Source organism: Zonotrichia leucophrys, chromosome 5, assembly GCF_028769735.1.
Source record: "Zonotrichia leucophrys gambelii isolate GWCS_2022_RI chromosome 5, RI_Zleu_2.0, whole genome shotgun sequence".
Taxonomy (NCBI): domain Eukaryota; kingdom Metazoa; phylum Chordata; class Aves; order Passeriformes; family Passerellidae; genus Zonotrichia; species Zonotrichia leucophrys.
The window spans coordinates 30,707,197-30,810,774 of NC_088175.1; the positions used below are offsets into that span (position 1 = coordinate 30,707,197).

The 103,578-nt window shown below is 41.8% G+C and overlaps 5 protein-coding genes across 8 annotated transcripts; 4 read left to right on the forward strand and 1 right to left on the reverse strand.

Moving 5' to 3' along the window:
• Positions 1-1,921: 1,921 nt before the first annotated feature.
• Positions 1,922-4,717, forward strand: LOC135448265 (acyl-coenzyme A thioesterase 5-like). Its single transcript, XM_064714066.1, has 3 exons — positions 1,922-2,534; positions 3,142-3,344; positions 3,974-4,717. Exons 1-3 carry the CDS (start codon positions 1,925-1,927, stop codon positions 4,553-4,555), a joined length of 1,395 nt encoding a protein of 464 aa, XP_064570136.1. The 5' UTR covers positions 1,922-1,924; the 3' UTR covers positions 4,556-4,717.
• A 1,772-nt stretch (positions 4,718-6,489) lies between these two features.
• LOC135448156 (acyl-coenzyme A thioesterase 1-like) lies at positions 6,490-12,544 on the forward strand. Of its 2 annotated transcripts, none has more exons than XM_064713818.1 (3): positions 6,490-7,291; positions 8,880-9,082; positions 10,830-12,544. In XM_064713818.1, exons 1-3 carry the CDS (start codon positions 6,682-6,684, stop codon positions 11,433-11,435), a joined length of 1,419 nt encoding a protein of 472 aa, XP_064569888.1. In that variant the 5' UTR covers positions 6,490-6,681; the 3' UTR covers positions 11,436-12,544. The 2 variants fall into 2 exon arrangements, with proteins under 2 accessions (XP_064569888.1, XP_064569889.1); XM_064713819.1 differs by lacking the exon at positions 6,490-7,291 and adding an exon at positions 7,398-8,452.
• A 184-nt stretch (positions 12,545-12,728) lies between these two features.
• Positions 12,729-20,574, forward strand: LOC135448158 (acyl-coenzyme A thioesterase 5-like). The gene is made up of 3 exons (XM_064713820.1): positions 12,729-13,284; positions 16,197-16,399; positions 17,205-20,574. Exons 1-3 carry the CDS (start codon positions 12,747-12,749, stop codon positions 17,778-17,780), a joined length of 1,317 nt encoding a protein of 438 aa, XP_064569890.1. The 5' UTR covers positions 12,729-12,746; the 3' UTR covers positions 17,781-20,574.
• Positions 20,575-20,811: 237 nt separating this feature from the next.
• On the forward strand, positions 20,812-37,491 carry DNAL1 (dynein axonemal light chain 1). 2 transcript variants are annotated; one of them, XM_064713821.1, is made up of 8 exons: positions 20,812-20,883; positions 23,398-23,436; positions 27,663-27,772; positions 28,417-28,472; positions 29,993-30,048; positions 31,259-31,385; positions 31,796-31,939; positions 33,468-37,491. In XM_064713821.1, exons 1-8 carry the CDS (start codon positions 20,881-20,883, stop codon positions 33,545-33,547), a joined length of 615 nt encoding a protein of 204 aa, XP_064569891.1. In that variant the 5' UTR covers positions 20,812-20,880; the 3' UTR covers positions 33,548-37,491. The 2 variants fall into 2 exon arrangements, with proteins under 2 accessions (XP_064569891.1, XP_064569892.1); XM_064713822.1 differs by lacking the exons at positions 20,812-20,883; positions 23,398-23,436 and adding an exon at positions 25,400-25,514.
• A 1,784-nt stretch (positions 37,492-39,275) lies between these two features.
• Positions 39,276-91,551, reverse strand: MIDEAS (mitotic deacetylase associated SANT domain protein). 2 transcript variants are annotated; one of them, XM_064713890.1, is made up of 13 exons: positions 91,391-91,551; positions 61,858-63,550; positions 57,447-57,770; positions 56,145-56,490; positions 55,664-55,730; positions 51,275-51,417; positions 50,329-50,432; positions 48,911-48,986; positions 47,702-47,790; positions 46,431-46,580; positions 46,048-46,227; positions 45,452-45,651; positions 39,276-44,363 (listed from the first exon to the last, which is right to left on the reverse strand). In XM_064713890.1, exons 2-13 carry the CDS (start codon positions 63,313-63,315, stop codon positions 44,159-44,161), a joined length of 3,342 nt encoding a protein of 1,113 aa, XP_064569960.1. In that variant the 5' UTR covers positions 63,316-63,550; positions 91,391-91,551; the 3' UTR covers positions 39,276-44,158. The 2 variants fall into 2 exon arrangements, with proteins under 2 accessions (XP_064569960.1, XP_064569961.1); XM_064713891.1 differs by lacking the exon at positions 91,391-91,551 and adding an exon at positions 90,962-91,276.
• Positions 91,552-103,578: the final 12,027 nt, after the last annotated feature.

Consider the following 103,578-nt stretch of genomic DNA (forward strand, 5'->3'; position numbering starts at 1 on the left):
TCAGGTCAAACCTTTGTCACAGCTGTACCAGTAAAACTGCAGTATCTTTCATACCTTTGCACATCCATAACACAGAAAATAAATGGGCTTGCCTTTTCTGTCCCCCTCTCAACCTTTTTGCTCAAGTGTCCAGAAAAGGAATGGTGGTTTTTGCATTAGTCTTTGATGAAACAGGTCATGTGCAAAATGCACAGTTATGTTTCTTGGGTGGTTTCTATTCCTCTAATACTTGACAGTCCTTTCCATGTCACCGTGGTCTCTACATGAATATGCTATCCTCAGGTCATACTAATTGTCTCTAATGACAGTTTTGGAGCAGAGATTTCACTGCTCTTCTGGTGACTGTGTCATTGCAATGGAAATGTCTCTGACCTCTGTGCTGCTGGAAGTGTGTAAGAATGGCTGCTATGGCCAGGATGCTGGGCTCTCTCTGGTTAAGCCTTGGAAAAGGCTGTTTGCCTTCTTTGTTATTGGGATGAGAATTGCAATAAGGAGTCTAAAATTTGAAAGCTGTGTATTCATTTGTTGTGCTTTGGTGTAAACAGGTTTTGCATCTTGACCACTCTCCCATCCTAGGGTAGATCAAGGGTCCTGTTGGTGGAAAGGTCTTGAGGGCCTCCTGCCCTCCTCAGCAGAGAAGTCACACACTCCAAAATACCTGTGTATCTTGAACTGCCACCAGCACCCAACAACTGCTTTGCGAGGACAAAGCCAGGGGCCAGGGAGCACCATTTCTGTCAGACCTGGAGGGTTGCCACCTCCTTTGTGAACACCATTTCCCCATGCAAGCTGAACCAGCTGTCCTGGGTATTCCATTTTGCAGGTGTCCTCCAGGCCAGCTTGAAACACTGGGGCAAACCTCAGAGCCAGCAGTTGCCTCTCAGTCCTGTCATGTTTTCAGCACCTGGGCATCCCCATTGTAGCCCTTCCCTGCCCAGCATGTTTCATAACAGATGTTATCAGCAGCACTGTCTGATACGTCTGGGCCTGCCTTAGCAAGGATAAGACTCTTTTTATGAGCGTGGGCTAGAAGGGAATGTGATAGAGCAGGAGGGAGGGAGGAACATAAGTCTCCGAGTAGCTCATTGCAATGCCAGGTGTTGTCATCACACAAAATGGCACGTCTCAGGAGATGCCAGGAGATAGTGCTGGCTGGTGGGGCTGTCTCTGCCTGAGATGTTCCCAGGCCTGCAGCTTGGCTGAGTTTGAGGGAAAAAGAGTCTGCAGGAGAAACCCGGGAAGGAGGAATGTGTCTGTGTCCAGTCCAGCAGGCCTGCTGTAGAGAACTTCAACCACAGCAGATAAGCACACTATGCATCAACAAGTGTCTGGATAGAGCCTTTTGGAGATCTTAGTATCATAGAATGGTTCAGGTTGAAAGGGACCTTAAATGTCATATAGTCTGACCCCCCTGCAATAAGCAAGAACATCTTCAACTAGATCAGATTGCTCAGAGCCCTGTCCAACTTGGTCTTGGATGTTTCCAAGCATGGGACATCCATCGCCTCTCTGGGCAACCTGGGATATTGTTTTACTACCCTCATAGTAAAAAACTTCTACCTTATGTCTAATCTGTATCAACTGTCTTATAGTTTAAAGCCATTGTTCTACTAACAAACTTGTCTCCATCTTACAGGCCTCCTTCAGGTACTGAAAGGTGGCAATAAAGTGTCCCTGGAGCTTTCTCTTCTTTGAGCTGAGATGCTCCATCTGTGTCAGGGGATTGGCTGTGATGGTCCCGCCCTGCCGTGGGTGCTGGCAGGGATGCAACAATGGCTCCAGGCAAATCTGGCATCTCCCAGCACATGTGGATCCACACCATTCCTGCTTAAATTCCCCCCACCCCCGCCTATGTGTAGGAAGCTGCATTCATAAAAGAAGCCTCAGCTTGAATGCAGACAGTGGACTCGACAACTCCGGAGTCATGTGGCAGGTCAGTGCCCGCTCCCTGAGCCGGGCCAGTTCCCGCGCCTGGCAGAGGCGGCTGCCCTGGCCCGGCCCCGCACCTGCAGCCCCACGGAGCCGCGGCCCCGCGTGGAGCCCCGGGACAGCCCCCGCCCAGGGACTCTCCTCCATGGCCCCCTCCATCCACCTGTCGCCCGCCGCCCGCAGCCTCTTCGATCAGCCGCTGGCCATCGCCGTGCAGGGCCTGGGCCCGCGGCAGCAGGTCACTCTGCGGACGTCCTTGCGGGACGAGACCAGAGAGCTCTTCCAGGCCAGTGCCCGCTACCAGGCGGGCGACGACGGCGAGCTGGACCTCGCCCGCTGTCCTGCGCTGCCGGGAGGCAGCTTCTCCGGCCTGGAGCCCATGGGGCTGCTCTGGGCTTTGCAGCCCGAGAAACCTTTCTGGCGGCTGGTAAAGCGGGACGTGCAGAGCCCCTTCCTCCTGCAGCTGGAGGTGTTTGAGGGCCACGGGGAGCGCCACGGGCGGCTCCTGGCCCAGGCGCAGCACGAGCGGGCGTTCCTGCGGGACGGGGTGCGGAGAATCCCGGTGCGAGAAGGGAGGATCCGGGCGACGCTTTTCCTGCCCCCCGGTGAGTACCAACTGCAGCCATCCTGCTTTCTCTAAACTGGTGTTGTGTTGGTGAAAGTTGTTCCATGACCTCTGTGGAGTCCATTAAAGCCTCATGTCCTTTCCCCCATCCTTCCCTCCCCACTCCCATGCCACTCACCAGCCCGACCATGCTTCCCAATTCACCGGCCCATGCACGTGCCAGGACACAGCTGCAGAAGGGAGAGGAAAAACCATTCTTACTCGGGGCTTGAGGTTAAAAAGAAAAAAGAAAACAAACTAAAAAACAACCATGAAGAAATTCACAGCAAGTGAATGTGAGTGTGCCTTGAGAGCTGCTAGACAAGAAGCTGCAGAATACAGTGGTGTCGTATTTTGTTTTGATTCCTAAAACAAATAAAGGTTTGCACCTTATCTAAGAGGTTCTGCTCCTGCACTTTTTTTTCCTCTACAACACAATCTAGAATTTTTTCAGGTGCTGACACTGCACAGCTGACTGATAGCATCTTTTCCCCAAAAGAAGCTTTTCTGCAGTTCCTGTTTTGTACCTCGTTTGATGCATTCCAAACCAGAGAAACATTGAAAGGAGTAATTTCAGGCAATTCTGATCTTTGTCTTGTTTGCTCCAGGAGAAGACACCTTTCCAGGGATCATTGATATACATGGACTTGGAGGAGGTCTTTTTGAGTCCAGAGCAAGCCTGCTGGCCAATCATGGCTTTGCCACACTCGCCCTGGCTTATTATCAATTTGAGGATCTGCCCCAGGAACCAAAGACACTCCACCTGGAATATTTTGAAGAGGCAGTGAACTATATGCTGCAGCACCCACAGGTAGGAACACCCATTTGCTCTGGGTTCCAGGAACTGCTCCTGTAAAGTCCTCTCACTTTGCTCAAGTCATCTTTGGAGGAAGCTGCAGAATTACTCACCTGGCAGGGCTGGCCTTTGCAAGGATTTTGGGTGTCTGAGTTCTAGGAAAGAGAAGGGGCAAGTATACATGCTCTGGAAGGGGGGTGGAGAGAGATCACAAAGCAACATCACAAGAGACAGATCAGATGTAACCAAGTGGGAAGTGTTGCAGGAGAAAGCCTTCATGAGTTGCCACCAAATGTCCTCCTACAGTTTAAAGAGTGAAAAGTAAAGAGCATCTGCCAGGGTATAAGACTAATAATTCATAGCTGTGACCTACAAGCTGTCCCCAGAGGGATGAAATCATGTCTCCCCACTCCTGGCTGATTTCGGAATACCAAGGAACATTCTGCATATGAGTGGTTTGAAGTACAGTGTGAGGAGGGAGTATAGGGGGTGTGGGAGGGTATGCCTGTCATTTGTTCAAAAGAAAAAGTAATCATTGCCATGACTTTCTTCATGTGGTTTTGCAAACTCTCAGCATTGGACAATCTTCCCCTCCATTAATCTTTTCAGCTGAGCACTGATGAGCATTTCCTCCTATCTCCCAGGTGAAGGGTCCAGGGGTTGGCCTGCTTGGTTTCTCCAAAGGAGCCGAAGTGTCCCTTGCCATGGCTGCCTTCCTGAAGAACATCTTGGCTGTTGCTTCCCTCAATGCCCCTGTTGCTGTTACAGCGATTCCTCTCTCTTACAAAAATAAAATCATCCCCACAGTGGCCTTAGATGAACACAAAGCCAAGGCCACCAGTTCCACATTTCTTGACTATTCTGATGGCATGGATGATCCCTTTCAAGCTCCTGGCGACCAAAGCCGGATCCCACTAGAGAAAGGTGAGGCACAGCTTCTATTCATGGTGGGCCAAGATGACTGTGTTGTCAAAAGTGAGTATCATGCTACTGAAGTCTGCAAGCTTCTGCAAGCTCAAGGGAAGAAAAATTTTCAGATTCTCTCCTACCCTGGAACAGGGCACTGCATAGACCCACCCTTTTTCCCTTTGTACCACATAGGAAGCCACCCTGTTTTTCACAAGCGAGCAGCCCTGGGTGGGGAGCTCAGGGCTTATTCTAAAGCTCAGGTTCATGCTTGGTCACAGATCCAGGCATTTTTCAAAAAGTATTTAATTGTTAACTAATGTGCAACAAATAATGTGCAAGTAACACACCATTTTGAACAACCAGATCTGATAAATTCTACTGCAGTTATGAGGTCAAACCTTTGTCACAGCTGTACCAGTAAAACTGCAGTATCTTTCATACCTTTGCATATCCATAACACAGAAAATAAATGGGCTTGCCTTTTCTGTCCCCCTCTCAACCTTTCTGCTCAAGTGTCCAGAAAAGGAATGGTGGTTTTTGCATTAGTCTTTGATAAAACAGGTCATGTGCAAAATGCGCAGGTTTGTTTCTTGGGTGGTTTCTATTCCTCTAATACTTGACAGTCCTTTCCATGTCACCGTGGTCTCTACATGAATATGCTAACCTCAGGTCATACTAATTGTCTCTAATGACAGTTTTGGAGCAGAGATTTCACTGCTCTTCTGGTGACTGTGTCATTGCAATGGAAACGTCTCTGACCTCTGTGCTGCTGGAAGTGTGTAAGAATGGCTGCTATGGCCAGGATGCTGGACTCTCTCTGGTTAAGCCTTGGAAAAGGTTGTTTGCCTTTTGTGCCTTCTTTCCATCTTCCCTTCCAAAGGAAGTGCTCTGGCTTGTGGATACTTCTGGCCCCAAGATATGCCAAAAAACTTTCTGTTGAGTTTACAGCCATTTTGGTCTTCTCCTACATGATGTGGAGCATTTTAATCTTTGTTACTGGGATGAGAATTGTAATAAAGAGACTGAGATTTGAAAGCCATGGAGTCTTTTGCTGTGCTTTGGTTAGAAGCAGGGTTTGCAGCTTGACTACCTTCTCATCCCAGGGTGAAGGCTTAAGAAAGCTTGCAGCTTTGGGATCAAAGGTTACCCAGGTGGGAACAGGAGACCATAGAAGATGGACACTTAGTCCCCTTACCTTCACTCTATTCCACAGGTCTTGTGTCACCAAGCATGGAGGAGAAGGAATTTTGCTGAAGCCTCCAGGACCCTTAGCATCTGCTCCCGCATGTGGTCAAGCCCATGATCAAATCCAATAGTGTAAGCCACAGAGTGTTGTTCTCAACAACAGGAATAGTAGCCACACATTCAGGGCTGGACACCAGACAACATACCCAAATGATAGATGACAGAACACCTCACCTGTTTGGAGAGAAAGGGTAATTTCCATGGTCAATGAAACAGTGCCCAATATCTCTGACCACTTAGTATTTCCAATTAGGGCAATGTAAGATTCCCTTAGATGCTTCTACTTTCACACCTCTAAGACAGGCATGAGGAGCTCAGAGCATAAGGCATCCCTGCCAGCATCTTCCAGGAAGAGTGGGAGCTTCAGGAAACAGCTCTCCCTCTGCAGTTCCTTTTGGATCAGAAGATCCATCTCTGCCTAAGATGGACTGAATGACCCTGTTTTTTAAATCCTTGCACAATCCATTATTAGAAGAGCCACATGTTTCCTGACCTACCTAAATAGTCTGAGAAAGTGCTCCTCCCTTATTGCTCCTGCATCCCTGAGCACCCTGACCATCCTTCCTAACACACCTGGCTGTGCAGCTGCCTAGGCCGGGCAGAGCTTGGTGGAGACATAACCCACCTTGCCCATGCCTTGAGGTAACGAACAGAGAAGCAGAGCCGGCAAGGAGACAAGAAGCAATGGTGAGCGAGTGCTGGTGTGGCTTCTGCCCGTCTCGGCTGGAGCTGGCCCTAGCTGCGGCCGCTTGGCTGTGCCGTGCAGAGCTGTCCCATCTGTACGGTCTGTCCCACACCGGCCCGGCCCCTCCAGTGAATTCCGACTGCGATTTTGCTCGGTGGCTCGTCTCCTGCCCGCAGCCACCGCCCGGCCCGGGAGAGCTCGGTGAGACACCGAGGACCTCGCCGAGGCCCAGAGGGGTTCAAGGACTCGGCAATGTTTGGATGAAGCCTCCCACAGCCGGGGAAGGCAGCGGGGGGAAGACAGAAGAGGAGGCAGGCATTCAGGGAAGTAGGGAGGTAGAAACCTGCAGGAACGCAGGCAGGCAGGAGAGAAGCAGGCGGGCGGGACAAGGGAGCTGCCGCCCCGCTCCTCCCCGCCGGGGCGTGCCAGCGGCACTCCAGGCCCCAGCCCGGCCCTGGTTTCGCGAGGATCTGCCCCAGAATCCGCCTCCAGAGGCGGGAGCGATCCGGAGTCATGTGGCAGGTCAGTGCCCGCTCCCTGAGCCGGGCCAGTTCCCGCGCCTGGCAGAGGCGGCTGCCCTGGCCCGGCCCCGCACCTGCAGCCCCACGGAGCCGCGGCCCCGCGTGGAGCCCCGGGACAGCCCCCGCCCAGGGACTCTCCTCCATGGCCCCCTCCATCCACCTGTCGCCCGCCGCCCGCAGCCTCTTCGATCAGCCGCTGGCCATCGCCGTGCAGGGCCTGGGCCCGCGGCAGCAGGTCACTCTGCGGACGTCCTTGCGGGACGAGACCAGAGAGCTCTTCCAGGCCAGTGCCCGCTACCAGGCGGGCGACGACGGCGAGCTGGACCTCGCCCGCTGTCCTGCGCTGCCGGGAGGCAGCTTCTCCGGCCTGGAGCCCATGGGGCTGCTCTGGGCTTTGCAGCCCGAGAAACCTTTCTGGCGGCTGGTAAAGCGGGACGTGCAGAGCCCCTTCCTCCTGCAGCTGGAGGTGTTTGAGGGCCACGGGGAGCGCCACGGGCGGCTCCTGGCCCAGGCGCAGCACGAGCGGGCGTTCCTGCGGGACGGGGTGCGGAGAATCCCGGTGCGAGAAGGGAGGATCCGGGCGACGCTTTTCCTGCCCCCCGGTGAGTACCGGCCATGCCGGGCTCCCTCCCCCACGTTGTTTCCTCTACTTTCGGCCCCGCACTCGCAGGTCCGGAGCCAGAGCGCCTCTGGGCTCCCCTAGCGCTCCCGACCCGGCAGAGGACAAGGGGGAGGTGCGTCTCGCCAGTAGGGATTGAGCACTCCTCAAGGCGTGGCCTGATCAGCCCGACCAGCTTTGATCTGCCGGCCGTACTGCTCACACGGAGCAGGCTCATGTGATGAAGCCCGTGTGTCTGTTTATCTGACTTCTACTGGACATGAAGACATAGATCACAGTACACTTTTTGTTCCCAAATGCTATGGGAGGTGGAGTCAGCCAGTTTTCAAGGCACTTTTCCTGCACCTTAATGTTTTCCAGAAAAATCAGGTGGTAATTCTTTTGAGTAAGTGGAAGATGTTCTCCTAAACTGAGGAGTTTAAATCTGTGGCTTCCCTTTCCAGCCTCTCCACACATCCTGAATTTAGTAGTGTCCTATTTGCTGTAGCCCAAGTTGCCTTTTGCTGCCACATTTGTCCCCAGTTCTTCCCTGTTCATGAGCAGGTCAAGGAAAACATTGGAGAGACTTGCCCTGGCAGGATTTTTGTCAGAAAATAATGGAAAGGGCTTGTGAGTTTTTCAGATTGCCTGACAAATGCTGTGTTATCCTTCCATCACCTGTCCAGATTTCTGCTAGTTTTCTGTAGGAAACCTCAACTTTTGCATTCCCTTGGTTCTGCAGTAGCCATACCCCCACAGTATCCCACCCTTCCCTCCCCCCATGATACAGAGGTTTTCACCAAGCATGTCTCTGGAACCCCAAGGAGCTCCTCTATGTATCACGTGCCTTCCCCTCTCCCCTTTCTTTCCTGTCTGTCCCAGATAACTCTTTCTGTGCCAGCCAGAGCCTTAGGCTCTGACTTCTCTGACTTCATCTGTCTTCTTGAGGCTGGAGGTGAATTTCAAGTTCTTGCTTGTTACATACGTTTGATGGTAGTGTGCAGACACCTGAAGGAAGCCTCACCCTCCTTCCGGAGCAGGAATGGAGGTCTCCCTCTTGGCCACCTCCTTTCCATACTTGGTTAGTACTTTGCAGCAATCCCTCTCAGCTCTGGACTTCAGTCCCTGTCCCATGATGAACCTAATGTAATGCTTCCTTTACCAGGTAAGCAAGGCTGGTTTCAAATACTTTCTTCTCTTAATCCCAGAATAAATGACTGAGGTGCATTTACACTAAAATTGAGAAGGTGGAACCATCAGAAGATGAGATTTTGAAGCAGAGCTTAATACATTTGCAGTGAATTTACACGATACAGAGAACTAAATGACTGTCAAAAGATCCCTTTTCTTCCAGCTGCCTGTTTCCTGATGTTATCTAAAACATTAGCAGACCTGCTAAATTATGCTAGTTTGTTTAATCTTGAAGCAATGTAGCCACTTCATTAAAACTGTCACAGTAATTTAGGACTCTCAATACCATTCTGCTGCTGTATTTTTTTTTTTTTTTTTTAAGACGCATTCCAAGGCCTATGAATTTGGAATGTAAATTAAAAATTGTGGGTTAATGTGTTCTGTTATGTGGTCTCTCTCAGGAAGTGGCCCCTTTCCGGGAATTATTGACTTGTATGGAACTGGAGGAGGACTCCCTGAATACAGGGCATGCCTGCTGGCCAATCACGGCTTTGCTGTGCTGGCTCTGGCTTTCTACAGCTATGAAGATCTCCCCAAAGATATGAAGGAATTCCACCTGGAATATTTTGAAGAAGCTGTAAACTATATGTTACACCACACCCAGGTTAGTTTGTTCATTGACTCACTACAACGAACTCTCATCAGTTAGGTCCTGTCAGACTACAGATGGGGCAGAGCTGCTGTACCTAAAATAGCATTGCTGTTGAGTTGGCTGTTATTGTTTTATATCTTTTAACTCCCATTAAAATGGCTCTCTGGCAGATTATTCCATCTCTTCCTTTTGATCTGCCCAAGTGAAACAGTGACACATTGGTCACATACTGATAATTTCTACTCCATTCAACCCAGTGTCATAACTAGGGTGCTAGTTTCCTGGAGGCTTACTGGACTTGCAGTGGGGATTTCAGATTTATGCTCTGTAGAATGTCCTTCAGAACTAAATGTCCTTTTCAATTGTGGAGCACGTGATAGCCTTCTGTGATCCAGATCTCAGGGAAACCAAGGAAACTCAAGGAAGTCCACCGATACACATTTGATGCTGTGTATTTTATAAGCTCTTAAAATCACTCCAAATGTTGGTATTTCATAAGTATGGGTTTTAATAGCTAGTTATACACTTAGGGATCCTTCTAATTCAGCACCTCTTGGAAGAGAGCCCTGCTCAATTCTGCATCTCCTTATAAGTAGCTATGAGTGAAAGTAGCTAGAATTGCACAAACCAACACTTGGTTTCTCTGGAGAATGAAAATAAATACCTTCCTCCATCTCAGAAAGATGAGTAGTTCTTAAAGGTCTTGTCTGCTTTTTAGTTACCTTAACCTTAACTGCTCATGGCACTTTTCTGCCCAAAAAAAATCTGAAAATTGCTTCACCCTGCATTTTTTTCCCTTGAGAGCAGTACAGTACCATTGCCTCTCATTAACACCTCCACTGCTATTCTTGCCGTATTTTTAATACGTTGCAAAGTTTCAGCCATATTTTCTAATTTCTTCCTTCCCGTATTTCAAAGTTAATGGGTGTGAAGCCTGTTACACTGGTGATAAGACACAGAAGGTATTAGATTCTGATGCTGTCTCAGAGCCTATTTGCCCCTGAGAGTCTTTGGATATTGAAGAGTTGTGGTATTAGCTAACCCTCTTCCAGTATCCTTACAGGATTTCAGCACCCAGTAAGGTCATTTAACTTTCCTATTCTAGTTAATTTGCCTTGTGTAAAAGAAAATGAAGGTAACCTAGTCTAGACTGACTACAGGGGACTGTACAATTCTCCTGGAAAAATGGTTTTAATAGGTTATATTTTTAAGATGAATTTTAATGAGTAAGCTACCTCAGACCACTTCCTGTGAGTTGGATACCAAACATTGTAGAGAAGCAGGAGAGCAGCTCATGTGGAGCCTGCCACCCCACGTCAGCTTCTTAGTAGGGGAACCTTGAATATAAGAAATACATTAACGTAAGTGATGACAATATCATAGTCATTGCTGGCTTTGAGCATTTTGCACTGAAAGAAAGCAACTGCAGAGGAGGCCTCCCCTGCACTTGCCCTCTTCTTCTATTAACTGCATAATAAATAAAGGGAATCTGGGACTGCACATTTGCAAGCACAGCTGTACTCTGCTTCAGCACTGCACCTTGTAGCTTTGTTAGGATGATACTGCAGTCTCAGTAGGGCTTAGGATCATAAATCAAGCACAGAACAGTGCCTAGGATCCTTCAGACATGGGCCCTGTACACAGAACCTCAGATGCCTGTAGGTGGGGTCCAAATTTAGGACAGACAAAGCTGCAAACATGGCAATATATTAAAGTGGCATGCCGTGGTTCTTTGTGGTTTCTCTTCTGTCACCTGCAGGTTAAAGGTCCAGGAATTGGTTTGCTTGGACACTCAAAGGGGGGTGACCTGTGTGTCTCCATGGCCTCCTTCCTAAAGGGCATCACAGCCACTGCCCTTATCAATGCCTCAGTGGCAAATGTGGGTGCGGTGCTGCGCTACAAGGACATCACCATTCCGCCCCTTGGGATGAATCCAAAACGCGTCAAGGTCGGCAAGTCCGGGATTGCTGATATTATTGATGCATTGAACAGCCCACTAGAAGGGCCTGACCAGCAAAGCTTTATCCCTTTGGAGAAGGCTCAGTGTTGCTTCCTGTTCATTGTTGGCCAGGATGATCACAACTGGAAAAGTGAATTCTTTGCAGTTGAGGGGAGCAAACGTTTGCAAGCTCATGGGAAGGAAAAGCCTGAGATAGTCTGTTATCCTGGAGCAGGACACTACATTGAACCTCCCTTTTTCCCGATGTGTGCAGCCTCAATGCACCTGCTATTTGGCAAGCCTGTGATGTGGGGAGGGGAGCCCAAGGCACACTGTGAGGCACAGATAGATGCTTGGCAGCAGATCCAAGCATTCTTTCGTAAACACCTCACAGGCGAGCCATCTGGAACATCCAGTAGGCTCTGATATGAATTAGGTTACTTTACAGATGAAGATGCTGGTTTTGTTAAATGTTCTGTTAAATTGTTTTGTTAAATGGCTCAGAATGAGAACAAGGAACATCAGAGAATAAGCTATTAGGTTTCTTGGAGGGTGATGGTTGGTGAAAGCAAGAAAGCAGCTTCCTTTTTATACCCTCCTCTAATCTTGGTTAGAAGCCTTGGCCTCCTGTTTTATGTAGTACAGGGTTATAAGCTGTGGAAAACAAATGGTGGTAAGGCTGTGTGCTTTGAGTGTGAATTGAAGTGGTAGGTAACTCATCCAAGCTGAGAACCGGGATGAAAACATGCCTTGGCCTTGTCAGCGGAGATGTATGCCGATGCTCAGCTTTGTGTTCTAGTTCCAGTATTCCAGTTTTTCTGGAGGTAGTAATCTGCCTTCAGTAATGTTTCTGTCCTCCCTGTGCACTTCTCCCTCCTTTGTTGCTCCTTGCCCTTCTCTCAAACCACTAAAATGCATCTGCCTTAAAAATATCTAATATTTCACTTCACATTTATAGGCAACAAACCAGCCCATAGCTTGATGTGATGTTTTGAGAGCATGAAGTAGAAATGAGACATTTAAACAGTCTTTGGGAGTTCATAAGCGTGAAGAAACAACAGAACAGGTCCTGTTAGTTGTCATCCTGGAGTTGCTTCCGGGCGTCTCCTCAGCACGGCTGGGTATTGCTGTGGAGATCCGCAGCACTGTCGGAGCTCCCTGCCTGTACATTCCCCAAATGCCGGCTCAGCTCCCTGCTCCTAAGGGCTGCTGAGAACAGCCCGGCGGCGGCTCCGTGAGGGGGCCTGAGGCGGCCGGCCCGCTGTGGGGGAGCGGGGCTCCGGCTGCACGCCCGCTGCTCTCTGCGCAGCCGGGTGAGCGCTCTGCCCCGCCGGGATCGGCGGTAACTTTGTGCAGCCAAGCGTGGGGTTGAAGGAGAAGAGACGCCGGGAGTTGCCGGCGCCCTTGCACTGTGTCCCCGAACATGTTGTACCCGGCAGTGCCTGCAGCCCGCATGCGGCCTCTACTGTTGCCTGTGCGTCCGGCCTGTTTGTGCGTTTTGTATCCACTGCACTTGTAATGGATTAAAGTGAAATTTTAACCGATGCCCACGGCTCGCTGCTCCAGTCAGTTGGATGGTTTGGGGGAGGCGGGAGCGGCCCGGGGCTGGCGGCCTTGCGGGGCTGGGGGGCGGGGAGGGGCTCTGCTCTCTATTGGGGACGCCTGGAAGGGGCGGCGGCCGCGATACCGATATTGCGGGCCGCGAGGCCACACCGCGCACCCGCCACTGCCGCCGCCATGTGGAGAGCGCTGGCCGCCGCCGCCGCCCCGGTGCGGGCCCTGCTGCGCACCCCGCCGGCTCGACGGGCTGCCAGCCTGGCCGTGTCCCCCCACACCGGGCCGGCGGACGAGCGGGTAGAGACGCGGGTGGCGGGGCTGAGCCCGGGGCAGCCGGTGACCCTGCGGGCGGTGGCGGCCGATGAGCGCGGCCGCCTCTTCCAGTCGTGCGCGCACTACCGGGCGGACAGTCGCGGGCAGCTGCACCTGGGCACGGACGCCTCCCACGGCGGGGACTACACCGGCGTGGAGCCCATGGGGCTCTTTTGGAGCCTGGCCCCCGCCGCCATGGAGAGGCCTTACCAGCGGCTCGTTCCCCTCAGCACCATGGCCCCGATGAAGGTGGAGGTGTTGGTCCACAAGGGCCACAGCCTGCCCGGATCCATACCCGGGCCCGTGATGGCCAAGGCCGAGGTGCAGAGGTTGTTCACGGCCCCCGGCGTGCGGAGGATCCGGCTGAAGGAAGGAGTCGTAAGGGGCTCTCTTTTCCTGCCGCCGGGTGAGTGCCCCGGCCCGGGACCTTCGCCCCGAGGCCGGCGGGACCCCCCGCCTTCTCGGACCAGAGCAAGAAAAATCTCGTAAAATAAACCCTTACAGAGGCTGTCACCCGGGGAATCCTCATTCCCTGACAGCCGAACGCTGCCCTGCAGACAGTGGCCCTGAACTCTTAGGAAGATATCCCAAGCGCTTGTCGCGACAGGGCCCGGCTCGCGCGGGGCCGCCCCGCCTGCTCCTTCTCGGCGGCGCCGAGCAGGGCGGGCGCGGGGAGGCGGCTCTTGCGGGACGGGCCGGAGCTAAAGGAGAACAGGGGATGTAGAGTTTACTTCGTTGCTGTGCTCAGCCTGTGGTTTTTCAGTAGGTTTTATGTTTGCTCTGGAGTACCAGAATCTAACATCCAGAAAAGCCGGTGCGCTTCATTGTGTGAGCCTGTGCTGAATGTCCCAAGGATTTTACCCTAAGTAGGACTGAATTTAAAAGGTGTTTTTCTTCCCTTTGAAACACAAGCCAGGAAGCAGAGCAGCAGATGAAATTCTAAAAAATATATGTATCTCACCTCTGTTCCTGCAGAGTTACTACAGTTAGTAGTTGGGTTACTTTTGTACTTTGGTACAAAACCAAAATGAATTTAGGAGCAAATTCTGCCTGTTCTGCTTATGAGATGGTTGTGCTTTATGAGGTGTGATATTCTGATGGTCTGTGAGTGGTGTTGGAAAATGAAACCTTACACCAGTGACTGTGTTTGTACACTTGAGCTATGAGTTAAACTTCTTGTAGTTCCCTGAGTATTGTGGGTACTGGAACTGCACTCCACATTACCTCTAATTTAAAACGACTTGGTTCAGCAACTCCTGTAAGTATCACTACAGTTATTAAGTATTTTCATGCCAAACCAATGATTTTTTTTATCCATTTAGATACGGATCCAAAGTCCACTGAGGAAAAAAACAACAGAGATTGAACTTTGAATTTCAGATGTTTAGTCAGCATGCTGGATTTTCCATCTCTGAGACATTGTTTTGATCTATCCTGCCTTAGAGGATGAGTTTGATTTCTGCTGAGCTCTGTGGGAATCCAGACATCTGCAAGATGAAACTGCAATTTCCCCTTTAGAAACTCTGGCATTGTAACAGTGTTGAAAAGTCTGGAATCATTGCTTAAATGATATTGCCATCCCTCATGATGGAGGATCCAGTTACAGCATTATGACTATACCCTTCTTTGTTCCAGGGACAAAAAAAAGTTAATATTTTAAAGATAGGAATCTTAAATGTGAACCATTCTTATTAAAAGTGAGAGGACAAGTGGGCTTATGATGTAATTTTAATATGAAAGCGATTTCTCAATTCAGGAATAAGAGTTACAGATGTGGAGGTTTGTTTGTTTTTAAATGTTGGTAAAGTTGTCTAGCCCATTTTATCCTGCTTTTTAGTGAGCTCTGCAGGACCCATATACTTAGGCATGTGTAGGTACTCAGAGAAGCAGTCCAGGATCCTTGTGCAAGTTAAAGAGTGTCTTCATGAGAGAGAAACACATTAATCTATGACTATGTTCTGATTACATGCTCTTGCTAGAAAGCTTTTCGGGTAGGAGTGATGATTAAATACGTATTTTCTTGCCATATAGGCTGGTTGCTGCTAACTAAAGGTTACTGCTGACCATATCATAATAAATTTATCCCAGCTTGTTTTCTCTCAAGTAGAATATTGAACTTCAATTAAAAAAAATCAGAACTGAACGAGTAAGAACCCAAAAGCATGTTTCAGTCCCTTTCTGACTTCTTAATGCTTTAATTTGGGAGGTTTCCAGCATTTAGCATGTCTAGGAAGGACATGCTAAAAGGAAAAGGAAGAAAATTTCCTTTTCTCAAGTGTGTTGAAATGCCAGAGACCTTTTCTTTAGCACATACAAGTAGCGTCAGAGAATTAACACACTCTTGCAACAAGCGTGTCCTCTTTGTACTGAGATGGTTGTAGCGAGCTGGATCAGGACATATAAGACGTGACATCTGGTGGCCATGGGAAAAAAAAAATAGCTTGTTTAGGGTCTTTAAAGCTCCATTTAAGATCTCCTAGCTTGGCATACAGGTATTTTACATGACCTTGGCTGCAAAAGCACAGCTGTTTACAATTGTGGTTCTGATTATCTGTGTAGTTTGGTGGGACAGACTGTGCACATGTATGTGCACGTTTATCTGCACATCATCCTGCACACACAGCCGCACCCACAGCTCTCAGTTGGGCCTTCTGTCTCGTCATGTCTGCAGGAGCAGCTCTCCTGCCAAGGTTCACAGTGCTGAGCTTGAGAGAGAGCTAGTAAGTCCAGTTGATTTTAACAATGGGTTATCTTTGTTGGGCTTTGCTCAATGCAGTTTATTTCAGAGTTTATGTAAGTTTTGTAGAATTTACTTCAAGGGCTCAGTGCTCTTGCCTCATTACTCATGAGCTTGCACTTTGCTAATTAAGAAGTGACTTTGTGGGAAAATAGCTGACGGTGTATGATTGGTTTGAGGGCAGGAGGTGAAGACCATGGAAAAATACATTTAGAACTGTTAACTATTTTTTGGGTTTTGGGTTTTTTTTTTTGTTTGTTTGTTTGTTCTTTTTGGGGTTTTTGTTGTTTGATATTTTTTTTGTTTTTTGTTTTAAAGAGTGAAACCTTTAACTTCATATATTTTTACAGGAATGTAAGGACTTGGACCTATTCTTAGTTTGAAATAGCTGGAGAGGGACATAGCACTGCTTCTCTTAAATCTCTGCTGTGCAAATGGAAAAATAATGACTATTAATAGCTAATGTCTTATATGACTATTAATAGCAAATGTCTTAAGCATTTTGTTGTTTACTCTTCACCAGATAGTTTTTTGTGTCCTGTTTGATAACTTTTCCTCTGTAACTCTTCTCTTTAATATAGGGGATGGTCCCTTTCCAGGAGTGATTGACATGTATGGTGATGAAGGAGGCTTGATTGAATTTAGATCTAGTCTCCTGGCTACCCATGGTTTTGCTACTCTTTCTCTGCCATATTTTGACTTTGAAGATCTTCCTATGATCTTGAAAGACTTAAAACTTGAGTACTTTGAGGAGGCAGCAAGGTTCCTACAGCGTCACCCAAAGGTGAGTGCAGTGGGAAATCTCTTGGGACTAGGGAGGATTTAGCAGTTATGCCTAAGTGGTGGTGGTGCTTTTTTTTTATATTTGAGTATCAGTTTCTGCTGGGCAAGCTTAGGCCCAATTGTGGCTTATGCATATGACTGGGGAGAGTGAATGTCTTCCAGCACAAAGTATCTGTTAAATTCATGCTGGAGCTAGAAGACTGCTGATCAGTAGGATAGTGAATGCTGGAGTATCCTCCAAACAAGACCAGTGGTGATAAAATGTTGGGCTTGTTTGGGTTTTTTTCTTACATGAAAGCAATTCGTTTTAAGAGAGGATAATATGATACTGCTCATAGTAGCTGAAAGAATGAATTTGATGATGTGGAATGTTGCTTTCAGTTTTACTTTCCAGGCTAGAAAAAGAGAAGACAAATACTATATATCTAATCCTTCAAATGTAGTTTGTGAGGTTACTTTATTTTCCTGAGACTTGAATTTCCTGTTACCTGTTTTAGGAAAATGAGAAAAAACTTGCATTAACATATGCAGTAGGGACCAGGTAAGGAGTGAGTGTTGGTATGCCTTGTGCCTGTTGGCATTTTTTGTGGGGTTTGATCTCTCTTAGTGTCTCCGAAAAACAAGACCGTAAACAGAAGGAGGAGCATGGGTCCAGACTGTCACTTTGCAACAGGTTACATCAATAATTAACCTAACCTTTTTTTTAATAAAACAACACCAAAGTCAATTAATGGCTAATCCCATTATAATGTATGCTTCCTTTATTCCTTTCTTCCTCTCTTCTCCACCCCCTATCTTATCTGAAGGTGAAAGGACCAGGAGTTGGAGTGATTGGGACTGGGAAAGGGGCGGACTTAGCACTCTCCATGATCACCTTCCTGCCAGAAGTAGTGGCTGCTGTCTCAATCTCTGGCTGTAGTTCAAACACAGTTGCAGACCTCCATTATGGTGAGACGACTCTGCCCGGGCTGCGCTTTGATATGGAGAAAGTCACTGTCTCTGAGTCTGGTGTATATGATGTTTTTGAAGCTCTGGATGACCCAACGAATCCTGCCAATTCTTCTAGCGTGATCCCCATTGAAAAAGCAGAAGGTCACTTTCTCTTAGTGGTAGGGGAAGATGATCGGATGTGGAAGAGCTCCTTATATGCTGAGCTGGCAATCAGGCGTTTACGCCAGCATGGGAAAGACAACTTTGAACTCCTGAGTTATCCAGGAGCAGGTCACCGAATTGATCCTCCTTCAACTCCATTTTGTCAGGTAGCTATGGATCGTGTTTTGGGGGTGCCTGTTCTGGGGGGTGGAGAGAGCAAAGCACATGCCCACGCACAGGAACACTCCTGGAGAAGGATTCAGGAGTTTCTGCACTTGCATTTGGGATGAACACTTAAACACATGCAAGCAGTTGCAGATCTGCAAGGACTGAACTTGAGCCACCAAAATGACTGGTGAATTGAAGGGATTGACTGAGACAAGCCTTGAAATATGAAAATAACCAAATGACTACTTAGTTACAAGTATAAATCTAAAAAGAAAGGGATTTCTTTGGAGCACTCTAAGTTAATTTAACTAGGTAAACAGAGGAGATGTGAAACAACAAGCAGGTTGCATTATGGTACAAATTTGACAGCTCAACGTGGTCAAGATATGAAGAAACAAGTACCTGAAGAGAGTAGTAGGTACTTCCTTGCAGTATTTACACCTCACAGAATGTTAACAGGCAGCCTGCACCCTCAGCAGTGACAGAGAGGATCACACTCGGCAATGACGGATGATGAACGTAGACATCCAAATGATGACTCTGACTTTGAGTCCTAAGCTACCTTACCCCAGAATTCTCATATTTACAGCCATATACACTTCAGATATGTTTTCCATTTACATGAAGAACAAGAAACCTACTAGAAATTTGAAGCTACTTCAAATGAGGCTCATATACTTAGCATTGTGGTCTTCAGGTGACAGTCTGTTTCTTTCCAAAAAGAACTATGTGCTGAATGGAAAAATGAAGAGTACTTTTCCTTGTCATCCAAGAAGAATGGCAATACTAGCACTGTCTTGTATTTGGGATGTACCTGTCTGTTCCTGTAATGTCTTGGATTGCTGTTTGACACTCAGGGTACTAAGATTCTGTTGGATAGGTTAGAGCATGTCTAAATACAGCCATTAAGTTAGGGATTAATTACTTGTAGAACTCTTTAGTAGTGATGTCAACAGATGCTGATAGCTGTTCTTAGGGGAGAAGCAGAGTTGGGAGGCAGAAAACCTAGCCTGTAGATTTAAACTGACTGTAAAAAGCTTTCACCTTATGGTGGTGATTAATTCAGAATCATACCAAACTAACAGTGCCCTCCAAAAAAAGCACCCAAAGCCAAATCTATGATAGCTTTTCCATGACTGCCCAAGATTAATTTTTTTTTTATTACAAAATCATTTTTGGCTAGTGCCTTTTTTTCCCCTCATCATTCAGGTAGAAAGAATTTTCTTCCCAAATGAGTTGATCTCTCAAGAGTGTCTTGCTGAAATAGTGCCAGTGCTGAAGGCCTGCTGAAGGAGGGCCTCTATCAACAAAATTTCTCCTTCCAAAGTCGTTTTTGTCAGACCAGTTTGAGAGCTGCCTAGGAAGATAAAAATCTTTCATTAGTGTACTCAGTTTTGCTTTGCTCTCAGGGATCTCTCTCCAGTTAACTGTCATTATGCTGCTGCTCAGATTCAATACCTTTCTGCAACTCTTATTATTCCTTATCATTTGATTAAAGTCACGTGTTTTTCACACACAATCAATGCCAACTGAACAATTTATTCATCCACGCTTTACAAGAGAAGCTCCATTCTGCAAACTCCACAAAAGATCTCTTCATGCCTGGTCTCTAAACTCCCTCACCACCTGAACAGGCTTTTGTCAAGTCCTGTCTGGGGCCTGAACCTCTGCTAACACAAGCAGCTCCAGAAGTCCAGGACCAGAGCCTGCTGCAATGTGCTCCCTGGTGTCACCCATACCTGTCAGACTGCCTCACTGACCAAACTCATTTCAAGTAGCAACTGTAGGAGAAAGGGTTGTCTGTTGTCTGAAGGTTCCTGCTTCATCCTGTGTCTCGTCAGTTGCTGGAGCTGTTATCAATTGTGCAAGAGCAGCACCTCCCCTGTTCCTGTTCTGTCACTCTCCCAGTGCCAATATCTGTGTCTCCACATTGCAGTCCTACCTCAGCATATGCACTGCAATGCAAGATTGCAATCTGGAGGTTCAGGAAGTAAATGTTAAATTGTAAATTAAAACAAAAACCAAAACAACAAAACAGGTAGATTAAGAGGTCTCAGACTTAATTTCTAAAGCACAAGCTTTTAAAATAATTCAGTGTTAGATTTTGTCAGATACATGCAATTTGAAAGAGAAATAAAACACTTCCTTTATTAAAAAGCAACCATGTGTAAGAATTTGATGTTAAGTATTTGTTTGGAAAAGTGAACGATACCTTGTTTTAAATTGAGGGAAAATTAAAAACAATGTAATTTTACTGCAAAGAGCCTTTTTGTCAATCAGAGTTTCCTGGACAAAATAATAGAAGGACCTGTTGAAAACCATGCATTTTGTATATTTACAATGCTACCTGGGGACCCAAGAGGCATTGCAGACACTCTGCAGAATGTGTAGCTATTTCCTGAAGTGTGTACTAAACTAAGTGCCTGATTATGGCCTTAGTTACAGCCACGTTATTTATATTGGTTTATATTTGTTAGGGTTTGAAGAGACCTCTGGGGACCACCTAGTCCAATTTTCCTGCTAAGGCAGGATCATCTAGAACAAGTTACACAGGAATGTGTCCAGGTGGATTTGGACTCCAGAGGGAGACTCCATTGCCTCCTTGGGCAGCCTGTTCCAGGGCTCTGCTGGAACAGTGTAAAGAGGTTCTTCTTCACCTTGAGGTGGAACTTCTCGTGTTTCAGCTTAAGGCCGTTTCACCTCGTCCTGTCACTGGGCAGGACAAGGAGATGTGATCTTCTGAACCCTTGAGTCTGGCACCGTCCTCTTGGCACCCACCTTTGAGAAATTTCTATCTATTGGTGAGTTCTCCTCTGCTGTGGACGAAACAGGCCAAGGTCCCGCAGTCTCTCGTCACCAGAGAGAGACTCCAGACCCCTCATGCATCATCTTTGTGGCTCCCCACTGGCCCCTCTCCAGTAGCTGCCCTTGTACTCAGGAGCCCGGAACCCGCCACAGTAATTCTTTGCCAGGCCAAACGCCCATCCCATTCCATTAAGACGAGTGCTCGGGGGGCTGGATGAGCTGCACCGGCCACAGCTGGGGGCGCTCGCAGCTGCCCGGGGACTCCCCAGCGCCGCGGCCGGGCCGTGAGCCCCGTGCCAGGCCAGGCCCCGGCCAGCGCCGCCCGTCCCACAAGGCGCCGCGGGCCGCTACGCGAGTTCCGGGCGGGGCGTTCCCCGCTCCCGTAGCAACCGTAGCGTTGGCGGTATCCACGGCACCATGGTGAGTCCTGCGGCCGGGGCGGCGACGGGGCCCGGCGGCGGGGGTCGGAGCGGCCCCCGGGCCGGCCGTGGTGGCGCGGAGCCCTCCGGGGCCGGGCCCTGCCGAGCAGCCCGGGCTCAGCGAGAGCCGTCCGGGAGGCAGCGCGGGGCTCGGGGCGGCGGCTGAGGCGGGGGCCGGTGGCCTGCTGCTGCGCCTTTGGAAAGGGGGATTTCGGGGAGAAGCGAGGAAAGAGGGGAGTCACGAACTCTCAAACCTCCGCTAGTACGTGGTTTTAAGGCGGCGGTGTCGGTGATCACTGCAGCGATTAGCTTGGTATCTGTTGCTGTGCAATTCTGATTTCGTCTATTTTAAATACAAATAAATGTCTGCAAATAAAGGCGAAATGTTGCTGTTTTGCTTTTTCCTGGGGGTCTAAATTTTGTAGATACTATGTGTCCAACTGCTGTGGTTTTTTGGGGGAGGAATACATCTTTTGTTACAACTATTACTAGTACAGGTGTGGTTATTTTTCCCCTTCAGAGATTCTGTTTCTTATTTCTGCCATGTTGATGGTGACTCTTCAGGGATTCCCACTGATCACTTGGCATTTTGAATATTTTAAAATAAAGTATTATGACTTTCTTTAGTCTAAATACCTGTAGAAAATTGTTCAATAAGCAGATAGAAGAACCCTGCAGATAAGCTTCTTGGAGGAAGTTTCCCTTGAGTAACCTCCTGTGGCAGAAGATACTCTGATTTACCTACAGAAATTTCAAGTGCATCTCAAAGAAAATGAAATCCCTGATATGTGGTCTCCAGAGAGAGAGAGATAACCTGCTGTGCTGATTTCCATGTTTTCATCAAATCAACAGAGATAAGTGCACAGAGGTCAGGGAAGGAGCTGCTCCTTGTGCTCACATGGATCAGTAGCTTTAAAGTCCAAACTGTTTTTAGGCATGACTTCAAAACAGCAGCAGCCACTGATCTTATAAATGCATTTCTGTCTTCAACATGAGTGACTGAGATTATGTACCCAATTGCTGTGGTGACTGGCTGCCATAATTATGAAAAAGGCAATGAAGTTTCTGCCCAAAAATCCCCAATTGACTGGAAGCCAGCTGGTTTTGCCTCCACACTGGTAGCTGTTCATTGGCTTGAATGAGGCTGTTGTAGTGGGAGCTTAGGGATGTGATCTTCTGAACCAGAGGAGGTCATGCAGATGTGTATCTCTGGCAGACACTGGGGAGCTACTGCTGAGGCTCAAGTTTGCAGGTCATCTCCAACAGAACTAAGAGCTAGCTATCACTTGGTATGGACCAGATTGAAAGGAGTGCCTGCCAGTGGGCAGAAAGAGCTGGAACATCTGAGGATGTCTAAATGGAGATGCATGTTGATGTTTGAGATGCATGCTTGGGCTCCCTGGTGTTGCTGGCTCTTAGGCTGTTGCTGGGTGTTTGGTGGCTGTGGCCTTTTCTTATATAAAGCTGCCTCAGCTGTTGCCTTTTATTGCTGGGACCAGAGTTTCCTGTGGTCCAGAGTAAAGTACCCAATACTAAAGCTCTGTGACTGAGGTGGCTGCGTGTAAGATTTTTGGAGGAAGTTAGTTTGTTGTTTTTAACTTCTACAGTAAGGGGGGGTTATATATCTGATTACCTGAAAGGCTGCTTTTATCCACGCCCTGCTACACTTAGGAGCAACAGAGATGCCAAAACTAGAGTCTTCCTGTGTTTGTAAAAAGAAGGCTGTTGATCACTGTTTGTAAAAGATTGATCTCTGAAACCTTTTTAATCCAAGACATCTTGGATTATGTTTAATGTTTAGAGAAGCATTAGGCATGTTGTTTATATACTATTGTTTTGGATATCTTTATGTGGTTTCACTGAGACTCTGATGTGAGGTGGAAAAGTAAGAGTGATAACAGAAAGTTGGTCAGTGGGTCAGTCCTTAAAAAGCAGCTCTCAGGTTTTTCCAAACTGAATAATAACACCACATACATGTTTTCACCTCACATGGTGTAACTCAATGTGAAACCATTGGAAAGAAACCCCAAATATATATAATCCAGATTGCTCTTGAGTTTTGGCAAGCTGTACCTTATTTTCTTCAGTGAATTTTAGGAGGCTGTATAATTTTCTGGTCACAGACTTGCTTTCAGGCGGTAAGCTGCTAATGCACAGTAGGAAGCGTGAGGGTTTAACAGCATTAGACCACAATTTTCATTGCAGTAACTTCTTATGCCTTAAAGCTGAATTTCACCATAAAAGCTAATAAGCAGTGTCCCCATGGGACAAGGAGTAAGATCAGGAAGATAATGTCCTGACATTAGGCTCATTGTTTGCTTCTGAAAATGCAGCAAAGTACAGGACACTGGGGGGTTCCAACTTCTTTGACTTGGCTGACCCAAGATAATAGAGGAAAGTGGTGGAAGGGGGGCAAACAAGCAGGATAGGGAGAGGGAAGGAAAGGAAAGATTTGCAGTGAACAAGCCACTTAAAAAATTCAATGAATATTCACTTAAGTTTGTTTCACTTTTAGGCAAAAGCAACGACCATCAAAGAAGCTCTAGCCAAATGGGTAAGAACTAGAACAGTGTCTAGCAGCATGAGGTTTGACTGTATTCAGCTAATTTTGTTTGTCAAACATTGTAAGAAATATGTTTGCATGAAACATTGGCTCTAAGAAGTTTCACAAAGTAAAATGATGGTTACTGTTGTTGTTGTTGTTGTATAGTACATTCTGTTGGACTTTCTGTATGTTCCTGTTAAATTGATATAACTGGTAAAGATTAGTCTGTTTTGCCCTCCTGCCTTGTTCTGCTGGATATGCATGGGCCTGAAGTCACAAAAGAGATCTAAAGTTGGGGATGTATTATGTTTTAATTATGCTCTGTTCACTTTATCCAATTGCAGTCTTTCCCACGGAATAAACAAGTATGAAATTCTCACTGTACTGAATTCAGTGAATCTTCTACATGTCTTTTGACATATAGTCCCTCATATTGTGCAAAGCTTAACTCAGAATGAGTTTCTTTGGGTTTTTTTCTTCTTAAATACTTTATTCATACAGAAGCTCATTTGGTTGTGGCTGACCTGGTCTTCCAAAAAGCTATCTGTTGGCAAGGATGGGGATGTAATACCAAATGATGATGTGGGATGCTCAAGGGTCAGGTTCGCTGTCCAGTGAAACCAGTGAGAATCTTTCCCCAATCTCTGAATTTTAGATGAAGGCACAGATGTGCTGTTTGTTGTACATATGCTTTCCTGCTAATTCTGGCCAGCTGCTAGAGCAATGATTTATAAATGTTTTGGCCTCTGGAAGATCTGGGTGTGATAGCGTGGTGTCATGGTTTCACGCTGGCACAATGCTAGTGCTCCCATGAAAATACACTCTCTCTGGTTTCTGCTGTGAGATGTGACCAGGAATAAGCAAAGCAGGCTCCTACTTAGAAATAAAGGAAAGAAAACTTGATTAACTACACTACAACTATATGTAAAAAGGAACACACAGGAAAAATGAAAACCTTACAAATACATTTCCTCCTCCCCCCATCAAATTTCCAGTACGTCTATCCCCTAAATCACTGACTCTCGGTCCATCACCACCCTGTAGATAATCAATTCTCAATTAATCAAGAGGAGAGGAGGCTTTCTTGTGCCATAGGCTTTCCCTGGAAACACCGTTGAAACCTCGTGTGTTTCTATGTCACTCATGGCACCGCCCAGAGAACATCTGCTGCCCTGACCTCTTCTTTCTATGTCCAGTACTCTCACTACTGCACATGGACCAGAGCTGCTTCTAGGGTTGTCTTTTTAAGGATGCTTTGTCCTGTACTAAAAAAGGGCACAGTCTCACTTTTGGGACACCTGTCCCCCCAAATTTCACCCCCTGGGGCTGAGGGGTACTAACACTGAACCCTCTTGGTTCTGAGCCATCGCCTTCCCCTGGATGCAGTCTCTGTGTCCCAAGGAACATGGTTCTGTCTATGGCTAGAACAATAAGAGTCTAGCTAAGCTACTCTATCATCTCTTCCTACCTAAGATTCTTCTCCACTCTTCCAACATCTCTCACTTGCTCAGACCTTCATCACACTTGCCTATTTCTTCCTTCATCTTCTACTCTATCTCTCTTCTAGGAAAGGTTAATGTTCTGTAAAGTTTTCATTGTCTAAAAAGAGGTTAAGACTTGGGCTCTGCCCGCCTGGAGACTCCCACAAGCGGCCGGACACCTTCTCGCTGCAGCTTCCTCCTTCTCCGCAGGCTGGGCTGTGCTGCCAGCACATTATATCAAATTTCAAAGTAACAGTCTCAGGCACAGGCTCTCTTCCTCTCTGTCTCCTAGGGTGTGGGCTGCCCGATGCCTCCCGGTGCTTCTCTCTCTTCCACCCTCGGGGCCAGGCCAACCTCTCCCGGCCGCATGGCTGCCCCGCCCCTGCCCGGCAGCAGACACCTGGGCAGGGGAGGTCCGACCTGCTTCCCTCTCGGAATTCAAAAAGACTTCTCCCGCCAGTGCTCTGCTTTTTAACCCCTGTGTTCTCAGAGGCGTATCCAATGTCTTCAGTGGCCAAACCGGGTGCCAATATTCAAATCTGAACACTTATTGGTGTGACCACAGCATCTCAGAAAACTTACTTCCTCTCAAGCCACAACACATGGGTAGGTACACTTGAAAGCCAGAAGCTCAAAGTACTAGCCTGTAACTGAAGATTACTTCCATTTCGAGTTTTATCATTGTTTAGTACCTTCAGTATTTTTTCAGGGGAAACCCCTTCAGGGGTTTTCCAGTTATGTTGGTATATCCCACAAACTTCACTGCTGCTCTCCTAGTAAGAACTAGAATGCAACAACTTACAGACGTAAGCATTAGTAGAGGTATAAACTGTGTATAAAAATAGTTTGCTTTTCCTCCCTCGCTCTTTCTGCCCTCCAGAACTTCAGCTCCATATTTCCTATTAACAGATTTTTTTTCCATTTGCTCCTCTGTCACATGTCTCTTAGCCTGTGTCAGTGAGTTTCCATTAACATTAAGCATAAAGTACTGAATTTGCTTTTCTGTTCAAGTTATTAGGGGTGGGTCTAAATATTCCTTTTACTCTTCCTAATCTGGATCCATGTGACTTGTACAATTGCTTTTGGTGTTGTGTTGCATTCCAAATGTTTTTCTTCCCTTTTGGTATAAGGGTTTACCTATGCCCGGCAGTCAGGGTGACATTAGTTAAGTCAAAGCAACTTAAAATCAAAGCAGCTTCAACCTGGCAAACATGTGACCTGTTCTTATAAAAACATGTCTGTCCTACCTATATTTTCTCTGTGGCATATTGTGGCTGTGCAATTGCTTCCAGAAGTATTTGGCAATCTGGATGAATTTTCTTCCTGAAGGTGCTCACTGCTGTGAGCTCACTGCTGGCCCAGTCCATGTTGGAAGTTCTCTCCTTTTCATGTTTTTAAGGAAAAATGTATTTTTATTTGTTGGTATGAGCTCATAAATTACAAACTGAATGTAAATACAAACAGATACAGTACTGTTCTTAGAAAAGAAAATGGAAGTTTCACATTGATATAGATACTTTGTTTGAACATGTATCACCATATTCCAGCAAAACATCTGATGTGCTTATTTGCTAAATCATTAATTTTGAGTAAAAATACTGTTACACTGAATTTGGACAGAAACTGGAATATAAGTAAGTGTGCAAGACAACATGATCTTTTAAAATTAGAATAAGTTTTCTGAAGTATTTTGGGTGCATAAGAGGAAAAATAATGTTATCAAAACCTGATGTTCTGCTGTGGAATACTGAAAGACTTATGGGATGTGATTAACTTAATTACAAAGTAGCCATATAAACTGGGGCGCACTCAGCTATCTCTCTTTTCAGTAGATGCATGAAATGGAGGAGAAAACAAGAGTCCTTGTTTTGAAAGTGCCAAGATTTCTCCTTTGTTAATGGACCTCCAGTCCTTGCACTGAACACTGAGTGAACTGAGAAAATGCTCCCTTTGTGCTGTCAGGGAGGCAGCTGTCAAAACTGCTGCCACTCTCTAAACAGATACTTGTTCCAAGCATTTAGTCAATAATTGCCACCACTTCAGAATTTTAAAAGCTTTAATTGATGACATTTTTTAATAAACCTAAATGCCGAAGTTATGTCCAGTTTTTCAAGACTATGAATTATCAGCCTAGGTTGTCAATAGGAAATCTGTCTTTTGCTGTATTCTCTTAAGTGTGACATCTTCCCCCACTCTTTCTTAATGGCTAATTAGAATATTTTTTTTAGATTCTTAATGCTGTGAATCTGTTGAAGTTCTCCCCCAAAACACACTGCCCTGTATTCGGTTTGTGTCATGAGCTGGGCATGAGTTCTGAGATTTCTGGGTGAACTGAGAAGGAGACTTTTCTGTCAGAGCTTTTAAATCTGCTTCTGCTATAGATTGGCCCTAGCTGAGGTTTCTGTATGTCAGTTTCCATGGAAATATCTTAACCCAGAATTTTAGCCTTCAATCTATTCTCCATTCCTTGTGGCAGATGACTCCTTTACTAAATTGCTCAAGTGTTACACAACTTTTAAAATCCAACATATGTAATGTATAAGTTATTTTGATACCTTGAAAATAAGCTAGCTTTACCCTTTTTATGCTACACTAGCAGGAATCTTGATAACAGTACTGAAAATGCTTTCTCCTTCCAGTATTATATGTGAATTCCTTCTATAGTATTCATTTTTAGAGTAATTATTTTAGTGTAGTAGTTTTTGGTAATTGCATGTAGCAGTGAGACTCTTCCTCACCTTCTCTTTTCTTTAGGAAGAGAAAAGTGGCCAGAAGGCTTCAGAGGCAAAGGAAGTGAAACTGTATGGGCAGATTCCTCCTGTGGAAAAGATGGATGGCGCCCTCTCTGCTCTTGTTAACTGCGAGTAAGTTCAATTAAAAACATGCTGGAAACAAAATATCCTCCTCTCTTCCTTTCAGTTTTTCTGCTGTCCACTGCAGGTATGTGTTCACTCTGTTGAAGTGTGGCCTTCAAAGCAGCAACTTTCTCTTCTTTCTTTCTTAACTGAGCTTCTCTTTCTGCACACAATTGCCCTTTTTAATTCAAAGACCCCTGTAACTTAACTCAGAAGGTGTTAGGGTAGATTCTGCATTAATATTTGTCCCCAGAAAAATGATATGCTGTTTATCAGTATATAAATTGGTGTTTGGAGTCTATCAGCTAAATGTCATGTTTATGATCCACTCCAAAATCCATGGAAAAAAGAGGCAATTTGAGCAGGACTTCCAGAAAGAGATTAATTTCAGAAATAAACATCCATGCACTTCATAAGGCTAGACATCAAAAGATAATCCAGTATTTAATGTAAGTAACTCATGGTACTTTCCCAGAAACTAAATAAAGCTTAATGGTTTGAGGATATTTTGAGTCTGTTACACATCCAGTTAGTTTACCATCTAATGAGACAAGAACATATAATTATTTCTAATGCAGTGGTGTTTGGACATGGAAGTCTTCCAGTGTAGTGATCCCTTATATATTGTGAATTGATTATTCTTTCTTTTAAAGGAAACTATCACTATCTACAAACTGCATTGATAGAATCGCCAACTTGAACAACCTAAGTAAGTGACAAGCCAGCTGTCCATTGTGTTTGTTTTCTAGTTGCCTGGCTAGGAGATATGCCATCATCTGTTACATGTGTCCAGGTTTATTTATACCTGTTATTATCCTTTTTTATTCCCTCCTCATAGAACATTACAAGTGACCTTTAAAATGACCAGTCTTACTGGAGAATGCATGCTGAGCAGCAGTGGTGTATTGCAGCAGGTATCCTTGCACTAGCCTTGACACTTGTCTCACAGTGCAACATTCAAAAAATTCCATTCAGTAAGCACTTCAGTACCTTCCCATGAGCCTTACTGTGCTATTCAACACCTAATCAGTTCTAGAGTGATGTCATGACTATTTTCCATGCTCCTGATGGAAACAGTCTGCAGTTCAACAACTCTGCAAATGCATTATTGGTTGCAGTGAGGTTGGAGTGTTGTAGAACTGGATGGAGAAAATGTCATTCCAGTTTGCAGAGGATTGGGTATACTTGGTTTCATTTTGTTCATACTTTATAAATGGATGTGCCATCTGTCTGGAAATAGAGTTTTTCTTTCTTGGACACCTGTCTTTGAAACTCTTGGGTTACTGACTTTGGAACAGAAGTCTTAACGGTCTGTCTTCAAGATTTTGACTATGGCACAAGGCTGACAAAGAGGGGCAGGCTTTGAAGTGGAGCTTCCAGGTTTTTCTGTTCCTATTAAAATGCCAGCTGGATAGGTAAGGAACCTGTAATCTCATCCTTTCCAACTGCACACCAAGAGATCTGTCAAAGAGCTTGATAAACTTATTTCTTTGCATAATAAGCTCAGACTTCAAAAGATTTGGGAATACTAGTCAGGGAAATATATTCCAATAGTCTTTCCAAATAACTGTTCTTTAATACTTTAATTGTGTAACTATCATGAGAAAAAATAATTAGGCAATTATACATAGAAGTGAAACCAATGAAATTTTTTAGTGGTATAAAACATTAAGAGCTGTTAAAGCATCTTAAATATTAATAATAATGTAGATTCAAAACATCCAGTCTATTCCAAGTATTTGATGCTAAAGCCAGACAAACTAGAACTAAGTTGAATGTCTCTCATCAGGTATCTGTAAGGCAGCTTTACATGCTGCCTGTAGTATAGAAACCAAATCTGCTGCCTTAAAATAAGATCAGCACCACTTTTGTCTGGAGAAGAAGGGACATGAATTATGTAAGATCAAAAGAAGCAAGTCAGCATTTAGACTTCAGGTGCAAGGTGAAATAATAATTTTTGTTCAGTATTTATCAAAACTGAATTTCAACTAGGTAACCTATAGCTGAGCAGCTTTGTATTCATGAGTGTATTTCTGAGCTTTCTCCTGCGTCAATTCCTGCTGATCTGTTTAGGTCAGGAGGGTTTGTTTCTGTTAGGTCATTCTTTCTTAAGGTAGCCTGTTCAGAGTGCAGTTTGTAAGCAGAATATGGCATTTTACCTGACTTACAGCACCTTCTTATTTTAAAGAAACCCCATTTATTAATGAGATTTTTTAAAATTTATTGCAGAAAATTTGAGGATTCTGTCTTTGGGAAGAAATAACATAAAGAACCTGAATGGATTGGTATGTGCTTTTTAGTATCAATACTTCATTAATAAAATAGAATATGGGGTAATTTCCCCGTGTTCATACAAGTCTTTGCTGAATTCAATAAAATTAAGTGAATAAAAGGTTAGGCACTAACCTTTTATATTCTCCTTTTGCTATCATCTCTTCACACTCTTACACATTCCTTCTGAATTTTCAGATAGTTGTTCACTTTTTTTGGTTCAAATTCCCTTAATGTTTGGAAATTTTTCTACCTTAATTTACTACACTGAAAAATTTTAGGAAGAGAGATTTTATTGTCTTTAATAAAGATAATCAGAAGTTCTATTTGAAAATTGCTGTCTATCTGTAAAGCCCTTTAAATTCTGCTGGCTTTACATGAATATAATTCCTGCAGACTTTTTGCATGCAGAATTTTCTACCTGAAGATACTTAGGCTGTGCTTCTTTAATACAAATATTGGCAGTCCTGTAAAAACACACTTCCTTAGAGTCAGTCCCTTTTATGTTAACTGGCACCTGACACTGTATGACTTTAGAGTTGATGGTGGCAGGACTGAGTCTACGTAGTAGGGGAAAATTAGTTGAGGAAAAAAATTGGATCAATTTTGTTACATTTGAATTCAGGCCAGAAGAATACTTTTTGCAATCAGCATTTTTTAAATGGTTATAGAAATTCTCTCTCAAGAGATACTGTTTTGCCTCAAAACTGTTCTCACCTTCAGAGATGCCATCTCTCTGAAGTGTGAAAGGTAGAGTTAATGTGTAATGACTGGCTTTAAAAAACCTTTGTTTTGAGAGAATTAGGAATGTGATTTCTGGCCAGCACATACAAACATACAAGAAAATACCAGAATGAAAAATGCTCGCACACTGTGTAACATCCTTTCCAAAGCAGTTGTTGAATTGCATTCTCTTCACAAATGCTTGCAGTGCACAAACAGGCAGATTTGTCTCCTCTGCCCTATGCCTTAAGAACTACTGCAGCCAGTTACATCTTGTTTTATTCTAATATAGCAATTTCTGTCCTCCTTACATATATTTGCATATATAACTTTGCCTTTTAATTCCCATGAGCATTTGTCATGCCTAATAATTAGGGACCTACTTAAAAGGAAATGAGGACCAATATACCTTAATATTTTCTCACCTGTAGAAGGTGAAGAAAGTGTGAATAATAAGGAAGATGTACTTCTGCTTATCTGAGTAGTCCTGTCATTTTCCAGGAGGCAGTTGCTGAAACTTTAGAGGAGCTGTGGATCTCATACAACTTAATTGAGAAACTGAGGGGTATCCGTGTGATGAAGAAACTGAAGGTTCTTTATATGTCAAATAATTTGGTGAAAGACTGGGGTAAGCCATGCATCTCTACTCTGTAGAGACTTCTGTAGTGTGGTGAATGCATGAGTTAAGTCACCAAGTGAAATATAGTGCTGTATCTCATGGAGCTTTGATTGTAACTGACAAGCCTGCAGACATGTGCAAAATCCCTAAACATCCACTCATGCAAGAGAGTAAAAATAGTTAGAATATTGAATTTAACTTCTAAGTCAAATTAAGTTCATGCTTTGAATCATCTTTCTCCAACCTCTCTTAAAGCACATCCCTGTTCTTTAACCTGACACCAGATAGAATCCAAGCAGTCCCTCTCCTGTTGTATCCCATGCTCTTTATGTTTGCACTGAGTGTGAAAAGAATGTGTGGTGCAGATGTACTTTCCATGTTCCACAATCTGGTGGTTGTTTTCATCTTTGTGCTTGCAGCAGAGTTTGTGAGGCTAGCAGAGGTGCCAGTACTAGAGGAGCTGGTGTTTGTAGGCAACCCACTACAAGAGAAATTTGCTGCTGATCAGAGCAGTTGGATTGAAGAAGCAACCAAACGGGTACCTAAGCTGAAAAAGCTGGATGGTGAGTTAGAAGCTTAATATAACGACAACCACAGGGAAATTAAAGATAACCTCAGAGATTCATTTGTGTGCCCATGAAATTCCTCCCTCCTCTTCAGAGTTATTCAGAAGTAGTTACTGAGATCCTGGCCACAGTGTTTGATGGATTTTGGAGTGCTAAATCCAAGTGGTCTTGCAACCTACAGCTGGGCATTATTCTGTAGTTACCCAAGTAGTTTTATCAAATACCTAATAGGGAATGGAAAGATTTCACATTAAATAAATTAACAAGGTTTTCATCTGCCAAGCTGAATTACAGTTTTCCCAACAAAAGAGGTGACATGAGATAATGGAGATAGACATGAATATGTTCTAGTTTGCTTTTGATGCAAGGGCAAATTTTCAAATCTGCATACAAATTTCCTAAATGCTTGAATATCCCCCTCCATTACTGCAATAAGCCTCAATTTGTGAGCTATCCTTTCCTATTTAAGACACTGCTATGAAAAGATATTCAACCAATTAGTGACTAAAAATTAGATAATTTTGAAATCTCTTTTAAAATATGTTAATTCCTGTCAATGGAGATGGTAGCTGTTCACTATTATCCCCTGTGTACTAAAGCAATGAAGGGGAGAGCAGGAGTGGTAACACTAACATAGAGTCAGAATAACAGCTGGGAAGGGAAGGGAAGGGAAGGGAAGGGAAGGGAAGGGAAGGGAAGGGAAGGGAAGGGAAGGGAAGGGAAGGGAAGGGAAGGGAAGGGAAGGGAAGGGAAGGGAAGGGAAGGAAGGAAGGGAAGGAAGGGAAGGGAAGGGAAGGGAAGGGAAGGGAAGGGAAGGGAAGGGAAGGGAAGGGAAGGGAAGGGAAGGGAAGGGAAGGGAAGGTGGAGGCATGTCAACAAGATGAGGCAGCTTCACTACAGAGAGCAGTGGATGGGAAGCCTATTACCAGACTCTATCTAAAACCAGATCAACTGCAGTAAAAAAATTCTTAGAAAGTGGAAGCGTGATGAGATAATTGCACTGATAGGAAGGATGGCCTGCAGTGGTCCATTTGGTGTTGTAATAGGAAAAATTTAGAATGTAAAACAACAAAAAAGGAATGGGGCACATATCTGTGGGCAAAAAGTGTCCTTGGTAGTACTAAAGTTTGTGCATATATGTCCCGGAAAAGGCAGCATAAGTAGGGGCCCCACAAGAGAAGGGTGTGTTGTTAGCAATTGAACTGACTTGGTGCATCTCCCAGAGACCAAGTGGGGCTGATCTTTGCAGACCATACTTTAGTACCTTTTTGTTCCCCATTACCCAAGAAGTTGGAAAAACATCCAACAGCAGAGTAGCTCATAAGTCGAAGGCTTTTCTAGTTAAGACCAGTTGAGGTATGCAGAAGTTCATGGTGGTTAGAAACAGGCAGGAAATACAACTCTTGACTCTTTCCAACAGGACAGATAAGATCATAATTCATAATTCAGATAAATTTATAATTTCAGGTAGATCATAATTAACTATGTCTTCCTCTTCTTCTTTTCCTATTTTTTTTTCTCCTAGGTACTTTAGTTGTTAAAGGAGAAGAGGAAGAAGGAGCGGAAGGAGCAGAAGGAGCAGAAGGAGCAGAAGGAGGAAACTGATGACATTTTCTTATTGGGTATTAAATTATTAAAATAACTCCAGATAGCTTTGCACATAAACTTTTATAAAAGTATTTGTTTTGAAGAAAATCTTTGGGCAGATTTTAAAAGACCAGCTTATCTCCACAATCTCTCACCCAAAGAGTTAGTTACCAAAAATTGCTCACACTGGTTTTGTCAAGCTTATGAGACCTTCTGTAGAGACTAGTGGAGCTGAGTTTACCTGCTGTTTGGCTAGCAAGAGATCTTTATTTAAATTAACACATAGCTATTTTTAATTCCTGATTAGTGGTGCTTGTTGTTCACTCTTGGGTTATAAAAGAACTGGTTTAGCTTATTTGGTGCTGCTGGCCAACACTGAATTGGAAACTCTGAGGCCAGAAGAATAATGTTGTGGTTTAGAGACACCTAATGAGCTTTGTTGTGTTTAATTTTGTCATGGGACTTTCTCAATAGTTTTAATATGTGAGTTTGCCTTTTCATTCCTTGAAGTGTTATGCCAAACAGGCCCAGTAGTTGCATACGCACAAAAAAGGTATTGGTCTGATGAGCATTTGTTCCTGGCTTTAAGTCTTGAAATGGGCTTCTCACATTGGAACTCAACTGCATTGCTTAGAAGGCCATGTATAACTTATATATTTATTTATTTTTAAGAGGTAATGGGAATTCATTGCATGGTTTCTGTAAGACTAAAATACCTGCTAACTTTGGGTTTTGTCTCTTAATAAGACATTAATTTGGAATATGTTGCCTATTAGCCTACAGCTGGTTTCTGGCTTTGGATTGGGTCACTGGTGGACACAACCCTTCTTAGCTCTGGAATCTTCCTGTAACTAAGGAGGCTGATAGTAACAGAGAAACTAACAGCAAACAGAAGACCTGGGCTTCAGGACAGAAAATTTTGATTTTGGGGATACTAATTTTTTGTGAAAGCACAGGTATAAGCAGTGAGAGAAAGTATATGTAGTTAGTGGGGACAGTGGGATGATGAGATGAGATGAGATGAGATGAGATGAGATGAGATGAGATGAGATGAGATGAGATGAGATGAGATGAGATGAGATGATGAGGGCATTGGTAAAAAAAGTATTGAAGAGGTACCGAATGTGCGATATTGCAGGGTAACCAGTTTTAGTAAAGCACCCTTATGTGGCTACTTCTAGTGAAAAGCATTGAACAACCATGAAGACACACCTGATTGCACTGTGGGATGCCAAAAGTGCAGTTTTTCTTCTTCTCTTTGAAGAATAGATGGAGTCACTTGAGTAGATTTTTCTGCAGTTCCTTTTATTAGAAGCTTTCTTCTAATTTGTGGTACCATCTTTTTTAAAAATTGAAGTGACAAATATATCTGCTGGTTCCAGCCCAGGCATGGAAGGGATGGGGTCAGAATGACACTCTTAGTTATTTTATTTGTGAAGGTGTGGTGGCAAGAGATGAAATCTTGGAAGCCAAGTTCAGAGATGAATGGTAGAATTGGCCCAGGCAACAGTGGTACAGATCTCAAGCTCCAAGTATAATTGTAGTAGGCAATTCTCTAATCAGTTTCTAAATGAACACTGTGAAGTAAATTATTACAAGACAATCACAGTTTAATTTCAATATATTGCTATTTAATCTGTGATTACTGAAGGAATTCTAAAGCATTCTGATTTAAGTTTGCATTTGCTGAAGAATTTTATTTGGATCCATTACTAAAAGTAAGTCAAGAGCACAATGGCAAAAACTCTGGACATTCTTCACCCAGCACAAACTATTTCCAGGCAGCTGTTCTCTTTACCAGAAACTACTTTCTTAGCTAGTTCACTTTTTTTTTGTTATTTCTTCAGAAGTATTCTCCTAGCTTTATTATGAGTAAGGGCAGCATTGAGCAAGAAGCACCATGGAGGAGTGTCTACAGTCAGCAGTCATTTCACACATTTCTGAAGCCAAGCCACTCTGCTTGCAGCCAACCACGCTTGACAAGGTGGAGCTGTGTGCTTGGGCAGTACAGAGCCCGTGGCACACTTAGGCCCTGCTGGCCCCATCTGCTGGGGGGGCCCACAGGGGATTGGCTGTGCCCTTGACCACTGTAGTCAAAGCGTGGCTCATGTGAGCCAGAGCTTGACCGACTCAAAACTTGCCTTCTGAATCGTCCCAACAAGCAGAAATGCCAAATTCGTCTCTGTGTTTGGAGATATTTTCAGAATAGACCACATGGTGCCCTTCTCCTAGTGCTTGGCCACAAAGAAAAGTGGTTGAAGCTGTGGACCAGTCTCTCCCAGCACAGCTGCAAGTGGTGTGTATGGCTGGGTTAGCTTCACACATGATTGTGACAGGAGGAAAAGGGAGTGATGAGCACAGTCCAGTGCCAAGTAATCCTGCTGGCTGAGTCTTTAAATACGGCCTGTCTGTACATTTCTGAAGGTTACATTAGATACAGCAAATACTCTACACTTTGGCTATATTGGGGCATTCTGAGAGCAGAATAGTGTTCTGACTATGTTGTAATGATTGAAGTGAAACACAGATCCATTGACAAGTGGTGAGGGATAAGTGCAGTTCCTGACTCTTTTAAGTGATCAATAGAGGCTACACCTACAGGGATCAGTCCAAAACTATTGTAGGTGGTGGTAGAGCTGGGGGATTGTGTGGGCAACTGGCATTGGTGCTTTCCACAGATGAAATGGCACAAATTCTCTAGCTCTTTTCTTTGAGGGCTGCATTATAAATACCAACAGAAAAGGAAAAAAAAAAAGGAGAAAAAAATCATTATTGAAGGAAGGGAGCATCTAGTCTTAGAACATAATTTAAGACCGTTCTGATAAAAACTATGTGTCAGTCTCATTGAAACAATACAGTAAGAAAATAATTGACTGTGGCTTTTATCAGGAGATACTTTATCTCAAAGTAAAGCTGGTAGCTTCACTTTATCTTGCTTTGCCTAATGAGTCATGATTACTCTCAAGAACAAAACAATCTCCCCAAACTTTTTCTCCTCCAAAGTAATTTCCCTAAATTTTTAAATTTGCACTTTAAAATTAGGCACTGGATGTGATGGAAGACATAGAGAGGTGGTAGAATTAAAACAGCTGGTTTGTATATTGGTGGTGCTACACGATGTTATGTATAAGGTGACAGTGTCACCTTGGCCTGTGTGCCCACAGGGACATTGAAGTGACATGTTGGAAGGTCTGGCTTTCACTTGTGCACTCTGCTGTTCCCTATCACACCACATCCAGTGAAGTAGTAAGTACACTATTATTCATGAATAAAAAGGGCACCCATATAAAATGTGCAAGCCATGGGGAATTCTGCTTTTCCCAGTGAAGTTACAGCTGACTAGCATCCACTTTATTCCTTAGGGAAATATCCTAAAATTAAATTAGTGGTAGGAGCTAGCTAGATTTTTTTGCTTGCTTGTTGGCACACTCACCTGTCTTCAAAGAGCTGATTGATGTATGCAGTGATTATTGAGAACCGATGGAAAAATGTCATAAGAGACCTGAGAACAAGCAGATTACTCAGGTTACGCTAGAAGTAGGCTCATCTAGAAAAACTTCCAAGTAAGAGAGCACTTTTAACATCCTCTTTGGCAATCTTTTTTATACAGTAATTTTGTAGCATGAAAAGCTGTTAAATTTGCTGTGTTTAAATTATTTAGGCCTATGTTTATAAATGTTATTCTGTGAAACTTGTTCAAAAATAATATAACCTTATTTTATACAAATGTCTTTGGCTGATGTGTAATGAAATAGTTCAGCTTCTGAAGAGTATTTGGAAACTAAATTTTGTTATCATTAAACTTTCCTGGCTGCTCAGGAAGCAATGTATTTAGAGTATGATAGCATGTAAATGCTGTTCCTTATTGCCTCTATATTTTAGAATAGAAAATAACTTAAGGCTGTAAAAATGCTGATATATTGTGATTGTTGTCATCTGATACATAAATATTTTTCAATCTTTTAAGACGTTGGTTGTCAGAATTTGTTCTTGGGTCCTAAGAGAAAATCTACTGGTATATGTAGAAAAATATCCAGGTAAGTAGAGAAATGGTTGGTCTTTCTTCAGTACAAAATTACTAATTCACTTTGAATTTAAATTCTATTAACAGTAATAATCAGTTCCATTAAACCTAGACAGGGGAAGGCTACCTGATTCAAAGCCTTCTCTAATAGAAACTTCAGCCTTCAGTAGACCGTGTCACTGAAATGTAATTTCAAAATTCTGATATAAAGAAAACTCTTCCTACCCCACAATTCAGAGCAGTTAGTCTCAATAATGACAAGAGCAGCATCCTACAGTGATGGTTGGAAAGCATATAGGGAGTTACTGCAGAACTCCTCACAGTACCACTAACACAAAGCTTACTAGTCACTAAAATGCTTTATAAAGTTTCTTTCAGTAGCTGAAATAACTTCCAGAAGCTTGGGCTTAGATCCAGCAGTTAAAAAAAGACAGAACCCAAATTGCTCAAAATGTGTGGGTTTTTTGATCGTCCAAGGTTTGTTTGCACAGCCTCAGATTTAGTGCAAAGACTTCAGCACTTTTGTCATCTGGCTCTGACAGGGAGGCAAATGCATGATTTAGAGCCTTTAAGTCCTGGTCTGTTATCTCAAGTGAAGGCTTAAGTGTTCCCTGTCTCTTCACACACCAAGCAAAATACTTTTTTCTCCCAATGCTATTGCTGATCCAACCACCACTAAAATAAGGACTTCTACATTGAGCTGAAAAAATCAGTGTTTTCATGTTTTGGGCTGAGTCTTTCTCCTGCCAGCTTTGCCAAAAATGTTGAAATGAAAAGGTCAGCATAAATTAATAGGTGTGCTGCCTTAGATCCTAAGTGCAATCTCACAGGAGACCAGTTGGGCACTGGTACGCACTTCTGCCATCTGCTTTATGTAGCATTTGTAGCTTTTTAAGACATCATGCCCACAGGGTGTGAGAAACCAGTGTAGCCTAGTTAACTAAAAGGCAAAGTACCAAAACAGAAGGAAGATCTTTTGAGGATAGATGGAAGCATATTTAAAATCCAAGATATGGATTTAAAATATGCTTCCATCTATCCTCATAAATATGGCAAGAGATCCAACTGCTGCCGGAAGAAACAAAATACATGCTGTGTAACAAAACCTGCGAAATCCCCCCCCCTCAGATTCAGGTAACAGGTAAGTGGCTTTAAGACAGTATTTACTAAAATCTTTTCAAACTTTATCACTGAAAGTGTGATACCACATAATCTACCACTGAAGCCATTGCACAATTGTCATCTGATGCAGGCCCATTAGTACTAAGTTACTCCACGATGTCTTTGCCTTTCCCATGGTCTTTGTAGTTGTTTCAGGTAGTGTCAGAATCCCACTGGCCTTACTTAGAGCACAGCAGACCTAGAACTATTCCCCAGGAATTCCTAGCACACTGTCAAGGTTGTTTCTGTCTTTCTGTGAGCGTGCTCGGCTTGGAGGGGAACACACATCCCATCAACACTTCTGTAAAACGGTGGAGCTGCAGATTTCTCGGGGCTCCTGGCAGGTGCCAGTTACTTTCTTGGATGTAAGACATAAAACACAGTGCAGGCTTGAGTCTTGGGGGAAGGTGAGAAACAGTCACCAGAGCTGCTGTGGGAAACACAGGGGAGTAGGAAGAGAGAGCAGACCAGCCAGAAGGACTCGGCACAGCCTCCTGTGCATCACAGCCTGCACACGCCCCCGGCCACTCCCTCACACCATCGAAAACTCAGCTAAGAGACTGTTTTTTTAACCTCATTTAATAAAAGGTTTTTTAGATATATAGAGGATATTAAGTAAATAAGTTACATAGTACATTACAATCACATCTGCAAAGATTTCCTTTAGTGTATTAATATTTTATAAAAAAGCACACAAAAAATAAATTCAGTCCAGTCTATCACAACTGTACAGCAACAGGTAAATATATTTATATATGTACATTTTAAACATGTAACAGTCTTTTAAAAGGTGCCCTAGGCAGCAGACACACAAAAGGAAGTGTCTGCTTATTTGTTAAAATAAAAGTAATATACTTTATTATAAAGCATTTATACAGTAATTACAAAGGCTGACTGCTCCTGTACAGTACACCAAAGCTTTGACTACAAATTTAAAAACAGAACATAAAAAGAATGAACACAAAAAAGTTTTTATCAAATCTAGGCTACAAGGGAAAAAAATACAGGTGGATAAGCTGCAGGAAACTTTTTTAAAATACACAATTATATTTCTATAAAAATATATGTTGTCTTCTAATCTGGAGAAGTTAAGGATTTTTTCAGGCTCAGCTATCAGTAGAATCTTAGTCTTGGAAAGAAAGATCCTTAGACAGCTTGGGATTTAAAGTTTGTGTCTTCCTAACATATGACACAGGAGAGAAGGAGGGAAAGTAAAGCAGCTGAACCCAAGTGACGAATTTACATAGAAACTCAAGACCCCCCAGAAATCAAACATGATTTGTAGACTCACTTCTCTGTCTCTTTAAAGCTTTATAAACTTCCAGACACACATCAGAAGATAAAGCAGGGAGAAAGTTTGTGTGGGAAAATGTGTATGAGAATAAGGTTTCTGGTAAGCATTGGACTAAATGTGCCATTGTATGAAAGCAAGACTCCTATGGTTATAGTCCTTCCTACTCCCATTTCTTTAAAATACAGTATGTATCTGCAGGAACCTTCTAGTCCACTGCCTGAAAGAGAATTAACAAGAGTGTAACTGCAGAGAGTGTGAAAGCTCACATTTGTGATTTAAGAAAGACTTTTTCTGAAAAGTGTTGATTTTAATCTAAGCTTGTTGCAGTGATAAAAATGACTAAAAGCCTCAGTGTGATAAATCAGAGTATTTTTAGTTAAATTGGACTTTATCTACAATGGGTTTAACAGATTAATTACCTTTAAGCTTTTGAATTTCTATCTTTGTCCTGCCTTTAAGCAGCTACATCCCTACCTCTTTCTAGCCAGCAAAATGCCATGGTCCTGCACAGCTGAGTAAAATTTTGTAGGCCTTCAACTTACAGAACCAAGTTCTCTCTGATTCCATCACCTGTATCAGTAAAAGAACAAACATCAAGTAAATTAAAATGCAGAGTGGTTCTCGCAGCTAGACTGCAAAACACCTGCAGCTACATCAGATTTGCATCACAAGTGCATGCATCTATCTAGTAATTACATACACACATAAGTCTTACAAAACTCAGATGCTATCCCATGCAGATCACAGACCTGAAAGACTGAATCTATCTGTAAAGGGCAGGCAGGAGCACAGGCAGAAGGAAGTATGTGATCAGGGCAAGTGACCTGTCACTGCATCTCCATGATGCCCAGGGCTGGCATCGAGGCTCAAGCAGGTAATGATCTGAAATACAGCCATCTGACTGTGGGGTGTATGACCACCTGAAGCCTGATCCTGCACTGTAAAAGGCAAACCTATTAGTACACATGTACAGAATTGCATTCTATAAATATTTGTTCCCATTTGTTCTTCAAACTGAAGAGACACCTTGTTCAAATTAATGACTTTCTTCTGCCTTTTTTTGTAAATTAGCAGCAAACCCTTACACTAAATGGGGATTGATCAATAGGCCCTTAAACGTTGGGAAATAATGAGCATGGAGTTTTAAAACAGACATATCAACAGAACATTGAGAAGCATTTCGTTTGTTTGGGATGGGTTTTTTTAAATCTCAACTGGAATAACAAACTTTAATTAACTGTGCTGCAGTAGAGAGCCACTCTAGTTATTTTTCCCTCACAAAAAGTAGGAGCATAACTCATTCCAGATTAGAAAAATTCAATTTAAATGCTTTGTCCACAGAAATTGGGTGTTAGTTGTTTGGGTTTTGGTTTTCTTCTTTTTTTAAAAAACAATTCTCTGCCAACTTTTGCTAGTAGGCAAGCTCTAATTCAAATGCAGGATCAATTCCAAACTCCTTCTGTAAGCCAGTGAATAGAAGGCTTGGTTTGCTTGTTTGTCTTTTAAGATGACACTTTGAGGAACTGTTTTACTTACTACCATGCCAGAAAAGAAGTCTTCTGGGGGCTACTGGCAATTTGGAAGTATGCTCAGAAACGTTCCAACTTGATGCCACTTATACCTGATTGTGGTCAGCCCTGCTAACCCACAGCTGTTATAGAGGTTATCCTCAAAAAAGCCCTTTTGTGATTTTCTTCCAGTAACAGACTGTGTCCAGTTTTCCTGTTCCATTCTTCTTAAACTGCAGCAGGGTGGGACAGAAACAAGCAGTACTGGAATCAGTACATAATTTACACAACATTTTTATGCAAGTAAAGAAAAAACTCTGATTTGTTCTAACCAGCACCTCAACACCTTGTCCTTGACAAGAGGAAAAATTATATCAGTTTCCTAAAGTAGGGATAATCAGTGAACGATGTGGCCTTTGGAAGACTGTAATAATGCTTGCAGTTGGTTCACCTACTCTTCCTCCTGACACAGTGCGCTAAAGCTTCTGTTCTCTCCAAGGGCCCTAAGATAATGGCAGACAAGCATTTCCCCCAATTTATAAAAGAAAAAAAAATATAAATCAACACTGAAATCTTAAAGAGGAAGACTGATTTGCTTAAGCTTCTTTTTAAACAAGCAGCTTTTAGTTCTTCGCAGTTTTTTAATGATTTTAACAGTTCACAATGTGCCATGTGTTTCTTACTTAGTCAACAAGATCCATTCAATGTAGGAACATGGAACAGTCATCTAAGTGCTGAAAGGAACCCCAGTTTTGATAGGAATGAAAAATACAATCTTGACAGAAAATTGAACACTTACAGGTGAAAGTGTCAACTTTACAAAGAGTGCAGTCCTTAACGATGTTCCTCCTGATTTAGTAAGAGCAGTAACTGTTTCTGCTATTCAGAAAAAGGATTCTATGCAAAGGCATAGATATGTCAAAGCATATGTTGTACAATACAATGCCTCCCAAACAAAAGAGTGAAGCCATCATGGTTGCATAAAACTACAGGGCAAGATGACTGACAGACAACAAGCTGGAGTTACAGCCTCTTTCTATAGTTAACCAGGAATTTATCTAGCAGCTGGAAGGGTCAAGATTTAAATTAAAAAAATCTGCCAGTCAGGCACACTCAGTAGCTCACATACAACGACATCTCTTGGATCCCTGCAGGGGAAGGCAGGAGCGATCAGCTCCTACAGCCTGGTCTGATGCAGTGCCAGCACCCGAGAAGCTGGGGATCACTGCTGCTCCTAAGCACTGGATGGAGGGAGGAAGCTGGGCAGCCAGGCTATAGGATGGCACCAGCTGGCCATGAAGCACAAGTGATTCTCTGCATCCTTACAAAATAATGATAAATGTGGGCTATAAAGATGTACAGAACAATCCTGTGAGAATTTAACATTTGTCACCTGGCCCACTTCTTAACTCTCACCAGCAGCTTTTGGCGGCTAGACTTTTTGGGCTGCTAGCTTGTGTCAGTTCTGAAGAAGAGTCAGCCTTTCAGCAAAGAGAACAGCTCATAGCAGGACAACCCAGCAGGCAGCACTGCCCTGCCACTGGTGTGCAAGTGGGTGACAAGCTTCTCCTGTACATGCTGTCTGACAGCAACTGCCTGGGAAACTAGGGCCCTGCCATAAAAGCCTGATGATGGCAATTTCAAGGAGTAAACGAGGGCTGCTACAAGAGAGAAGAGGATATTGAGAGGTAAAAGCATTCACAGAGGGATGGCTGCTGGAGATGAGACTCCATTCCTCCCATTTCTGAGGTGCACGCAATCTAGGTGCACACAAGAAGATCTGGGTTCATTTTCACTAAACAAACTTGCTCCCATTTATGTAAATTCAAACCCAGCAATTTTCATTTTAAATTGCACTTGTGAAGCCCAGAATCCTTTAAGTTAATCAAAGGCTGACTATTTTGTTTTCCAAGATGAGACAACCTGCAAGGTCTGTGGCTACTCTTATCACACAGGATATTTTCATATCCTTTGCTATGTTCTTAATGCCATAAGATAACTGACCTCAGGCTTCCGTTTGAAAAATAAAACTTCCTCTCAAAAGGAAGAAGAGTGTCTTGCTCATCCTACTTTTCATTTTTGTGAAACAGAGGTCAAAAGTGCACACCATCTTTCCACAGAACTTGTTGTCTGCCTGAATAACTGCTCAGAAAGAAAGGCAGGAAAGAATAAAAGAAGAAGAACTTGCTAAGAAAGGAAAAAACTGGAAATCACCAGTGTCATAGTAACTGGATACACTTAAGCTCAAAGTAGAGCTTCATTTTCTTGCTCCAGTCTGGAAACCTTTATATCCAAGAGTCCTACTACCACAATTCCTGACAAGAACAAAAAGAAAGGTCTGACTGACCTGAGAGAACTTACTTCCACTGCAGGTGACATTCTATTATGTACCTCGGGTATCATTATAAATAGGAATCTTATCAGTCTTAAAAAAAAATCCAAGTTGAAACAAATCTTGTTATCCACCATTCTGGCTTGTTCAGTACTGGCAAGGTGAAGTGGAACATGTGGTATGAGGAAATGGCAGCACTGAAACCAAAACCAGATGGTTCAGGTAAGAAAAGTGCAAGCAAAAAACAAATGAGACCAGCGAGAGGGAGGTTGGGTCCAGCCTTGCTACTCCCTCCACTTCTGGTCTCCTGCTATATTTCTCCATCTTCATCCGAGCTGGCGCTGCTGCTGCCACTGCTGCTGCTGCCACTGTCACTGCTCTCGTCCTGCAGGGCCTGGCTGCGGGCCGCCGCCGCTGCCGCCTCCCTCTCCTGCTGCTTCAGCGCCGCCGCCTTCTTCTCCTGCTCCGCGTGGCTCTTCATGTGGGCACTGCGGCTCTTCACCTTGTAGAACACCCTGAGGAAAGCATACGGGGACATGAGCACTGGCCTCTCCTACACCTCCTTCAACACTTCTCTGGAAGAGCTTCTGCTGCTCTGGCTCAAGCTCATGAGCTTCAGCTCCGGAACTCCCACAGGCGCTGCGATAGAGCACCTACAGCAAACGCCATTCAGGACATGGAGAGCAAGGAGCAATGCTAGCAGGGGATCCTGAGCTTGATTTCTAACTGTGGCCATTTCTCATTCAGCTGTGAATTCAGAGGGGCAGTGCTGGTATCTGAATTATGCACGTGCTCCTTAACATAGCCCTGGTTTTCAGGCATACCCGTGCTGCAACAATACCATAAGCAGTGAGGCAAATGATGGCCCAATGCCACGCCTGAGCCTTGTCCACAGAGCTCGAAATACTTGAGCTTTTTCCTTCTGACTCTACATTTCTGTGATCTGTTCTTCACCCTCCACCACTAACTATTTGGATTTTGCACAAAGCGCCACAAGTGTAGTTCAGACATCATTAAGAAGCCTTGTCTGCTTGTCCTGTTATTTCAAGAGTAAGCAACTTATGTAGGGAACTGAATTTTCTTGACAGTTTGATTCTGGTGGCAACAGACATACAAAAACTACTAAAACTGTGTGAGGAAATACAAATATATTTGACATCTACCAAAGACAGCTGCAAATGTAACCAGATGAACTATGTACCTACTAAACCTAATAAGCTGCTGCAATAATGATGGTAACGTCTTCTGTTTCTAGACCACTGTTCTTAAGTTTATACCATGTTCTTTATATGTGATCTAGCAAATACATAGAAACTTGTTGTTACAAAAATGTAAGCATTACAGAGGGCCAACACAGCAGCTGCCTGAAAGTGCAGCTTAACACCAACTACTGTACACAGCTGAAATACAGGTGGTATCTTATGCCATTTGAAGAAAAACAAGCCTTAATTTGCAAGTATTAGTGGGGCAGTAATTAATTAGAGCTATTGCCAATGTCTATGGCCTATACAGAAAGACAGAAAGTTCATTTGGGAAAAAGTTTCCCACAGGAGATGCCCTACTGTGATTCTGTGACTATTGCTGGAAGCAGAGTTGGTCTTACCTGCCACATTTTTTACATGGAAATGTGTTCTCTGTGTTTTGTGTTTTACTGGCAGCATCTGGTTTTATCTTCTGTTTCCTCTTCTTCCTCTGCACTGGAGCAGTAAAAGGCTTTCGAGGCTTCACTGTTGTCTCCCTCGGCTTCCTCCCAATTCTGCCCATGACAGTTGCCTCGTGACTCCTCATATTGGTGTTGCTGGCCTTTGTGAAGAGGAGAAGAATTGAGTCAAAGTGACACTTAAACCCACCATCAGAAGGCAGACAGTGGCTGAGCTCCTGTGCTTCACTCATTCCAGACAAAGGTTATATTTAATGGCAAAATCTTCAGGCTATTTTAAGGACATTTCTCATCACGGCCCTCTGTGTCCACCAGCCACAAAGAATACATTGCATTTTCCCACCTTACACATCCCAGTTCTCCCATCACAGCTCACAGTCTGATTGACAGTAACACTCTGATCTACCTCAGCCCAATCTCTTGCTCCAGAAAAGTTAGAGATGGAAACTTTTTGCATCTGGAACTGCCCACATGTTTTCTAAACCATTTGCAAAGTGAAGGTGGCATAGAAAGCACAACATGCACAATGCAGCACTTACTATTACACCATCTTGTAGTGTCTGTTCATCTTTCAGAGCATCGGCGCTCCTCTTTCTGTTATCCAACCCTTCCTCTGCCTCCTCTTCTTCCTCCTCTTCCTCCTCCTCCTCCACATGCCCCTGTTCCTCACTGAAGATGTCCCTTCTGAGAGGAAGAACACGTGCAAACCTATGGGAGCTCTTCACCAGAAGACAAAGGAACTGTTAATTTTGATGCCTGTAGGTAAATGACATTATGTGACACAGGACACAAATTTGTGAGTCTGGACTCCTGTGGAGAAGCCAGATTGTTTGTGCTTTTGATTTGAACAGTAAATGAGACAACACACAAGACTTCAAACCACAGCCCAAAAGAGGTGAGAGAAATTTAGGAAATTACTTACCTTGATGTCAACTTCAGCTTCATCTTTAATTGATCTCTCATTAGCACCATCAATGTCCCCAAAGATTAAGGTCCCATTCCGACCAATTTTCACCTGTTTCTTGTATGTGTAGTAGAATTCTACACATTGAGCCACTGTTTTGGTTTTTATCTGTTGTTTAAAAAACATAAAACTCCAGTGGATTACATGATTTTAAAAAGATTTATAAATAATTATTAGGGGTGCAATAAATATACTTTGTATTTTCTTTCCTTAGTAGTTTCCATTCCACCACAGCTGCTGTTCAAGCCTCTTTTTCTGTGTCATATTCACCTGTCTGCCTCATCCCCCAGCATATCCCCTACTGCCACTGTTATTCCCTGAGAACTAGAGGACAAACTTTCCAAAGAAAACCTGGTTAATGTAAAGGTGACAGAACCTGGAACTTTGTAAGCTTAATGCACCTCTTAGCCTCTGAAATGTTCCAGTGGAGCTATCAGGCTTGACAGCAGCTTCTCAGTTTTATGGAGGAGCTTTATTTTGCAGCAGCACTTCAAAGAAGACCAGACCAGAATACCAATCCAAAAATGGAAGTGAAGGTTTGCAGCCCCTTCCCGTTTTGGCCATGTGCGTTTTGTAGGCATATGGTGGTGGACAATTATCAGCATGGACTTGTGACCATCTACATATTCTGCATCAGTGATTTCTCTGAAATGTTTGGAACATATTTTCAACTTCTGAGCTTTTGCAATTTAAATGTCTTTGGGGATTTTATTCAGTAAATACGTTTGCAGTTCCTGGTTTTGCACTCTCCTTCAGTGATTTCCCCCTTGCTGACAAGTCATACCTCATCAAAACATGGGAGTGATCATTTCTCCTATCATTGTCACAACACTGGAGAGATCTAAAGGATGCATCATTCTCATATCCTTCTTTGGTTGTCTCCATCAGTGGCAAAGATGTGTTTCTTTTTAGTTTTATCAGCAAGCCATTTAAGCTAAACACTGCCAATGCTCTATAAATGTGCTCTGCAGAGGAGATAGCTGTAGCATGGACTAGTGGAAGTAATGCAGTTTAAATACCAGGGTTAAGCAAAACAAACATGATTGCTTAGCTTTCTGGTGAGATTTCATGCTGTGCTGGAGGCTGACATTTCTCTGAAATCTTTTGAGTATGGGACCTAATGCTAGACCTAAAACTGAGGCTTCAGAAAAATCAAGATTGAACTTCCTGTATAAAATGTTCAACAAACATGTAAAAATGTATCATAAAAACAAACAAAAGTAACTTACAAGCTTTTGGACCAAGAAAAAGTCTTTTTTGTAGATTGCAATGCCTTTGTTGAATAGCTTTTTTTCTGCAACTTTCCACTTGTCTGATCCTGTAGGTAAAAGTAAGTTATAATGAAAACCCATATAATTTCAAATGTTTACTCTTCTTCATACCTCTTCTTCATGTTTGCCTTAAATAAGACCAGTACACACATGAGGGTGCAGTCTCTCCTTGAGCCTACTACAGCAAAACTGCAGACTGCTGTTCACTCCTCCCTTACTGCTCCACCCCAGCTCTCCTCCCAACACTTCCTTTGTGCTAGATCAAGTGCTCATCACCACAGCTCAGCTTGCAAAAACTACTCAATTAGATGAACTAAGATGTTGCCCAAGCAAGGTGAAGTGACACACTTCGTGGTGACCCAGTCATAAGATTTTATAGTAGGGTGATGGTGGGGTAGAAGAACAGGATCTTCTCTTTCAGCAGCAATCTGTACTTGAAGATTTGCTACATCTCCAGTATTCCTCAAATATTCCTTGCCTCTAATAATAACATTCTCAAATCCCCTCCTTCCTTATAGATATTCTTCAACTAATCTTTGCCAACAACTACAGTAGCAATGCATAGTAACAAAAATGTATTTTCTATGCTTTGTGGTACCAGCTATTAAGACATCTCTCTACCACTTTACATCAGATCTTTCAGGTGACTTGGGTCTCTCCAGATCACTGAAATCAGTGTCACACAGCTGACTATTTTCTAATTAGGTGCATGATGACAAAAGTAGCTTATGGCATTTAAATTTTGAATTAACACTAACAGGTATCCATAGCTGGCTGAGGCTTCTTCAGCAAGCTTGAAAACTACTCCCCATAAAACCCCTGCTTAACTCCACCCTGGAAACTCATGTCAGAGAGGCTATGATTCCAAGGTTACCACAGCCTTTCTTGTACATACTGGCTATCCTTCTACGTTCTCTTTGTCTTAGTGCAAGGGATTACCTTCCCTTTTCCCCATAAAGAAAATGAGAACTCATACCTATCCCAATACACATGCACATGTTCAGAAGGATGCAGTGTTTCTTACATTTAAAGTGTCTTAATTTGCATAAGCAAAAATTCTGGCAAGCCATCATTTGAGTTACAAGAGAGAACTGCTCTTTTAATTTTCTTGTAATGTAACAGAAAAGGATATAAGCAGGCAGCACAGAGTTGTTCTGGTTCACAAACCTGTGTAGTGATAATCTGCCAAAGGGTGAGTAGGTGGTCTCACTGGATTCTTCAACAGCAGTTTGGTCAGAGCTCCCTTGGATAAACACAAGTAAAAGAATTACTTTAATGTTTGGGGTATTAAAAACAAAGATCAATTTGTCAATCCCCTCTTTTCTGTGGCAAGCTAACAGAAAAGAAACAGAGCACAGTTTACCACTTGGGACAACTTTAAAAATCACATTCTAGACTGCCCATCTAATCTTGGGTACCAGAGGCAAGTGGTACATTCTTGGCACCTCTTCACATCTGTGAATTGACACAACCACCAGGGTACTGGGAGAGAGCTAATTCCATACATAGAGACCTTGCATCAGTTTCCTCTCATTAACCAAAGGCCTATTACACACATATCCAAACATGCTGCCCCTAAATGACACCTGTTTTACATATCCAAGTAACTGCAATTTGATCTCACTTGACTGAGCATTATTTCAAAATAAATCAGCAGTCACGTGACTGAAAGATGACACACACAAAACTCCCACCTCTCAAGCTGCTTTTTAGTTTTCATTTAAACCAGAAAGCTTTCAAATTCTGTAGGAAGGAGACAACAGAATCGTGCTTCCACTGGCAGTTTAAACCACCTGAACAACGAGTTCCTGCTGTCAGAGGCAGTCCTGCTCCTCTCTAACGCCAACAGCAGCATTCACAACAATGGGCTGCCAGAAACCTAACACACACACAAAAACTACTTTCTGTTTGATCTCTTCTCTGATGCAAGTCCATGCAGTCTCACAAGTGTCAGTGCCACAGGATGGGAAATAAGCAGCCAGGCAAAAGTGTGGGATACTCCTGAATACAGGGCAGATTTATGCCAGTCTAAATCAGTCATAGAACTATAAAAAGATGATAAAGCTTTGCTGTTTGCTCTGCTCTTTGATATTACCTCCCAGAGGTACCAAAGGGCAATAATGAAAGTGCATCATGTCTTACAATACTGGTATAAAATTAGCAGGACAGTTGTTCTACAGACACAGACAGAGAAGTCAAATGGATCAACCAAAACAAAGAGGTGCAAGACACTGCCCTCTGACTCAGCTTTCAGGGCCAGTCTCTTATTTTTCCCTTCTACACAGTAACCTTTCCAGGAAGACAACATCTAAAATTAATTTAGAAGTCTTGGCTCACTTGCCCTGATAGACTGTCAGTGTGTTTGTTAAAAAGCCAAACATGTCCAAGTTGGAAATACAAAAGTAAGTGCACATGGCACTGTACATTGGTCAGAACCCACATCAGGGATGTACAAGGGGCACCAAACAATGGGAACCAGATGCACTGAAAGGAATTTGCAAGGCTCTCCTCTCAGGAATGAGAGGTTACCTGAGCTGCCTTAACATCTTTGACCACAATTGAGGTGAACAGCGGGGCAGACTCACCAGAATGCTTCCCTTTTCTTCATGTAAGAAATGCAATGCCAGCTCCTGGTTGGTTCCACCCCCAGGAAAAATACTTGAACAGGCAGCAGCTAGCAGGTTTTCCACTGTTTCCACAGGGGTACCCAAAAAAATCAGAAAAGAAGATTAAAATGAAGTTTCCTATTGCATTGGCATGATTAATTACCTCTTTTGAAGGAGAAATAGACATAACAGAAAGTAAAACTCAGAGAAGTTGCATGTCCTTGCAAATTTATCTGAGTCAAATTTGGACCCCAGCACTCATTAGGCTACAAGGTCATGCAGTGCTATTTACACACGGAATTTCTTTCAAATCTCCTCCCTGCTCTTCCCACCTCCCTTCACCTCACACATTTCTTGAATCCACCCTTATATTGTGAATTTCCATTTCACAAAACTCTTTTTTCTCTCTCATTCAAAAATATTTCTTCCAAGCTTGCCCACTTCCTCTTCCCTTCAGGATTTATACAGAACACAACCCATGTGTAACAGAAGCAGTCAGCTCCACAGGTCTGCTACTAGCCACCACAACTCCTGCTTCCTCATCCTGACTTCAGTCTACAACTTGATTTTTTTGAAATACTATTACATCTAGAACATCCCTCAAAAATACAGGAGTTGAGTGTGTGTGGTTTTCAATGTTAACAAAACCAAGGAAGCTTCACTGAGCAAAAGGCCGCTCTTGGCCTGACACAAGCAACAGTCACAGTTTTTTCACTATTAAAAGAACGAATCCTACCAGCTTCCCCTTGCCCCATACATGCAATCTGATAAACAAGTTTTGCTCCTAAAACTGTTTTCAAGACCACTCAAACATGTCACTTGAATGGTAGCTTAAAAGATTTTTAATTATGCCTACAGTAGATACGTGGTAGTCCCTACAACCACTGCAACAACTCTGCCCTCTAACAGCCTTCCACCTTCTTACCATTCTCTTGGGTGGCTTTGTTGGTTTCCAAGTCATCCCATGGCTGCCACACCAGCTCTGCTTTATGTTCATCAGCTTCTGCCAGAGATCTGTCTTGGAGTGATGGGATTTCTGCTTGAAAGCGAGTTCCTACATTTATTCGCCTGCAGAGAAGGAGAAGTGTTACAGTCAGGCCATCTTTACAATACCCAGGAAGTCTCTGTCTCTGCTAGAAACCCTAATGAAGAACCAAACGAAGAAACAAATGCATATACAAATGCAGGCTCTTGCATATAACACCAACAGTGTTGTAGGTTACATAAGTAACTTAGAAGTTGAGAGGTTTTACATCTATTACCAGTTTCCATTTTTTTATCTTCCATTTTTTTTATCAGCATAGGTTGAAACTGTATTTAAATTAGCATCCCCTAATAGCTGCTCAAAGAACAGTGATTGGCTTCCAATAATCATCACTTTTGGAGAGGCTCTCATACAGGGTCCTCTTATGGCAAGCTTGCTCCTCAGGCATAAGACAGGTAAGCCTGTTTTAGTATTAACATTTTGTCAGCCAACAACTGAACCAGTCTCCAAATGTCCTTTCCAACCTACACACTGCCATCTGGTCCAACTTCCCATTCAAAGCAGGATCAAAATTTGGTCCTTTATCACCTTGACACAAGCTGGTGTATTCCAGGTACTGTTTCAGTTGTTTTTCTAACAACTGAAACCAAAAATACAAAACAAAAAATATGAAACCTGTATTGCTCATTTTGTACCAAACCCAAACCCTTTCCTTCCATCAGCAATCTCATACTTTTACATCTGAATTAGCAGACAGATTTTTCACTATGTGCAGCCCACAGAGCACTACATTTGCTTTAAGTCAAGTGACCATCCACAGAGATTCTACTCTGTATTAGCAAGTGTGATTTTGTGCACAGAGGTGGGTAAGAACCCCCAGTGAAAGACTGTTCTACTGTGGACTTAATGCAAAAGTGTTCCTCATCCAGATGTCAGTCAACCACACTGGTAGCTCTTGACATAGTAAAGTATAGAGAAAGCAGCTCTTTTTTGGAGAGAGCAGATCAGGCAGTGCCCAGAAGATGATAAAAAACTCCAATTCTGGAGTTTCTTCACTACAAAAAAGTAAAACTCCCTGCATCCAGGGCAAGGCTTGCTATAATTCTCAAGTCTTGGCTTGAGCCTAGCCACACCTAGCACAATTACCAAAGAAAGAGCATAATACAGTGCAATAAAGAATAATAACAAAAACTTCTGAGAAATGCCAACCTCCAGACTTTTCTCGTCCTCTGAAATGACACACACACATCTATTATGAAAAGCAGTTTGGAAAAGGAGTGAGGAAGCCTTGAAACAACACATAACCAGTACAGAAATCCAGAGATACCAGCAAGTGTTTCAATATGGTGTTTTGAAGTCCTAAGAGAGTCTGTTATCAAACCGGAGGAAATGGGTATGGAAGGAGAAGAAGCAAATACCTTAATTCCCTTTTCCACCCAATTCCTCATTTTGGTATTGTCATAAAACACTTGCATCATAAGATGTCATGTGTGGGAAAAGTCCACGTTCAAAAAAATTACTGACTTCTAACACACATAAAAAGATATTTTGCAAACTGTTTTTTTTTTTCATCTGTAGCAGATCCAGATGTCCTTAAGGGGAACAGTTCATGTGTAAACAAAGCAATGCAGAATTAATTACCCTATACACTTGTTCCAACTTCATCACCCACTCAGCAGTAGCTCTCCTTTCAGAGCACACTGAGATGGACTGAGGATTAATGTTCATGTGAAGTCTTCTACTCATTGTGATTAGTCTTGCTTACTGTTATGGCATGCAGTTTCACAGAGGAGGAAAGGCTTATGGATTATAATCTGCCCTTGACGGGATGACTGCTCAAAACGGACACTTTGCTGCCATGTGGAAACAGATAAAAAGGCGTTTTTGCAGTAAAAACTGCACTGGGAAATTTGGGAGAGGCTGTGTCTCAGGACACAGACTCCTCTGACCTCACTTCTGAGAAAGAAAGAGACAACTGGAAGATCTGGAGGGAAAGAATGTGGGCCTTCTTGAAAGCTGCTTTTCATTTTGAAACGGAACTTGGAATATGACATCTCTGGGCTAGAAAAAAATAAAAATTTCATCTCGTACCTTCAACGCCCAAATAAAACCAGAATTCTACTGCAAGAGTTGACATGGGTAACCTAAATTTGGTCTGCTCTGAGCAAGGGCTTGGACCAGATGATCTCCAGAGATCCATTCAAGTTGTATTACTCTTCTGTTCCTCTACTGATGAAGTCTAGACTTGAATACATAAAGAGCTCTTGCCTGAAAGCACCAGTGGTGCTCCTGGGATGCTGTGGGAGCTGAGTGTGACAACATCCAGAACTGAGGCTGTGAATTGGGAAGGCAGTTCACAGTGATGCACCACAGGTATATTTAAGGCTGCCTACTTCAGCAGTGACCCCAAGACTTTGGTGCAGCTGAACTACAAAACCAGCAGGACACAAGGATCTGTGACAACAGCTGCCTATTGTACCATTTCACAAAGAATTAACCTTCATTATCACATTTCCTATTTCAAATCACTGCAATTAAATAACCTTTTAAGAAGCACTAACAGAAGGCTTGGCAAGCAATTAAGACTACTATATTGGGTAATCACAAATTAGAGTCAACTTCTGACACGACTACAAAACCAATAAACATTTTTTTCTTCTAAAAAAAGTGCTTCCTGCCACATTTTCCTTAAGGAAGACATGTCTACATAACTGACCACAACAGTGCTGCCAAACACAAAATGACACCAGGTTAATAATTTGCTGTCATTAAAAGTTAAAAGCAATTTACCTCCATAAGCATCTGCTCAGCAAGACTTAAGATGACAGTTAGACAAATCTGCACATAACTCCCTTTTGGCAAAAGGAAATGAACTTGCACTACTAAGATACCATAGTTTGAAATTAACAGCAACATTAATTTGAAAATATGAAAATTTTCACATACAACTAAAATCACAACCAACTTTATATCAGTAACGTCAGCAATTTAAGCCAACACACACAAGACAACTGCACCACAGAGAGGTCAAAGATTGAGACCTGAGAGGGACACAAAAAATATCTGTTCAAGAAGTTCCCCTGGATTAACGTTAAATGAACCAACAGGAAAAGGATTAATTAGGCCACTTCCAAAATAAATTTATACAACAATAAATGTGCTTATTTCAATGAATGGGCTTGGTCTAGAGGAGGTTTGCAAAGGTTACAAGAAAAATCTACATTCATTCACAATTGCAACATTTGCTCAGGACAGGCTGCTGTGACAACTGCAGAAAACCTGACCTTCAAACAAGAAGGCAGAATGGGAAAAGGGCAAGGAAAAAAACTGTCAGCAAATGCACCAGTCCATTTTTAAAATACAAACCATTTTGGATGAAAGCAAAAGAAGGGTAGTATTTACCTGGGGAAATTTTGAGTCAAATATCTCAAATGTTATGGGATATGCTGCAGAGTTTGAGCAGAGATTCCTGACTGCACAGTCAGATGTGGAGCCATGTGGGTGTTTTTATGCCATATGGGTGCTTTCAAGCCATGCATCTCCATGATTAGATTTTGCAGGAGTTAATTAATTAGGTATAGTGATGAACTGGAACTACACTACCTTGCTGTAGTTCTGCAGTACTGAGCTTGAACTGATAACACTCCCAGAGCACTGGCAAAGGCTGTGCAGAGATATTTGCAGCTCTGCTCAGGTTTAGCAGGACTGACACCAAGCCTAAGCTCACAATTCCAGCTTCAACATCTCCAGACTGTGTTCCCTACTGCTGTTTCCCAGAACACAGCCAGCTAAAGACCAGCCAGGCTGATTAGCTCAGGGCACACAGCCCACATGCCACTGGCCGTAGCGTTTTCAGGCTGAGCTCGCCCAGGAGAGAGCGGAGTGTTCACAGCTGTGCTGCAGCTACAACACACCTGCAACCAGACCAGTCCATGGGAGGGCTAACCCCAGTTTTCCAAGGACATTCTGTCCTTCCTCTAAAGGAGCATCATCTTCCCACCCTAAAACAAGCAGACAGCATACAAAGAAGAGCTCGTATAAAACAACACAGGACAGATTCCCCTTTAGGTAACTAACAGTAATTCAGCCAAGAGACAGGTGAGCATCAACAGAAAGCAGTTAATGTCACCAGAATTACATTTACCCAGCCAAACACTATTTATCATATGGTGTAATTTTTAATCAAGACAACTTATATTCAGAACCAACAACAGGAATAGTTTTAATGCTTCTAAGAGATACATCATTCACACAGGGAGCAGCTTGAAGGTTTAGGAGGAAGCAAGGAATCACTTTTACTAAGAGACTCTGAATCTGCTGCCTACTTACGGTTCAATGCTGACCGGGGTGGCTTCCCCCACTACCGTAAGAATCGGAGGGGTAACTTCTGAACTATCTGCAACAAGAAGGAAGAACTGCTCAGCTTCACATCTGAGATTTATTTTTCACACAGCTTGCAAATCTAATCAGAGCTGTCCATCTCCGAAAAAAGGTACCCCCAGGCTAAATAAGGAGTTTCAGATGACCAGAGCCTTCCTCCCCTCAGCTCCAGATACTGACCTGGGAGAGGAACTGACTTTTCATTCCTAAGAACGTCAGCAGGGGGTGTTGCAGGTTGCTTGTGAACCCATCTTAACATCCGTGCCTAGATGGAGCAACACTGCATTTCCTGTATTCTGGCTTCCCAAACAATCAGGAAGAAGCTCCAGTTTCACACAAACACACCTCCTAAGGGCATGATGTTCCTCCCAATGCGCCACAGTTCACAATCATAAATTACACAAGAAAGGAAAGTTAAAATGCAACTTACTTGATCGAAGCAGAGTTCTGTGACCACTTTTGGGTGTCACTGGAGGCGCAACCGAATGACCGCTTGAAGAGAGGATAGCGTTAAAATACAGCCCAGATCCTTCTCTCACTGGACTAAGGATTGGCGGAGGAGTGTAAGGAGGTAGCTCAAAGTTCCTGTCTGAAGGATGGTCTGCCAGACGGACGGGTGACCGCAAGTGGCTCTGATATGGAGTAATGTTGGAATAAACAGGCGGGGCAATAAAGGTGCCGGCTTTAGGTGGTATGAACAGGGGCTCGGGTCTTGGCCGCTGCTTTGGTTTTCGGGCAAAGCCCTCTGCTTCATCCTTTGGAACAGCATCTTCATGCTATTAGAAAAAGAAATTGCATTGTTAATTTAATTTAAAATCTCAGGTTGCCTGAAAAATTTCAGTAAGATGACAACACTTTTTCATGGCAGCTTAAAATCTGGATAGAACGGCTGGAGGATGTCTCAACAATTAGCAGAAGGGCAAAGTGAGAGGAAGAACACAGGGAATGGAATGGAACCATTGGGTAGCAGCTCTAGCTCATGTGATTATGAAGTTATATTTTACAAGAACTTCATGTACATCTGGTCCAACATTCATGGCAGCTTTAAAAGACAATAAAAAAGCACAGCAGAATCCTGGTACAGATACACCACAACCCTGATACAGAAACACAGTGACACCAAATAGTGGTAAGAGAACAGAAGACAATATAACAGTATTTTATTAGATGGTCAAGCATTTAAATGCAGAGAAACCTCCCCAGATGCCTGCCATTCCTGTGATATCTGAACATTCTGTTGTAGTTCTGGATAGAGGAGAAGGGAAATAAAAATATCAACCCACCCACTCATCACTACCATGCTACAGGCGAACAATCAAGTACTGACCTTCAGAACTCACTAAGTTTCCATTGCATGAGAATAAATCTTCACTTTGGATTTTATTTACATTGAGAGATATGTGCACTACTTAGAATTCATTGGTCTTTATGTATGTATGAAGAAAGCACTCTTGACACAGACAGACAACTATTCTAGTCTTACTGTCTGGCTTTATTCACTGTTTAATGAATTTAGTGAGGCACTGCCTGGCTTTACTAGCATTAGCTATAGGTCATGAAAAGCCAACAATGCCCAAATACATGGCAACACTATGATAAAATCCCCAGACTATGTACATTCCAAGTTCAAGCCTTGAGATCAGACTACTTAAATAGAAAAGTTCATGGCTAAAAACTGTGTGATTAAACTGACCAGATGTGCCTCATCTTTGGTTTCTTAGTGCATCCATACCTGACTCGAGGTCTCCGTGTTAGTATTACGATTAGACCTTCTCCGAGTGACTATCACAGAAGGCTTCCGCTCACAAGGAGCTCGATCGTTTGTTTGGCCTTTCTGGAGCTTTCCATCCTCAGACTTTTCCTTTTCAAGGCTCTGCAAGTCAATTTTTCTCACTGGCACAGACACAGGAATGATAAGAGGCACAAGGCTGTTGTCCTCCCGGGCTTTTTTGGGAGCTGGTGAAGAACTGGCGAATTCCACAACACTCTTTGAAGCTGCAGTAGGTCCTGGAGCTGTTACTAGCACACTCTTCTTCTCCTCTGAATTATCCAGCTCCTGAGAAGAAAAATAGATTCCTAAAAATTCTGTACTACTTATGCAATAAATGAGATACCATCTCACGTTCAGTGTATATCAAGTATCTCAAAGCAACTTGCAAGCTGAAATGGATTTGGAAGTGTTACTGGAGGTAAAAGAATATTTCGCAGGGTTATTAAAATTTCATAGAATTACTTGAGGATTGCCTGTAGTCTCAACTGCTAGAACACTTATATAGGTCATTTATAAGAATTGTTTCACTACCTATGTTTTAACATTTTATTTTCTATATGAATTTGTGTCCTGCTTTATAGCTTTTGACAACAGCTCGTCAGTTTTAGTAATGATCAAAAGCTGCAGGTTATTAATTTCAAATATTGGATTTCTGCTCCAGGGAAGACTGAACTGTGATAATATCTTAATTAAATCTCTCACACACAAAAAAAACCTAAACCCAGAGCTAGTTTTTCTTAATTTTTTTTTTCTGACTCTGGAAAACATTAAGCCTTCAAAATAAGCCAGATAACAAGACTGAGCTCATAAAATCTACTATATCAAGAAGATCCAGGACTGCCTCGTTTCAAGGAGGCAGTTATTAGAGTTGGGCTAAGTTGCACAGAAAGGTTTATTCCATAACTGACTCTGCAGCTTACAAGTCTGACTGCTTCTTCACAGACACTGCAAATGTACACCTCTACCACACAGTGATGGAACACACACTTGTAAAGTCACAAGTGGCATCCATTGTCCCAGAATAAGCCTCAGGAAAAATTAATGAGGTCTGAGGACCTGCCCTCACTTCAGGCTGGTGACAGGCTCCTGTACTTTCCTCTAAAACTGCCAATTTTGGGTTTGGAGGGCATTCATCATGTTCACCGTGCTGACAGACATCACTGGAGTCCTCTGACTCTAGATAGAAAGGGGTTCCTGTAAATTTTTGTAGCTTTCCTCCACCACTTTCTGGGTACAGCAGCACATAATGACAATGTGAATGTGTTAAAAAGCACCAATTCTGACCAATCTAAAAATTTCAGGTACTTCCTGGGTGCTCCACAGACATCTGTAGGTCAAGAGACATGAACTGATTTGCTGACTACAAGAAGGAAATTATGGCAACTCAAAAGTGCCACAGTCACCCAAAAGTGTCACTTTCCTCTGGCTTTATGATTGGTTTACCATGCTCCTTTTATTTTCAAAACTGGGGGGCAACCAGCAAAGCACTCCTCCTCAGAGATGGGAAAGTTGACCCCTCCAAGCCAAAACAAGAACAGGAGACCTGAATAGTAGCACAGATAGAGAAAAAACACCAGTAGGGACTTAATATAAATAGTTGAGACATCCTTAAAGATGTTCTGGTCCACACTACAGCTTTTCTGATCGCAGAAGTTCACACATACCTAATGTTTGCAAGAGGCACGACTAATTTTGGAATTAAGCCTTTTGCTTCAGATCCCTAAACAGTTTCTCAGCTGTTTGATTATTCTCAGAGGTAAGCAGAAAGGATGGGACCTACTAAGGGATTTTTGGCTACCTCAGAATCCCTGTTGCAGAATTTGGGGCAGGAGGGCTGCTGGATCACTTCAGCAAGTGCAACACGTGGCACTTTCATTTAGACTCTTGCATAAATACTGAGGTATGAACTAGTAATCTAGAGTTCTCCAGGAAATCCACAGAAACCCATCAGACATCCTGGCATCGATCCTGTCTATCCCTCAAGCGGTTTCTAAAAATCTTAGAATTCACAGAAAAACCCAACTACAATAGCTGCAAGAACTGTTCCAAGGCCACATCTGTGATCTGAATAGAATCCACATCAGCCTTTTAAAAACACCTGCCCACACAGTGCTTTCTGCTATCATTCTGCATCATCTGCATCAAGGAGAGGCAGCTTCTGTCTGCAGTCAAACCAAAGCCTGTCCATGAAAGAGGCAAGACCAGAACTACAATTCTGCAAACAAAACTTTTTTCTTCCTTTTGTTTGTAGCTGCTGGTGCCCTGTCCTGTGCAAGGGGAAAGCAGCTAGGTAAGCAAAAATGTCTTCCTTCCATAAAGGAATATTTAAATTCAGACACCCTTTAAGAAAAGCATTAAGGTTTGAGAAAAGTTTTCTGTTCTTATAGAAGACAACAAGTCATACTGAAACAATTCAGGAGTTGAGAATGTACTGCAGCCTGTAGGCAGCAACAAGCTTGCATCACCTGAAAAAAAGGCAGCCACAGGCCTGTTCCAAAACGTCAGTCGTGACACGGCATGCAGACAGATATTGATGTCCACAATATTATTTTTGCATAAGGTACACATACCTAGACTGGGATGTTCAAAAAACTGGTTCAAATTATGAATGATATCTTCTTCAATCAATAATTTAACTCTATGGCATTTCCACACACTCTTCAGATAACCTATGCAGAGAAGGCTTCTAGGTTGTTTTTAACAGAAAGACACTCATAAGAGAAGCAGCCCACTCTCATTCAGCAAACATATTTTCTTTTTCTCCCTCACACAATATCCAACACCTTAAAGACGTAAAATCCATCAGACCTCTGGTAAGAATTTTATCATCTTTCAAAACCTCATCCTAAAAACCTGAAGAGATCTAAACATAAGGAGTTCTTCTGCTAGTGCCATTATGCTTGCATATCTGCAAAGAGCAAAAGAGCATCTGTCAAAACACTTCTCTGGTCTTTACATTATGAATCAGACTGCAAGCAGACATGCCTTCAAACAGCCAATTTCTTGCTTCATCTCTCAGGGCCTTTTCCTAAATGCTCTATTTGCTTCTTCTTGACACTCTGTTAGTGATCCAAGTGTAATGTAAATTGCAGGCCTTCTGCCATATAATCACACAATGGCTGGCAAAGTAAGAGCAAATACACCATGCTACTTCATACTACCAGTTCTTTATCAAATCTGCTGGTTCAACTGGAGTTAGAGCAAAAAGGGTTGAAGACAACATCAACCAAGTCAAGTCACTGTTCGATTTCTGCTGTCCAAGAGATGGAGTAGGCTATGGATATTCAGCTCATTGTTTATTAGTTTAGTTCTTTCCCTCAAACAGCACATTCCTCTAAGGAAGAGATGGGGAAAAAACAGTGACAGACAGACTAGGATAAAAAGGATGATGAGAACAAAACGGGCAATAAAATGCCTTTCCCTTTGAGACTGGATAGCAACTCAGACATAAAAAGTCTAGGTAAAACCAGCTCATGTAATGTGTATTTCATCAGCCTTTGGCAAGAGAACTTCCAAGGAAAAGTGTGCCTCCTAAGAAGCGCTCAATAAAATATTAGGCAGCAAACCACGACTGTAAGAAAAACATTCAAAAACAATCCCTCCAAAAACCCCCACTCAACTCCAAAAATCCCATCACTTGTCTCCCAATAGGCTAGTTAATTTTGAACTCTGTCATCTTGCCATATGGAATATATGCTGTTTAGTTTAGACTGATGTGATATCAATAGGTTAGGAGTAGTGAACTACCAAATCAGTCAGCACTAAATTTCTTCCTCATTAAGTCCTACAGGAGGTCTATGGGCCCTCAGGTCATTCTTAGAAACAGCATGCTGCATGAGACAGGCCTTTGTCATGCCTGGTAATGGTCCTTCACGTAAGTGAAGCTTTCTTAGACTTTTAATATTTGAGAAATATTGAACATGTAAATTGCATTATGTAATTTTTAGATAGCACATTTTAGAAACACTTCAACTGCTGAAACTGAAAAACTGGCAGGTAAGCCTAAGTCTTTTAATAGAAAAGAAATAGAATGTTAAATTGGTAAAAAGATAACAAGTAAGCTGCTTATATCTGCCTCTCAAAATTCCTCATCACCTTGAGACCTAAGCTGAAAAATTCCATATTTTCATGTCATGGGCTAAAATAATGTTTGGTGTTAGTGAAATAAAACTGTCACTTCGAGGTTTCACTATACCACATCTCTGTTCTCCCACATCTATGAATTTCAGTAGCTGAACTTACATGCCTCCACACCAGAGCTGCCCTCGTTGCACACTTCAAGATACCATCCTACACTGCATGGGAACATGACTTCCTTTCAGCCCTATTTTGTAGTGTAAAACATGCTATATGCTTAGGGTCTATACCTTACCTTTACATTCTGAAGAGAAGCCAGCTCAACAGCTTTTTGGGCCAAAGTCAGCAAATTGGCTTCTTGAGAAACACGTCGCCTCCTTCGGGTACTCTGGATTACACCACCTCTGACACTCTGAAAATCATTAGTTCTCTGACTGTTTTCCTCAGGTGCTGCTGCCTGCTTCTCCTCATCTCTACCATTCTGGGCTGCAGCTTGCCTGTCTGCTTCCATCTGGCACTGCTCACTATTCACCAGGACATCCTTCTGCCCCAGATCCAATCTTTTGGGGTGCAAATAGCTACTTTTACTGTGGCCCAGTGACTCAGGTGTTTGCTGTATCGGGATCTCTTGCTGATGTGTTTGCCAGTGGTGCAGAAATAAATTGCCAGGTTGTTCTTCTGCCTGCTTAGAAGTCAACACTTCTCCTGCAGATGTCAGCAGGCCACCTTCTTTGGAGAGTCTCCGTGACCTTCTTGGAAAGGGAATCTGCGTCTGAGGTAGGACAGTCTGCTGGTTCTGCTCTGTTAATGCCTTGAACAGCTCCTGGTTCCTCTCTGCTTGCTGAAATTGGTGTGGCATCATGTGATGCTGAGGTGCTGCAGCTGCCACATGAGGCTGTGCTATAGAAGTTGTTTGCTGCAGACCGAAGGCTTGTGTGGCAGCCTGTTGCTGCTGCTGCTGCTGAGGATAGAAATTTTCAAAGAGCTGCAGCTGGGGAAGAGCTTGCTGTTTTTGTTGTGCAGTAAATGCTGGACTGGAAGAAGTTGGGGCTTCTTGAAAGACATGTAACAGCTCAGGAAGACCTTGCTTTTGGCCTTGGTGACCAAATGCAAGTTGGAAAGGCTGCAATGGCAGAGTTTGATTCTGCTGCTGCTGTTTCTGCATTTGATGAAAAGAATTCATTTGAGCTTGCTGTCTAACCAGGGCTTGCTGTTCCAGCTGAGCCTTTTGGGACATCATCTGCTGGACAGCATCTCCATACAAATCCAGCTGTGACACAAACACTCCTTTCTCTTGATTTCTTTTAAGGGCTTCTGGGTGGCCATAGAAGCCTGGGGCACCAGAGTTGGAGTGGGGTCCTTTTGGGTTGCCCCCAAAAACCATACTGTGGTTCCACACTGAAGGTGGAGACTGCCAGTGGCTGTCACCCCTCTCTGGTAACCGGTTTCCCATTAGTGAATTCTGCCATTTGACAGCTGTTACTGACTGGGGCATCATCACTGATTCTCCCCTATCTTGATTGTAAACAGAGTTCATCAAAGCAACGTTGTTGGGTGCACTTGTTAATCCTCCTGGATGAGAAATCTCCATAGTTTGAGAGACTGGTATATTCCCTCCGTGACCATAGTACTGTCCTTCCTTAAGCTGCTGCTGTGGCTCCTTTGATGGCACTGCTATGTCCTGCTCGTTAAAATAGGCAACTCGTTTCCCAGCCCGTTTGCTTGAAGACTTTTGCTGAGCCTGAAGATTCATGGTTCAGTCTGTTCTCCCAGCCACACACACAGTATTTATAATCCACCCATCCCTGAGGTTGGGGGAGGAAAGGCACAGCAGTCTTCCTTTTCCATTCAGCTTCAGTAATAAAGGGCAGGAAAGAAGTCCAGATGAAAGTGCATTCACTTCCCTTTTCTTTGTGTGCTTCTCCCACTTCTTTTCACTCTTATAGTTTGCGGTTCAGAGGTCAGTAGGGTCCACTTAGTTACAGGTCCTGAAATAGAGAAGCAATTGCAATGAATCATCAACAGACATAACTGGCCTATGAATGCTCATGTGATAAGCAACAATGTGTATGTCTGTCCCATTTCCCATGGAAATGAAGACCAGGATAATAGATGGAAGAAACAACAGATCTGACCTGCTAGAAGAATGCAAAACAAAACAACTTCGCTTTACAAAATAGGTATCACACTGTACTTGCATGATGCAACTCCCTATTGCACAGAGAATTCTGACTAATCCCTTAAGTTCACCCTGAAAGTTTTACTTTTACTCTTTACTACCTCTGATCTGGCCAGTTACTTCCACATCTTTCTGTAGCCAGAATAATCTGGTTTTAATCTTAACTCAAAACCACAAAACAAAAAGCCCTCATGGCTTGCCAAAAGGCCACAGTTCCCAAAGACCTTTAAAAGCCATGTATGTACATGAAGACTGCAGCCAAACATGCAACAAGATGCTCAATTCAGTATTCTGAAGGAAAAGGGTCAGGCAACAGCCCATCAGTCACACACACATACCGCCAGTGATTACAGATGCCTTCCAGTCAACATCTGCCCACCCAGCATCCAAGCCCTAGGATCCCATCCTAGGGCCACAGCTTGCTCAACCTGAGGCTCTCTCAGAAGTTTTCTTCAGCTGAAAGAAACTGCTCAGGCTCAGGTCAGACTCACTGAAAGGTAGTTCAGGCAGCTGCTCTTGTAACAGCTGCTTGCAGACATCAGCAAATATCTGTTAGTGAAAAGCTACAAATGTAATAGAAGAAAGCCCTTCCAGAACAGGCATTCTACAACAACTCTACCCTCCTACCCTCTTCTTCCATGAAGAAAAGCTATCCACAAACTCTAAGAGCCCAGCTTGCAGGATTAAGGTCTAATGTGTGAACACATACACTAGCATTCCTATTTGGACACCTAAAACCTTTTTAGATGTTTAGTTTTAAATTCAATTATATTATCAGATTATTACTACTAACATTCTAGTGTAAGTCTCTATTCCTATCCTTTTCAGCGTGCATTCTGTTCTACTTTAAATCCTACAGCCAATACATTCCAGGAAAATTACAGCAAATTGTAAAAAACTATTCTTATTACACCCCTCTGTTACATAATCAAGTTTCTCTTAAGTGGAGCAGGTAAGACTAACACACACGTCCCCTCCAATGAAACCTGCAATCCATTTATTCTGCTTTCTAAAATGAAAAATAATAAACCAATAGGACATAGCACACTGCAGTCCTGTAACCTGAGCTTCCTCAGACAGATCTGGGTACAGCGCAGGTTTTAACACTGAGGTGGGGTTGGGAACATGACGAGGAGGAAAGGACAAGGAGTTTTAATTAACTTACGCAACTTCCACCTCAGAGGCCAAGCTTGGCTTCAGTGCCCCTGGAACCATGGGAGTGTTTCAGAGCGCAGTGACTCACTTCCTCGGGCTGTTCCATAGCTGCTCCCCCACACCGCCTCCCCTTCGCCTTTGGCTACAAACCATGGACCTCTGCCACCCCGCACCACAGAGCCAGGGCATTCCTCCCTCCTCTAAGCACAACATCTCAGCTCATTTCCCAAGACTATCACAACAGGATGAAAATAACTCTAGGAGAAATTATGGACACGTGAGATGGAAAATTCTCTCTAAACTGCAACTAGTACACGAATGAAGATTTCATAAACTAAGTTTTTCCTACTTCCAAATTTCACTAGGAGAGGAAAAACCATCTTACAGCAGGAAACTGAATCCCTGGTAGCAAAAATGTAGAGGTGGATAAGCTGCTATATGACTCTCAGAAACCTTAATGCTATACTCTCTCCTTGCTTTCTGCAGTACTGCAAATGTATCAGAGATAACAGCTAAACTTCAACACCTGAGGTAATACTACTAAGAGTGATTTCTGACAGTCTTACTTTGTGAAATCACCACAAACTATTTTTATCTCCAAACTAGGCAACATTTTCCTTCCACTGATGCTTTTGCAATGCTGTCACATCATTCTGATAAAAAGAATGCAAGGTCTTCTGTATATTAGAAGACATTACCAGTAGATCAAGTTTTAACCTGACAGCTTTCTGAAATTCTGCTGTAGACTTTTTACACTGTGAAGAAAAATACAACAATAATTGTCAAAAAGATGGCATTCAACTTTCAACTTGAAGGGTCCTTTTTATCAGCCAAAGAAAGAAAGAAAGAAAGAGTCCAGCTGATGCTGTTCTTAACAGTTGTGGCTGGGATTTGCAGCTACCACACAGAAAAGTGCCCAGAAGACCTTTAAAAACAGGACTCTCACATTAGTAAAATGCATTGAATTAGCACAACTTCCCAAGCTTACACTTGTGTGGACTTTGGTTCTGCTTTTTCTATTACTAGGTAAGAAGACACCAGCATCACAAGGTCTAACTCGGACCAGTTTAGAACTGCAGCAATCTGGGAAAGAGATCTAACAAAACTATTAGGACGCAAAGTATAATAAGGAGTAAGTTCAGAGATAACCTAAATGAGGAAAAGGAATATGTACAATTGAAGTTGTTATTCAGCACAACATCCAGGAAAAGAGATTTAAGGCAATTTGAACAAAACATGTTTACTGAACATCCCAGTTCTCCCAGTTACATGCAAAAATAACAACATAAGAGATCACCAAGATAAATGAGGATTTGGTGCATCTGGTATTTGATGGTAAAAGAAAGTATCACAACATTTGCATTTTAGAAGTTTTTTCTATATAGAAAATCTACAGAAAAGTATCTTCTATGTCATCCTAATAATAACAGCTCATAGTTTAAGCTGCAGTGATAAACGTTCAAGTTGCAGCATGACTATGCTTCAGGAAAGCTCATGCTTGGCAGCTTCACTGCATGAGCACTGCTGGCTGACTAAACAGGCTTCCCTCCCTGAGGTTGGGGGAATGAGCTCACACAATCATCCTCCCAGCCAATTACCAGCTTTGGAGTTTTTCTGCTTTGTTTTGTTTTACTTGAATTTCAGCACAAGAGTCAGCCTGCAGTAGCACAGGAAAATGGCAATACGCTTCCAGGCTTAAGTGCTTTGGAGCAGTACACCCTGGACCATTCCTCACCTTTGAATAAAGCACAAAGCCAGTTCCAACACTCTAATTCCCAGAAGATACTGTGTCTTGCCTCCAAATATACAGAAGTGTTATGATACTTAGCATTGCTTTTACACTGCACAGAGAAATATTTTGTTTTAATAACTCTAAGATTTGGCATGCAACATCATCAGTTATATTCACTTCCAGGAGCTTCTGAAATTCAAGAACTTCTCCTGAACTTTCTCCAGATGAATATAAATTGTACATCACCTCCTTTAATACTGTAAATATTTTAATATTTCTAAGGGATTTTTGATATTGTAAGACTTTCTCTTCCACACCTAAAAAGAATGACAAATTAGATATACATATCCAATGGGAACATATTTTCTGGAAGGAAAAAGACCTAAGGAAAGTAATTCATGGCACCTTACTGAGAAAAGTTAGAGTTAGCATTTTTAGCTAAAAACTTCTCTAGCATATCTGCACTAATGCATTAAATAAAATCATAAACACATATAAAACACCATATGAGCTCAATTTATGCAAAGAATGCTGAAGGACTTCCTGAAGTATGCAACAGGACTATGGAGTCTCTTCCTGCATGCAGGATTCTGTTCTGAAATGATGAAGTCCTTTCAAAGGAGTTATCAGAAGAGTGCAGGCACAGACACTCAGAGCCACTCACTAGGCAGTTACCAGCCAGACCACCCATCAGCAGATTTTACCCAATTTAAAGCAGAATTATTGAGACATCCCTATCCAGTGCAGCTGTCTTGTCACAGTTTATTATTAGCCTAGAGAGAGTCTGATATAAAACCTTAACTAAAGTTAAAATATTATTTGATTTAGGGAACAAATAAAAAATGTTCACTGGTAACCATTTAATGTAAAATATCTCTATCTCTCTTCAAAACTTGCTGCCTGTATAACTGGCAACTGTTGCCTGTATAACTGGTAACTATCCACCATTATTCCATTTCTATAAATATTCTCTTAACTAAGCATATGTGTATTTGTACAGTTTCACATATCAAGTTCATGACCTCACACACTGTAGTAATCTTGAACTTTACTCTTCAGCTCACTTTTTGAGGGCTGTGCTGTCCTGTGCTTTGTTCAGTCCATTTGCTACATCAGCTATATTTGGCATGATAAGCAAGTTCAAATTGTGCACATTTCTCATTCTCCTTTGAGATCATTTGCAAGCATTTCTCTCTGACAGAATGCTGCAGAAATGATTCAGGAAACTCAGATTTCTCTAACACTTCAGCAAAATTAAGGATGCTGAGAATACTAACAAGCTGTAGTTGCAGTTGTAGACCATCTTTTAGTCCACCATCTTAGCTTTAAAATTCCTCTCGTTTAGGGTTTTATTCATGTGAAATAAAGTGTTCCTCTGTTCTAGCTAATGTACATTCTCAGCCTTAACTGCAACAATGCTGTCACTGTTCCTTACAGGAAATCTGACAGATTAGGGCAATGACAATCATTTCTCACTAAGTCCTCCTGCTGCCAGCAAGTGAAATTATGGTTCTCCCCGGTAAGCAGCTCAATCACTTTCAACCAGGATGATGGACAGATTCCAAGAACAATCTTACATTTAAGACAAATGCAGCAAGTTACCCCATGTCCTTCTGAGACAAAGCAATCAAACCTTCCTTCTCCAATTTGCTCATTATGGTAAAATCCCACATTTATGAAACACATAAAGAATTATAATACATATTTTAATAATAACAGAGGAAACAACTCACTTTTAAGATCACACAACAAACAAGGTCAAAAATTAAGCAATATAATATAATAGCTACCAGTTCCCCTTCAAACCTGAAAGAAAATCTGGGTTTAACTAAATCTACCTGTGAAAGATGGAAAGTGGGTATGCTATTCACACAAGTACAAAAACGTTTAAATTCCTCCAGTGCAATAGAAGGTCAGAGGAGGCTAATGGGGTAGATTTTGTTTCTGGCTTTTGTGGTTTGCATTTTTGAAAATGACTGGAGAGTTACAGGTCATCACAAACTTGTTCCAGCCAGCAGAAATCTGCCTCTATGAAACCACCAGCACCATTTGCAAAAGTCTTGAGTGAGAACAGAGAAAAGGTTGAAAGCATGGTTCAGTTTTTGTGTTTGTAAAAGACTTGCAAAGCTTATTACATATAACCTATGCTTACTCTGCTGTATATGGAAACAGATTCAATCCCTCCTTCCAAAGCCTCTCTCGCACACTCACTTTGTCACATTTTCTTCCAGACAGTTACCTACATCAAAATTCCTGCAGATTGTTTTCAACCTCCCACTCACCACCTTCAGACACCTTGAACAGGAAGGATAACAGCACAGCACAGAAAATAAACCATGTTTGTAAATTCTATACAGTCAAGCACAGCAATCTATGTTCTGAAAAAAGCAGGGGAAAACTCAAAGCAACTAAAAAACACAATATGGTGCAAGAAAGCAAAATAAATAAATACAAAGATGATGGTTTTATGTTTCTGTCACTTTATCACCCAGACATCCTGAATGTCTGTCTCCATAGCAAAAGTTGTGTTTGCCAGGAGTGTGGAACCAACGGAGCAGTCCTGCAGTTTAAAAGAAGCCCACTATAAAGAATGTAATTAGGTATCAAGCATCTCCCCTAACACCTCCAAGTACAAAACTAATCCAGAGAATGTATCAGGTCGAAGTCCTAGAATCAACAAAGCCTATGAAATGGGGAAGGCTTACTTGTTGTGTAACACTGCATAGCAAAAAAAGGAATCCTACAGCAGGCCTGTAATAAAGACAAAGAGATGAAAGGAAAGCTGCTTCACATGCAGACAACAAAAGGAAAAACACAGCATCCAGGAAGTTTGGCAACTTCCACTGATTCCTGAAGGTGCCAGCCTGAGGCTAGCAAACACATACCAAAATAAGTAGCATGCATATGACCTGCCCAAATTTTCATGTGATTGGCCCATTTCTATTGCAGAGCAACTGATGCTATGACTGACTACAGGGGCACCTCTGCCCCGAGGACACGCTTAAAATTACTGTGCTGCCACTTTCACTTTCCCATTTTTGGAGGATGGGAGTTAATAAAGCTTTATTAAACCACTGTACTAACCAGAGACTCAAAAATGAAACCCATCAGCTCTGTGAGGTGAAACATGTGAGAAAGAGGTCATGCTGGGAAGGACCACGTGCCAGCAAAATCAGGTCACTTGTACTGGACAACCACATACCCCAAACTACTGCTCCAATCTAAACCATTCCTGACATTCAGCACCACCAGAGGTTAATTATCCACAGTGAGCAAAATTACACAAAATATAGAACAACCATATTGTCTGGGAAAAATACACATATCCAAATGGAAATACATGAACTACACTTCACAAAGGAACCAATCCAAGGAGAAACACAAACCCTTCTTCAAGAAAATATTTTGGTTTATGGTAAAGGAGGTAATAAATGTGAAACATGAAAATGCAATCCTTTATACATTATTTAATTAGATACATTTCTGTTCCAATGGTCTTCAAATTCACCAAAGCATGCACTCTGATTCTATCTGGACCTACTTTTGACATCCATGGATGTGATTTTATTTATCCACATCACCACCATTTTTCCACACTTAATCTAAACACACAGAGCCATCCTAGTATGGAGGATGTTACAGAGAAGGATTTTGGTGTTTTGAATTAGAGGGTCTGAAGCACCTCAGATATACCTCAAAGGGAAGTTTTCAGGTAACAGTTCTATGAGGGGAAAGTCATACACTGTTGCTGAACACTTAAAAATATCCTAATTTTGGGGGTTGTCTTCCTCAGTTCAAACTGTAAACCTGGTTACAAGTTTATTGGAGGTTTCCTTTCCAAAACATACCCAGGATTTTCCACATAATTTTGTTCTAAAGGATGAGGAAGAGACAAAAAGTTGCTACAAAGAAAATGCCCATCAAGTGCTGATTAGTCTTATCCTTATGACAAGCCAGACAAAACCTGGCTAACACAAACAGCTCCACCAGAAGAAAATCAGTATGGATAAGGTAGGAAAACTACTAAAAAGACAGACTAAAAAACTTAACAGATAATTAAACAAACAACAAAAGGGGAAGAAAAACCACAACCAGTTTTTTTTTTTAAAGGAACTGACAATGTTGCTTCTACTAGTTATTGAAAGGATATGTAAGATCTTCACTTACTTTCCACCAAAACTTTGAGTGCTGTTTCCAAAATAACCGAAATTTCATGTAAACCTCATCACATGAAAACAAATTGTTCATGATTTGCAGCAGACTAATCTTTTGTCATGTACCACGAGAGAGGCAGCTCCACAATCCAGACTCTTGTAAACACAAACACAGGAAAGTCCATCTTTACAAATGGCTTTGAAACACAGACCAGGATTATCCTTTAATAAAATACATACATGGTACATTTGTTATATTGGTTAATGTTTATAAACTGTACTGAAGTTAGGAATAATTGTTATTATAATCCGTCATGATGATAAACCCTGATCTGAAGAGGTTTGGGCAGTCTTAGAGAGCAGAATGAGCACAGTTATTACAGAGTAAGAAATGCTGCTTTCAGGCTTTGTGAAGTTACAGGAACATCATTCCTTGCCACTGGATATGGGTTAACAGTGTAAGCCCTTAGACAGTTATTTTAAACTTTTTTGTTTGGAGCTGTCTGGGCAGGCAGTTGCTAGCAACAGAGACTAACATGAGGAATCACAGCAGGCCCGAAAGTCAGAATGGCAAAGAGCAAGCCAAAAGCTTTTCTCTGCCCTCGCATTCCCATACCTGACAGGACCACAACACATCCTTCACTCCAAATGTCTCTCCTGCCACAAACACACCAGCTGCAGAACTGCATGCATACCCCAGAGACAGAACACATCTCTCTGCACTTCAGCCCTGAGAAGAAAACACAACTGAATGCACTGAGCTGCAACAGGAAAGATTGCTACAGGTTCAGTTGTTCCCATCTCAACCTCTTCAGCACTCCAGCAAAAAAAAAAACAGGCTGGCACACACATCCAGTGTACGGAACAACAAAGTCTGAGTGTTTTACAGATTCCTTTTAGACTCTACAAGGGGTAATGGGCTACAACTAAAGGAAGAGAATGGTGAAAGTTCATAGAGACAGCGATACTTTCCATTCCCAGAGATTTTTTCATAAGAAATATAAAGGTACTCAATTCCTCAGCCTGACCACCTGGCAGAGACATTCTTAAAATCATCAAGCAGGCATCATCACTCACCCAAGTCTGGCTGGACAGTAGCTGAGACTACACATACAGGCAGAACCCTGGGATCTGGGATCAGCATCCAACTCTGATACAGACATACACCTTAAGCAAGCCACTTCAAATTGTTTCATAAAATAAGAATAATACTTGAAACCAAAAACGTTGATTTTAATGGAGTATTTTGAGGTCATAAAAGTTGTATTATCTTTAACAACAGCCACTAACTGCCTGAGAGTCTTCCACAAAGGGCTTAGAAGTCTAATTTCAGACATGATGCAATCAGGGTAGTGATAACCAAAGAAGAGGGAATAAGACAAAAAGTGAAGGAAAAAAGTGGCACAATAACATAGTTCTCTTTTGTCACATGTCTGCCTCTATCTCACTGGACCCAGAAATATCTTTGTTTATCAGCAGTTATCTAAGCTGAAGCAGTGCTGATCTTGGCTTGCCTACATCCACGCACTTGCAGCAAACATATGACAGTATTGACTGAGCACAGTCTTTTACAGCACGGACAGGACTTCAGTTCAAATTTCTAAAATTACATCTTTTAGGAATTCCTGTTGACTATAAAAGGGTTTCTTTATTGTGCTGGTCTGTTACAAGGTACAGTAAGCTCTTGGCCATGACGGGGGCTGTCAGGCATTACAGCAATGCAGCTAAGCAAATGCACACCAGTACTGGGAGTAGGAACACTGAAAGATGTGGGCAAGCAGGATCATCACACAGTGGAAAACAGTACGGTTTTTAAACTCCACGGGCTTAGAGCAGTCTGATTTCTTAACCTTTAATTAAAAAATCAAAGCACTCTCCAGGTTTCTGGATTCAGAGCTCCCTGCCAGTTACCTGACAGACACCTGCTCAATCTCCTCCTTTTAGCCACAGGGATTTCAGTGGAGGAAGGAAAGAGCAGATGGCTGGCACCAGTAGTGGATCAAATACAAAGCGCTTCCATTTCTGTAGTGGCTTATTTGTATCCTTACTAGCATTATAAAAGCACTTCCACTATGGGGCATAAGTGACATCAGCCTCATATGGACTCAGAGCAAAGTCAGGAATTTCCTAAAGATTCAGCTCAACAAAGCTACCTGAAACCAAACAAGCCACTCATTCCGTACTTTATAACTAGAAAGAAAATAAGTTATTTGATAACAGCATGAGGAAAAATGTTCTCTATTAAGAATCCTTACAAAGCTATTTTAAACTGAGCAAAAGACTCAGCTGTTAGTAAAACAAAGCTGAGGTCACTATGATTAAATTCAATACTATGAGAAAAACTAAAATTTATGCATTAATCCACCTGGAGATGGAATTCTATGAGTTTTAAGGAGATCAGAAGTATCCTGCACTTGCACAGTGTACTCTGCCTGTCCTCGAATATAAATATATTTTAATTGAAGTCATAACATTTTGATTCAATAATCCCACATTACACTTTGAACAGCTGTATTTGCTAAAGATACAGGCTATGAAATTGCTATTAACAGGAACAATAAGTCCTTGCAAATTGTGAAAAAAAAAAAAACCTCAGGATATAAATAATATGAAGATCAGACTTACTAGAAAAGCTGTTAAGATCATCTGCACCAAACACTTGACCATCTACAAAAGAAATAACTAAGCATGAAGGAAAATAATTCCCTTATATTATATAGTTTTCACTTCAGAATGAAGGGCTAATGAACTAATCATGTCTTCAGGTATATGGATTCCATTAACCTGATTGTCTCACACCAAAGAAACTCTGAGACTGATGCTCCTTTACAATCCATAATGCATCTAGTCATCCAGTTTTATGCCAGTTTGGATGGGGCTCTGAGCAACGTGGACTAGAGCAAAGTGTTCCAGCCTTTGCCAGGGGGGTGGAACGAGATGATCTTTAAGGTCCCTTCCAAAGCAAACCATTCTGATTTTGTGATCATGGATTCTAAAGTATTTTTTCACACCAGGTATATAGCACTCTCTCATTTCAAATAGGTTAATTCAAGTGGACCAGTTTATGCCCCACAGCATCTGATGACATTACTATTTTCAACACATCTCCAAACAAGAGATGAATGAACATCCAATCTCTCATCAGCAGGCTGTGAGACAACTGTGTAACTAATGTTACACAGGTCTTCCCCTTTTGGGATTCCACCAAGGCAGAAAAACATTCTACCAGCTATTATACCACAGACAAATTTCTCCTACAGAAAGTAGTTGAAGGAACTTGTCCATGAACAAACTTCATTTTTGTGGAATCTTTTTATTGAAGACAGGTAAGTCTGGGAGAGGGAGATTTTAAAATTACTTGCCTGAAGAGGTCTAGGACAAATGAAATAAGCTAACTCGATCTCAGGTTAGTGCCTATCCTTTCAATCATATTTAGTCTCTTACTCAGTTTGAAATCCCATCCTAAGGTTGGCTAAAGTGCACATGAAACCTCTCCAAAATATTTCTTCCTATTTCAGCCCGCCCACGAGACCGTATGCCATGCATATTAATAAACTCAAGATAAGCATACAGCAGTCAATGCAGGTTTATTGTGGATCTAAAAATACCATGCTAGCTTTTACTAGAGTTGTCATTTGTAAGACTTATGTGCACATACGCGAACCTGGGCTGTGCTGGTGTCTAGGGGACACAGAGAAATTCAGGATACTAGGCAGACCTATTCAGGTGCAATCATGACATTGTTACTAACTTTGCCTAGGAATTAGATAAAAATGCTGAAGAATCTCATCCAATTCCTTCCCTGCACGCAATTACAAAATCATATGAACAAAGGGAAGGTATTTATTTATACCTATTAGGTGATTAACGCGGATACAAACTTTCATATGTTTACATCAGACGCTTATGAGCATTTATGCTTATGAGCACCATAAGCACAGTCTGGAATCAGAGAATCAAAAAAAGGGGCTCTAAAAGCCTGTAAGAGTGTTTTTAGCAACTACCATGACATGTATATTCCTCCCATCTTCACAATCACATTCCCAACCACCGCTCCAAGAAAAAAGAATTTTTGTTCTTTCCCCACAACTGCAACATCTGAGATGCCACAAATAATACACAGCTTTCAGGCCCACAGGGAATGGACGCATTGTAACTGCATGTGATGCTTTGAGAGGCTACCTAGAAAAAGGCTAGATAGCGTTAAAGGAATAAGACAGGTATTTATTCAAAAGGTATCACATGTGTTCAGAGCTCACTCGTGCATGGAACCAGCTTCCACATCTTCCACTCCTTCAACCCTCTGACTGAATGTTCTGTTTCACCTGGACAAGAGCAACCTGCACTGATTTTTAGCAGGAGGACAGCACACATCACAGCAGCTGGACTACAGGAACAAGGATCCTTTCAGCAGACTGTGGAAAGAGCTCTGCCACTGCTCCCACTGCCCCTTCTGAGGGCCCCAGAAGTCAGGGAGCACCACGGTCCTTGGCTACTGTTTTAACCTGCAGCAGCAAATGTCAGATTTCTGTCACTGAAGGGCTGAGAGGGAGAATGCATGGTCAGAACAATCACACATTTGGTTGTGAAATATAGTCAGGTTTCACAGAAAAAAAATAAAATAGGACCCAGAGTTTTTTAAATGCAGACAGTACGGATGAAATTGGCAGTGTCATTTTTCCCTCTACATAAAAAGATATGCACTTGCCACAGCTATTTACAGGGGGGAAAACAAACAAACAAAAACCAGCAACAGAACTAAGCCTTGAGAGCTATGCATGAGGAATGCTGTCACTTTAAAAAAAAAGGGCAAGTACTGATTTGCACATAATTGATGACATTCACCTATTACAGTAGGTTAAACAGTTAAATCAATGCTTTTCCAAAGTGTTGCACCACTTCTACTTGTGGTTTTGTTCTCTCTGTCTTACTGAAAATCTTGAACATTGCACAAAAATTTCCCTTGCAGACAAAACCTGACAAATCAGAGTCACAAAAGTACTGTCAGAGCCACAAAAATGAACAAAAAAGCAGAAGGAAATTCACACTCATTGCTATCTGCACATTAGACCATCAGGAAAAACGTTTAAATAAAAGAATGGCTTTTACACATACACAGATCCTGCAGGTAGCAGGCTAAGTTTGTATTGCTGCAGACCTTTCTGAACCCAGTGGCTCTGCTTAAGCAAGGTTTCCACACCCTTCAGCTGTCTTCAGCTCACTTTCTGCAAGACTTGTGACCCTGGTGTTGGCATAAAGCTTCACAGTAGCACCAGTGCAGAGACAGGGATTATTTCCTCAGCAGCATTTTCAGAGGCCCAGGGCTGAAGAATTCACGCTTCCAACTGAGGTCAGGCACGATGGTTGGTTTCCATTCGGTCTCATTTGTGTTGCAACACACAAGAAGCTAACAAGTGAGAAAAGGGTGAGATGATAAAAAAACTAGCAGAAAGAAGAAAATCTCCTCAAACCACAAGTGTATCAGTCCCTCCAGATGCCTTTCCTCTTGCTCCCACATTTCCAGTAGATTTTGTCCATTTTCTAGAATATGATGCCTTCCAGGTTAACATACTTAGTTCCACAAAGACAGCATGGCAGTTCAAACTGTTCCAAAAGATATGAACCACCCATCCAATTGAGCCACAATAATAACTTCTTAGTGTGTCACCTTCCTTTTTTTTAAAGGTAGATTTTAATAACTGGTAATTTCTTAAATGTAATTTTTTTACTTATACCCTACCTGGTAACAATAAGGTAGATTTGGACATATAAAAAGCTGCATCCAGTAAAAAGAAGTTGTTTATAATTTTTGTTACAGTTCTTAGCTCCCTTCCTTGAAGAAATATAAGGTTTTCTAAAACATTTTTCTTATTTTTCTTGTTAATAAATATACATGTATTTAATTTTATGCACAGATATTTGCACGGTAAAGAGGAATTAGCACCTTTTTCTTATATATGGAGAGAATGTTGTGTGCCAGTTTTCTCAGTATCACTGCTCATAGTTTCAAATATTGCAAATTGTTTAAAATAATTTGAAAATTTTCATACACTAAGCTCCCTTAGCATTCAGTAGACATTGGATTTAAAAGTTCAAGTTTTTAAAAGCAGCAGCTGGAAATACCCCACCTGTCAGTTCCTCAGCTCCCAGTATCATTTCACTACTTCTCTAGTCAATTTCTAAAATAAGTGTATCTGCAGCTCCAATGTTAAAAAGGGAAATTGCCTTCCACAGTTCTGATTATATATTTTTTTATGCTTAAGTAGGTAAAATGACATTTTTGGCAGTCCTTGAAAAAATGGTTTAAAATAAAGACCACAGCAATAAATATACTATGCTTGCCTAGCTGCATCAGTAAAAATTTCCTCAGCTGAATATGGACACATTTTTTTCCTGTTTCTTGTGGAGAAATAATTCTTCAGCAACAAAATCCAAGTCCTGATGTGTTTCTTGCTAATAATCTGTGTACTTACAACAGTATCTACTACTGAGAGTGACTTGGCTGTTAAACTAAACTAGCCTAGGAATACTTTCCACCATCATTCCAGGAAGAAACGGAAGATGTATACTTGTAATTGGTTAACACTCTCTTCCCTCTCCCTCCAAGTAAATAGCACACACAGACACACAAAGGGCAAGGAAAACAATTAACCTTCCAACTCCTGAATTTTGGCTTCAATTCCCTCAAGCAGCTTCATGCACAAAATCGACATGTGGAAAGAATAATCCACGGTGACCAACTCTGCTGAGGCTTGTGGAAAACTGGCCTGCGCAGCACAGCAAGCTCCTGCCAGAGATCTGCGGCGGCACAGACCTCAGCGAACGTGCACCACAAAAGCAGCACCATGTCCTTCCCAGGCATTCTGGAAAACCTCAGTGTTTAAAAGCAATCCTTGACCACCTCTTCCATCCCACACTAAAGTTTAAGAACCCCTCCCCTTTTTTTTCCCCCCCTCAAGAAAAAAATACAGGCATACAATTACAAATGTATGCATTAACTTAAAGCCACGTTTTACTCTTTAAAGCATGCAACTTCATCACATGGCCCCGAGGCCTCCTCTGGATTACTGGCACCATGTCTGTCAGGAGATGCCGTCAATTTATTTTAAGATACACAGGCTGGTGTTTAAATCTACCAATTTGCTTTCAGTTTGGAGCTGTTGTTTTAAAGCAAAATCCCACCAGTAACAACTCCCTCTTCATTAGATATCTTAAAATTTGAAAATTAAAAAATAGACTTCATTAAAGTATTTATTAAAGAACTCCCTCATTCATGAATAAAAAAAACCAAAAAACAAACCTGGGATGAACTTTTACTAGATCCACTATTTTACAATTTTAATTTCTTCCTGAAGCAGCAACTCTGGTACGTGCTGTTTGTATATGATTTCAGCTCAGTGCTTTGCTTTATTATTATAAAATATATTAGCACTTGCATCTGTAATTACTAAATATGTTCCAAATTTTAAATTTGTTTTAGTATCTTATTTTTTTGCATTTTGGAGGTAGCAAAACACTGGGTTTCCCCCTGACTGGAGTGCTATGCTCCCCTGCTCTCTCCAAGCATACTGAATAGCGCAGCTCTGAGTTACCCAGGTCCACTCACACTGCTGTAAAAGAACTGCTTTTGCCCGGACACTTCTGCAGGCATCTGGGCACCTAGAAATTTTAATATACATTGCTGTTTTAGCTCCTGGCCGGTGTCTCCCCAGCTCATCTAGTTTTTCCAATTCCCTGAGATGCTTATCTCATTCCCACTAGGCAGGAGTAGCATTCTTCAATCGCTGCTAGAAGAAGCTGGTGTAAGCACAAATTTCCATTTATAGATCGCTATTAAAAGGTTTCCTCTCTTGCTCAAGCAAACACTGGGCTCAGTATGATTACAATCCATTTGCGCATATATCTGTTAGAAAAGTTATTTCCTCTTATACAGGGTTGTATTTATTTAGCTGCTCCAGTACAGCTGTTCCAAAGCCACTTGGAGTCTAAAAGCATGCTTTTCTGATGTTGCATTTCCCAATGAAATGCCTCAGCTGCTGAGCAAGAGCCTGAGCTGATAGCCTTTAGAAACATTATCTCTCAAAGGGTCTGTGTGCCCCCGCAGCACAGCTTTCCGTCCCTGCAAGTCACGAAGCCCAGGCTGCCCCGAGAGGCGCCCGGCAGCTGCCCCGGCCCGCCGGGCAGGCCCCGACCCGCGGCTGCGGCACAGCGCGGCCCCGCCTCCAGCAAGGGAGGGCCCGGCGCCGGCCGGGCACCGAGCCCCTGGAGAGGCCGGCCAGGCTGTAGGTGTCTGCAGCACGAGCACCGAGACACTGGGGCCTGCACAGAAAGGCACTCTGCAATACACTCCTTTCATTTAGGTCGTGAATGAGGAATTTTTTTTTTTTTCTAAATATACAGCCTCTTCTGTTGTTTATATATTTGGCATCTCTACAAGCTATGAATATACACAGCTTCATTTTCAACTTTTGCATTGGAAGGAAAGTCCCAAAATTATTCATTATATAACTTTATAACAAAGTCACAAATTTATTAAAGTAAGGTGAATAGTAGCACTGATAGAACTGAGGGAGAAAAAAACCCAACTGTTTAAAACTAATGCCCAACACACACTTCAGAAAAAAAACCCCATCAAAAATAAATTAACATTCCTGCCTCAAGGCCAATTTTTCCAGCAATTGTATTTAATAATAGTAAGGGACTGGGCTGTTGCTGAAAAGATAAGCTGACATCATTCCAGACACATGAGTTTTCCAGATCTCCCTTTTAATTTTTAAAAAGAAATAAACAAAACAAACAAAAAAAACCCAAAAACCAACCACCCAAAAAACACCAAACCAAAAAAACCCACCCAAACAAACACAAAAAACTCACCACCATCTCTACTTACTTAAAAAAAGAGATGATGAAGGAGTGAAGGAGACACCTTTCAAGCAAAATGGTCTCAGTGAGTCCAGTCAGCTTGCCAAGTGTTAATATATACTTTATTTTATTTCTTCATCTGTTGGGTTTCTTTTAAATTTTGCTTGTGTAACTCAGAAAAGTCAAATCAGTGGTTTTTTTCCCTTCAAAGCGATTGGTAACTCATCTCTTTCACAATTCAGCATTTGGAAGAAATCTTGCAATGCTGGTGTGAGACTTCAAGTTAATTGTGCGAATGAATAAGGATATGGAATAATTAAGACTTACAAACACAACTTTAATTTTTCAGTAAGATGACTGCAAGTATCATCAAGCAAAATGTTTTGAAGTTACTTATTTCCTGCAACAAAATTGTTTTCAACTAATCTGACAATGCAGTTGAGATTTTCACATGGTGTCAGAACACTGAATACTGAAAGCCAAAAGAAAACCACCTTCTTCCATGACAAACTCCCTATTTACTCCATGCACCCTTGCACCAGCTCTCCAAATCAGAACCATAAGTAGTAGCTACAAAGAGAACACTACAGGAAAGCCTTCCTGTTTTCATTTTCTTATGCACAGTGGGTAATATTTACGTGTAAATCAGTCACAAGCAGAAACCTTATAATAGGAAGAGCAAAGTGTTCACTTTGCAGTTGTTACTGTCAGTTTTTGATTTTGTCTGCTGGTCCTCTCTAGTCACACAGAGCAAAAGTAGTATCAGTTTCACAAAAAATGCAGCTGTGGTTTTTAACATAAATACAGCTTCTCTCAAGTCCTTACTTCCTTACAATCCAAAACTACCTGTGTGCAAGACTGCCCTGCCCTTCCTACCCTTTGGCCTTCTGCATCCACAACCAATCCTGAATCCAACCTATAGCTGTTCCAAGTGAAGGTTTAATATTACAAAGCGTTACAAACAAGCAATCTTATAAATAAATATTTTTCACCCTTCTTCATGCAAGAAAACTTCACACTCTTCAAATCTAGGATGCAAATGTAGGATGCAATAAGCCATTTTGTCTTGACAGACTAGAAGATTTTCATTAAAATATATCAGCAATAAGCAAAAATGTTCAGAGTTTGGGAAAGCAAAGGGTTAAAACCTCCATGATAGTTGCTGCAAAGAAATATTAGTAAGTTAACTTGACAAAATATTCACAAAGTCTCTTACATTCAAAGTCATTATGCTTTTCCCCTCCAGACAGGGTCAGTATGTCCTGCCAATTCATGAGCTCCCAAAAATAAACCAGTTGAGTAACTAAAGATGTCAATAGATTTTCACATTGCCTCCACACAAACGGTATCACTTCGATGGTTACTTGTAAACAGCCGGGCATCCTACACTTAACCTAGAGCACTTTCCCAAGCAAATTCTGTCACTTACAGTTACTCTGTTAGAGCTGTCACTGAACAAAGAATATTTTTCCACCTCCAAACTGTATTCTTATAAAACAAGTCACTCAGAAAGAACTGTCTTTTTAAAATGCTTTATAGCACGTAGCAAAATTGAGTAGTTCTATTCATCTTCACAATAAAAAAACCCCACAACAGAGCAGCTGAGAGATGTAAAAAATGTCCTGAACCCATGCTTCAAGGGACAATGTTGATCCACTACTTTCTTTTCTTCCATCTTTGATCTTTTCAGTGAAACTACCAAAGCTACCCAACTGAGAAACAGCAAAGTATGAAACAGCTCTGCATAAGAGGCAGACTGAAATCACCTAAGTGCTCAGAACCAGGGAGATAATAACTTTGTTCACTGACATGATTGAAAGCCAAGTAAGTAACCTGGCTAGAGAAACTAGTCAATCTGCTCCACACAGAAACTGAAGCACTCATTTCCATGCATGTCTTTCTAGAGTGCAATCCAGAAGACTCCATTCCACATCTTCAATTTCTAGAACAAACATGACAGGATTCAGCAGAGAACTAAAATTCAGAGTTTTAATCACAATGTCCAGGAAAAAGCCAGTCAAGAGGGTTCATAGCAGATGCATATAGGCAATAATATATCTGCAATTCGATGAACAATTGCTATTTCTCCCAAGGCTTAAGTGCCTCTATCTGCTGGAGGCAAACAGAGGGTGCCAAAACCCATTTCTGAACAGCGATGTCATCTGCTTCTCAAGGAGGTGTGAGAGGGTCTGGCCTCCTCTACAAAGGCTGCTGACAAAACATTCACCCGGCCATAGGGATGCAAATTCACACTCACATACCACACCTTCCCCTATCAGGAGGGCCCATCAGTCAGCTCCTCTGTGTGGGGCAGAATCTCCATTTATACTCACGGTATGCCACTGAAGTGTTGGGTGAGAGTACGGTTTTGTAGCCATAGTTGAAGACGATTACCTCACCTTTAAACGAGGATGATAACGCGGCACAAACGATGTAAAGTACCTGTTAGCTGTGAGCTTACAAGAAAAGGAGCAGACTGGAAACATTTTGTTATGTCCCACGGCACCAGAAAACAAATGCTTCCTGAATTGCATTTTGTTGTCTTCTCTTTCAGGTCTGCCTGCCTTTAGTCCTCCTTATCCAACAGCTAACAGCTTGCAGATGCAAGTGTAGACTCGTGTATTAGATACAGGAAACTGCACAACTGGAAAAGCTAATGCTCTTCTGCATGAGGGCAAAGAGCATGACTTGTTCTAAGCTCAGGGCACCTGTTCCTTATTGCTGCCCATTTTAGTTTCCATATAAGCAGCTTGTTGAGTCTAAGTATGAATAAAAGACTCAATGAAATAATAAATCATCATTTCCTTTTAAGGGTGGGACACCACTGAAAATACAATAAAAGCACTTCAGGCCACTAAAAGAGATTAAGAGCAAGATTTTACTTCAGTTTTTAAAAGGCAATGGAAAGCCATTGCCTTCTTGGGAAGACCATGGATGTGACTTCTGAAATATTTTAACCCAATTAATATGTTAGAAAGTTCCCCTAGCTTCAATTTCCAGGCTATGCTCCTGAAGCAGATCTCTGTAAGAACTGATGGTACAGACCCTATCACAGCATTGCAATTTCCACTGGCAAATGAGATCCTCAAATTTACTTTTGACAAAAGGGACCCTTATAGATTGCTTAGCTTTCCAAACGTCTCGGTGTATCCTGCACCTTTGTAGCATATTATTCAAACTAAAGTGGTACAAACCCTCAGTAAAACCATATTGCCTCAGAAAATGAAAGTAGAACTTTCTGTGCAGCTGAGATCAGGTGCAGTCTTTTTCATTAATGCTCATGACGTGAAGATGTCCTGGTTCCAGCCAGCACAGGGTTATTTTTTGTCGCAGACATGAGGGGCACAGCCAGGTCATGGAGGTTACTCTACACCATCTCATGGCATTGCTGGGATGGAAAAAAGGGACATTCTTCTAGGGAAAAGGGTGACTGCTCAAATTGTGGATTTCCTTGAGGTGAGGAAATATGGCAGAGCCATCAGCTATTTTATTGCTGCTACTGCACCTTTTCTTATCTCACTGCTGTTTCCAGTAAACTGTTCTTAGCTCAACCCATGATCTTTGCCTTTTGTGCCTCAAATTTTCCTCTTCAGCCCATCAAAGGGGGAGAGGAGGAGAAAAGACAGAACCGATGTGTGGTTTGGAGTATGGGGGCACTAGACTGGGGAGTACCATTCCTAAACCTTGACAGAAGAGCAGAAGAAAAACATCTTACACAGGTTTGAATTATACTCAAAATCCCTCTTCAGCAGACCTCAAACAAGAGAATATACAAAACTGGATTTTATTTTTGGTTCATAAGAAATCATCTTTCTGTATCTGACACCAAAGGGTTGCTGCAAACATTAGTGCCATCTCTGCTTTTCAGCTGAGTAACATGTGAACCACTGAGTTTTCTTGTTTGCTTTTGTCACATGGTCCTTGGAGCGTGCTATTATGGTACTATACAGGCTGAAGCAGACATTTACAATTTGAGATCAAAATTCCGAATACAGTTTAAATACCAATATCTCACATAAAGGAAACATTAAGCATTTCTAAAACTAAATATCTTCCTATATTGGCACTTTTGTTATTTTGTGTGAGCATAAGAATGTTGGTTTTTAAAAACAAGGTGTTTTGCTCTTTCATCTAAATGTCATTCTTCCACAAATATCAACAGGAAATTTATGGTACTATAACAATAGAATATTGCTGATCAGGACTGGAACAGACTATTGATTTATCACCACTGGGGAAAAAGAAACACTTCTGTTAAGAAAAAAGTAAAAGCCTTTTCAACATCACTTTAGTCAGCACAGAAGCAGCAGCATCTTGCCAACGTGGATGTTTTAACATCAACTTCAAGTATCAAATACACTGTCCCTTTAACTAAATATCCATGTATATGTGGTCAAGCAATTGCTGGTGTTGACAAGTATTTGGGCCACTGCCCTTGCTCTCATACTTGCCTAATGATACCTCTGACAGAGGTGCCCAGCAAAGAAATCCATAAAGTGGCTAAAAAGCAGCAGTGCAAGCTGGAAGACAATGCAGGGTCTCTGGCCTTGCTCTGTAGCCTCTGTGTTAGAAATGCATTTGCTTTATGACCAGTCCACCCCAGCTTCATCTGTCTCCTGTGCTTAAGAATTCAGCAAATCCATGTTTATGCCACTCTCAGACAAACAAAGACCTGCATCATGGCATATTTGTGAGCACAGGCAGGCTAGTTCATTTTAAAATGCCACGAGAGATTCCCTGAATAAGGAAACTGAATTTTCCAGTGTACAATTCTTATCAGTAGTCATTACTATTATTATTAAAAAGCTCTTCCAGTTGCAGAAAAAAAATTTACAAATCAAGGCTCCAAATCTACATTTCTTTTGCTAACAAAGCTCTCTGCATTTTAATTTCCTCTCTAAAGGTAAGGTAACTAGGTTTATTTATATTACAAATTTTAAAAAAGCCCAGATAGCTTTGTTCATCTTTTAACAGAAAAATATCATCATTGACATCAATAAAGCTTCTTGCAGGGCAGCCCCTTATTCACTGTTAACAAGTGGAAACCCCAAGTATAGTATCAGCTATATCACACTTCTCAGATTTTTAATTCCTCAGTTACTCAAATGTTTATTGTTTACATCTCAAATTCAAAATTAAAATACATTGTTTACAAGGAGCCTCACATTCTTTTTGTATCTTCTTAGGTACTAAAAGGTCTTTTTATCACAGATCAGATTTTTCTACAGAAACATTTACAGGTACGTTTTCTGCAGAAAGAAAGCTGCAATAGCAATATAAGTCATCTAGTACCATACCTGAAATATTTCATTTTTGCCAAAGAAAAAGGACTAAACCAAGGAGTCCCATACTTCAACAGGAAAGCAGTTCCCATATTTCAAAGGGAAAGAAATGTCTTAAATATCCTTTTGACTCTTAAATGTATTTAGAAAATCACGATAGCGAAAGACCACTTCAATGCTGAAATTAAATCAGAAAAAAGTGACTCTGATAATCAAACACAACATTTTGCAGAACTGTTTACTTACAATTACACTCTTTACACGCAAAGGCTTTCTAGTTATTCCAGAAGGGCAGCTTAAGCCCCTAATAACCAGAATGCCTAAGGGTACAGTAATGCTTCACTAGTATGACAGAAGTCTAGCTTTTGTTTTTAATATACTCCTTTTCTTTTCCAGAGGCATCTCAACATCCCTTAAAACATGTTAATTTAACCAAATATTGTTTGGAAAGTCCACATTATTTACTTATATATACTTATATTTTATAAAGATTTGAAAATACAATGGCTTTCCATGAAAAAATACAAATAAAATCTCTTTTATTAATTAAATATTATGGATACTATATCTGTCCCCAGTATATAGCGTGTCTCATGCAGAATAACATCTAGAGTTTATCACAAAAGATTCAAAGAGAATAATTCAACTCAGAATTTTCCAAGTCACGAAATCAAACTAAATCATAGGGGCAGTCAGATTTCCCTGCCAGTTTCACATATGTGAGTATCTGGGATCCTAAGCTGTCATCACTGAAATCTCCTAAAGCAGTCTTAGAACTGTGGCTCTCTCTCCTACCACCAGGAATTTGGCAGTGCTGGGATTTTGTTCTCAAATGGTATAAAATCAAATTTAAATAGGAAAATACTTTGCTCAATTCTTCTCCACCCAAGTGCAGTAATTCCCCACAAACACAGCAAACTCTCCTTTCAGGAAGTGCATGAAAGAATCCATTATGTAGGGAGAAATAAAAGCCTGAAATCAAAACAGTTTAAACTCCCAAAAGTATTGTTAAGGATATTATAAAACTGTAAGCAAGAATCCAATTCTTGACAAATAACCAGGTGACATATGCAGGAGTTGAAAAGGAAATGCTCAAGGAGTCCCAGGTGTACACAGGCACAGCAGGTAAGGCCGCACCTAAGCATATGTGATTAAGTCAAGTTTGAAATCTTGCAACATCCTCATGAAACTTGGGATCCAAACAAAAATGCACTTTTACCTATGAACTACGCCATAACAAGGCTACTTGGAGATTGCTCAGACTTCTGGGACTATTTCAACTTTGGACCTCATTCCGATGCGCAGCGCAGACAAGGTGACAAGCATTGCAGCAGGCTGACTGCCCCACAGCATGCAGCTCCAGAGAACAACAGGCTCTGGTTTGTCCTTGCTGAAGGGAAGCAGCCACTCTGATAGCTGGAAATCCACCACAGAACTCTGCACCACAGACAGGCGGCAAAACCAAACCAGTATTTCAAAAAGTCCTATTAGTTACAAGCCTTTCAAAAAAGAAAATAAAGAAATAGCCAAGAACAAAACTTGCAGTTATAATTCATGCATATTTTGATCACCATTACTCTAGAAATAACAAAAACAACATTATCAAAGAGAAGAAATGAAGAAAAACTCCAAAATACAGCATTATATTCAAGGTTAAAATAATAGTACAAACAGTCAAATGAAAAACTTCCGCATGGTTTAAAAAAAACCAAACCAAACTTCCGAAACTACTCTAGCATCACAAAGAAAAGAAACTTTTGTTCTCAGGGAATTGAGTTATAAAATGAGATAGGTGCGTGTATATAACAAATAGTGTGTGTACATATAAATATACACAAACATTTAATTTGTCTTCCTGAAATAAATGACAGGAGGATGTACCAATATATATCATTGTACTGTACTCTCTGCTATGATGGGGAAAGCCAAGCAACTGAGAACCAATGTGAGAAGATAATAGGCAGCAAAGAAAAAACAAAGCATGAACACTGACTTGATTCTTCTTGGTGTCTCTTTACATCCCAGCTCTGAACATGTTATGTATCAGTAACATATTTAGTAAAAAAGATATCAGAACTGTTTCTCAGTTTACTACTTCAGGTACTAATGGCATTAAACTTATTTTAATTCTTACCAATGCTAAAGTCAAACTGTACAGTTTTTACAATTCTTACCAATGCTAAGTCAAACTATACCCTTAATTTTCACTAATTAAGGGTAAAAAGGAAACCATTATTCTATACTTTGCTGTAAGCCTTTCAAAATGTCTTTAAGAACAAACAAAAAATTAACTCACACTGGCCACACCCTCCCAATATAGCTTTTCCCAGTTCTCAACGTCTTGATTAACACTAGCCATGAATTCAACAAGGGGCAATCAAGTCACAACTTTTTCAGTCACTGGAGCCGACCAGCAGAGCACCAAGGGCTGCAGCCGGGGACGGCTCAGCAGAGAAGCTGTGCAAAGCGTGTGAGCGCCCCTTGAGCAGCCTCCTGCTGCACACACAGGCCGTCTGCGAGCTGCTGGAGCTTCCACACGGAATGCAAGGGGCTGCGAGGCAGCTACAGAAACTCACATTACCGTCCTCTTTCAGGGACGTCTGTAATGCATAACGAGGATTTCTTCGTTTGAAGGCTCAAGTCACACCGGGGAACGTGTGATTCAAAGTACAAGCAACTCCCGTCTGACACAAAGCTCTCTGCCACACTTGCAATTATTAGGGAAGGTCCTGAGGATATTTCCTTGAACTAGCAGTTCATCCCTCCTATTTACAAATTGCTCAGTGACAACTCTTCCCTTTGGATGTGACTCATGAGCCTTGGTTTGCTCGTGCCAGAACCTGCAGCTTTTTGGGCATGTATTGCAAAACCTCACCACCAGAGCCCCTGCCTCCCTCACCTCCCCATTTCACACTATGAATACTCAAAGAGGTTTACTTCTCACTTCATGTCTCTTAGAATGTAACTAATTGCACTGGAGACAACATTCATATTTAATTAACTACATTTAATTTTAGCAGAAACTGTAATTTACTGCAACCAGTACTAAGATTTTATGCAAAGCTCCAGACAAAAAAAAAAAAAAAAAAAAAAAAAAAACCACCCAAAAAAAAACCCCGAACAAAACCCACAAAAACACAAAAAACCCAAACCAAAAGACCCCTTAAAAAAAACCCCAAAAAACAGGGTACAAAAAAACCCCCCAGCTCTTACCAACATTCTTATTCCACAATTTAATCAGTAGGATAAAAAAAGTGTTTGTTAAATGTTTACCTAAACTCAACAGAAAACTGTAAGTTTCTTGAGTAGAAATCCTTCAAGAACTAAGCATATAGAAAATATATACACTTTTGCAAACAGGGCCACGGGCTAGCAGACTTCCACTCTGATTCATGGCAGTCCCTCTTGTCTCCTTACGTGCCCAGGCACACCTCCACACACGCACCACCAAGGTGGCCATTTCCAAAGACAGGCTGTATGTCCTCAAGTCAGGGGCAACTTAAGGGCTTGATCAGCAGCTTGACAGAAGAGTATCATGAAAGGGATGCCAGGTTTGAAAATAACTCCTGTGGCTCCGCAGCCACTACTGACAGGTGACCATAAGAGTGAAAATGCAAAAATGTAAACTAACATTTGGAGCATTTATGCAGGCTTTTGAAAAGCTTGCATTGTGCTACAGCCCTCATTCGCTTCATATCACCACTACTCGCATGCACCTGCACGGGTTAAAGGCTAGCACAGGTACACCTTTGTTTTGCTAGCATGCACACAAATGTATATATATCTATGACTAATTCCACTGAGAACCACAGCACAACTCAAGGACGTGCAAGTTACCTACTCCTTTGTATACATGCCCTAAGAATCCTAGCCAAAAACTCTCTCCCACCACGTAGGTTATGAAAACCAAAAGACTTATCATAAGGAATGACTATTTGTATCACTACCACAAATGATTCAAATCAAATCTTTAAGAACTACTCCAGAGGTAATTTTGCTGTTAAAACACCCAGATTGTCAAGTTAGTCAAGACATGACGTACAATTTCAAGAAAAATCTACAAGTAGAACATCACAGTAATGAACGCATTACCATATTTTTTTCATGTTTTATTAAAACAAAATGCTCCAATAAACTTACAGAAGGATCACTAAGATCGTTTGTCAAATGACAAAAAATAAAAAACCAAACCAACAAACAAAACACAAAAAACACTGTCAGAGGATGCCTTCATTCTTCATTAACAAAGCCATATATATTTTACATTAACTACTTTCTTGACAACCTGAGGAAACTAGGAAATATGTGTGTCTTCAGCTAAAATATGTTTTAGTTGAACACCAAGAAATTTTTAAAAAACTTTCCATTTTTATAGTAATTTTCATTGCAGTGCTCAAAATACTTTACAAGCCTTTGTGGCTTTTATTAAGACAACAGCTATAATAGCAGAAGATAACACTTCCAGAAAATTGTTTGTAATGTTAGAAAGGCCAGTCTCTGAGCACCAGATCTGAAATCGTTCAGATCTGTCATGAATTCCAAGTACTCTCAAAACTAATTATAAAATAACTGAATAAAATAATCGCTGATAAAAATAACACGTGACCAGAACTTCTGAAAAACAAATCTTAGGAAACTTAAGTTGTACCCACAAAACTTTGGCATTATTATGATGTTCTTTAAAGTCTTAGTTAAAAGCCTTGCTAATACAGTGTCAGTGGCAGGCTTTCTCAGTGCCTCATATTATCCCTCAGCCAACACTGCCTCCAAGATCACTGAACCAGATGCAACTTTTAAGACAGAGCTGAAAAAGCACGCTCTGAGCGAATCTGTGGTCTGGTAGTTCGTTCAAGCTCAAAGTTTTTGCGGCCCGACACAGAAACTCTCCCCAATACTCTTCTCTCCATTTCCAAGCCAGCTAGGCGAACTGCAATTGCTTATTTTAACATAGGTCCTTTTCCCACACAAGCACACGAAAAAACTGACCAGAGCAAGAATTATGCTAAATGCGCAGGACTGTAGCAAACCTGAGTAGATTTCACCTGTATATAATCACTTTAGAAACATGAACCCGCAGATTCAATGAGCTTTCAATTTCTGTCTGCTGTGATTTCAGAAACTACTAGTGGCGTTATTGCTGAGTATTTCAGATCTGTGATTTCTACGATCAGCCTCACTCCACTTCTCCTACCTTCCTCTTCTAATTCTATGAAGTCAGTCTAAGAGGAACGTGGCAGTTCAGTGCAGAACACATTCTCTTTTTAGCATTTGCAATGCAAAACTAGGTTTTGTTCGGTACAGAAATCTTGCACAATAGCCTGTGTATACGTATTCGTTCCAACAATGCTGTCCTATGCAATCACTCTGTAATTACACACAGTCATAAAGCTGCTGCTGTTGCTGCCTGGAACTGCAGTCTCGCCCTCTAAACAACCTAATAGTCTCTGCATTAGGACATTTCTTTTTCTCCCTTCCCCTCCCTTAACTGCTTGCTCCAGTACAGATGGCCTTTACACTAAGCTCAAAGCACGTAGCCGGAATGAAATCAAGTAATTATTAAAAAACTGGATGTTTTAAAAAGAATGTAAAATAAATCTCTGTTGAGCAAATAGAATATTTTACTAATTCTGCAAGCTGCAACCACACAAGACTTTACAAACCAAAAATAAATCCTGCTTACGCCTGTTAAAAAAAAAACCCGTAAGTATTATATAAGACTCTCACATACGCGCGTAGGTGTATTGTCAGCTTTTACTGCTAAACTGCAACGAATCGGTCTTTTGCAGCTGCTGCCAGAAAAGAGCTGTACACTTGGGAGCACGGGATTTTTCAAAAATTATCTAACAAATTCCTCCCCACCCCCCTCCACTGCGTAAAGCCCAGCAGAGCGATCCGACCCTGGCCACGATGCGCGCTCGGCGGCGGCCGGGACCCGGCGGCTCCCGCGCAGCACCCGGGGCCCCGCACACGCCGCGAGCAAAGAGAACCTTCCCGCGCCCAACCAACCCCCCAAAATCCACCCGCAGGCAGCTCACCCGGACACAGACACATCCTGGAAGCGGTGCTGCAGCCAGGCAGCCGCGAAGAAACCCCTCCGGAGCGCTCGTAACAACTCAGGGTACGTAACAAGTCAGGAGGCGGCGGCTCAGCAGCCGAGCCCGGTCCCCCGCAGCAGGCGGGCCGGGAGTGCCGCTGCCCCGGCCCCGTGGGGCTGCGCGGCCCGGGCGCGGAGCCAGCCGCACTCGTCACCTCCACAGGTACTTCTGCTCCTCATCCTGCACCCAGCACCCACAAACAAAGCACGCATCACGACCCCCAAAAGAAACTCCCCAGGAAAGATACTCCCTCTCCAAAATGGCAGGAAAACGGAAGCAAATTGTGCAAATTGAAAAAAACAAAAAAAAACAAAAAAAAACAAACGCGTGGAAAACAGAAGAAGGAAGAAAGAGAACGTGCTGGCTCACCTGCGCAGCCAGGCACGGCGGGCGCCGCGGGGGAACGTGGAGCGGCTGTTTGCAGAGGGGGGCGGGAGCGAAGAAGGAGGGGGAAAAAAAAAAAACAAACTTTGTTTCTTTCTCTCCGGGACTCAGCGAAAGCGTCACTTCCTAGTGCAGTAAGCGGGGAGGCTCCCGGGCTCGGGCTCCTCAACTCCTCCTCCTCCCGCCTTCCTCCTCCTCCATCCGCGGCGCAGCTCCTCGCCGGCCCTCAGCGCCTCGTCCCGCCACGGGCCTGGGCCCCCTGGCCTTGTCCGCAGATCGCGGCTTGACCTTCTGCGCTTGGCTGTCGCTGCTGTTGGCAACGAAGGAGAGGAAATCCCCAGCGAGTGAGGGGCGGGCAGAGAGTTTGCGGCATTGATTTGAAAGCCAAGCCCTGCAAAATACTGCCGTGTCCAATACCCGACGGGAAGCGCCGCTTTGATGTCCCGAGTTCAGAGCCAGCCTCTTCAGCGAGATCAGGCTTCGTGTCCTTTCTCTCTAAAAGAAGAGAAAAGCAAACAATGAGCTTTTGGGTTTTAAGGAAACCCTTGTACCAAAGGAAAACATCTGCTTTTCTGTTTCCCCCTTTCGGTCCCTTTTCTCACTTTTTCAGAAGAAAAAGTGGTGGGGGGAAAAAAAGGAAGGGAGAAAGGATGTTAGTCCAATGCAAATCCTCAGGTCATGTCTATATTGTTGGCTGTTTTACCAACACCTGAAATTTACTTTCACAGTAACTCATACTTCTGAGGTTTCTAAAAATGTCTGGCTCCTCTTCTGGAATATGGCTTCCTTTGCTGCCTTGGTCCCAGAATCAAAAACACAGTGTGCTGACAAATGCAGGCACGCCACTCTACCCTACTAAGGCAGTAAATAAGGAAGCTGCTTTGTCATTGCTCCCTCTGTAGACTGCTCTGCTACTTGAGTTTGTTAACAATCAATGAAACTTCTAGATTATAAAATAACCTTTAGACAGCATTCACAGATTAGACTCACATTCAGTGAGATGTCAAGCAACATGAAGGTGCCAAACATTTTTCTTCAATGTGCACGTTGCCACATGTTTACCTTCATCCAGGCTCAGATCATTCAGTGCACAAAGCAGCATTGCTGGATTTTGGGTTTGTTTTTTTTTTTCAGACCAGCAGGGCAGTTTCCCTTCCAGCATGTATTGCCTTATAGATTGAAATATAGAAGTAATTTTTGCACTGCTCACTGTAGTTCATGTTTCTTTCACAATAGCTCCTTGCAGAACTTTTTACCAGGGAAGCTCAAGATGTGTAGAAACAGGAGCCCAGAGAAGTGACTTGCCTATGACTACAGACGCATAACCAGGTTACTCTGATGAGTCCCAGGTCAGCAGTCTAATTACCACACCCAATCTTTTCCTGTCATGGTGCAGAGGATAACAGTGAGACACATGGTGGTGAAGAGCAAAATAGTAGCCACGGGTACTACTGGTAAAGGTTTTTTTTTTCTTTCACAACCAGAGGTGTCATTTGATGCAACGCTGTCTCAATAGGACCTTCAAGGAAAACTCTGCTATAGCATCATTAATACATTTGCTCTTCCAAATTCATGATAGACAGGAATAATAAGTCAATAACTATTTAAATCAATACAGAAAGAATATTCCCAGATGTTCACAAATTACCTAACATGTAAAGCAAACATAAATTATTGAACATATGATAACTAGCTGTAGTCAAAGGCATACAACATTAATTTCATTTGCTCTAATAAAGATTGAAATGAGAGATTCAATAAACTGGAGTTATTTCCTCTCTGTTATGTTAGGCAATCGGTGCCTCCCATGAAGCACATCAGATATTGATGAGATTGAAATTACTTATGTCAGCTTTCACTGGGGCCAGAACAAACCCAACCAAAAATAAACCAATCTTCTATGATTTTAAATCATGTTCTAACAGCAAAGCGTATCTCTTTGTTCCAGACAGAACAAATGCATGTTGTACTTCACCTGTTTGGAGGCTGGGAGCAAAATGATGAGCAGCATCTTGTGTTTCACAATACTTAATCACATAAAAGCAGCAGACAATCAGAAACGTCATCATCCGGCTGCAGAAGCGAACATTGCGCAGAACAGGGAGTGTGCTTTCTACCCTGCTCTAGGAGATATTTTAACTTGTTGGGTTTGATAGTTCCTTCCTAAGTAACATGTCAGGCAGATAGGGATCATGCTGAGCCAAAGACAATATAGTAACCACAAGGACAAAGCTGAAACACACTGTAAGAAGCAAAATCTATAGGAAAGGATGACTCTATTTCCTAAACACACCAAATGAGATGAGAACAAAAACAAGCAAGCAGATAGGTACACCATCTAGTTTATAGATCTAAAATAGAAGAAACACTTCAAAGACACCATGATGTTTATAGAGCTGTATGTTAGTGTTTATCTTACTGAGCAATAAAAGTTTTATGAAGTATTTTGTAAGGATTTTACAGTTATACACTCTTCAATTGTTTCTCCGTTCCTCACATTACATGATCCTTACATCTTCTCCAGAGCCAGCCATCATAATTTTCTTCTTTTCAGTAACAGAATTTGCTATGCTTTCTAAAAGTGTTTCTTTCTCCTTTTCTCAGCATATACTGAGATAACGTGATGGCTGCACTTCTATCAGCTTTACTGTGACAAAACTTAATACACACACATTCCCTGTTACGTCATTATTTTGTTACTACATTGAAGGAGATTGGAAGATCTCCTAGCTATCAGCATATAAAATCTTAGTTTTCTTTGGCTTGTACAGACACATCTTGTAGTGTAACAACATCGACTCATATCATTACTGGATTGCATTGAGTCAGAATTTGGATTAAAGACTATGCTTTGCATACTTAAGTTTGCAAAACCGAGCCATAGGCTCAGTAGGTGGCACTCTACTCTTTTCCCCGCGTCAGAGTAGAGCCGAGGCCCCGTCCTCTTTGTAATTCTCGGGAACTGAACTTGTGCTCCAGTATAATGGGAGACATTATGGAGCCATTAGTTCTCCCTGAAATTGGGTATAAAATGAAGGTCTTAACCACTATGACTAATAAAAAAGCATTTACATCCTTTGTAATAGGAGCTTCAGATTCTAATAGGCCTTATGCTTCCACTTTATAATCACACTGAAATTTCCTCTAAAATTTCAGTAGGATGTGATTTTTATTTAAAAATATTAATTTCAGTATAAACCAGTAATTAATAGCTGCAGTGTTTATCCCATACATATGTTCGATGCTCAGAGGCAGGACTGCCTCTAGACAAGCCACAGAATGGACTGACAGGGACCATGTGAAGTTCAGCACAGACTAAAGCAAAGCCCTGCACTTTGACCAGACTGACCTGCCATTGCACAGGCTGGGGCTGGCAGGACACTCAGTGCCACTGAGTAAGATCTGGGGGTCCTGGTGGACAGTGGGAGAAACGCCAGGCAGCAGTGGAGGCTCACACCATCCTGGCCTGTATAAAGAAAGTCTGAGCTAGGTTCAAGGGAAAACACCATTTCTCTTTACTCGTAATTTGGTAGCCTGTGCCTGGAACACTATGTGCAGTTTTGGGGATCCCAATATGAAAAAAGATGTTAATAAACTGGAGCCAGTAGAAAGTCAAGATGGTCAGGGGCTGGAACAGATGTCCTCAGCAAGAAGAGGCTGATGGAAACAGTGGTCATTGCAACCAGTAGTGAGGATGATGAAGCAATGAGCAGCACCGTCTGATTTCAGTGCTGACCCTCACTTTGAGCAGGAGCCTGAACTAGTGACCTCCCAGAACCTCCTCCAACTTGACTGATACTGTAATTCAAGAAGCAAATCCTTTTAACTCACATTAAAGGAGACTTAATTAAATGACAATCAGATAGTTTGAAAATGTCTCATAGGAAATATGAGATTGTATCTGTTTCAGATTTGTTGGGCTTTAGTTTTGACGTTGTGAATTTAGAAGAGCATCAGCCTAATTACAAATAAAGCCATTCCCTTATAGTCACCATTTCCCAGCACTATTACAGGAGAAAATGTTCATAAAAATGGTTTTTATACAAGACTAATTACTTTATACTACAGAGAAATGTTAGTTTCTCCAATACCAATGTATGTTTCCCGTCTTTGTCAGAATTAATCACTCAAGTTTGAAATATTATGCTAGGGCACAACTTCTCTTGGGAAATTTGATGCAGACAGATAGAATGTTTGGAAAGAAGGGGTCTGGCCTATTTAAAAGAGTTTTCAAAAAGAAAAAAAAAACACCCTTGTGCCTCTATTTTACTCTCAATATCTGTGTTTAAAATTAAAATACTTAATTCAAGCTAGATTTTAGCAAGAGTCAGCTTCTTTGATCAACCTGGGGAGAAAATACATGTATTTATAGAGCATACATATGTATACACACGCAGTGTGTCATGACCTGGCTCCCTGAGAACCAGGAGGAAACCTTGTTACATGAGGGAAAGGGAGGGACCCTGTGGTTTAGAGAAGAAACCACATGTAAAACAAAGTTATTCACATTGCTTAAACACTACTGAAAGAAGCTCAGATGCCATGGTGGGAAAGACAGTGTGGGAATCTATGAAGTACCAAATTGTACGGCATGCTGAAAACCAGGACTGTTGACCCTTTCTTTCTAATTTTGCTAGCTTGTGTAGCTTTAAAAAGACTTTGTAGTCTTTCTGCATTTACTCTCACTTTTCCCAGAATGCCACATTATTTGTTTGTTTGTTTTACAAACAGTAGTCTGTGGTAACATTGTTCGCTAAAATTGAGAAAAACACAGTATTTGAAGAAGCTAAGTGGTGAGCTGAAGGCCACATGGAGGTTGAATAGCTGGGCTCTGGTTAGCTCCAAATGCTCAAGTCCACGTGTAAACTCTTCTGTCCCACTATACTGTTCCTGTATTTTAGGAGCTCAATATGCAGATGGTACTAAATTTCAACATGCTCCATCACCAAGGTGTCACCAATCTACACATGCAACAATAGGACACCAAATGCTTCTTGCTGCTCAGCTGACTGAAAAGTGACACAAGTCCTTCTGAAAATTAGGTTCAAGTTACCTTAAGGAGGATGATATTAAAAAAAAACTAACAACAACAAAAAAGACTTTTTAAAAAGCTGCCTCAGATTTTTTCTTAAATATTTATTGATTGTATTGTCTTACATACTGTGTGAAAGGAGCAATTGGAAAATGAACTGATGAATATATGTATATTAGAACTCTGAAAATGTAAAGCACCATAAATTCTTTAGCTTTATTTAACTATTTATCATCATAATTTAGGTAACATAAATAATAATGTTACTACCTTGGAAACGTCCATGGTCTAGTAGCTCTCAACAAGATCAAGAATACTTCAGATCATTGGAAATACTCCTGAAAAACATGGTAGGCAAGAAATATCAAGAACTGGTAGGCATATGTAAATTTTTAATCCTAATACTTTTTTTAAAAATGCTATAATCAGTTCATGGGATGAAGTCAGGCTGAAGTTAAGGGGGTAGAATAGTTCACAGTTTGGGGCGAAGATCAAGTGCTGGGAACAGGAATGACTGCAGTGCAGCTCTTTTGGCAAGTACCTTCCACCAAAGCTTCTTCTGTCTCTCCTTCCCCAAGACAACCAGCTGTGCTTTCTTTAAGCTGGCTTCAAGCCCACACAGAGGCACTCAGAGGCCTAACAACAACAAATGAACAAGAAAAGACATAGTGACAGCATGTACTGTAAAGTAATATTCACAGCTTGGTTGAATTTAATGTAATAACAGAAATAAAGACTGGAATTCAAAACAATAAGATGTGATTTTTTTTCTCTCTTTGTACAACATTGATGTTATTTACTAGGAATTAGTATTACAGACAATAATCCAGGCTGCTTCTTTAATACTCTGAGTGGACCAATTTCTTATTGAAGCATGCAGAAGTTATTTAATTCTATCAATATGTTATTTAATAATAGAGAAATAAGATCTGCCTCATTGACATCAAGTAACTGGTAATAACTAATGGTGCATTGTGTGTAAATATTTGCAGGATTCTGGAATAATTATGAATTATGTATTATTTATATGTGCAAGATTTATATATCTATGTATGTATGTGCATATATAGAAGAACATCCTCAAAGTCCTCTCTTACAGAGAACATCAGCTAGGAAATCCTTCTGAGCTTCAGTAGCTCATATATTACAAGCAGCAATCTCGAAGCCCTTTCAAATCATTTGACACTTACAGTCATTCAAGGAACTTTCAGCCCAAACAGGTTTTGGTGACAATGACTCAGAACCATTGCAATTTAAATTCAAACATATGCTGCATAAATCCAGGGCCATCGGGGGAATCAGAAAGTTAGCATTTGCTAACACCAGGTTACATTGGTAGCCGATGGTACTCTCTCATGAGGATTCATCCCTATTCCATCACACAAATAAATTACAGAACAGCAAGGGACCATAAACCACAGTGGGAGACACCAACATGTATAAATAAGACATATGTGACAGGCAGGTACCAAATACAGCGGATAATCTGCAACGACATAATTACGCACCTTGATGATCTTATCTGTCCTTCTACTCCTTAATTCTTCTTTTCTGTCACTCTGTGCTTGCCTCTGCTGGCAGTTTGCATTGGTGCACGCCAGGCTGCAGCTTCTTCTGTCACCACCATTACACTGCAGCATTTTTGGTGAATTGCTGTGCAGTTTTTATTCTTCTCAGATTCACAACCAAGTTGCATCATTCTGATTTCCATACCTGGAATCCAGTAGTATTTTGGCAGTCCTCCATGATTCCTTCCAATACCAAGTTGTGACCTATCCCAACCAGCTGGTCTGTTTATCTCTGTGATCTCTGAATATTCCTTATTTTTTGCATAAAGTACATTGCATATTCCATTATAAGGAAAATTAATTCAGTTACTCTCTTTATGTTTATTAGTACAAATCTCATTATGGAGTTTGTTCTTTTTTCCTCCTTTTATCATTTTTTAATACAAAATTTACAGGGGTTTTTTCTTGTTCAATGGGAACCTTAAAAGGCTTGTACTTGTAGTACAATCTACAACAATTTTTTTTCATTTTTACATAGGGCATAAACCACAGTTTCATAGCAACAGCCCTACCTAGAACGTGGTATTCCAAGGCAGGAATGCTTTCCAAATATGGATTTGGTTATATTATATACATGGTCCACAGAGCATTTGAGTGTTATTTATGTTTTCTGTTAGCCAACAGAAATATATATCTTCATGGCTGCCACAGGACTGCCGGCCTGAAAGAAATGCAGCAATTCCAACAGGAAGCAATGAAGTTTTTTATCAGTGCATCTTGGACATTTTGCAAGTACTCTCAAAACCCTCCCCTCCTACACACTAAGGAGGATGTTTCCTCCCTTGCAAATGCATGCTCCTCCCTCATCTCCCTCGACCCCTGCTCCTGCAGAGATTTCTCCAGCTCCTTGAAGGCACAGTGCCCTGAGAAAGAAAAGGATATTATCTGGAGGAGACTAATATAACCAAGATCTACAGTAGAAGAGCTAGGAATACACATGATCCATGAAGGCAACCATGGAGAAAGTATTCAAATCCCAAGCTCAAGTATTCTGTCTCTGCTGGATTTACCATAGTGTCTGTTTATATGTACTTTTTAGTTTCTGCACTCTTTTCTCATATGTATGAGAGAAGCATCCTCCAATATCACTACTGCTTCAAGCAATAAAAAAAATCACTCACTGTTGTTTTCTCAGCAGAATCTCTTCCCCACAAGAAGTGTTCTGAATATGTTGTCTTTGTTGTCTGCTAACAAGAAAAAGCAGAAATCCACTGTGCTCAAGGCAGGGAATAGCAAATCCACTGTGCACTGACAATCACCATAGAATCATGACATTGGGCTTTACATATCAATGTACATCACAGAAAAGATGGAGAAAACTTCTGGAGTTTCTCAAGAATGGGAAGTGGTTCAGGAAATTTGCATCCAAAAACTGCAGGAGGAAAAAAACTGCCCAACTAAGAAAAAAAGCAAAACAACCTTTCCCAAAAAACTGCACAAAACATCAAACCACACAGACAACCCCCAAACCTCCTCTTATCTTGAAACTATGAATAGTGAGAAAAATTACCAAGTCATGAGATCATTATTCTTAACATTTGTACCACTAAGAAAACAAATGTTACTGCTGCTCATTTCAGGCAACTAGAACAGTTGGATGTTTTTCCTTTTGGTGAAAGATTAGTGGAAGCTCTCGAAAAGATGTATGTTGGCTGAGGAGCAGAAGACATCAGAAGTCCAAAGCAACACAGAAGACAACAAAGAGAACTTCATAACAACAAAACACTGCCACAATTGATTATGAAATCTGATTTACTAATTGCAGAGTGGAGCTTTGCTGTGCAGGAAGCACACATAGAAATCGACATGGACATAAAAAATTAGGTAATGGAATTAAACAGGAGCATATTTCTGGAGAGTATTGTTAACTAAAATTACAGCTCTCTCCTACTGCATGCACTTCAGTCTTAGACTCATCAGCTTTCATTCGAATATTGCCAGCAGACCCTCAGCTACAATTCTCTCAGTTTGTTCCAGAGAACAGGATCCAGACTTCATTTCTCTGACATCCAAACAAAATTCTGTCAGGTTATTTCAGCCTCCCAATTGCAGTGCTTGAAACAGTGAGAAAAGTCTATTTGTAGAAATAATTTCACAAGTTCACTTGGACAGCCTCACCTATCAAAAGCTTCTTGATTTGTAGACCTGGTATCTCCAACTAGTCATGTATTGCTATAATTAAAATACTCAACATTTTTGCCAGAACTAAGATATAGTCTATTTATTCCTGTCAATTATCATTCATGATTATATTTAAAATTAATGTGACTTGCAGTGCTTGCAAAGCCAGTATCCATTAAGTGATCTAGTGGTGTGTACTGTAAGTTCTATCTTGCATGGCACACCACAGAAAGCTGCACAAAAAACAGAAAGAAATCCAAACAAGCTCTCATTTCCTCAGTAGATGTAGAAACAATATCCTCAAAATGCCTTGAGAGGCTGTCATTCAGGAATGGCAGAAAGCCTCTTACTGCCTACCAGCTATTCTGGGTAGGACACAGAGCACAGTGATAATCTGAGCCAGCTTTGCTGAGCTGCCTCAGCCCTTCCAGTTACCAGTTGTTGATCACTCCCTAAAAGACAGCTCTCACAGTTGTCCTGCAGCTGTTTAGCAGACTGAGAAGAGTTGTTGTCTAAGTTTCACATGTTCAATAAAATACTTTATCACCCATGATAAGAAGGGCAAGTACAGTCTCCTAGAACACAGTAGCTGGCACCATTAATTCTGTTCAGGCCAGTTGTGTTTACTGATCCCTCTTCTTTTCCTGAGAGGAAACAGCTGAATGTATCTGTAAATGCTCATTCCTAGGCCAGCAGAATACAACAGCTGATTTACTGATATCATAGTCACTAATAATTGACTGATAACAACCAAGTGCTGTAAATTTCCAGAATGTTCACATACTGAATGGATGAGAAGCTTTCTACTAATATCCAGCAGCGCTGAAATATGCCCTACACAAAGCTCCAAAAATATGCCTTTGGTTATCTTGAGGCTTTGCAAATCTACATAGTTCTCTTTGACAAACCAGGACTTGCTTTTCAGAAATAGCACTGCAGAAACATGATGCTAGTGCAAGAAAAGTTCCTTCAGAGGCAGCTTCCTCCTCATTCATTTTCCTCCTTGTTTACACCTACATTTATTCTCCTTTCATCAGCTTGCATCTTTATCTATGTCCCAAATGTGTTTTTCCACAGTTAGGTTGAAACCCACAGCATGGATTTTTCAATTCTATTTGATCAAGGATTAGCATACCAAGGAGTCTTACAAGGAAGCCACACTACATATACTGTGTATGACTTCCCACAGCCCTACACACATCCCTCATATGAACAATTTTTTTCTGATTTTAGAAGACCCATTTATGTTTATGCTTCTATAAGCCATTAGCATTAGTTCTTCTAGCATTAGGGTACATTAATTAAAATTACAGAGCAGTTTTCCAATTAATTTGAACTTCAGTTATGAAAAAGAATACAAATACTATGAAGTGATCTGTTAATATTAGGATTTCACTATGCAGCCCAGACTGTCACCCACGGCTGCCTCTTGGTTGGATGCTGCAATCAGTAGCATTTTCAACAAATGGTGCTCATATGTTTTCTGTCCTTGATTCAGACAGAAACACTTGTCTTGACCATTTGGTGTCAGCAATTTGAAACTAAAGAAACTTATCTTAGCACAGTTCAAGTTTGATTGTACAAGGATCATTTTGTGTTCTGAATAATTCATTTGAGCTTTTGTGATCACATTTCTTCCTTCACCACATTTTTCAGGATGTCTATTATGTTGTAATCTCACATAATGCAGCTTAGTTTATAACAAGCTCAGTTATTTCTAAATGACAAATTTAGTTTTCTTTTCACAAAATGTTGCAAATTTCCATGCACATAGGTTGTGAAACAAATAAAAATAAGGGATAACTTGCATTTAATATCTTTTTTCAAATTTGGCAACATATTTTAAAGAAACTGGAAAAGCCAGCAGTAAGAAGAAATACTTTCAAGCTTATCAGTATTCTTCATTTAAAAAGCCTTCAATTTTTCCTGGTTTGAATTACAATTTTGCTCTAGAAAGCATATACAACAACTACAGGCCATAACAACAACATTTCAATTTTAACTTTTCAGTGGTGATGTTTTATACTATATTGGGAAAATTCAAGGTCTTTTTGTTGTGGAACAGACATCTTAGAGTATGACAGAGAAACCATACTTATATTAATATTCACTGGTTGCAGATTTCAGAAAGAGTACTAGTAGAACCTTTTTTTTAATAAATGTGTAACTGGGAGATATCATTAAATGGAGATGGCACACAAGGCAATAAAGAAAGAAACCTCCTACACAGACGTAGGATGCTTATCTAGCAGTGTGGTTCTAAAATAGAAGTTCTTAATTTTCCCAATTGTGCTGCAGTAGAAAATGAAAGATGCAATTCTGACATGATGCTGCACAGCAACAAGATAATTTTCATCTACATAATGCTTGGGTCAATTATAAAAAAAATATTTACACCAAAAGAGATTTAAGAAACTGTAACTATCAAAATTAAGACAATAGGAAGATCATTCTCTGCAGGAAGCATTTCAGTATTTTGTTTCTTCCCTTAAGGGTGAAGAATAGGCACAGACTGATAATGAACCAAAATCATGAATAAAAGTTTATGATGATCAAATAGTAGTAATCAGTATCAGATTAAACTGATAACACATTGTAGTCACTTTTTATGGTATTAGAAGTTTTTCTAAAATATCAAATGGTTAAAGATCAGGCCCAACATTCATGGGAAATACTTTTGTGCCTGTATTTTCTTTACAGAACTCCCATCTCAAGGTACATTATTGTCATAGGATATTTTTCTTAATTTGCTAAAGAAGCATTTTTATCTTAAAATGAATGTGATTCTTCAAGATGTGTCTTACAGTCTTCTGTGTAAACCTATGTCAAAATCAGTAGTTTTGACTAGCAAAGTATGTTTATGGAGCAAAGCTTCCTTACCGTCACAAAAATTGTTAATGACAGAGCAAATCCAAATCCTTCCTATGCCCTTTGGCCTGTCAGAACACAGATGAAGGTTTTGAAATGATGACAAAGAAAGATGGGTTGAGACATTTCCAAGCATGAAACATCAGGAAACAGAGTTACCATTAAAAATAGCAATTGTTTCTTATCTGTATACTTACCTGTACAGATGAAGCCCACTTTGTGATTAGGCAGCAATTAACATCAGAAGGCATTAGTCTCATATGACATCTTAGGGTCACCTGCAAAACTCCCCCACAAATATCCCTGCTTCAAGCTAATGCTCAGTCCATAAGTGATACATTGTGGAGTTCGTTTCTTTTTACAAAAGAGGACCTGCATAAATAAAAATTGCAAAAGCAAAATCAGCTCAGAAGTGTATGGCATAACTTGAGTTGGATAATAATTTGCTCTCCCCAGCTGTCTACCTTTTCTAAAATCTTCAGCCAACAGGGAGTTGAGCTGGTCACAAATCACCTTTAAACTGGCTCCACAGCATGGAATGTCACTCTGACATGAAATCAGCTGAATAGCTCAGTTCAACCTCA

What these genes read in the sequence shown, in the direction of transcription:
- LOC135448265 (XM_064714066.1), top strand. Translation starts at nt 1,925, where the DNA reads ATGTGGCAGGTCAGTGCCCGCTCCCTGAGCCGGGCCAGTTCCCGCGCC. An exon ending in GACGCTTTTCCTGCCCCCCG is followed by an intron (nt 2,535 to 3,141) that starts GTGAGTACCAAC and finishes TGTTTGCTCCAG; the next exon opens with GAGAAGACACCTTTCCAGGG. An exon ending in ATATGCTGCAGCACCCACAG is followed by an intron (nt 3,345 to 3,973) that starts GTAGGAACACCC and finishes CCTATCTCCCAG; the next exon opens with GTGAAGGGTCCAGGGGTTGG.
- LOC135448156 (XM_064713818.1), top strand. Translation starts at nt 6,682, where the DNA reads ATGTGGCAGGTCAGTGCCCGCTCCCTGAGCCGGGCCAGTTCCCGCGCC. An exon ending in GACGCTTTTCCTGCCCCCCG is followed by an intron (nt 7,292 to 8,879) that starts GTGAGTACCGGC and finishes GGTCTCTCTCAG; the next exon opens with GAAGTGGCCCCTTTCCGGGA. An exon ending in ATATGTTACACCACACCCAG is followed by an intron (nt 9,083 to 10,829) that starts GTTAGTTTGTTC and finishes TGTCACCTGCAG; the next exon opens with GTTAAAGGTCCAGGAATTGG.
- DNAL1 (XM_064713821.1), top strand. An exon ending in AAGAAGCTCTAGCCAAATGG is followed by an intron (nt 23,437 to 27,662) that starts GTAAGAACTAGA and finishes TCTTTTCTTTAG; the next exon opens with GAAGAGAAAAGTGGCCAGAA. An exon ending in CGCCAACTTGAACAACCTAA is followed by an intron (nt 28,473 to 29,992) that starts GTAAGTGACAAG and finishes AATTTATTGCAG; the next exon opens with AAAATTTGAGGATTCTGTCT.
- LOC135448158 (XM_064713820.1), top strand. Translation starts at nt 12,747, where the DNA reads ATGTGGAGAGCGCTGGCCGCCGCCGCCGCCCCGGTGCGGGCCCTGCTG. An exon ending in CTCTCTTTTCCTGCCGCCGG is followed by an intron (nt 13,285 to 16,196) that starts GTGAGTGCCCCG and finishes TCTTTAATATAG; the next exon opens with GGGATGGTCCCTTTCCAGGA. An exon ending in TCCTACAGCGTCACCCAAAG is followed by an intron (nt 16,400 to 17,204) that starts GTGAGTGCAGTG and finishes TCTTATCTGAAG; the next exon opens with GTGAAAGGACCAGGAGTTGG.
- MIDEAS (XM_064713890.1), bottom strand. Translation starts at nt 63,315, where the DNA reads ATGAATCTTCAGGCTCAGCAAAAGTCTTCAAGCAAACGGGCTGGGAAA. An exon ending in AAGCTGAAGTTGACATCAAG is followed by an intron (nt 46,228 to 46,430) that starts GTAAGTAATTTC and finishes CTTCTGGTGAAG; the next exon opens with AGCTCCCATAGGTTTGCACG. An exon ending in CCATGTAAAAAATGTGGCAG is followed by an intron (nt 44,364 to 45,451) that starts GTAAGACCAACT and finishes TGCTTTCCTCAG; the next exon opens with GGTGTTCTACAAGGTGAAGA.